Genomic DNA, 144,179 nt, shown 5'->3' with positions numbered 1-144,179 from the left:
CTATAATAGGATCACTATTTTCTTGGTTGATGTTGTTTTGCATTCCCTAACTATCAAGAGCTAAAAGCTTTCCAATTCATCTGAAGTCTAGTCAAATTCATAATTCTCTTCCAGACATTGTCTCCAGCAACTAATCTTGTGTCCCATTACTCCAGATTTTCATAATCTCTTGCAGTAATCTCAAAAATGATCTCTCTGACATTCCATACACCCAATCCATACTTCCCAACTCCTTCAATTCTGTCCTTATCCAATACATATGACATTATCTTCCAATTTAAAATTTTTTATGGTTCCACATTGCCTGTATTAGTAATAGCTGATGCTTTCCTTATACTAATTTAGTACTGCACAGGGCTAAATGTCTTGTGTGCATTAGGTCATTTACACCATCAGCATTCAAGTAAGGTAAGAATTGCTATCATACCCACATTACCAATGAATCTCTGAGAAACCCAGTAGTTTGCCTAAGACCACACAGCTATTAAATGTTGGCTCTGGGTCTCAAACTCAATTTTGCCAGATTTCAGACTCCCACACCTGTAGCTCCCATGCCTTATTGTCTGCAGAATAGATGGCAGCCCACATAATCTGTTATCCAGTACTCTCTATGCTATGACTTGATGCCATCCTCCCAGCTGTGCCTTCTATAATATAGAGCTCAACATTTCACTGTCTTTGAACATCCCTTGGACTTTATTATGTCTATGATTTATTTATGCTATTCCTTCACCTCTATTGCCATTCCCGCTTTTATGCATGTTCGCATTGCCCACAGTTCTTGGATGCAAACACCCGTATTATATTTTCTGTAATCTTTTTTTTTTGAGATGGAGTCTCTCTCTGTTACCCAGGCTGGAGTGCACTGGCGCAATCTCAGCTCACTGTAAGCTCCACCTCCCGGGTTCATGCCAGCCATTCTCCTGCCTCAGCCTCCCAAGTTGCTGGGACTACAGGCGCCCACCACCACTCCCGGATAATTTGTTTTCTGTAATTTTAAAGTTAAAATTAAGTTCCCCCTCTTCCATGTCCTAATAGCACTTTTTTCTTGCAACACATGTAGTTTTAAATACAGGTGGATTTGCCATGTAAGGTTCTTGAAAGCACAGTGCCCAGTAAATACCTCTTGAGTAAAATTGAATAAAAATTTATTCTCATTCCACCTCTACTTTCTGACTTTAAAATGGATATAGTTTAATACTTTAAAAAAAATTTCTGTTGGATGTATTGGCTCATGCCTGTAATCCCAGCACTTTGGGATGCCAAAGTGGGAGGATTGCTTGAGCCCAGGAGTTTGAGACCTGCCTGGGAAAAATAGACCCTTGCCTCTACAAAAGCAAAAAAATAAAAAATTAGCCAGGCACGGTGGTGCATGCCTGTGGTCCCAGCTACTTGGGAGGCTGAGGTGGGATGATCATTTGCGTCTAGGAGGTTGAGGCTGCAGTGAGTCATGATTGTGCCACTGCACACCAGCAGGGGTGAAAGAGTGAGACTCTATCCCAAAAAAAAGTAATTTTAAATATGCTGTTCACCTGGATTGTGTAAATTAGCAAATGGAAATCAAATCTCGTATTTTTACCTTCTCTTTTGGGATCTTCCTTACATTAAACTAAAAATTGACTTTTGATTGAGCTGTTATCATTACTTTTTGTTTTTGTTTTTTACAGTCATGAAATTTTACTAAAAGAATTGTCCCCTCAATGTGTAGAAATGTATTTAGTAGCTTCCCTCTTCTTAACCAAGAGGCTAAAAAGAAAATGTCAACACACAGAAATTAAATAATGTACCTGTGAAGTCTCCCCAGATGTGGTACCTGGTGGTGGACAAGGGTCACAGGGATAGTTTTCTGTTCTTTGTAACTTTATGAAAGCAAAAAACTTTAGTTACTTTTGATTTATAATAGTGGCAAGGTCATCTTTATCATGGAAAAAGTAAAAAAAGAAAAACAAGGTCTATATTTTCAGACCCTGAGATTCAATTTATCATGAAGATCAATGACAGTTTTATTCTCTAGGGAGATAAACTATTCCTTTTGCTGTAAAATTATCACTTTGTTCAGAGCTTGTGCTGTTGCTAAAGTACTGTGAAGCTGGAGTTGTAATAGCATAGTCTAACAATAGAAAAACATTACATTTGAACATTCGTTTGTATAGCTGTCTTCTCTTTCCAAACAAAAGATAGTATTTGAATCCACTGCTTGGGTTGTGAGGACTGAGTGAGAAGCAGCCTAACTCATTAAACTGGTAATGTGACTAGAAGGTTGAGTGTTTTCTGAGAGACATCTAGAGGATGAGAAGGCAAGAGATAAGGCCAGAAGTATTTGGAGGAGAGTTCAGGGGGGCAAAAAAGGATAAAAAGTAGAAGAGAAATCCTTGCTGACCTAAAAACATTATAGAGAAAAACAGAGAAAGAAAATAAATTAAAGCTCTAAATAGGAAGTATACTAAGTATTAGACATTGTTTCTGAATTTAAGACTTCACAAACTAATCGAGGAATCAGGTATACAGCCATTCTGTCATTTATTCATTCATTAAAAATTTACTCAATGTCTATGTACTATCTACCAGGAACCAGGATGAGTGCTGGGGAATAAGATAGACACAAGCCCTACCCTCACATCACTGTCAGTCTAAGGAGATGGACAGGCACTATAAATGTCATCTCAATAAAACATCACCAGCAGGGCTGATTCTAGCAGCTTGTCCCACATTTATATTGCCCAGAATTTACATGATGAGAAGAGCGGGACTCCACTTTTTTCCTCCAATGATTTTCTTTCCTAGGAGTCATGCCAAAGAATACAAGTGTAGGTTAGTCCCAGCTGCCATGTGCTCTTGCCAAGTAGATCTGAAATTAAGCCATGACCACTGGATGCCGAAAGAGTCACAGTTGATGTCAATGCTTGTAGCCTCAAGCATTGAATGTTGTTGCTACTGCTACTCTACCTCTTGATGTCACACGTTGGTGAAATTACTGGTGATGGATACTCACTGCTAAATGTTATAACTCCTAATTAAAACTTTTAAAATCACTCACACAGACTTTCCTGTAGGATGACAGGGTTAGGAAACAATCTCTCTGACAAAACACCAACATTACTCTTCCATATAAAACAGTTTTCAGATAGATTAATCCACTAGTCTCAATTCCTTCTACCTTGATTATGAATTATTTTAAGGGCCTCCGTGTACTTTCCTACTAGTAGATCATGGTCAGATCCACCCCTGTTGATCTGATCCTTCAGGAATAAGGTCTCAAAAGTTACTTGATCATTCTCCAATCCCAGAAGACCTCTCTGCTCCTTTGTAATTTTATGTAATCTCCACTCAACCCTAGGCAGCAATATCCACACTCCATATTCCCAACGAATCTGTTAAAAGTGTGGTAACATATCTCTGTCTGCTTATAGATTCTGCGTCCTGATACTGGCTCACTCTGAATGTCCTGTGAAAAAGTGATTAGGGTTAATTTTTGTATAAGGTGTAAGGAAGGGGTCCAGTTTCTGTTTTCCGCATATGGCTAGCCAGTTTTCCCAGCACCATTTATTAAATAGGGAATCCTTTCCCCATTGCTTGTTTTTGTCAGGTTTGTCAAAGATCAGATGGTTGTAGATGTGTGGTGTTATTTCTGAGGTCTCTGTTCTGTTCCATTGGTCTATATATCTGTTTTGGTACCAGTACCATGCTGTTTTGATTACTGTAGCCTTGTAGTATAGTTTGAAGTCAGGTAGCATGATGCCTCCAGCTTTGTTCTTTTTGCTTAGGATTATCTTGGCCATACAGGCTCTCTTTTGGTTCCTATGAAATGTAAAGTAGTTTTTTTTCCAGTTCTGTAAAGAAAGTCAATGGTAGCTTGACGGGAATAGCATTGAATCTATAAATTTCTTTGGGCAGTATGGACATTTTCATGATATTGATTCTTCCTATCCATGAGCATGAAATTTAGGCTGTGGAGAAATGGGAACACTTTTACACTGTTGGTGGGAGTGTAAACTACTTCGACCATTGTGGAAGACATTGTGGTGATTCCTCAAGGATCTAGAACCAGAAATACCATTTGACCCAGCAATCCCATTACTGGATATATATACCCAAAAGATTATAAATCATTCTGCTATAAAGACACATGCACACGTATGTTTATTGCAGCACTATTTACAATAGCAAAGACTTGGAACCAACCCAAATGCCCATCAATAATAGACTGGATAAAGAAAATGTGGCACATATACACCATGGAATACTATGCAGCCATAAAAAAAGAATGGGTTCGTGTCCTTTGCAGGGACATGGATGAAGCTGGAAGCCATTATTCTCAGCAAACTAACACAGGAACAGAAAAACAAACACTACATGTTCTCACTTGTAAGTGGGAGTTGAACAATGAGAACACATGGACACAGGGAGGGGAACATCATATAGCAGGTCCTGTTGGTGGGTGGAGGGCAAGGGGAGGGAGAGCATTAGGACAAATACCTAATGCGTGTGGGGCTTAAAACCTAGATGACAGGTTGATAGGTGCAGCAAACCACCATGGTACATGTATACCTATGTAACAAATCTGCGTATTCTGCACATGTATCCCAGAACTTAAAATAAAATAAAAAAATAACTAAATAAAAATGATTAGGGTATCTGTAGTACAACAGTAAAAATATACACATGATGGAATATAATCAAGTATAAAATGTGCAGGGCTGACTATACATCTCCTTGGTCCTCTTCTATACCTTCACCATAAAGAGCTATACTTTTTCTCACTCCGCAAGTCACTATCACCTTCAAATAAAGTATCACTCTCTTATTTAAAGGACAGAAGAGTCGTGTATTAGTCAGAGGAAGAAAGATGAGAACTGGTAGCTGATTCAGGACTTTCCCATGAGTCTTTCCTCATTGGTCCTAAGATTTTACATAAATGTTGTATACTTGCAAACATAAAATAAGCCTCTAATAAATGTTTATTGAACTGAATAGAACATCACCAAAACTACTATGAGTATGCAGATATACATTGAAGTTGCACCATCATATTAAATTTTATTAAATATCGTCACTTCTCCTATAAAAGAAAAAGCAAAGAGACATCCAATTTAAATAATGCAAAAGAGGTAAATAGTTAAACAATGCTGACAATGCCACCCAACAAGCACGTGCCCTAAAGTGAATGGGCATGAGAAAGATGTAAAACTGCTCTGCCTAAGCATGATTTAGTCTCTATGGAAATACATACTATCGTAATCACATCATGCTGAGTGTGAATGCGAGGGCTCACTGTATGCACTGTTTATGCAATATGGCACCTCCACATGAGCTGGGTCCATAATCTTTAGTTGTTGCTCAACTGAAGAAAGCAAGGTCTGTTTCCATGTTGGAGGAAAACTGACTCTGTTGGGCTCGTTGAGAAATTCAGTATCAGTTTCCAACGTGGTAGCCAATTTTGCATCCACATTACCAAAAATATATAGAACAGAAATTCATTAAGCCATGGTGCCAAGCACTCTAATGACTACAATGTTGAGAAATGAAGTGAAAGACAATAGTAATTTGACCATATATGATTTTCACCTACCTGATATCTTTAGACTAACACCGCAGGGAGATGCAACTCCACCATATTTATGCAATTGTTCTAAATCTAAGCTTTGGAAATATGTTTTTCACCTACCTGATGTCTTTAGACTAACAACCAGGAAGATGCAACTCCATCATATTTATGAAGTTATTCTAAATCTAAGCTTTGGAAATATGTACTTATTAACACATGCCTTATTTTCATTATAATTTAATTTAAAATACATATAGCATAGCTGTATAACCTTGAACTAGTCATATAAATTCTGTTTCCTTATCTGTAAAACAAAAGGGTCAGACTTTGAACACTCATATCCCTTCCAGTAGTATCATTCTCATTCGGAATACATTAAATTCCATTCTATATGCAGAATAATCTAATTGGGAGATGATTGGTTGAAGCTTCATTATGAAAATCAGAGCTAGGAAACCATTTCTGTGACATGGAGAATAGTCAGACAGAATTACATGTATGAGCTTGGTGAGTGAAGTATTAAGATTAATACTAATGAGATTCTGTTTTTATAAGTTGTCCCTTGATAGAAATTCTTAAATAAAAAGATAGGACTAATGTCTCAGGCACAATTCAGTACACAGTCAGCAAATGAAGAAATACATTTGTTAAATTACCTTTGAGTCAAAAGCCTGTTGTCTGTGAGATTAGTTCTTATAATCATTTTTTATTAAAAAATCAGCTGCCATTTATGGACACGTGTTTAATTTGAGGTCATGTTAGAAAAATAACTATTTAAAACAGTTTTATATACTTGAAAAATTTATTGGACACATTTAAAATTCCATTCACAACAAATGCAAGAGGAAAATAAAACAAAAGTATGATTTCTGATTATTCTCTAGAAGCACTGGGACCTTAACCCTACCAGTCCCATAGTGAAATGCCGAAGCCATTCTTTAGTTACACATATTCTGCTACTCCATTAAGACATTTGCTAAAAAGTCAATTTTTCTTGAGCACATTAATATACATACAAATTGAGGTGTTTCAAATTATATTTTTATTATAAAAGTTTAAATTTTAATCCAGATTTCAGCATTGCCTATACTTAGAAGGAAAGACTGTCAGTCATGGAGGGAAAATACCATACCCTGTTAAACTCCTTGCAAGAAATTTCTTTTCTAGTAGTTACTTGCTTTGCTCTCAGAAAGCACACTTAGTCACATTTTAATAGTCCCTATGACCTCTTTCTATATAGACAGCTGTGGAAGAAAATATTGAAACTCAGGAATTTGTCAAAGTTAATTGAAAGCAACAGAACCAAAATTTCAAACTTAAGTTATTTGAAATTAGAGTTGATTATTCATATGTAATCAGATAATGCTTTGATGTCTTGACCTATGCGTTTTTGTGTCTAATATTTATTGCTCTTTCATGGCTCTTCCCCATTTAGGCCCTAGCTTAAGTGTTTTATGTTCAAGATCTCAGGAAAGAATAAAAAGGATGACTCAGAAGAACACCAAATGATCAATTTTTGGCTATTGGCTTTTAAGGTAGCATAATCGTGTAATGAAAAAAGATGAGTGCTTTATGAAAGAATACTTTCTGACCTTTTGTCCTTCTCCCTAAAGCCCACCACATTCATAACCAAGGGCTGCTAAAATAGGAGAATTAGTGGGGAAAAAGAATGTGGATATGGGTGGGCTTCAAGAAGGACCCCCGAACCCTTGGCTGAGCCCCAAGGTGGGGACAATGGAAAACCTAGAACCACATGTTCTCACTCATAAGTGGGAGCTGAACAATGAGAACCTATGGACACTGGGAGGAGAACAACACACACCAGGGCTTGTCGGGTCCCCTCGGGGCGAGGGGAGAGAGAGCATCAGGTTAAATAGCTAATGCATGTGGGGCTCAATATGTAGGTGACGGATTGATAGATGCAACAAACCACCGTGGCACACTTTTACCTGTGTAACAAACCTGCACATCCTGCACATATATTCCAGAACTTAAAGTAAAATAAAATTTAAAAAAAAAAAAAAAGAAAAGAAAAAAGAAAACCTAGAACAGGAAGGAAGGGCCTTGTCCCAGGTGTAGCAGATTCTCCGTGGTTACCCTCATCACATACACCATATCTATCTTCTCTCTCTCTCTGTTAGTAATAGAGATTGCACATTTTAATCACCATAAAGCCTGTCAGTCAAAGGACTGTATTTCCTGGCATTCTATGCAGCTGGCTTTGATCATGTGACTAAGTATGGCCTACCTTCCCTCTCCCTCATGACTTAAACAAAAAAGAGTGAAAACTGGACTATGAGATGAAGCCACAGCATGAGGATAGCAGATCAACAAGGTAATGAAGCCTTGATAATTACATATTTAAAGGATTGTATCAGCCTTAAAACACCGTATTAGCACAGAACCACCTTCCAGTTTTTTCACATGAGGGAGAGATGATCATCTACCATATTCAAGTGACATTATTTTCATGTCTCATAAAACAGCTCAACTACTATCATAATACACTGGCTGAAGCCCAAAAGATGGCCAGATATTGTTTATTTTTTCCACCCAGCACAGTGTGAATGTAGAAAATTTTTCTCCAGGCAGATGGGACTGAGACCTCCTCAGAGAGTTTCAGTGACCACCACAGAGTCTGGAAGCGCCAGGGAGCATAGGAGCAGAGATCCCCAGTACTCAGAGTAGTGCAGGAATGGGGGATGGTCTACCAGGTGCCCCCAGATGACAGAGAGAAGAAGGATTGGAAAATGTCTGGCAGTTAGAAACAAGGAGGAATCACAGTAGCCACATGGACTAATGGCCAAAGTCCACATAGGAATGGCAACTTACCAGCAAATGCCAGTGCTAAGAGGTAATAATGACCCAAACAAGCTTGTGCCCACTCCCACTCTAAGTTAATATTCCCTGACATTACAGACACCCACTGGAATTTAGATACAACCCCAGAAATGGAGGAAATAGAGAAGCCCTGAATTCATTGAAATTAATTTTTTTTACCACTTAGAAAAATAGAATCTTGTCATAGACATTAAGTTCTAAAACACTCAAGTTCTAAAAACTAAAATTGTTACCAGTTCTTACATTTCTTGATTTGTGGTCTGTGACCTGTACTTGATACCAAAACAATTGTTAGGTTGTAGAGGGCAGTGGAGTCAAAAGTTATTAAATGATAACCAGTTTGTGGATTATTCATTGCATTAATTCATTTACCAGCCCTTACATAATGTATGAGCACTCAAATATTTGTAAATATCTGTTGAATTATTCCATTTCACTGACTGGGTATTATATGAATAAACTTTCCTGAATAAATTATTACAAGTAAAACTTAAAATTCTCCTCCTCCTCTTTTAAATGTGGAGAAACTGCCTAAAGTTCCTATAAACACTCTCTAATCTATACACCAATTCCTTGAATATATATGTCCAATAGTAGAATATTTTTTGTAATAGCCTAGTGAAGTTAGTGCCAATATTGGGTAATATTTTTCTTTTCAAACTTATTTGAGTGGTATTTTGCAGGTGATGAAACATTTAATATGGCATTATCCACAGGTAACCTTCCAATTTCCCTTTTGACCTAGTAACCTATTACATATTGTATTAGTTATTTATTTAACACATTTTTTGGCATTCATTGTACACCAGGGGCTGGGTTATCACTGCAAAAACAGCAAAGAACAAACCCATTGAGGCTCTTACAGATTCAATAACAAAGGAAAGTATTAAACAGAAGGAATAACTGTTTAAGATGAGGCCTGATAGTTGAATTACATTTACCAGGCCAATGGGGTAAAAGATGAAACGAGGGGAAGGGAATATTTTCCAAAAAGGAGAACACATTTGAAGTCTTAGGTAGAGGAAGCTGTGTCTGAGGGATTCCAATTTCAGTGTGACTGTATCATAGAAGGAGAAAGAAAGAGCAAATGACAAATGAAACTGTACACACAAATGCAGATTTGAGAAGCCATAAATCCCTAGAAGGAACCTATGGGAAAAGTCCATGTTCCTAAAAACTATTCTAGAAAAGTAGAGTCCTGCAATCACAAGTCAAATGCTTGCAAATTTGAAGCCCCCTTGAGGTGCCTGAGCTAAAGTCAATTGTTTTCCTTTCCACCTCTCAGGAGAAACTATCGAGAGATCCAGAAGGGAGAGTGACCAGCAGATTTGACCACTTTTACAACTGTATATTTTAGCAATTATTTAGAACCTTGACATATACTTTAGATTAATTTTATTGATTTTCACAAGATTTACAGTTTATAGATTTTTTAAAGAAAGTTTTCCCTATTCCCATTGCCAGTCCTCAGTATGAGCCTGGAAATCTTTTCAGAAAGGAGATCATCAGCTGAGACGAACAGAAAGGAAAACTGATTTGCCTTCCATCCCTCACACTGTTTTACTCCAGAAACAGGAAAAGGGAATGCCTGAATAAGGGATGATTGTTGGGGACAAAATTCTTAATTTAGAAAAGCTAATTCAGTTCATTAATAGATCTTCCCAAACCAACAGAATTTAAGATCATTCAAATAGATCAAGAGATAGAAAACTTATGAGTGTTCAAGGAAATAAGAGTATACTTTAGGGAAAAAGTCATATTCCTCACATTGTAAACACTAACTCATCGTAGCAGGATTGCAACAAGATTCCCCTGATGACTTTTGGAGAAGAAATACCAGTTAAACAGACGATGATGGAAGGAATCTGAACTTATAAAACAATCACATTGCACAATATTCCCTTAAAATTGCTAAACCAGAAGGCAGATTTATACAGCATGAATTTAAACTCTAGTTCAAGCATAATTAAGGGGTATAATGACTACTCCTCAAGGAAGACAGACCAGAAAAATTAGTATGGAATTCCAGAGTTTGTAAGATATTTAGTATCCTAGACTACTATATCTGAACCAACTAGTTCACTGAATTGTAAGCATTCAAGGCTTAGAAAATAATTGGAAATAGTGAGAGAGGAAAGAACAGAATAATATTTAAATTCCCCAACTGTGCACAATTCAAAAACTGGCCATAAATAAGAAAAATATAAAATACATTACATGACACCCAAAAGTCTTTCCCTTAAAAGAAGATTGTTCAAAGATTCAAAACTATAAACAAAAATAAAATTTGAGTAACTAGGAGACCTTAAAAATAGACTTCAGGTAACTTTCAAGCAATATTCTGGAAGTAGACTCAACAGTGGGAGTCAATAGAACCTATCCTGTCTTTTGTAATGGACTCAAATCTGAAATGGGGACTTGGTCAGAAAAATAATTGGAATGAGATATCACCAGTTTAGAAGATCTGCAACATGTAGCTGAGTATTTTCAAAAAGTTCTGGAAAGTAAATAAGCTAGAAATAAAAACAAGTATCTGATTCTCAGATAAAACAACTAACTACCCAAAGAGCCAAGGATACTCTGTTCTCTAAGAATCAAGAACTTGTAAATGAGGACACTTACAGATACTGCAAACAAAAGTGTTATTGGAAGACCCATGTCACTTATTGGTTGAGAAACAAAAAGACACTTGTAAATGAGGACACTTACAGATATTGCAAACAAAAGTGTTATTGGAAGACCCATGTCACTTATTGGTTGAGAAACAAAAAGACAACTGTACAAATCTGTCAAACGATACCGCTCCAAGAAACTATCGGAAGCTGCCAATTCCTGTCCTTTCACTAAACTCTAGAGGGGAATTGTTTACAAATATAAATGAACAACAATACACTTTTCTTGTTGATGAATGCCACTCTGTACACCATCAATCCCACTAAAGAAGCAGATCTCATCCTTTATAGTACTAAAACTACTAAAATGGTGGGATTTTCTAGTGATTCTAAAGCTTTTCCAGTGTTCCAACATAAAATTGTTACTTTGAGACCAATATTGGAAAAACCCTCCTTTCTTTCCTGACACAACTTTTGCAAATTTAATAGGTAAAGATCTACTTTGCCAGTGGAACTGCCAGATTAAAAATACTACAGAAGTATTATTTTTAGATGTTTCAGGAAATTCTCCTGCATACAATGAAATTATGGCTGATATGGATATGAATATATCCTCATTATGTATGATTCAAAAAAATCTTAGAATTTAGCTGTGGTTCCAGAAACTCTATGGACAAAAGATTCTTCATACATAGACAAAGATAACTAGAGAAGACTCTAGCTATTTTTTCTAGACTCCAGATTGATTTTTCTAAAACTTTACCTAAATGTTCTCAATGGCTTCTTAAAGCTGAAGCCAATGAAGACCTTAAACTAATTGTGACCCCTACCTGGGACACTCCAATTTACCTATGAAATGATTGAAAAAGACATTTTACTGGTGCAGTTATTTGTAAATTATGTAAGGTCTTGCCCCTTACTCAAAGTCTTCACTGTCTTTGTTATTCTCAATACTCTGAAAAAGTAGAAAAAAACAAGTAAAACATTAAAACTGAAATTACCTAACCAATCAAATGCCTTTCAGCTCCCATAGTCACACGTCCTGCTCTAAGTTCTTTTCGTCCTATCTCCTTTTCCCTTCAGGACCTCAAACATTCTCTTCTTGCGAACCATGAACTAGTTACGGCCAGACACATGTGCTAAGGGATAATGTCACCTATACTTGACTCCAATCTTTTGCAAGTTCAATATTATAAAAAAGTAACCCAATATATTCGGTCCTATCATTAACAGGCACAGGCTATCTTTCCTCACCAATCACCTAATCTGTGTTTCACTACCTAAAAGCAAGTGAGCTAGTGTACTGGGAAAGAGTGATGTACATTCATGATCTCATACAAATCTTGCAGCAACTCTTTGAACTAGGTTGTATTATTATCTCCATTTGACAAAAGAGAAAACTCTTGGTTAATTCATTTGCCCAAGCTCTAATGTCTGGTATTTGAACCCAGGTTGTACAAAAAAACCTTAACCACTTAGAAAAATGATGCATGCAAGGATTTGGGCATTAATTGAAATCTAATTTCATTAACACTGGTTAGCTCTTCAAAAATGAAATTAAATTATGCTTGATGTTATATTCCGTAGAACTATGGCCAAATTTATTAATGTTTGCCAAAACTCTTCAGTGTTTGAGGTAGTTCTTTCTTCTCTCCTTCATAGATTTAGTCACATTCGTTCATTGGAAATTGTTATTAAAAATGTTATTTATCATGTGTGCAAAGAACAGGGGTAAGTCTTAAAGCTAATGATAAGAGAATGCACAATCCAGCTGTCATACAAGGACCTAACCAAAAACAATGTTGATTTTTGAGAATGGAGTGATTAGTAAAAGAAGAATGATCAGGTTTTCAGGGTCCCAGATAGCTCCATCATTTTGTGGTAGTAATTATGAAACATGACCTGACTTCTTGAATACACACGGGTGACTGTGATTGGGTGAAATTTCCTCCTCCAGCACTTTCTTCTAGATCTTCAAATGTGTGACACCAACAGAAATGAAGCTGGCAAATCAATGCATAGAGAATTGTCTCACATATGTAGCTCTACCCAGGTCATACATATGCATATTGTTTTCTCATTAGCATGTACTGAAAGGAAAAGAGCATACAATAATAGAGGCACATTGGCAATCTGTAAAGAAATGGAAATAATGAGGGTCTTATCGCTTTTAAATTTCTTTAAATGTATTTTTAGAAGGCAATTTCTGTTGATCTGTTTATTCACTGGTGTGTGTGAAATAGCTCTCCTGGATTTGTTTTTGTTTTGCCATAGACATGACATACATTTTCCTTAAGTCTGAGAAATTAGATGCAGGCCCCACGTGCTTTTCTCATCCTGAAACTTACAAGCACTTGATTTATGGGTCTTTTAAAAGTGCAGAACACCCATAGATCTGCCAACTGACTTTTATTTATTACCAATTTTCTCTAGTGTGGACGGAAGTAACTCCATCAGTTATTCTCCACCATTACCATATTCACTATCATCTACTATATTCTTTTTCATTATGCAAAGTATTAATGTTTCTTTCATATCCCTTTCTGCCCAGTGCTTCTCTTCATTTTCTTTCCCCATCTTTGCCTTTCATTTCCTATGCTAAATTTTTACTTAGCTGGTGATTGCTTTCAAACCCTTTTGTATTAACCTTAGATTTTGAGCTTTGTCATAAATGTTTTATAGACCCATTTTCATTACCCAAAAAAAGCATACTTGGGTTTCCAAATCCATTTGATTATTGAACCCAGCCATTTGACTTCAACAGGGATATGCATAACAAAGGATATATTTCAAATGTACAATATGTCACACAAAATATCTGGATTTTGGGGGGATCAGTTTTCTCATTATTCCATAGGCTCTAACAACTGAGTCAATTTTAACTGAATTCATCAAAGAAATATTCCTGAATTACTAATGCAATATGCATCCTTTGCAAGAAGGACCTGTACTTTGTCATGAATTTATGCAGCCCATGAATAAGCAAAATCATGTTCATTTAAAAGGCTTGTTAATCCCAAGTGAATTATTTAGATTCTGCCACCAGCCATTTTGTAAATCTAAGGTGTCACACTGATTTAATAAATGAATGAAGAAATGAAAGGGCTGATAGAGCTGTGACAAAAATTTAAAAACCACAGACACTAAAGAAATAGCATATTTTAAAGCCTTTTTACAAAAACAAAGGAAAAACACTTTTCTAGGCATCTCCAAATTGTGATCCCAGCATTTCCCCTACTTAGCTAGTAAGTCTAACTTCTGCTCATTATAAAGTTAATCATTGTGTTGTAGAATATTGTTTCTTTTCAATTCTGATATCAAAATTACCCTTGACAGCTGCTATATTTGAAGATGATTGAACTTTTAATCTGATTAATCAAAGAGCTCAAAATATAATCATAGTAATTTTATATAGGAATACATTTTGCTAGAAATCACAGAAAAGTCTACCACAGTGGCTATAAACATATTTTGGTATGGTGATCCAAGAGTGCCATGGCAGTTCAGTGGTATCAACAGGGATACATGCTCTTCTATCTTTCCATCCTCAACCTGTAGGCCTTAACCTTCATTTTGTTTGCCTCATGATCACAAGATAGTTGCTATGCTACTAAACCTCACGTCTGTAGTACCAACAGGAACAAAGAGAGAATGCAAAGAGGCATAGGTTATTCTTTTTTCCTTGATGAGATTTTGCTTTATTTCAATAAAGATAATTCTGCCTAAGAACGCTGACCTCATTAGCAAAAAACGGTATCACTTGACCAACTCAGAACTCTCCCAAAACCAAGAATATGAGTATTTTGGTTTTCTTGTCTGTCTACTTGAGGAAAACAAAGGTGAATAGGACTATGAATGACCATGGTGTAATCTATCTGCTGTATTTCCAGTTTGTTCTTATTGTAGAATCTAAAAGGAGAGCATGAAAGACTACTGAAGATATTTGATAAGAAAGATAAGGGGATCACAAAGACAATAATAATTGAGCATAAGTTATGTGGGTTAAGATTGGTGGAATATGGTGGGTGATGCAGCTAGGTAAATTTGAACCAGATGTTGAAAACCAATGAAACCAAGCCAAAGATATTAGCTGTGATACTATGGACCACTATTCTCCACTGGGCTATACGTTGGAATCACTTAGGAGGCTTTCTGAAAATGTTAACACCAGCTAAATCTGAAATTCTTGGGATAAGGCTTATATGTCTATATTTAACATTTTCTTCATGTTATTCTTAAGTACATTCAGGATTAAGAGAGTGACTCCGAAATTTATTTTGAGAACTGAATGTTTTAGAGTAAGCCACCAATAGAGCAAACTATTTACAGATTCATTCAAAATATAAATATGGAGAAAAATTAGCTTATCAACATAAGTGTCCTTTACAGAAAACTCAAATAAATATGTCCTTAATGGATAGAACTTGAATATGGATATACATTTAGGTCTTGAATATCTCTTTAGAAATTATTTGAAAAAAATGTAATAGTATGTCATTATTTGTAGTTTTAATGCCATTAATCATGAAGACCTGGAAAGCCCAAAATTTATCAATGTCAATTCTGAATTACATATTTTAAGGAAATATCTCCTTCAAAACACTTGAGATATTTTGATTTGTGCAGTAGTCATGAGTGTAACGTTTCAAACTTTACGGATTATCTATTTACATTTACTCTGCAGATATTATTTTAAATTGGTCAGGATAGGCTAACTTCTGTAACAAACAACACATATCTCAGGAAATAAATATTTATTGTTCTAAAATAAGGGAAAACAGTAAACATGGAGAAGAGAGTGGGAAGTTTTAAAGAACTGGGCATGAACTTGGCCCACTATCTATTGTCGAGAGCTAAGTCAAATGGCCCCACCTAAATGCAAAGGAGACTGAGAAATACAGTCTTCTGTGCCCAGGAGGAAACGGAAACAGAGTGTAGGAAACACCTGGCATTGCATCTGCCCCAACTACTTAAACACTTTTGAAAGTGACCTTTTGAATAATCTAGAAAAAGCCATAAAACTTCTCCCTAGGAAAATGCATGCATTCACATCATTTTATATATAATTCACAGGTTGTATGGATCCAGCCTAAAAAACCCCACTCTCCAACTCTGAGAGTTGACTATGTAGATTTGCCATGAGTACTTTCCGTAACAGAAAAAAAAAAATCACTGGACAATTTCAATGATTATAAAACATGTATACTCTAGTCTGTCTTCCATATCTCCCAATCATTCTCATAGGAGTGCAAACCCTATTGTGAACTGCACATATAAGAGATCTAGGTTGGATACTCTTTATGAGAATCTAATCCCTGATGATCTTTCACTGTCTCCCATCACCTCCAGATGGAACCATCTAGTTGCAGGAAAACAAGCTCAGAGCTCCCACTGATTCTAGATTACTGTGAGTTGTAGAATTATTTCATTATACCTTACAATGTAATAATAATAGAAATAAAGTGCACAATAAATGTAATGCACCTGAATCATCCTGAAACCATCCCCTCTCACCACCCCAACCCTCAGTTCATGGAAAAATTGTCTTCCACAAAATTGATCCCTGGTGCCAAAAAGGTTGAGAACTGCTGTGTTAAGCTTTTCAAATATTTGAAGAATTTTTTCTTTCAGTTGCCTAGGTCAGAGGCACAAACCATCTAAGGACTGGAATGGGCTCTCAGACAGGTGTTATTTAGACTGAACTCCTTTTTTAGGCACTGAGCTTGAATGCCTTCACACCAGGCATTTTCTACTCCAGTTTCCACCACACCTTAGTTTATACCCAATGACTTTCTTCATTAAGTTCATGCGTGGTGCCTGAAGGCATGTGAGTTTGCAACCCTCTGCTTTAAGCTACATCCTTTCTAGGTAAACCAGGAGTGGTAAATAAGTTTATCTCATGTGCCAATTTCGTGAAAAATGTCACAAGTGCATCCAGATACAGTGGCAAAGAATCTTGTGACTGAAGGATCATATCTGCTGTGAAGACAGGAGATGGGAGGAATGGCTTATGTACCATTGTTTGTAATTCCTGTGCTAATCATTTACTGTCCCCTCAAGCATCTTTTAATAACTTCATTTCTAGACTTGACTTTCCTCTAGTGCCCTAGTTTGTCAGTGAACCTTTTTAAAAATGGTTCGAAGAATGTGGATACTACATGTGTTACAAACAGCAAATGAGAAGAAATGGACTATGACTTCTGTAGACCTGAAGGTATTATGCTAACTCAACCTAGGCTGCATATTTGGTATGAATGACATATAAGTAATTTGTGTCAAACAGATAGTGCCACAATATCCCGGAGTATTCTTCACACAAACTGCAATAGCATCTGACTTTTCTTTATGCCATTTTGGGGGTATGATTTTAAATATTATACATACATACATATAAAATCTGGCCCAATAAACTCTCTTTGAATCCTATCATTTTTATCTAAACTATTTGCTATCTTTTCTAATTTTATACTTTTAAATTATCTGTTAATGTGATGACCAGGCATTATCATTTAAGATGTTTTAGCTGTAAGAAAAATAAGGGCAAGTCAAATTTGTTTAAATGGCAAAGGAGACTATCAGCTTATTACCAGAAGTGCTGGGATAAATCTTGCTTTGGAGATGGATGTTTGATCCATTTTATAATATGTTATCCAGGACTCAGGGGTTTTCTACTCTTCCTTCAGCAACAGTGTCAGCAGCATCCTACGGCTGTTCTTCCTTATAGTCATGGGTGCCTGCTATAGCAATTGGGGCTATAGACTTCCACGCTTATGTATAAGAGATGATGCACCTTCTATTCCAGTGACAATTTTCCATAAGCTCCAAGAAAATATCTCATAGTTTCCCATGGGGCCACCTCCTCTCAAACCCTGATGTCAGGGAAGTGCCATGAACTGAATGACATAAGCCTGGATTCCAAACCAGTCATTGGCAAGGATTATAGGATGGTTATGATGGATTTAACTAATCAAGTCCAATGCCTGGAAATGGTATCAGCATCTAGACCACTTAGTCTTTCACAATGAAGTTGGTGTGCAATGAATATCAGCAAGGCAACATCAGTGTCCAGTATACTGGTCACTTCCATCTTTATCCAAGTCATTGATGTATTTTTTTCTCCCAGGAGTCACATTCTTCCACACTCAAACTTGCAGTTTACCTGGTTCTGTTTTAGTTACCTTTTCTCTCTCATTCAAGACAGCATTTTCTCCATACACCTTCCTTAAGCTTCTATTACTTTCTCTCTCTCTTTGGTGACCCTATACACCCTATAGAACCCTAATCCTGTCATAGTATGCGGGGTATAGTATAGTATGTATCACTTCCTGTTGTTAGTATGTTCTTCTTTCTTTGGCTTCTCACACTAAACTGCAAGTATCTTGAAGGTGAGACCATGTCTTAATACCTATGGCATCCCCGATGCCTACCCCAAGCACCTGACACATGGTAGGACATCTATAAATATTCATTGAAATGAAAAAATGTTGAACAAGAAGAAACTACCTTCAGATTTTGTGATCACACCACCTAGAATGTTTCTAAATTAATTACTTAAATTCAGTAATTTGATTTAAATAACAATAGTTGAAGTCTGGTTGGCCAAAGAAGTGGCAGTATATCTAACTATACTACCACCCTATCCAAATTTCTTCAAATGGATATCCTGAAAACCTAAAACTAAGCCTTCACTGAAATAGACTATAATTGGCCCACATTTCAAATTTAGCAAATGTCAGAAAATGAAATTCATTTGTGGGACTGGTTCTTAGTAAACCTATTCTAGTTTTCTCTTTTTTTTTTTTTTTTTTTTTTTTTTTTGAGATGGCGTCTCACTCTGTCACCCAGCGTGGAGTGCAGTGGCACAATCTTGGCTCACTGCAACCTCCGCCTCCCAAGTTCAAGCGATTCTCCCACCTCAGCTTCCTGAGTAGCTGGGACTACAGGTGCGTGCCACCACGCCTAGCTAATTTTTATATTTTTAGTAGAGACAGGGTTTCACCATATTGGACAGGCTGGTCTTGAACTCCTGACCTCGTGATCCGCCCGCCTCAGCCCCCCAAAGTGCTGGGACTACGGCATGAGCCACCGCGCCCGGCACCTATTCTGGTTTTCTAAGATTATTGATGGTTTCTTTCCTTTTATTCCTACATGTCCACAACTAATCTATTCATTAACAACATAAATAGAAATATTCAGTATGGTATCACAGATCTAAGTCGAATGTTTCTAGCCATTGTAATGTAAGGCCAGACTTAAGCACAGACAAATAGTGGATGCACCAGTTTGTCATGTTGCTAACTGGGTCTGAAGCATGGCTTTTACTTTCTATTAGTGTTACTTTCTAAGTATTGATTATCAACCCTTTCCCCTCAGATTGTCAGCATTCCTACCTGTTGTTACATGGGAGAAGTTCAAAGTGTATGAATAATGTATGCTTTTCTTTTGTTATAAAATTTTTCCTGGATTTTTCTCAGGGAGACTAATTTCACATAGTATAAACTGAAATTACATATTTCTACAAGACAATCCAGAGCGAAAGAAAAACCAAGAAAAGCAATGTTTTACACGAAGCCAATAGAAAGCAGGCAGATTAGCTCTAAATCAACTTGCAGTGTGTCAGAGAAGTAAATTTAACTGCTCAGAGTCACAGAGGGAGAATCCATCTTTGTCTCTGTGGTTTAAATAAGATTTTGACAAGAAATTTAATAACATGAAAGAATAAATGTGATACTATAGACAGTGGTTTGTTTCATGAAAGAAAAGGATGAAAAAGTCACTAGATGTAAGTCATTGTTCTCAATTCATTGTTTCTCATTCATTGCATCTATTCATGAAAACAATCCTCACTCAGCCTCTGTGACTTTGGCATTTGGAAATAAAAATGGAAGGAGAGAAGGAGTTCCCCAGAGCTTTTCACTGTCTTGAGTGTTTGAGGCCATAAAGACCAAAGCAATATATTAAAAAATACTGCACCGTGAAATGCAATACATTCTTATAGACTGAAATTAAAAATAGATTAATTCTAGATTTTCTGATGGTAAAATTTTGGATAAGTACATCAAAACTAAATGTTTATCTTTTCTCTGGTATTCAAGTTTTACAAGTCTAATAAACATATGCCTGCCAGTTTTGCCAATTGTGTAATCCCACACTGGAATTTCTATTTGTTCCAAGGGGTTTCTACTGTTTCTAACCATTTCTTAGCAATGGGAAAGATACCTAAAACATCAAACATCTTGTCACACCTAAAATGCGCTGTGTGGTTTACATGCATGCTTTATGACTATATGCTTTATGGAAGAATTGCATTATTTCTAGAGCTTTCCTGGAGTAAGATGTTTCCTAATGAGAAAGTGCAGTTTTCAAAGATAAGGTGAAGGATTTTCTTGATCTCTGAATTTCTTAATACCTAAGGTAATGGCTGATACTCTGTGGTGCTCAATAAACATTGCTTGAATAATAACAGAGTGGAAAGACCGTGGTTTCAAAACCATTAAGACCTGAGTTCAGATTCTAACTCTTCTACTTATTAGCTCAGTGACTTGGAGCAATTTCCTTTTGTTCTCCGAGCCTTAAATGAAAACAATGACATCAGCTTTGCAGATTGTTCTGAACACTTGAGACCATATGTGAAGGGAAAAAAAACAGTAGGCATGTAATACAATTGCGGCTGTCAGTTGCATTGTGTCCCCCCACATTCATATGGTGAAGTTCTAACCCCCAGTACCTCAGAGTGTGCAATCTTACTTGCAGATAGAATCTTTACAGATGTAATCAAATTGAAATGAAGTGATTGGTGGAGGGAACCTAAGCCAATATGACTGGTGTCCTTATAAAGAAAGGAAGTCTAGACACAGAGATTTGCATAGAGGGAAAATGATACTAAGAGATATAGGGAGAAGACAGCCATCTACAAGCCAGGAGAGGGGTCTGAAATGGGTCCTTCTTTCATAGCCCTGAGAAAGTACCAACCCTGCCAACACCCTGATCTTGGACTTCCAGCCTCCGGAACTCTGAGACAATAACTCTCAGTGGTTTAAATCACCCAGTTGAAGCCAGTTTGCTATAGCAGCCCTAGCAGACGAATGCACTAGTTCAGTGAAACCGGTTTATTCCTCACACATGACTCTTTGGTCTCATTCTTCTATTGAATTTCTCATTCTTTTATTGAATTTCCCTTCCTTGAACTCACAGCATTTTCTCTTTGCTGTGTCTGTGGGTGTCGTCTAGGAAATGGCCCAGAGTCACCAAATCTTACTCCAGTCCACACTGAATCTTGTGGCCAACAGAACTTAATAACGATCATCATTTTTTTGTGTCCAGGCCATATCTGTTTCAAGCCAATTAAGTGGCTCCAATTTAGGCAAGAAGGTCAATAAATGGAATACAAATCAATGGTTCTTGTGTCTAGAAATAAGTAAAAGGTTTAATATAATTTTATCAAGATATAATTAATAACTCCACTGTGGTATAGTGCTACATTTTCTAAAATTCATGTCTAAGAATTAAAATTAAGAATTAAAGAAGAGTTTAGAATCTCCTGGATTTGGCTAGCTTAATTCAAGAGCCCAGATGATAAATCACTCTCTCATCCATTTTCTTGAGTTCAAATTTCTTTCCCGTGTACTTTTTAGTATAAAGATAAAAATTGTAACCATATCTAGTGCCTTCCTTGGGTAGTAAGAGATGAATCACAGCTTAAAGATTCTGACCCTGCACTAAAATTGCATTTTGTCCACAGCAAATGGACTGAGGATTTAGTAGTCCTGAATTCAGAATCTTTTAGCTGTTCCAACTTGACACAAATGTGCATTTAACTAGCATCCTGGCAAAGAAGCAATTCCCTACTAGGAATTAACTAAATGATGTCTGTTTCCATTATTTGTATTTGCCTCCTTCGGCTAAATGCATTTTCATTTCCCCTTGGGTTTCACTTCTTTCAATATTTCTTGGCTGTGATTGGTTTGATTTCTGACATTTTGGCAGCCTCAGTTCAAGAGATGAATGCAACTAATTTGGTAGATAAAACTCTAATCTTCTCTGTCTTGATTGTCAATTTTTGAAAGGTAATCTAAGATGATGTCTCTATCCTGTAATTTATTTTGTCTAGATTTGACTAAAGCCAGGTTTGAGCAGTTGATTACATTCTCTGATCCAATCACCTGAAGGCTAAGACCAACGACACAGGCTCTATTTGAAGAGGGGGAAAATAAGCATGGCTCAAAAATCTTTTGTGACAAAACATTAGCCCTAAATTTGCCAGTTGAAAAAAAGTGTTGATGAAGTTGCTAATGAGTGAACTTGGCTTTCTTCCTTGAGGTCTGCCTTCCTCTGCTATCCTTGGTCCAGCAGGAAACTCTGTTGGCATATTTATGAAGAACTAAGAAAGATTTTCTTTCAGAGAGAATTCCCTTGGCTCCAAAGAAAACTCCATTCCACAAAGTAAACTTGATTTCAGCCTAAACAGGTGCCAGATGCTGGTATCTGGCACTAAGACATATATTTATTAGGTTACACTTTTAGTTCAGAAGCCGTTGAAAAAGGTTTCTACAATTTTAAGTCATCAAAACTGCTTGCATAGCTCTCACTTTTTATTTTAAAATTATGTGTGTGTATATATACATATACATGTATGTGTATATATATGTGTGTGTGTATAATATATACACACACACACTCCTTTGGAACTCACTATCCCTTAAATCCTTTAATCTCTTCATCTTGGAAGATTGTTTACACAAATGACTTTGAATGTTTTCACTCAAATTCTGTGCTTTTCTATTTAAGCCAATAATGAGCTTACCCATCCTTCTACATTGCTAAATGGAAAAGCACCCCTGGTGTCTACTGACATGATCACCCCACACTAGGCCAAGGCAACATCACCTCAACTTTCTCGGGTTTAACCTTTAATGTAGTATGCAGCATCCTGAGACCTGCATGCATGATGAATGGAATCTCCGGCCCATCTGAAAACGAGTTTGTGTCGGCAAGAAGATTTACTACCCCCTGTGCACCCTCAAGATAAAAATTCGTCTGGGCTTGTGGGAGCAATTTGTCTAAGAAGAGTAATTTTAGAAATTCTTGCAGTGACTTTAGAGGGGCTGAATTCATAGTAGTTTTCCCCTTGATTTTATTTCAAACACCTGTTCATCATGAACAGGCATAATTTGAAGCCGAGGTAATGGGGACTCACGGATGCACAGAACACGCAGAACTGACTCGTGCCCTTTGTGAGGTTTCTCTCTACAGATCACATGTGAGCCCGCGTGTGCTTGAAGAACATTTGCTAACACTGGTCCTTGCGTTTTCAAAACTAGAGTCTATTATGAGGCACTCTCAGTGTGATAAGTCTAATTGATAAATTATGGAAACAAAAATAGAAAATTGATAGCTGCGATAAGTTTCCTTAGTGCACAGCTGGTGCAAACATCTTGCTCTCCCATCTGTGTGTCAGCATCTGCATCCTTTCTCCACCACCACAGGCACTTCTTTTCTTCTCTGAAGTAAATCTCTTTGCCAGAAAGTCTGTTTGTTTGTTCTGCTCAACAAATGGCACATGTTCTTAGTATGAGCCCTCTCCCAGTTTTTCACAAGAACGCTTTCAAACATTTTTTCCCCTTTTACTTAGACTCGTGACCATGTACAGAAAACTATGTCTTCTCCACATAAGGCAATACTGTAAGCAAAGTGTGTCTCTGACCTCCTTGGTATTTCTCTCAAAAGCCAAACACTGCGACATTTAGCCCATGCAGTTTGTCCTACTGCCCTTTGTGAGTCGGCCAGTCTTGGAGACCATGAGCACAGGGCTCTAAATCTGGAGACATGGAGTCTCTTATGTTTGCTAAGTGTGTGATCTCAGAAGAATGACTCCATCTGTCTTGGGGCCAGGTTTCCTCATCTGTCTTTGTTCACAATATCACAACAATGACACTTGTCATATATGAAATATAGGCAGGAGATTAATTTAGGCTAAAGAGAGGCTTTATAACACAAAGGCCATGCTAACAGAGAAATTTGTATTTTCCACACCTAAGTGTCTGAAGGGAACATTGCAGATTAGTGGGTGGCTCTATTCAATGCAATCACTCGGAGATCCTTCATTCCACGATCTTACTCTGCTACCCCCTTGAAATTCATTTTTATCTTCTAGGTTCAAACAGGCTGGATTTCCATGGGTTCTAGCTTGCTGAAAGGGGGACAGAACATCAAAGATACCTGCCCATAGTCTTATGGCACCAGCCTTGGCACCAAACATATCACTTCCATTCATTTTCCATTAGAATGAACATAGTCACATGACTACATAACTGCAAGGAAGGCTGGGAAATATAGTTTTGCCCAGGAATATGGAAGACAGGTTAAGCATATAGACACAGTTAAGACACAGTTATTGTATCTCTGTCACCATAGGAATAGATTCTATCTTAAAATCCCAGAAGATTAAATGAAATAACATATATTTGACCTTGACATATAGTCAGTGGTCAATAAACGTAAACACACATTACTACTAGTGGTAGTATTTGACAAACTCAAGTGTTAGAGTGAAAACAGACTACTAGACGACTTAGTTTCACTTAGTACTAGCACTAATACAACCCACATCTGACAGGCTATTAGGGATTTCTGCCCCATCCAAAAAGGGATCTGGAATGAGTCTACATCTCAATGCTCACTGATCTGGAACACATAACTTATCTGCCTAAGCTTCTGATATGGCTCAGTGTCCCTCTTCAATTCTTTGCTAGGCTAAGATGCTTCCCACTCCACCTAGTTCCTGCCAGTTTTTTTTTTTCTTCATGATATGCATCCAGCTTCCTCTAACCCCAAGCATCTAATTGGGCTCCCCTGCCCATTTGGCCACCAAGTATAGATTAGGATGGAGACCAGCAGACTAGTTCCTGTGCTCTCTGGTGCTATCATGTCACATGGTTCATCTTATTGTAACTGCTTGATCACTTGACTGTCTTCTGCCCAAAACAATGAATTAGCTGAGGACTACGACTGTGTATGCCTTATTTACTACATATTCCCAATGCTCATCAAAGGACCTAGCATATAATAAGTGCTCAAAAACTATCTGAAAGAATAACAAAACAAAAAAGCAGGAAAATATCCCTGGAAACTCAATATATCAGTTAGCATTCTTAGAGATACTGGCAGCTGAAGTAGACAGTGTAAAGATTAAGGCAGATAGAGAATTTATTTGAAAAGGCTAACACATGGGAAGTCACAGAATTATTGAAATAGGCCAAGTGACCAACACAGCACCCAGATCCACACCAGAACCTTGGTCAGAGGAGAGAACTGGCATCACCACTGATTATGATGACATTTGTGTTGCTGCTCTTTCTGCTCTCAGAACTTGATTGTGAAACAACAACCAAACCATGCATGGCAGCTTCTGATTGTTTGAGGCTATGTCACATGCCAGGCCCCTAGGAGTGCTCAGCATCTGTGGTGTAATTTTATATCTGCTTTACTCCCAATAAACTCAGAAAGGGTTTATTGGCCAAAAAAAAAAGATAATTATTTATTACACTCAACTATACCTCTTGCTATTTTCATGCTCCAATCCAGTCCAAAAAAAGCTGACCTAAGACTCAAGAAACGTTTCAAGGTCCTATTTCACTTTGTCTTACTTTCTCAGCTCTACATGCATGAATATTTCTGAAAGATTTCTTAATTTATTCATTGTGGTACCAAGCCATACTTCAACTCTCTCTGGACATAGAGAAGAATTGCTCAAAGATTTATCAAAATCCACTACTTTACAAAGACAAGTGCTTATTCATATGCACAAAATTAAGGAGGAGGCAAAGTCTTGGCATGGTGGTATGTTTCCTCCATGAGAGGACACAAGACATATTTTGTATTTGTATATTTATGCGTTTGTTTATTGCCTTGTCCCTTACAGAATACAGTCTTTATAAGGGCAGGGACAAAGGCATTTGTTTTTGTTTGTTTGTCTTACTGCTGTATCCCCAGAACCTAGAACAATTCATGATATGGGGTCGGCACTCAGTGAATGGCGGATGAATAAACAGATGGGTATCTGTTATAGGAGTGGAGTGGTTAGCACACAGGTGAACATTCTGACCGGATTTGTTTCTCCTTCACAAAGTGTTGGTCTTTACACGTTATCTTTCCATTAAGTCAGATAGGGGATTGTAGAAACCCATGAAGAACTTAAGTCCTGTGCTCTCTACCTCTGACATAGTACCTAAACCCCAAAGTCTGCAGTCCTGAAATTTCCTTCTCTGAACAAAGGCCCCCTGCTCCCACTTCTCTCTCCCAACCTGCCACCCTCTTTTGGCTCTCCAAGGCCTCTAGGTTTTTACATTCATCATCACCCTTGTCCCTTCCTGACTGCCCTGGCAGTACTCTACACTCATCATGTCAAAGATGCTCTTACCAGCAGCACTAGGTTGAGTAACGATCTCAAAACCTCATGTTAACCCAGAACCTCAGAATGTGACCTTATTTTGAAATACGGCTTTGCAGTTATGATAGAGTTAAAATGAGGTTATATTGGATTAGGGTGGGCCCTAAATCCAATGACCCATGTTCTTATAAGGAGAGAGAGACATCCAGAGCCACACACAGACATACAGGGAAGAACACCATGTGAAAACAGAGAGAGACTGGAGTTACGCTGCCATGAACTGAGGAATGCTAAAGATCTCCAGCAACTACCGGAAGCTTGAAAAAGTCAAGAAATGATCCTCCCCTAGAATCTTCAAAGGGAGCATGGGCCTTTTGACAAACTGATTTCAGACTTCTGGCCCCAAAAATGTGAAAGAATGAATTTCTGTTGAAGCCACCCCATTTATGGCACTTTGTTAAGGCAGCCCCTGGGAACGTAATATGCTAGCCCTGGAGTCTTCACCACTCTGCCCTCCAGCCACTGTCATGATTCGCATCCCCAGCCCTGAATCCTTCCTGTTTCTACTGCTGCTTCCCTTTAGCTGAGGAGCCTGCTGGTAAAGCCACACATAGGCATATTTTGTTTTTGTATAAATACAAAATCCCTCCCTCCCACATTCCTGCCCCCATTTCCCTCCACCTACCCCAGCATCTTATTCCAGCAAAATACCCACCTCCCACAATCCTGCTTCATCTAGAATGCCTCTCTCTCACTGGCCCATTTGTAAGCTTGCTTACCCTGAAAAAAGACCTCCCTATGTCCCTCTGATCTCTACAGGACTGCCTTTCTTCTCTCTCCCTTTTGCCAGGCTTCTTAAAAGAATAAACATATACCAGGTGCGGTGGCTTACGCCTTAATCCCAGCACTTTGGGAGGCTGAGGCGGGCAGATCATGAGGTCAGGAGTTCGAAACTAGCCTGGCCAATATGGTGAAACCCCATCTCTACTAAAAATACAAAAATTAGCCAGGCATGGTGGTGCATGCCTGTAGTCCCAGCTACTCCAGAGGCTGAGGCAGGAGAATCGCTTGAACCCAGGAGGTGGAGTTTGCAGCAAAGTTTGCACCACTGCACTCCAGCCTGGGTGACAGAGCAAGACTCCATCTCAAAAAAAAAAGTGCCATCTACCTCATCCTTTAAAACATCAAAACAGCCCCATAAATGTTCTTTACTATCCTTGACAGCTCTGTGGTCTTGGGCAGTACTGAACCCTCTCTTCTTCCTAAAATCTCTCTCATACACCCAATTCTGAGACTGTTTTGTCCTGCTCTCTTCCCACCTTGACAACTTCTTTTCAAATTATTTTTCCTCCCTCCCATATCCCTTAATAAAGGCATTCCCTTAAGTTTGGCCTTTTACCTTATGTTTTTTATTGTTTTCCTTGACGATCATACCTATTTTCATGAATTTCTCTGTCCTTTCTACTTAATTTATCACATACTTTGGAAAGATCTCAACACATGTTTGAATAAATAAATGAATGAAACCCAAAATCTTGATCTTTCAGATCCACATTTCTAAATGTGTACAGAAATAGGTTTTGTTATGTGTTTCTAATGCCTAGCTGTGTTCTTTACATGCTAAATGAATGAGAATAAATGAATAGCTATTTTTACACAAATACCCCGCTGGCAAAGAAAGGTTCAATAAATCCGGATTTCTCCATCTGTACCCACAAGCCAGCTCTTCCTTTTGACTTTTTCCCCCAGCTATGAGTGTTTCACCAATACTAAGGGTTTGCAATCTTGGGATCATTTTTCATTTTCTCTCTTTCTCTTATACTTTATCTGTTTCATAATCTTTTAAATTCCATATCTTTAAAATATTTCAAATATCTCTTCTTTTCACAATCCCAATGCTTATGCTCTGGTTTAGCATTCATTTCTCTAGTGTTTTCCACGTTCGTTTTCCTCCATCTTAAATATCATAATTATAACTCAATGTATTTGTCTGGTTTTTATTGCTTATAATAGAACACCCAAAACTGGGTAATTTATAAAGAAAAAATTATTTATTACAGTTGTGGAAGCTAAGAAGGCCAAGGTCAAGGGGCTGCATCTGGTGAGGTCCTTCTTGCTGGTAGAGAGCCTCTGCAGAGTCCCAAGGCAGTACAGAGCATCACATGGCAAGGGCGCTGAGTGTTCTACCTCAGGTCTCTCTTCCTCTTCTTATAAACCCACTGTTCCACTCCCATGATGATCTATTAATCCATTAATCATGAATGGAGTAATTCATTCATCAGGGCAGAGCCCTCACGATCCAATTCTGGGACTCCATGTTAAAGACCCCACCTATCAGTACTGTTACTTTGGGAATTAAGTTTCAACATGAGCTTTGGAAAGAAAATTCAAATCATAGCACCAGAATTCTCATATCTTATCCTTTTCTATCCAGCCTGATTGTCAAGAATATCAGTTATGGTGTAAGCTGGACTCAGACAGAATCTCATCTCTGCCACTTACTAGCTATGTGATCTTGGGCAAGTAACATAATCGCTCTGAGCCTCAGCTCCTCTTTTATAAAATAGGGGAAATAACAGTCCTTATTTCACAAGTGCAGGGCATGTTACCTGGCATATAGATAGTGTTCAGTAAATAGGGGGTTCATGAGGGTGAAGGTGGTGGCTGTGGTGGTGGCAGCAACAGTAGCCAGAGGTCTGGTCTCCATCCTCCCTTGTTTATGCAGTAATCTTTCATGAGCTCCTGAAAAACTTGCAAGTAGTGACCAACCAACCATTCATTCACAGGTAGCCTTGCAGATCCTGTGAAGAAGAACACAAATGTCAGGAGTCGACCAGCTAAAACCAATTGCTAAAATCAGTATCAGAGAATTTTTATAGGAATTCAAAGAGAAATTTTGTATTAAAAAGGTCAGCCCAGTGCCTGGCCTAAATTAAACAGTCAAGAAATGAAATTATTCTTGGAGACATTTTAGAGGGGTTTGAATTGTAATACTAAAATGAGGATGTATACCAGCTGAGGAGACTGTAGCAGACGTGAAAATATTTGTGTCTCCTTGCCCTCTTGAATTTAGTCATGTCCAAGTAATTTGCTTTGGTCCATGAAATGCTAGCTAAGGTGACCTTTACTAATTCCAAATAGAAACATTTAAATGTTAACACTCTGTTCTCCAAACTTCCCCTGCCAGGCAGAAACTCTCTCTTCACCTTCAATGGAACATTTAGTGTGAGTAAAAAATAATTCTTTGTTTTTCTAAGCCACTGCAGTTTGGGGGGGTGTTTATTACTGCAGCATAACCCAGCCTATCCTGACTGTTAGGGTTGATAACCAGTGTCAGGGAGAAATCCTATGGCCTCAGAGAGCCACTTAAACGTTCTTCTCACCCTTGATCTATTCTTATTAATAAAGTGGGCTACACAGTTTTCAAAGTTGAATCAGTTAATAAGATCCTTGGGGCTTTGTCTTTAATGAGAAATAACACTGACATGGGAAATGGAACTTGCTAGAAAACCAGACACTGCAGGAAGCTCATCTCTGCTCTTCAGCTTTTATAACTATTCCACTGCTACTCCAGAGTTTCCTTTTGGCTTATGTCTCCTGCTCCCCACTTCATGTCCACCCATTCTGCCACAGCTCCTCAAGTTACATTAGATGAATATTATCCTAATAACTCCATATTTCCTTCCTTCTCATATGCATACTCACTTCTCCCTCTACCTGGAAGGCCTGAAAAAAATAATCATTCCTTTATCTGCATGTCTAAATCTTACCAATCATTCAAGGTCCATCCTAAGTCCTCTCTCTCTAGAAGACTTCTTGCCCTTCCCAGCAGGAAGTTATAATCCCATTGTGATATCCTTACGGCATTATATGTATATTTTCTTTGACTTACTATTTTTAAATCTTGTATTATTTTTTATCAACTTATATATGTTAAATGCCTTAATAGATTGAAGCTGTTCAAAGGCTTGATCCATGACTTACATACCTTATCCTGGGCAATTTAATAGATTTCTTTGGCATTAGGATGTCCTCATAGATAATTGTAATGAATGATGATAAATGGAGTATTGATATTTAGCTGTATGACAAGACTTGGCAATATATAACACAAGAAATAAACTGTACTGAATTTTTTTAATGTCACAATTTGTAGAAAACCTAACCACTCATCATTACCTCTTCCAAATTCTGAATCAGTTTTGAAATTGTCCCAGAAACTTTGAGTGATCATCTTTATTAGTGATGAAACTGAATTGGAAAAGGTAATTTGGATTGAAGGCCAAAATGGGGCTTCCTACAACAGGACTCTGGAACCGATTGTGTCCAACCAGTCGCAGACACAGCAGCTAGAGGTGTGCAGGCCTCCCTGGCAGACTGGAACAGGAGGGCCTGGTCCTGGTGAGATTATGACATAATGGCCAGAGTTACATGGAGAGAATGCAACACTTGCTGCAGGCTTAAGAGAGAACCAGGCTCTAGGCAAGCCATGAGCAATGACCTTCATCCAGACTCACCAATGAAATAAGAAAGGAATAAGGTTTAGAGAGAAGTATTTCCTGCTTGAGAGGATCAGGAAGAAACTCAGGAAGCAAAAGAGCAGGGTTCTCTAGCAGAAGACATGCTCATAAGCTTAGGTCATTAAGAACTAAACTAAATCACTTAATCACAAGACATAAGAATACAGAAGGAAGGACACACAATTTTTCAAATTTCCTGTGGGTTTGATGTCAGATTTTTAAGACATAATACATATGCTAAGAAAAATAGGCTTTAGATTATGTTTGGAGAATCGTATATGCTTGCATTCTCCAAAGTAAATTATTTAAAAATATCGATTTTGTACTGTTTAGTTACTCACTCACATACAAGTTTTGCACTTTAATTAAAGGATTATATTGTTAGAGGTCAGAAGATAATACCTCAAAATGAAGGCCTCAGAAGCAAAAGATTCTCTCCAACCTTTCCCTGTCTTCCTGTCTCTCAGTCCGGTTCTCCCTCAAGGCTAGCCATAGAAACTAGAATCCCTCTTCCCCAAGGTGGTCATAGACTCCAGAACCCCTTTTTCCCAAAGTCAGCCATAAAACCTAACATGTTACGCTAACTTTTGTGCTTTCCTTTCTGTGTAAAAACTGGCCATAAAGAAATTATCTGGCCTATCTTGTTTGATTATAGGTCATAAGACCTTCCACCCCATACCCAGAAGGATGACATGTTGCATAGAGAGGCCAAGAAGAATCTAGACAGACAGACCATGCTGGGATCCCCACTCAACCTGTTAGCACTAAATCATATTTTTTTATCCAATCATATTTCTACACAGCTGCTCCAACTTTGTTGATTCTAAGCATAAAAATGGACAGTTTCCCCTGCATGTTTTGGTCTTCATTCTGAAGGCTCCTATGCCATGTAAAAGTATGATTGAATAAATTTGTATGCCTTTTCTCCTATTAGTCTACTTTTGTCAGTGATTTTCAGTGAATTTTCAGGGGGCAAAGGGGGAATGTTTCCTTGGCTTCTACAATATTATCTGGGCTGTATTATATTGACCAAAAGTCTTAAGAAAAACAACAGCTTTGAATAGGCACCGCTGTCTACTGACTGCCCAGTTGGGCCCAGGAAGACCATGGTGGCATGTATACACAAATGAGGTCACATGTTCATACTTGAAATCTGCAACATTTTCAGTTCTGACACTATAATCTTCCCACCTGCAAACATCTCGTGTTTTTCAGGAAAAATGTCAACTCTAGAGATGTGGCAATTCAGCAAGTAGCTGGCTTCTCTGGTGAAAAACTACATTAGCTCTCAATAAAATACATTCCATTAAAACTTAGCAGCAGGACAAAAGTGTGTTACTGCTTTTATTGTCTGAATTGTGTCTCCTGTGTGGGTTTGTAATGCAATATTACATGTTAGGGCATTTACAAAGAGTTTTCAAATCATTAAAAGGCTATTGTCAATAGAATGATGGAAAAAGAATGAGAAAGTATCCCCTCCCCCTCCACAATCCTCAGCCCTCCCCAAATACCAGCACCTGGAACAAGCCATGCTGTGCCTTCATAAAAAGCTGTTGGAAGCCTGAAAAAAAAACAGGCAAGATAGAATTAAGAAAAATGGACATATCCCACTGACCCTGAGTATAGAAGAGAAATGCAGAGAATGTATGAGTTATTAGCACAGTAGAAAAATATTTTATTTAAGAACCACATCTTCACAGCTCTGTCTGAAAGGTTTCACTCAAACTGCAAAAAAATAAGCGTAAAGATTCAAAGCTCAGGATACTCAAGGATCTATCATGTTGTGTATAAAAGAATCATAAAATCATCAGCAAAAAGAGGGACACAGTAGGAGTCCCAACTTGTAAAGCATTAAGCTCCTAGGCGTGTGTCATACTTCATCCTAAGGGATAAAAAGAGGAGTTCCAAGTGAATTCCCCAGCTTTGTTTATGGCGCGGCTCTTTCTGACAATAAGGTTTATCTTTCAAAAAATCAAAGCCAAGATATGGCTTGGTTTTGCTTGGCATTCATCTTCAGCAACAAATGAAATACATTTGCATTTTAGGTCCTCAAAAGAAAAGATTCCAGAGAACCCATTGCCAATTGTTATCAAAGAATGAAAGAGAGAGGAAAGAAAACAAACAAAAACGCTCTATCTTGGCCATTAACATAGTGAGTCCTTGAATGACAATTCATGAGTAACCAGGACAAGGGCTATGTCTAAGAAGTATACACAGCTGCCCAAAAAACTGAGAACCTGATCTTCATCTATGTTAAATAGTCTGTCTGTGTTTGCTCACTTCGTCTGCACAACAATCCTGTAAGTTGGTGCTGACAGAGAGCTAAAACCGTCTTGCTCAAGGTCACACTATTTGTAGAAGGCAGAGCAGGAGTTTGATTCCCATCTCTGACTCTAAAGATATGCTTTAAAAGAGGGTTTCTCGACCTCATCAGTATTGTCATTTGGGCAGAATATTCCGCTGTTGTGAAGGACACTACAATGTAGGGCATCCTTGGCTTCTATCCACTAGATGCTATAGCACCTCTCACTCAGTTGTGACAACAAGAAATGTCTCCGGACACTGCCAGATGACCTCTGGGGGGCAAAACTGCCTCCAGTTGAGAACCCTGCTCTAAACTAGTTTCACTCAAAAATGTAGACTATGCACTAGTTAACAGACTGTGAACATAAGAAGCGTGTGCCAGCATGCAAATCAACTATGTCACTAAGCATACTGTTTACTTCGAATGACATTTTTTTTTTCAATAGCAAGACTTTTTTAGTAAGGAAGAAATGTTTGGATTTTCATTTTGGAGCAAGCTCTTTATCTCATCAAAGACCAGCACTATGGAAAGTGCTGGTATAAATTATCGTGGTATATTGCCTCCCTGAAATGGTAATATTCAATAAGGATTTGATAAATTACTTTTAAAGTTATTTTCCCCCTTAAGCCTGTATTAGATAGTCTTTATTCTGGCAATACACTTCTCATCAATGATCAAAAATTATTGTAAAGCTGAGTTTAATAAATGGCTCTTAGGTTTTGTCTGAGTGTTTGATTGTATTGCTCTCTCCCTGACCTTCAGGTTACTAGATGACATTCCTGATTGGAAAAGCTCAGTGCCCAGCTAGACAGCTTGCCCCACATTAGGCTACTATAAGGTCTGACAACTTGGTCCAGAATAGTCATTGCAATCTACAAGTAACTGGAGGCTGTGTGGTTCCCATCCTCTCCCACTCCCCTTAGGGACACTGCAGTTGGGGAAGATGGGAACTACAGAGTCTCCAGTTACCTGTAGATTGCAATAACTATACTAGCTCTTTTCCCAATAAGAATTCTATTGTCTTATCCTCCTTTACCATCTCAGCAACTAATACTCATAAATAGCAACACCTCCTGAGAGTTAAAGTACCAACAGCAGCAGCAGCAACACTATTTAAGAATAATTGAATGCTTCATTATGTACTAAGCATTAAGATCTGCATATACATTAGCTCAGATAGTTTTCATAATAACCATATGAAGTAGGCACTATTATAATATCCATTTTACAGATAAGGAGACTGAGGTCAGAAAAATCCAGTGCCATGACAGAGGTATTTTGGCTGGAATCAGCCCAGATAGAACTCTGAAATTTGTTCGTTTTTTTCTTGAACTTTTTGTTACATAGAATTTCAAACATAGAAGAAATAATAGACAGAAGAATATAATAAACTTCATAAATAAGTCACCAGTTACAACAATTAGCAACTCATGGACAGTCTTGCTTTAATCCAAAACCAAATCTGCTTTCTTTCCCTTTTTACTGGGAAGCAAATCCCACACAGCATCATCCACAAATATTTCAGTTTGTATATCTAAAATATAAGGACTATTTTTAATAAACATAAGTTTCAAGCCATTATCAGATGTAAAATATCATTGATAATATCTTAATATTATTAAATATCATCAATTGTATCACAAATGTTATGAACGTTTCTTTTTCTAGCTTATGGTTGTTTAGTTTGCATCGGAATCTAAGTAAAATCAATTCATTGCAACCAGTTGATCTATGACTTCAGTCTCTTTTAATCTCTCCTTTCATTTGCAATTTATTTGTCATAAAAGTTGGGTTGTTGGACAGGTAAGGTGGCTCACGCCTGTAATCCCAGCACTTTGGGAGGCTGAGGCAGGCAGATGACTTGATGTCAGGAGTTCAAGACCAGCCTGGCCAACATGGTAAAACCCTATCTCTACTAAAAATACAAAAATTAGCCAGGTGTGGTCGTGTGCGCCTGTAGTCCCAGCTACTTGAAAGCTGCTGCAGGATAATCGCTTGAACCCAAAAGACAGAGGCTGCAGTAAGCCAAGATCACACCACTGCACTCCAGGCTGAACAACAGAGCAAGACTCTGTCTCAAAAAAAAAAAAAAGTTGGAATGTTAATCCTATAGATCAAGCATCTGTGTCATATATTATTTATTTTTTCAAACTTTTAAAAATATAAACACATACATAAATACATAAAATAGATCAATAATATTTAAAACCATCTTTTAACCATTTTTAGCTTGAGGGTGTACAAAAACAGTCAAGGGACAGTTTAACCAGTATAGTAGAATATTCCACAGTCTGAATTTTGAGGATTGCAACCTCATGTTGTCATTAACATGTGTATTAGTCCATTTTCACACTGCTATAAAGATACTACCTGAAACTGGGTAATTTATAAACAAAAGAGGTTGAATTGACTCATAGCTTCATATGGCTGGAGAGGCCTCAGGAAACTTCTAATCATGGCAGAAGGTGAAGGGGAAGCAAGGCACATCTTACATGGCAGCAGGAGAGAGAATGCAGGGCAAACTGCCGCTTTTAAACCATCAGATCTTTTAAGAACTCCCTCGCTGTCATAAAAACAGCATGGGGAAAACTGCTGCCATGATCCAATTACCTCCCACCAGATCCTTCCCTCAACACTTGGGGATTACAATTCAAGATGAGAATTGAGTGGGGACACAGAGTCAATATCAACCGTATCAACGTGTTTCTCTATTCTTTGTATTTTCTATAAATTGTGGCTGGATCTAAAGCTTGATGAGATTCAGGATCAATCCTATTGACAAGCTACATCATAGGTGGTATATTCTTCCACCAAGAAGGACATAATGTCTGGCTTTTATTCTTCCCAAATTTCATTTTTAACATTAATGTTCTGTGTAAGTACTTGACTTCAAAGAACTTCATATCTTATGGGCACATAAAATACATACATATATATATGTGTGTGTGTGTGTGTGTATATATATATGTATATATATGTGTGTGTATATATATATATCTCAAATAAGTGGTTTCCTTATTCTTACAGCGTTTTTTGAGTGACTTCTCTGCTAGGCGTTGAATTAGGTATGTGGTATATCGAGATGAAAAAGCCAAAGGCTCTACCATCAAGGAGTTGTCTTGTGGTAAGTGTGTCATGATGCCATATAGCACAGCCAGTCAAATAACGAACCTGGCTTGTAGTGAACCAGGGAAGCTGCACCCAGCAAGAAGGAAATAGAATGATAAACATTCATAGGAAATAGAGATCAGGTTCTCTTGCTCTGCGACAAGGATGCTTTGTAGAATTATGATGTCAGTTGGACTAAAGACAATGGGAAAGACATAGAGAGATGAGGTCAATCATCTCTGTAGATTCCAATGAAGAGGAATCCTATGAGCTGCAGTACCAGTGCAGAGGGGCATAAGATGTGTGCATGGCCAGGAAGATGAGCAGCTGGGTGAAGCAGAGGGGCTGTTTGAGGGTTATCATGGGCAGACCTATCATTTTAGGCCATCCCACTTATAAAATCTCCAGAATCAGACAATCCTTTGGTAACCATCTAGTTGAGTAACAACAACAACAAAAACAATGATATCAAGCAAATTTTTATTATTTTATTGAGTCTTCATAGCAATATCATTGGGTAAGCATTATTAGTCTCCATTTTACCGCTGAGAGAAAGGAGTTCCAAAATTCTTCATTCTCCCTCTACTCAAGTTTACCCAAGTTGTAAATGCCAAGGCAAGGATCTGAACTCAGGTCTGTGCTACGATTCATTTATATGGGCACAGATTTCACCTGAAAGAATACCATGTTGACCCAATCTCTCATGAAGGATCTCTCATATTGGGGGTTGTTCAGGATTCCACATCCCAGGAGGGGCTACCACATTCCTTCTTCAGATACTTATTTCTGCCCCTAATCATTTAGACGACTTAAAAAAAAAAAAGTTTTTTCAAGAGAAGAACAATATGGTAAAATAGCAAGCTTGAGAAAAGAGGAGTAAAGCAAATGAATTGTCATTCTGGTCAATACAGTTGCTCTGATATAAAATCTGTCTCTAGGCACCAAGAAAAAAAAGGAAATAGAAATAAGAAGTGGAGAAGAAACTCATATTTATTGAGACTGTCTGCGCCTGGCACTGTCCTGGCACTAATTATTTAACATAATTCATATAATGTCAAAACATCTCTGTGAGGTAGCTGAGAGATGATAGTTTTTTTAACTTTTAAGTCCAGGGTACATGTGCAGGCTTATTATTTAGGTAAGCTTGTGTCACAGCAGTTTGTTGTACAGGTTATTTTATCACCCACCCAGGCATTAAGCCTAGTACCCGTTAGTTATTTTTCCTGATGCTCTCCCTCCTCCCACCTTCCACCCTCTGATAGGACCCAGTGTGTGCTGTTCCCCTCTATACGTCCATGTGTTTTCAGAGAGATAATAGATTTTTTAAAGACAAAGTTCCCACATGTAGACCAAAAGAAATTTCTCACGTAGGAGGATATTGAGTTATATAAGAGCCAATGCTACAGTATCAGCAAAAACTTTGAAAATAGCACACACAGGGACACCGCTACCAGTTAATACCCAAATTCCCAGCCTTGGCCACCTTTGCCTGTTAATACCCACATATTGGCAAACTCATGTGAACGAAATGATCCCGCTGTGCAGTTTTAGTCTGTCCAAGATTTATATGGGTTCAGACTGAGGTGAGTAGTAAAAACTAGCAAGAGCCAAGAAAACTGGTAAGCAGAAATAATAAGCAGAACAACAATAATTATAATACATGCAGACAAGCAGGTAGTCATCTGAAAAATAGAGTGGAGAGTGGAGAGTAAAATAAGGAAAAAATGCAAAATGCAAACCTGTATAACTTGAACTCCAAAGGCAGATTGGTAAGGCCAACTTCTCCACAGCAGACAGCCTCAAGAGAATGGATTTCTCTGGTTCAAGGTTGGATTCTGAAAGACAGTTTTCCCCACAGACATTTTTCCTCAGTCCAGTCAGTTTAGCTTCAGTAGCATCTGGTGGTAGGAGAACCATGGGGTATCCTGTAGAGACAGAGGGGATGATTTGATTATTCTCGTAAGAATATTCATGCACAAGAATGATATGGCTAGATGTTGAAGTTGCGGGGGGAGGCCAGGCGCGGTGGCTCACACCTGTAATCCCAGCACTTTGGGAGGCCGAGGCCGGCGGATCACAAGGTCAGGAGATAGAGACCACCCTGGCTAACACAGTGAAACCCCGTCTCTGCTAAAAATACAAAAAATTAGCCAGGCATGGTGGCACACGCCTGTCGTCCCAGCAACTTTGGAGGCTGAGGCAGGAGAATCGTGTGAGCCTGGGAGGCGGAGGTTGCAGCGAGCCAAGATTGCGCCACTGCATTCCAGCCTCGGCAACCGAGCGAGACTCCGTCTCAAAAAGAAAAAAAAAAAAAAAAAGTTAAGCAGTGGGAGGGAAATGTCCATTAAAATATCTTGTTCAAAGTGTCCCAAATTAAAGTATTTCCCAAACAAGCTGAAAATAACATTTGCTAAATGAAATTAAATATTTGTATTGAATTTGGCCATTCCTTAAATGCTACTAAACTCAACATTTCCTGTGGTCAGACCATGCAGATCTCCTCTTATGATAAACAGTAATTGCCGAATGATTATGGGTAAATATTCCCCTGTCATTTCTTTTGAGAGGGAACCTACTAGGTTAATGTGAACTTGGCTAAAAATATTGATTCCAGAAATGAGTATGAAATGTTGTGATTTCCAATTGTTCTAAGAAATTGGTCTTTGAAATCCTAAATTATGAAAGGATAAAGTGGCTCCAATTTAATCTGTGAAACAGGACTCTATTTAGACTCCATGGTCAAGTTCCTAGGAAAAAACTTTAGACAGGAATAACGGTTGGCATGTAATATTGTTGACTGGTGCCCTCCAGTGGCAAAACTTGATGGAGTGTTCAATCCAGTAAAATTCAAAGTGTCTTCTATTTCAATTCTCAAGCCTTTTGAACATATGAGCCTAAACTTTTTAAGAGCCAATAGTTGGGAATAAAACCACAAAGGCTTTAGATTGTACTTGGTTTTACATTGTATGGTCATAAAATGCTAGAGAAAAAGGTTGTTTGCCTTTAAAGTAAGGCTGGAAAAAGACGGAGAGCCACAGGAGATTAAAATGACTTGGCAGGAAGATATTGGGCAGGCATTTTAGAATCTTCAGGCTGTATCCTCACCCTTTCCCTGTTGTATGAAACTCCTTTATGGTATTTCCTGTTTAGCTGGAAGGAATGACATATCCCCAAATGCGCACGTCCTGGGCATTGAGGAAATGCCAGTTATCCTGCCTGTTAATATGAATGTGCCCTGAGGATACTGATGTTTTTCACATGACAAATGTCTAGCTTTGGATGTCCTAGTCATACTGTGGGTCATTTATTTTCTTTCTTATTTTAAAGTCTTTTCTTTGGGAGGCCAAGGCAGGTGGATCACTTGAGGCTAGGAGTTCATGACCAGCCTGGGTAACATGGTGGCCCAGCTATTCAGGAGGCTGAAGCAGGAGAATGGCCTGTACCCAGGAGGTGAAGGTTGCAATGAGCTGAGATCGCGCCACTGCACACCAGCCTGGGCAACAGAGTGACACACTGCCTCAAATAATAATAGTAACAATAATAAAGTCTTATCTTGACCTCCTCAGGATGCCATGTCCCTGGGCCCTCTCTGTTTCCTTTCTGATCTCCTACATTGCTTTCCCCTGCCTCCCACCAGGGTCTTCCTTTTAGCATCCATCCATGTCCTCAATTCCCTTTGGATCTGAAGGGGAAGACAAGCCTGTCAGCCATCAAGAGAGGACCAGACTCCCTCTAAATTCTTGAGGATCTTGATATATTAAAATATAAAGAAATGCCAAGTTATATTTAGTGGTATATTTTGTTTCTGAAATTGGAGTCTGTTTCCCTGTTAATAATTTTGACACAAATGCAATATAATTGTCTTACTTGTAAGATGATTACAGAGAGTATTTTTAAAAATCTAGCTCTAAGTGTACTAAGAGAAGGGTGCTCCAGAACTAGGTCACAGATATGAAAGTATATGATGACATCATTCTCCTTCAATCCTGTCAATACATCTCTCTGACAGTAAGTATGAATTGGTAGAGAAAATATGAAACCATTAAAATGCGATTGCAGCTGGGCACAGTGGCTCACACCTGTAGTCCCAGCACGTTGGGAGGTGCAGTGGGCAGATCACTTGATCTCAGGAGTTTGAGACCAGCCTGGGCAACATGGCAAAACCCCATCTCTACCAAAAATACAAAAAATTAGCTGGCATGGTGGCGCATATCTGTGGTCCCAGCTACTCAGGAGGCTAAGGTGGGAGGATCACTTGACCTGGGAAGGCAGAGGTTGCAGTGAGCCAAGATCACGGCATTGACTCCAGCCTGGGCAACAGAGTAAGACTCCATCTCAAAGAAAAAAAATGTAATCGCCTACTGGGTTCATCTTCCTGCCCACTGCATGGACAAATTGATTAACTGAGACTGCAAGCATTGCAGTAAAGAGTTTAATTGACACGAGGCTGGCCACATGGACATCGTTACCACTCAAATCAGTCTCCCGGAAGGCTTGGAGATTAGGGTTTTTGCAAGCATAATGTGGTAGGCAGGGGGCTAGGGAATGGGGAATGTTGATTGGTTGGGATTAAATCACAGGGATGTGGAAAATGTTCCCTGTGCACTGAGTCAGCCTGTGTGGGGATCACAGGACCAGCTGAGTCATGAGTTGCCAGTCTTGGTGAAGTCAGCTGCTTGTCAGAAATGCAAAAGTCTGAAAAGAAATCTCAAAAGGCAAATCATGGGTTCTACAATAATGATGTAACCTACAGGAGAAATTAGGGAAGTCACAAATCTCATGACTTCCAAACGGTAGCTCATTATCACTTAACTATACCAACATCTTAACAGAACTCAGGTCCCTCTCATAATTCTAACCTTGTGGATTTTCACTGCTTTTACAAAGGCAGTTTAGTTTGGGGAAGAGCTATCATCATTCTTGCTTTAAGGATAAACTATAAACTAAATTCCTCCCAAAGTTAGCTTGGCATATGCCCAGGAATGACTAAAGGACAGATTAAAGTTTAGAAGCAAGATGCAGTCAACTATGTCAGATTTCTCTTACTGTCATAATTTTGCAAAGGCGCTTTCAAAAAGTCTAACATTGTATATCAATAGTCTAAGCCCTTCCTGAATGTGAACTGTGGCCCAAAGGGTGGCTCAACCTGCTCTGGGAGAGTGAGTAAGAAGTAGGTATATCTATGCGACTAAACAAGGAAGCCAGTTTGGGCACAGAAATGTGTCGGTATTGAGGAAAGTATTTCAATTAGGACAGATAGTTAGAAGTCTCTTAGTAATATCCAACCACAGAACCCACAGTTAATTCAGATTCAAAGTGCACAAATTTTAACTGCACAAAAAGAATGTGAGTCTCCTCACCCCTGCATCACGGATTTGAGGAGAGCGTGTATCATTACAGTGAAAATAGTCATCTGGGACTGGAGCTAATGGTTAAGGACCTTTGTTTTTAGATGCTCACATTCACTAGAGATAGTTTATATTCTCATGATTTTATCAACTCTTCCTAATATTTTATAGCATCTAGAGGAAATAGGAAAAGCTAATTATAGCTTACCTTCATTATCCTTGTCATCGTAGTTAAACTACTCCAGTCTGTGTCTGCAGATTGACATAGGCAGTTAGGCAGACTTTTGAGTGTGAATCAGAACAACTGTTTTAGGAAATAACGCTCCTAATCTCTGTACCATTTATCTCCCTTACTTCTCAGTGCCCTCTGAGAAAGGATGGGGGTCATTCTCACTCAGCCTAGCTCACATAGCTGCCTAGAAGATGTGAGTTTCTTGATTCCCAATCTCATTATCTTTCCATTTTGCCAACTTGAGAGTTCAATAATAATGACTCTCCCATTGCTAAAATGTTACACATAATCCCTCTCCATTGCTGTAATATTTTAACTAGAATCTACCCCTTCATGGATTTTCTTTTTTTTTTTTTTTGAGATGGAGTCTCGCTCTGTCGCCCAGGCTGGAGTGCAGTGGCACAATCTCGGCTCACTGCAAGCTCCGCCTCCCAGGTTCACGCCATCCTCCTGCCTCAGCCTCTCCGAGTAGCTGGGACTACAGGCGCCCGCCACTACGCCCGGCTAATTTTTTTGTATTTTTAGTAGAGACGGGGTTTCACCGTGGTCTCAATCTCCTGACCTCGTGATCCGCCCGCCTCGGCCTCCCAAAGTGCTGGGATTACAAGCGTGAGCCACCGCGCCCGGCCGGATTTTCTTGCTAAGTAATGCTTGAAGAGAAATATTCAAAATCAGTACTCCAACACTAAGGAATCAAGACAGAAAAGCAATGGTACGGTTCAGAAAGACCAAAGTTTGGGGAGGTCATTGTGGTAATTTATTTCATTTTGAAAGAATACAGGCAAATGCTCGTATTTAGGGTTTGAACTAATTGGCGATATGCATATAGTGGCATAATTTAACATCTCTTTCTATTCAGTCAGTGTTTCTTAGCCTGTTTTGGATCATAGATACCTTTGAGGAGTTATAGAAAGCCATAGACCCTTTCCTCCCTACTTCACCCCTGACCCAAATCACATAGGCACTAAAGGTTGTATTCAGTTCCAGGGGATTCACTGAGCTAGTTTTAGAATGCTTATTCTAGATACATGGCTCCCGACTAGACAATGTTTCCCTTGGAGGACGTTTAGAATGTCTGAAATATTTTTGGTCTTCACAAATGGGAAGGCACTACTCACATCAAGTAGACAGGTGTCAAGGACATCTGCTAAATAGCCTATCATGAATTGTGCTGCCTCCACAACCAAATACGTTTTTGTTCAAAGTCTCTAAAGTGCCAAGGTTGAAAACACCTGCTACGGATCTGCACTGTCCAATACAGTAGCCAGGAACTACATAGAGCTCTTGAAATTGTGGCTAAACTGAATTGAGATATACTAGAAGTACAAAATACACACCAGATTTCAAAAACTTCATACATAGCTGTAAGATATTGCGTTAATGATGTTTTGTATTGACTACATGTTGAAATAATATTTCAAATTTACTTGGCTAAATAAAATGTATTAACATAAATTTCATCTGTTTCTTTATACTTTTTGTAATGTGGCTACCAGAAAATTTAAAATTACGTATTTGTCCATAGCTGTGGATCACATTACATTTCACTGGATAGACATGCTCTCGATGCTTTATAAAACTGAACTATTGAAAACTAATTAAGATTCTGATTCTAAAGCAAGGGTCAGCAAACTAAAGCTAAAACTCGTCCACTAGCTGTTTTTGTAAGTAAAGTTTTACTGGAACACAGTCACACACATTTGTTTGCCTATTGTTAATGGCTGCTCTCACAACAGCAGAGCTGAGTAGTTGTGACAAATACTGTATGGCCAGAAAACTCTAAAATATTTATGATCTGGCTTTTTACAGAAAACGTTTGCCAATCCCAGATCCAAGGTCATGTCCTCTACAGGGGCGGGATAAAAACTTTGCCATCCTGACAGCAGTAATATTTTCATATTTAAAGTAAGAAAATTTGGGACATTTGAAGAAGAGCTGCCTGAAAGGATGGAAGGCAGGTGTAACAGAACACACTAATTGGCTATGCTGTCCTCATATGATTGTATTTTATGTTGCTATTCAACTGGAATATGGCTCTCTATGACAGAGAATAGCAAAGATAATATCTCCTGTTAGAAATGGGTCATTGAGGCCAGGGACAGTGGCTCACACCTGTAATCCCAGCACTCTGGAAGGCTGGAAGGCCGAGGTGGGCAGATCATCAGAGATCAGAAGTTCGAGACCAGCCTGGCCAACATGGTGAAAACCCATCTTTACTAAAAATACACAAATTAGCTGGGAATGGTAGTCCCAGCTACTCGGGAGGCTGAGGCAGTAGAGACAGAGGTTGCAGTGAGCCAAGATCACGCCACTGCACTCCAGCCTGGGTGACAGAGCAAGACTCTGTCTCAAAAAAAAAAAAAAAAAAAAAAGAAAGAAAGAAATGAGTCATTGATTCAGCCAGCAAGTATTTACTGGGCACCTAACATCTGCTAGGCACTGTTCTTGGAGTTGGAAATACAACAGTGAACAGAAATAAAGTCCCAGCACTCCTGGGGCTTATAGTCTACTGTGACAGAACACCTGTCTGAGATAGGTGAAATATCAAGAATGTCAAGTATATCAAGAAGAATACTCGAGTATGTCAAGTGGTGATAAGTGCAAAGAAACACAGAACGAGTTAATAGAATAAAGAGCCTTGGGGTGGAGGTGATACAATTTGATTCGGAATGCTGTGGTCATGGAAGGCTTCTCTGAGTGAGCACATTGCAGGGTGTGGAAAACACAACTGTAAGCCTTCCCTGAGGACAATCTGATACTACGTGTCTAAATCTTAAGTGTGACCCAGTAATTCTACCTAGTTACTTAACACAAGCAATTATGGGAACTAGTGTTCCAGAATGTTTCCTGGAGCATTTTCACCATAATAAAAAAAAAAAGGAAACTACTTAAGTATTCAACTAAATTTATTAATGTAAACAATGTACATGGCATAGTAAGCTTTTTAAGAAAAAAGTATTATATTAATACTTATATAATTCCAGTTTCATAAAAATATAAAAATATTGTGTTTGCAGAGAAAAAATTCTTAAAGTCTTAACCCAAATGTTAGGATCCCTAAAAGGTCAAATTTTAGGTGTCTCTTACATGCATCTGTATATCTCTCTGTAGCATCATCTTTTAAAAATAACTCATAAACAAATAGTTATAAAAAAAAAGAAAGGAGACAAGGCCTGGTGGCTCACGCCTGTAATCCCAACATTTTGGGAGGCCAAGGAGGGCAGATGGCTTGAGCTCAAAAGTTTGAGACCAGCCTGGGCAACATGGCAAAACCCCATCTCTAGAAAAAATACATAAATTAGCTGAGAGTGATGGTGCATGCCAGTAGTTCCAGCTACTTGGGAGGCAGAAGTGGGAGGATCACCTAAGCCCCGGAAGTCAAGGCTGCAGTAAGCCTAGACCACGCCATTGTACTCCAGCCTGGGTGACAGAACAAGACTGTTCAAACTGCCTTTGCAAAATTATGACTGAGACAGTGAAAGAGATCTAACTGACTCCACCTTGCTTCTAACCTCCAGGCTGTCTATCCACTCCTGGGCATAGGCTGAGCTAACTTTGGGAGAAACTTAGTTTGTAGTTTATAGTTTAAACAAAGACAGTAACAGCCCTTTCCCAAAGCATATCTCCTTCTTGCCTGGGAACTAGACTAACGTTATCCACAGGATTCGAAATTATGGTTTAGGAGTGATGCAGCTGGAGGCTGCAAGATTCTGACCCTCCCTAAACTGCTCCTAAGATCAGTGCTTGAGATATTTTGCAGACCCTGTACTTGATGGATCAGCTGGTACCACCCAGATTGGTAAACTGGCTCATCTGATCTTGTGGCCCCCACCCAGGAACTGACTCAGCGCAAGAAGACAGCTTCTACTCTATGATTTCACCCCTGACCAATCAGCACTCCTGGCTCACTGGCTTCCCGCTACCCACCAAGTTGTCCTTAAAAACTCTGCCCCCCGAGTGCTCCGGAGACTGATTTGAGTAACAATAAAACTCCGGGCTCCCACACAGCCGGCTCTGCATGAATTACTTTCTCTATTGCAATGCCCCTGTCCTGATGAATCAGTTCTGTCCAGGCAGTGGGCAAGGTAAACCCCTTGGGTGGTTACACTGTCCAATAAATAAATAAATAAATAAATAAACAAATAAAAGAGAAAGAAGACTGAATTTGTCAAATATGCATATTAAAAAAATTCCCTTTAATGTTAATCCTAAGTATGATAATCTTCCATTGAACCATCAGGAGCTAACAATGAGTAAGAGAATTAACTTAATGAACACAATGAATTGTCTTTTTAAGCAAATCTAGTAGATTCTAGGACACTGTTCTTTTATATTATCTACCAGAGAATTAAGGTCAATCCAATTAATTCCTTATCACACAGCCATGTTAAAAGGCCCAGGATATCAATGAACCAATGGGAAACTCCAGAGAAAGCAGACAACACCCACCAATTGCAACTGGCGGTTATAGATACTACAATAACCAAGACAACTCAAGGTTTCTAGAGCTTCTCAAAGTTCAGTCACGGGACCTCTACAGGATCGTCATTTGATAATGGTGATGGTTAGGGAGAGGGAGGAGAAGATGTGTGTTTAAAATGTGGAGTCGGCCAGGGGCGGTGGCTCATACCTGTAATCCCAGCACTCTGGGAGGCCAAGGCAGGCGGATCACCTGAGATCGGGAGTTCGAGACCAGCCTGACCAATATGGAGAAACCTCGTCTCTACTAAAAATACAAAATTAGCCAGGCTTGGTGGCACATGCCTGTAATCCCAGCTACTCTGGAGGCTGAGGAAGGACAATCACTTGAATTAGGGAGTTGGAGGTTGCAGTGAGCTTAGATCACACCATTGCTCTCCAGCCTGGGCAACAAGAGCAAAACTCCATCTTAAAAAAAAAAAAAAAGTGGAGTCTTGGGTCCTACCCACAACATTACCCAGGTGCGGTCCATATTTTGCATGTTTCAAAGGTTCCTTGACTAATTCTTATGCAGACCAATCTCTTTAAGCTTACAGCTGCTTACACTGGGCAGAGAAAAAGGAAAACCTCTTCTGACTATCTAGAGAGATGTTATTTCTGATCAGAGTCCTTGAGAAAAGAAAAGATAAATTGGGACTTGCCTAATTATCAGTTAATTATTGAAGGAAGGCCTCTTGCTTAGGTATGTATAAGTCTCAGTTCTCCCTACAGGGCCATTGTAAGCAAGAGTCCTTTGGCCTACTTTTGAATATTGCTGATACATTTTGTCTGAGAACTGACACCAACCTAATTTCCTGCCCTTGGTGAAACAATTCTGGGACCAGGCATATTTTCTCATGTGTATATTAAACAATATTGAGAACAAGCAAAAATAAATAGCTGCTTGTTTCTGGAAGGAAATACTTATTCCTGGAAGCTAGGACTGCCTACAAATTAAAACAGCTTACTTATCAAGATGCATGACTTGCTCATTAAGACTTATTCAAAGCCAGGTGCTGTGGCTTATACCTGTAGTCCCAGCTACTTGGGAGGCTGAGGCAGGAGGATCGATTCAGCCTGAGAGTTTGAGGCCAGCCTGGGCAACAAAGCGAAACCCTCTCTCTTAAATAAATGAGTAAATTTTTTAAAAAGACTCAATATAAAACCTTCTTCTTTCTGAGTCCTCCAGTGAAAGCTAATATGTCATAAAATATGCCCAATCCCAACCATTCTCTACTTGCAAGACTCAACTTAAAAGCATTCAAACCCTCCATCTCTTCCCAGTCTTTCCTGTTTTAAAACACTACAAAGACTCTGCCATGTTGGGGGTTTCCTTATGGCAACAGGCCTACTACACATGGTTTGGCTTTTGGCTTAATCAGCAGCCTATTCTGATGGCCCTTGAGATTTTGAAGGTCCAGATGTTATCATTTCAGTTGATGTAGGTTGGTATACTTCAGTCTCCCTGAGGTGCCCGCTGTATATAATTCTTTTTTTTTTTTTTTTTTTTGAGACAGAGTTTCACTCTCGTTGCCCAGGCTGGAGTGCAATGGTGCGATCCCGGCTCACCACAACCTCCACTTCCTGGGTTCTAGTGATTCTCCTGCCTCAGCCTCCCGAGTACCTGGGATTACAGTCATGCGCCACCACGCTTGGCTAATTTTTTGTATTTTTAGTAGAGACAGGGTTTCTCCATGTTGGTCAGGCTGGCCTCGAACTCCCAACCTCAGGTGATCCGCCCACCTCAGCCTCCCAAAGTGCTGGGATTACAGACATGAGCCACCACGCTCGGCTATAATTCTTAAAAATCGGTTTTCAAGCTTCACTGTGTCCCTTTCAAGAAGACTTTTAACTTCTCTTATTCCCAGCTAAGGCTCTTGGCAAACATCCCCAGCTAAGCTTGTATATATCAAAGTATCCAAATAAGGCCAGGCACAGTGGCTCACACCTGTAATCCCATCACTTTGGGAGGCCGAGGTGGGCAGATCATCTGAGGTCAGGAGTTCAAGACCAGCCTGGCCAACATGGTGAAACCCCATCTCTACTAAAAATACAAAAAGTAGCTGGGCGTGGTGGTGCACAACTGTAATCCCAGCTACTTGGGAGGCTGGGCAGGAGAATTGCTTGAACCTGGGGGGCAGAGGTTGCAATGAGCGAGATCGCGCCATCGCACTCCAGCCTGGGTGACAGAGCAAGACTCTACCGCAAAAAAAAAAAAAAAAAAAAAAAAAAAAACCAAAAAAAAAGGAAAGAAAGAAAGAAACCAGATCTGTTGAAGTTCCTCTAAGAGTCTCTTCTAGTTTAGCTTCTAAAGATGCTTGTGAGCAGGGGCAGCTGAGTTCTACCCTCTGTTAACTTTCATAGTTCTACAGCTGTGTTACTGATGCTTAGGAATTAGAGTATAAGCCCCAAGCTTAGTGGAGAAGACAGACGAACATAAGAGAAGTAATCCCAGCCCTTTGGGAGACCGAGGTGGGTGAATGGCTTGAGCTCAGGATTTCGAGACCAGCCTGGGCAACATAGCAAGACCCTGTCTCTACAAAAAACACAAAAATTAGCCGGGCATGGTGGTGCAAGCCTGTAGTCCCAGCTACTCTGGAGGCTGAGGTGGGAGGATCACTTGAACCCAGAAGGTTGAGGTTGCGGAGAGCTGAGATTGCACCATGGCACTCCAGCCTGGGTGCCAGAATAAGACGCTGTCTCAAAATAAATAAATAAAATGAAAGCAGCAAAAAAAAAAAAAAAAATGTACAAATGAAGAGCTTGGGCTTAAGTCAGACATATCATAATAAATATTTGTCTCTCCTGTTTGCTGCCTATGAGATCTTTGGCATCTCAATGTTCCCAAACATCAATGTATTCAACTTTAAAATGGGAAAACAAATTGTACAGTAAGGAGGATTACATGATAAAGCTTAAACACAAGCTCTAGAAATGGTAGCTATTATTTTATTTTTATAAACCATATCTAGTGATGAAATCTGAATGCTGTAACTTCAGATTTACATTTTAAATATTGGTTCTGTCTCTTACTAGCCTTGTGTCCTTGGATAATTAATCTTTTTAAGTCTTAGTTTTCTCATCTACAAATCTGAAAACACTACTGTCCCCTTGCTATGGTCTGAAAGTTTGTGTCCCCGCCCCCATCAAAATCACATGTTGAAACCTAATCATTATTCAGAAGGAGGGACATCTGTTTTTTGTTTTTTAGGGAAAAGAAAAGAAACCTAATCATTGCTGTGATGGTATTAGGAGGTGGGCCTGTGGGATGCAATTAGATCAGGAACGGGATTAGCACCCTTTAAAGGAGGCCCCAAAGAGCTGCCTGACACTTTCTACTGTATGAGGATGAGGACACAGTAAGAGGGTGCCCTCTATAAAGCAGGAAGGGGGCCCCCACCAGACACCACATCTGCTGATGCCTTGATCTAGGACTTCCCAGACACCAGAATGGTTGGAAATAGGTTTCTCTTGTTTATAAGCCATCTAGTTTATAGTAATTTGTTAGAGCAGTCCAAATGGACTAAGGCATCTCTCAATAATAAATAATGTATTTAAAACACTTAGCACATTGATCCATTCAATCAACTTATATTGAAAACACAGACTCTAGAGTCGGACTACTTACATATAAAATTCCTGTTTACTGTCACATACCTTGTTCAAGGTACGTGAACTTTCTGCGCTTAATTCATAGATTATCATGTGTACTGAATTTCCCTCAGAAACAGAGATTTTTGAGATCACTGCAGTGAAACCCACCATTGTACTAAGGCAAGGTTCCTCTCCTCCCTCCCACAAAGTCTCTGATGTGCATCAGTTTGAACTCTACCCTGACTTTCAAAAAACAAAGAAACTCCTACAGTTCTAAGTCTTTGGCTTTTCTCTGTGAATCCCAGCTACCTTATCAGGTTTCTCCCCTTTTGTCCTCCTTCTTTTTCCTTTTCGTTCTATGCTTCTGCATGCATGCTTTAATCAGAGATTTTTAAGAGACTTATCCACAAAGTAGTCAAGAAAGAGAATATTAGGACCAGTGATCTGATACCTCTTCTGTGACTGAAAATTATAAAATTGGAAGTATGTTAGGAAGAAAATATTTCCACGGTCTGTTAAGATATTCAGAAGCTTTTCACTAGAACAAGTTTGCATTATGTAATTTCTCCAGGAGCAGGCAAGAAAAATATCAAGAGTCTGCCTCTGGGGAGATGCCATTTCATGAGCGATGAAGCAGTAATGAATGGTAAAGATGGAATATCAAGGAATCATTTTTGTGGGGGAAATGCAACTCTAAAGCTATTCGGTTCAAGAGACTGACATAGGATGTCCTTACTTTCAACTCTATTTTTTCCAACCACCTATCTGTCCATGCATATTCATTTAGTGACTACAGCAGGCAGTGTAGTATTGAAAAGAAATTACAGGCCATTCACGGTGGTTCATGCCTGTAATCCTAGCACTTTGGGAGGCTGAGGTGGGTGGATCACCTGAGGTCAGGAGTTCAAGACCAGCCTGGCCAACATGACAAAACCCTGTCTCTACTAAAAATACAAAACTTAGCCAGGCATGGTGGCCGGCGCCTATAATCCCAGCTACTCAAGAGGCTGAAGCAGGAGAATCGCTTGAACCCAGGGGGGTGGAGGTTGTAGTGAGCCAAGATCATGCCACTTCACTCCAGCCTGGGTGAAAATGAGAAACTCCATCAAGAAACAAAGGAAGGAAGGGAGGAAGGGAGGGAGGGAGGGAGGAAAGAAAGGAAAGGAAAGGAAAGGAAAGGAAAGGAGGGAGGAAGAGAGAGAGAGAAGAAAGAAAGAAAGAAAGAAAGAAAGAAAGAAAGAAAGAAAGAAAGAAAGAAGAAAGAAAGAGAAAGAAAGAAAGAAAGAGAAAGAAAGATTACAGCAAGTGCATTGAAGTTGTGTCCAGAGCAAGCACAATGAGACAGCCCAGGAACCTGAGACTAGAGTCAATATTGAGTATGCTGGGACAATGACAGTAAAAAGGAACTGAAGGGAAATCATACACAGAACATACTTCAGACCACCTCAGTCTGATGGAGGACAAGGATAACGTCCTATTACAAATTTGCAAAAGAAACTTAGAGGCATGATTCAGTAAAGATGTGAGGTTTCACCGATTCAAGCACATGATCTGAATTTGCATCTGATCCTGAAGTCCTTGCTTCTAACCACTACACTAGTGTCCCCTTTAAAATATTTTGTATGTCTGAACAAAAAAATCATTGATAAAGTCCCTTTTAATCACACTTTGGTATCTTTTCTTCTCCCATGAAGGCTTCCCAGATTCGTAAGTCTGTTTTAGCTTCCTGCCTTTGTTCTCCCGTAGCAGCCAGTTCCTCTTCTAAAATGACTCCAATCATTTCGTATCATTGCTGCCTTGTCTCTCTCTCATAGTGGGATACAGGCTTCTTAAGACCAAGGACCATCTCTTGTTCTCTGTAATCTCCCCCAGTGCCTGCCATATTATGAATGCTCAGGAAGTGACTGTTGAACATGGGGATGGATGGGCCAATGGGTAGATACATCTATAAATGATCAACACACTGAGGGAAGTCACCACACAACTGTTTACCTAAGAGATGTCTGCGATAATTAACATAAAGGTAAATAGTAGTCAAATTGGCTACTGTTGGTCAACTTAGATGCAGTTATTGATTGAATTGGAATTTGTATTCCAAGGTACAATGGTAAGTTTAGTCTAAGCGAGGAGGCGGTAATTTGATGGTTACTGCTCCATTCTGTCATCTCCAGGGCCAGGCTCCCTGCCCCATAACCGCAGCTCTACTGTCATCCCCATGCACATGTGTGCTTTGAGTACATACAACTCTAACCCAAAGTGGCTACTGCTCAACTTTCTCCCTATGATCTAGCCTCAGGCAAGGAAGCAGCTGGAGCTCCTCTGCTGCTACTTTACAACTCTTTACACCATGCTAATGGGGAACAAGGCAAGTTATAAAACACCATTCATTGTAGGACCCCACTTAGGTTAAAAAAGAAAGAAAGTCTCTTACATGTGTGTAAAAAACATAGAAAGGGCATGCCCAAATGATAATGGTAGGTATTTCTGGAATTAGACAGACGACAGATGGGGAATTTTCTGGCTTTTTTATCCCTATTTCCTAATCTTTTCTATAACTATACTAGATTTCTGATAAAATAAAAACAACACTGAAACAATAGCAATTCTGAATTCACAGCAACATTTGTTATGACTATTGCTTTATCATTCAATATATATTGCCTTTCCAATTCACAGTAAGTTTCTTGGGATCCGGTCACGTGATGCCCTGAAGTGTCAACTTCTTAGCCCCTAGCAAAGGGCTCTGCAGAACAGGGTCTAGATAGCAAACAAATGAACTCTCAGTTTCTGTTTATAATTCAAACCCTCATGCTTAGGAATTTTTCAGATTCTCCTCCCAAATTTTGTGAAAGTCTAAAGGATATTTGTACATTTGGGGATTGTCAGTCCTTGGAATAATGTTGGCTTGAGGTCAGAAAGAAGAGAAAGTAAACGCCCAGTCAGTTATGCAAAAATATGCATTGATTCTGACCAGCTTTTAATGGTAATCCTTTTTCATCTTTTTTCCTCATTTTTCTTAAACATTATTTTCCATTGCAAAGCAGACCTGTCTTCATGGTGTCTTTGTGCATAGGCTGAGAATCCAGGGAGAGACAAGAGGCCAATATTTAATTTTAAATTAATCCATCTCTTCTGAAAATGCCAAATGTGTATGGCCATAGCAAAACTGGCAGGATCTTACTCAGAATGCATTTCATTAGGACTGTCATTTTTCCTGGGCTTCCAGCAGATCTGGTGAAGAGCTGACCTCAGGCCTCAAGCAGTCAACTTCAATCATAAATACCAGAGATGAGTACAGTACAGGAGGACTATCACGTGGCTGGATCTTGATTTGTGCCTCAAAAATTAGGGCTATGTATATATCTTCCAAATGGAATCAAGAGAGACTCCTCACACAATATGGAAAGAAACTTCCAGGAGAGCAGGGAACAAAGAGTTAACAGCACAAGCTTTGCCATCTGGTAAACTTTAATTTCAGCGCTATGCTCCACTGGACCACTGTGGGTCAATGTCTCTTAACCTCATTTTCCTCATCTGTAAAATGTGGATATTGGTGGCTATTCCACAAATTCCCTGTGAGGTTTAAAACAGATGACATGTGTGTTTTACTTAGCAAACTGGGAGTGCCCAAAAGACGTTTTTATTAACATGAGCAGTTGTAGCACAGCAATGTGCGATAGTTGAAGAAAAAAGCCAAAACACCATAATGAGAGGCTGTGGGTCCAATCTCTATTTTGCCACTAACTACATCGTCATGGACAGTTGTGTAATTTCTGGTTCTCAGTTCCTTCATTGGTGAAATAAATAAGTTTGCCTGAATTTAGGATTGCAAACTGGCCGACTACCGATGTGGTTTATTTGGAAATTGGAGAAATTCCCCCCAAATTGAGAAATTTCTCTAAAATACCTATATGCCTAGTTTCTACGAAAACTCAGGAGAGCATCTCCATATGGCTATAACTGAGCAGCAGAAAGCTTTTAAACAGGGCATCTACTCTCCAGTTCACCACAGTCTCCAAAAGGTCTTACACAAAGATCACCTAATTAATTTGCATTAATTTCCTGCTCCCTGTAACCGTTTAGGTTTGCAACCCATGGATGAGACCAGTGATTCTTAACTTGGGTGCATGTTAGCTCACCTGACAACTATTTAAAAAATAATAGTGCTGCAGCCTCCCCAAGACCAGTTAAATCAGAATTGTCAGCAGAGTCTGGACATCTGTATTTTTCAAAACCTGTATTGTTAAAAAGCTCTTCAGGCATTTGAAATCCACAACCAGGATTAAGAACTGCTAGACGAGGTGTTTTCTATGATTGTGTCAATGAGGTATTATCTTGATTTCATAATCATTCATTTTTGTACCACTCTAGCCTACATGTATAGACAACTATTATATAAAAATTGTAATATATGTTCAAAATACGACTACTATTCATTAAAACATGATGAAACACAGCAAATGATAACCTAAGTTAATTCCTTCTGTATCTTCCCTTTAATAGCCACAAGAACTTGGAGATTAACTTTTTGCTTATCCCCCAAATTATTTTATTTTTAAAAAAATATACAATCTTTGTCACTTTTATGTTTTCTTTTTTGCATCTTATTAGTTACCAGTTCCTATATGAAGCTTTGAAACTTTTTCTAGATTTAATGTTTTGATGTTCTCCTGTAATTACTCTAGGCAAGGAAGAAAATGCATGCTATTACTCACATGCCCCATATTGCAAAGTAACATTAAAAGAAGCCATTAATTTCTTTAGAGAGAGACACCATTTCCAAGTTCCAAAATATTTTCTTTACCCTCTCTTTTTCCTTTTGGTTCCTCTGAATATTTAGAGAATCTTCTAATAAATTTTCTCATCTACTTACAACTTTTAAAGTTTATTTTTATGCTCTTAAACTTTTAATTAAGAAAAGGAACATGTCTGATTTTATTACTTTAATTCACTTACGGTTGAATTTTTCATTTCTATCCATTGTGCTGTCTACAGAGTTTGGAGCAAAAAGTTCAAAAGCAAAATTAAGGTTGATATAAAGCAGTGATTTTCAATCCAGGGAGATGTTGCCCCCCAGGGGGCATTAGGCAATGACTAGAGATATTTTTGGTTGTCATGATTGGGTGTTGATGCTGCTGGCAACTAATGGATAGAAAATAGAAATGGGGTTAAACATCCTACAATGCACAGGACCCCACAACAAAGGGTAGGCTGACCCAAAATAATAACGGTGCCTAAGCTGAGAAACCTGACATAAAACTTTTTTTTTTTCCACTTTGCTCCACATGGGTAACTAAGTTGTGGGTTTTCAATCCCTGACCACGGAAAAATCAATTAAGAATATGCCTTCAGTTTAAAAACATGAACTATTATATTCCGCCCCCCTTCAAAGAATTTTGTGCCCTGAAATGAAGGGATATGTATAAATTCTGGCCAATTCGTCTGTGGCTTATTTAAGAACAGGAAGAGGACAAGGACAAGGTGTGGCAAGGACTCAGGAAAGGAGGCAACCAAAAAAAAGTATTTCATTATATTTATGCTAATTCTTCCTGCTTTACGTCTTCATAAACATGGGAAATTCGTGCGGAGAATGATAGCTCTTTCATGGGAAATGAGAACTTGCTGGTATTAACTGGCATAATTACAAACTGGCATGGGGGATCTGTGCATTACACTGTTTAAAAAATGCACTATCCACAAAGAATGGCCAGAGGTCTGCTCAAAAGATATATGGTCAATTTCTAAGACTTGAATCCTCTGGCTTTTAAGATGATGCTATGTTGAAATGCATGTTCTTGAATTAGGAGTTCTCACGGACCACAGTTATACAACATTCATGAATTTTTTTTTAAAGATGGCTTTTGAAATGTGACTGGGATAAGATTAAAAACACCCTGTAATAGCTTTCTCTCTCTCTCTCTCTCTCTTTTTTTTTTTTTTTTTTTTTTTTTTTTTTTTTTTTTTTTTAGAGACATGGTCTCATTGTGTCACTGAGGCTGGAGTCCAGTGGCATGACCTTGGTGCTCCCTGCAGCCTAAGCCTCCTGGGCTCAAGTGATTCTCCCATCTCAGCCTCTAGAATAGTTGGGAGTACAGGCATTCGCCACCATTCCCGAATAATTTTTGTATCTTTTTGTAGAGATGGGGGTTTCACTTTGTTGCCCAGGCTGGCCTTGAAATCCTGGGCTCAAGCAATCTTCCCACCTTGGCCTCCAAAAGTGCTTGCAGGTGTGAGCCACCACACACGGCCCCAAAACACCCAATAACCAGTTTCCCTTGGTCAGAACTGCTAAATTTATTTGGTAAAGGGTTCTTCTTGTCTCTAGCTCTACCTGGCCATTTCAGGAAGCTCAATGAATACATCAGGAGTACAAACTACAAATTAGAGAATGCATGTTCCAGATAACGGTTAAAAGAGATAAGAACAGGTAAGACACATCATGGGACCAAACCAAAGAAAACACACCTTTGGGCTGGGTCTAGCCCACAGGCCACTAGCTTGAAACAGATAGTCAAATAAGCTCTAAAGTCTCTTTCAGTCCAAAAATTCTGTGGTTTGGTTTTTATCAAGAAAACTCACTGCTTCTAGGCATGTTTTTAAAATGCAGTTACTTCCCTTATTTTGTCATTTCCCTGCTCAAAAGTCTACAGCTGTTCCCTACTGTCCCTCAAATTAAATCCAAGCTTCTAAAAATGCAGAGCTCTAAAATCTGGTCCAAGCCTCCCTTTTCCCCCTAATTTCACAGCATTTTCTGACATTCATTCTAGCTTTCAGCCCCAGAAGATTTCACGTTGCCGCAACAAAAACATCACCTTCCTATCATACTTCCCCTCCCTATCATACTTCCCCTCCTGGAGTCTTTCTTTGCCCAATCACTATCTCAAAGCAGACTGCTCTCTCCTACCCTGTCTTGTCCAAAGCCCGTCATGCTCCATTCTCAAATGTCTTCCTTTTCAAGTCCTTCCTAATTCCCCCAGTGAGATGACTATTATCCTTAACACTTGAATACACCTCTGGCCACAATCCATCTGACAGGGTGAAATAGATAAGAACTTAGTCCTGGGCATCAGCTTTACCATTCACTAGCTCTTAACTCAGGGCAATTTATTTAATCTGTTAAACCTCTGCTCCCTCACCTCGTTAATGAGCATGTCACCCAGGTGTGAGCTGTAACCCTTGTTCTCAGCCGGTGACTGCTTAATCTCTCCATCAGTTGTGCTTAGTTCACAAGCTGGTTTCTATAAGAAATCTAGTTATACCATGCATTGTAGAAGCTCATGCTTTTAAGTGAACACCTCTTTCACTTAAACAAGTATTTATATCATCTTCAAATTCTTCCCTCTACCTAGGCTTTCTTCTGCCACCCCACCTCCTCAGCACTTTAACCACTCCCTCACTTCTGATTTTTTTCTCTTGGTCTCTTCAGACATTGTAGATGTGTCCACTTTGATTATGCAGAAAATTTCACTCTGTCTGTGATCCTACATTCATGCTTAGCATCCTGAAGTCATCTTCCATTTTCATAAAACAAGGAAATTCTTTGCTTCTTTGGCAGTGCTGGGATTGCAGTGCTATTTACTATAGCAAAGGCACGCAATCAACCTAAATGTCCATCAATGATGGAAGGAATAAAGAAAATGTGGTACATATATACCATGGAATACCATGCAGCCATACAAAGAATAAAGTCATGTCTTTTGCAGGGAGATAGATGGAGCTGGAGGTCAATATCCTCAGAAAACTAACACAGGAGAAGAAAATCAAATACCACATGTTCTCACTTATAAGTGGAAGCTAAATGATGAGAACTCACGAACGCATTGAGGGTAACAACACACACTGGGGCCTTTTGGAGGGAGAAGGGTGGGAGGACGGAGAGGATCAGGAAAAATAACTAGACTTAATACCTGGGTGATGAAATAATCTGTACAACAAACCCCCATGACACAAGTTGACCTGTAACAAACCTGCACGTGAACCCCTGAACTTAAAAGTTAAAAAAAAAAGTAATGGAGATATTAACAATTTTTTTCTAACAATAGTAGTACTTATGGTATTGTCATACAGAGATGTAATCCATATTTATAGGGTTTAGCATAGATCCAGCACATAGTTAAGTGCTCAAATCTTAGGATATTGTGATTACAGTTCATCTTGTTTTGTCTTGTAAGATTATAGACACTTTAAGGGGAAGACCCTTATTTTATTCATCTTTCAATAAATAGCACAAAATTCTGTTCTCTGCCTTGGCTCCACATCAGTCACCTAGAGACTTTGAGCAAATGCTCACGTCCCCATTCCACATCAAGCACATCAGAATGCCTCAAGTGGGGTCTGCGTATCAATGTTTTCCAGGTAACTTTACTGTGCACCCTGGCTTGCAACAAGCATTTAACCTGTTACCTCACGTGCAGCAATAATAACTGCTGCTGCAGGTCACAGTCTTCTTACAGGATAAGTATTATCCTAAGCGCTTTTTTGCGTGGATTACCTCATGGCAGTAGTTGCTAAAGATCTCCAGGTAATTCCAATATACAGCCGAGTTTGAGAACCAGTTCCTTATTAAACTCTCACTACTGCCTCTTGCAGTAGAATGTGTTGTTATCCACGTCTTACAGTAGAAACTGAGGTGTAGGGAGCTTGAGCAATGTGCTGGAGTCCTTCAGGGAGCAAGTCAAGGGTGAAGATGAAATTCTGACTTCATTCACAGGTCTCTCCAGGCTTTCTTAGGAGGAAACAAGTAAGTGTTGCTAGGTTGAGTTCTCTTGCCCTTAGCCTCACAGCAATTGTTGCTAAGTGGGAGAAATATTCTTGTGATGCTCCATTTTCTTTTCCCTGTCACGACCCAGGTCATGTTTTTCACTAGCTGTTCATATTGGTACTGCATTTCTACCCTCTCCATGATGCTTCTTAGCCAAAGAGAGTTAAAAGCCCTGATATGTTATTTTGTACCGTAAAGTAAATCCTGAGATCTTGGCATAAAGGAGGACATGCCTTGATTTCAAATCCATATTTGCAAAGAAGAATATTCTCCCATCCTGTGCATTAAGATATTTGGTAATAATAATGACCTACTTTTATTATAGTCTTTTATGGATTTTAAATGAGGTAAGGTGGAATAATGTCTCCTGAACTCTAAAAGGTTTGCAGTTTGGGTTCCAGCTATGCGTGTGAGTAAAATTTTAGTTACCTAAGAGATTTAGCTTAATCTCATAAATGATTTTAATGTCAGAGAAAGTAGAAAACAATCTAAGCCAACATTTCCCTTAAAGTCTTGATAGAAAAAAACCATAATTCTCTAGCTGGAAGAAAGAAGTAGCCAAGTCATAATATTGCCAATACATAAAATATATGTTTACCAAAATGAAATATTTTTGATTTGCTAATTTATGAAGCCGTGCAGTTGGGCTAGGCTTTTCTTACTGGTTCCTCCTCCCTACGCTGCTGTAAGCATGCAGGATTCGCCTTAACCCCCATTCACCTGCTCTATAGAAGCCCCCACTTCCAACATCCAGATCAATGGTTCTCAAGCTTTAGGACACATCAGAACCACCTGGCCAGCCTGTTAAACCACAGCGTTCTGGACCCCACCCCCAGAGCTTTTGATTTGCAATTCTAGGAAGTCCAAGTATTTGCATTTCTAAAAAAGTCCCAGGCATTGCTACTGATCCAGGAATAACACTTTGAAAACCATTAATTTATACGATCAAATGATCTATTAAAAGATGAAAAACTTGTGCTTTTTCTGAAATTTCAGTAATCAGGAGCATAAGGGTAAAGCATGAATATCTTTTCATGTCTAAAGCAGCGCTTTGACTAACAGCTGCTGACAATAATACATTAACAAGAAAGCGACAAGTATTTATTGAGCCCTGCTAGAGTCTAAGTAGATGCCCCTGTGTCTACTTAATGTTGACAAAAGCAACTAGGTTTTGTGAGAATTGTAGCAGCCCTGGTTACCTGTAGGTGGCAGAATATTCTAGCATAAATGACTTTTTAAATTTTTCTCGTAAAATGGTAACTTTCAGAAAGATTTACCAAAATCACTGGTATTTTTAAAAAGAGAAGGAAACATTTTAAAGTATAATGGATATAATATTCTGTACAAGAAAAGGAATGTTATAATTTGCATCATTTATTTGGTAGGTATTGAAAAAGCAATATTTAATAGTGCTTATGAAAAATAAGTATTAAATACTATATGCAAAGCTATGTATTAAGTGTTTTACATGAGTTCTGTGGCCTAATGCTCATGGCAAGCCTATAATGTTAATATTCCAGTTAAATAAAAAAGAAATCTAAGGTTCAAAATTCTACTCATTCTTCAAGTCCTGCTACATGTAGGCTTTTAGTTGTTTCATAAAGCTTTTCTTAGCATCCCCTTATAGGAAGCAATCTCTTGCCTTCTTCCTCCTCTCCATCTCTCATAGTAGTTTTCATATTGTTGGATTACTGGTGTTCACATAGTCATCATATTCGTCCTTTACAAGAATGTTGTAAGAATTAAAATTTTAAATGAGGCAATGTATATAAAAGTAATTTGTAAACACACACACATACAAACTATTATAAACATATTCTGTTTAATGAGTTGAATGGTGGCCCTTGTAAAAGAAAATCTCAGAACCCCAAAAGGAAAAAAAAAAACTAAGCTGAAAGCTGAGTCCTGCAAGAAACTGCCTTCCTTTTATTCCTAAGCAGATAGTTACAGATGAAAGGTAAGATATCTCCACAGGGTTCACTTTATCTTTATGTAAAGTGATGATTTACTGAGCATGAGGCAAATACAGAATTGACTATTCTGCTCCTTTTCTCTTGCAACATGTGGATTCAGTAATATGACCATACCCTCCCCCTTTCCCCTCCTGCCCCCTTTTCCCCTTTAAATATTGAAGCCCTCAAAATCATCTTTGGAAAAAGGAACGGACCACAGACTGCTTCTGTGATTGTGTATTTCTTTTTTTTCCGGGCATGTTCTTAACCTTGGCAAAATAAATCTCTAAATGATTGAGATCTGACTCAGATACTTTTGGGTTTAAACCCCAAAAATGGTATGTTCACATCCTAATCTCCAGAACCTGTTAATGCAACCTTATTTGGAAAATGAATCTTTGCAGATGTAATTAAATTAAGGATCTCAAGATTAGATCATCCTGGATTATCCCAGCAGGTGCTAAATCCAATGACAAATGTCATTAGAGAAGACATACAGAGAAGACAAACAGAGAGAAGAGAAGGCAATTTTAAAACAGAGGCAGAGACTGGAGTTGGGCAGCAAACGCTGAGGAAAGTCTGGAGCTATCGAAAACTGGAAGTGGCCAGGCACGGCAGCTCATGTCTGTAATCCTAGCACTTTGGGAGGCCGACGCAGGAGGATCACTTGAGATCAGGAGTTCAAGACCAGCCTGGCCAACATGGCAAAACCCCATCTCTACTAAAATTACAAAAATTAGCCAGGTGTGGTGGTACTCACATGTAGTCCCAGCTACTCGAGAGGCTGAGGCAGAATAGCTTTAACCTGGGAGGCGGAGGCTGCAGTGAGCCAAGATCATATCACTGTACTCCAGCCTGGGTGACAGAGCAAGACCCCATCTCAAAAAAAAAAAAAAAAAAAAAGAAAGAAAAGAGAAAGAAACTGGAAGAGGCAAGGAATGACTCTCCTCTAGAGCCTTGAGAGAGAGTATGGCCCTGCTGACACCTTGACTTTTGGACTTCTGGCCACAGAACTTTGAGATAATTAATTTCTGTTCTTAAAAGTTACACAGTTCATGGCAATTTGTTATAGCAGCCCTAGGGAATCAATCCATACTGTAATAATAGAAACTAAGATTTATGGAGCTCTCAGTACATGTGCGCCAACCCAACACACAAGTTCGTTCAATCCACATAACCAGCCTATTAGTTGAGTCTCTTAGATTCCATATTCTACAAACCAAGAAACTGAGGTCTAGAAAGGTTAGGTAACTTGCCCCAGGTCACATAACTACTAAAGGGCAGTTAAGGGACTCCAACTCTAATTGCCCTGACTCTAAACATCCGTCCAGCCACTACCTTTTTTTTTTTTTTTGAGACAGAGTCTCACTCTGTTGTCCAGGCTGGAGTGCAGTGGCGCAATCTCGGCTCACTGCAAGCTCCGCCTCCCGGGTTCACGCCATTCTCCTGCCTCAGCCTCTCCGAGTAGCTGGGACTACAGGCGCCCGCCACCACGCCCGGCTAACTTTTTGTATTTTTAGTAGAGTCGGGGTTTCACCGTGGTCTCGATCTCCTGACCTCGTGATCCGCCCGCCTCGGCCTCCCAAAGTGCTGGGATTACAAGCATGAGCCACCGCACCCAGCCACTACCTTTAAAACCTTTTGATGTACTATAGGAAATAAAAGGTGAAAAGAGAGACATTCCTCCTTTGTTTAATGAGTAGGTTCATAACTTTTTAATGAAGGAGGATTTAACAAATTCAGAAGGAATTTTTTTTAGTAACATTGTCTTAATGGCACAGTCATTAAGATTGTTAGGAAGAAATTTTGTTTTAGACCTATTAGCAAGATAACATTGGAGCACAGAAATTGTCAAACCGAACACAGTCCCCATGATGTGGAGAAGAAAAATCAGAATCTCCATGGGGAGATGATGCAATTAAAGTTTGAAGGAGCATATTCAAAGTTACAATTTTATATTTCTTAGGTGAAAAGAGCTACTTTTCTTTTTAATATTTGTTTATTAGATGGGGTCTTTCTGTGTTGACCAGGCTGGTCTCAAACTCCTGACCTCAAGCAAAACTTTCATCTCCGCCTCCCAAAGTTCTAGGATTACAGGTGTGAGCCACTTTGCCCGGCCAATTTTTTTAACTTAAGGAATTTTCTTCTGGAGTCTTCCTTTAAGTTCATGTTCCTCAAAGTGTAGCCATTGCTTGTTTGTTTGTTTTTTAATTTCAGATATAAAGTCTTGCTATGTTGTCCAGACTGGTCTCTAACTCCTGGCCTCAAGCAATCCTCTAGCCTCAGCCTCCCAAAGTGCTAGGATTGCAGGCGACAGCCACCACGCCAAACTAGTGAAGCCATTTTACTCCAAGTGCCTACTTCATCTAAGTGCTTGGTTTGTTGTTCTTGTTGTTTTTAAAAAAGAAAACTCATGCCCAGACCTACTGAATCAGAATCTCTGCATGTGAACCTGAGTATAAGCCTTTTAACAAGCTCTGAGGTTGAGCAACAAATTGGAGAACTCCTGCCTTCACATTGTCCACAACTATGGTGCCACCAAAGGAAGATTTCATACTACAGCAGCCCTAGGGAATCAATCCACACTGTAACAATAATAAAAGCTAAGATTTATGGAGTTCTCAGTACATGTGCACCAACCCTACACATAAGTTCATTCAATCCACATAACCAGCCTATTAGTTGAGTCCTCTTAGAATGGAATTGGTTTTAAGTCAATCAGTGGATTTCAGATAGGGTCTTAATGCCACTAGTCACTTTCTAATCTTGGGCATCAAAACCCTGAAACTCAGTACAGTGAGTGGTGTATCATCTTTATGCTAGCAGAGTAAGTGTGGTGGATGGTAAATTTTAATGTAAAAACATAAAGCAAAAATCAGTGATATTTAAAATTACTCTTGAAAAAGGAAAATAATTTCAGTTGCCCAGCATTGAGAAATTTCTGCTTCTTCCATTGTAAATGAAGACTTTTTGCTTTTAAGAAGTGTGTGTGTGTGTGTGTGTGTGTGTGCTGGGAGGGAAGGTGAATGCATCTTTGAACACTTGACTTGTTCTCACCCCAGTGTGATTTTTCACCCAGTGAGGGGAACAAAGTGGTGGGGATTAGGGGCAGAATAAATAACAGGTCTACCTCTTCTTCACACCAACTCCTGGACACAAGATCTTTATGTAGAACATAGAACAAATTTGGAACATCATTTTTTTTCTCCCTTCTTCCTTCAGCTTCTTTCTCCCTTTCTTTTTTTTTTTTTTTTGCCAAAGGACTGTCATCAAATTCACATTAGTGAAATAGATTAATGATGGGATTCCAATACATTCTCCTCCGAAAAATGGATATCACACCTTGAGAGTGTTTTAAATTACATCCTTAGTGCAGTGTCTGGCATGTCATAAACATTCAGTAATGGGGAGTGATCTTTTTCAAAGCTGCTCCTGCTACTGTCATTAGTGTCAGGGATGTTTGAGAAATAAACAAAATATATATCTAAGAAAACTAGAACATAGTAGATGCTTTCAAAAATAGCTAGTATAATTATTTTCATAGCATGACCAAATACCTAGGCCTTGAAGATGCTGAAGACATCCCTGCAGATTGCCATCCTGTATATGAAAGGAACATGTCATACTGGCTACATGAAGGAATTATGAGTTTGTGTTTACATGGAGGATTTTTTTCATCTCATATTACAATTTCTATCAAAAAAGAAGTCTTTGCTTTGAGAATAAAATACCTAGGAATGCAACTTACAAGGGATGTGAAGGACCTCTTCAAGGAGAACTACAAACCACTGCTCAATGAAATAAAAGAGGACACAAATGTAAGAACATTCCATGATCATGGATAGGAAGAATCAGTCTCATGAAAATGGCCATACTGCCCAAGGTAATTTATAGATTCAGTGCCATCCCCATCAAGCTACCAATGACCTACTTCACAGAATTAGAAAAAACTACTTTAAAGTTCATATGGAAAGAAAAAAGAGCCCCCATTGCCAAGACAATCCTAAGCAAAAAGAACAAAGCTAAAGACATCACGCTACCTGACTTCAAACTATACAAGGCTACAGTAACCAAAACAGCATGGTACTTGTACCAAAACAGAGATACAGACCAATGGAACAGAACAGAGGCCTCGGAAATAACACCACAAATCTACAACCATCTGATCTTTGACAAACCTGACAAAAACAAGCAATGGGGAAAGGATTCCCCATTTAATAAATGGTGCTGGGAAAACTGGCTAGCCATATGCAGAAAGCTGAAACTGGATCCCTTCCTTACACCTTATACAAAAATTAATTCAAGATGGATTAAAGACTTACATGTTAGACCTAAAACCCTAAAAACCCTAGAAGAAAACCTAGGCATTACCATTCAGGACATAGGCATGGGCAAGGACTTCATGACTAAAACACCAAAAGCAATGGCAACAAAAGCCAAAATAGACTAACGGGATCTAATTAAACTAAAGAGCTTCTGCAAAGCAAAAGAAACTACCATCAGAGTGAACAGGCAACCTGCAGAATGGGAGAAAATTTTTGCAATCTACTCATCTGACAAAGGGCTAATATCCAGAATCTACAAAGAACTTGAACAAATTTACAAGAAAAACCCCTATCAAAAAGTGGGCAAAGGATATGAACAGACACTTCTCAAAAGAAGACATTTATGCAGCCAACAGACACATGAAAAAATGCTCATCATCACTGGCCATCAGAGAAATGCAAATCAAAACCACAATGAGATACCATCTCACACCATTTAGAATGGCGATCATTAAAAAGTCAGGAAACAACAGGTGCTGGACAGGATGTGGAGAAATAGGAACACTTTTACACTGTTGGTGGGAGTGTAAACTAGTTCAACCACTGTGGAAGATAGTGTGGCAATTCCTCAGGGATCTAGAACTAGAAATACCATTTGACCCAGCCATCCCATTACTGGGTATATACCCAAAGGATTATAAATCATGCTACTATAAAGACACATGCACACGTGTGTTTATTGTGGTGCTATTCACAATAGCAAAGACTGGGAACCAACCCAAATGTCCATCAATGATAGACTGGATTAAGAAAATGTGGCACATATACACCCTGGAATACTATGCAGCTATAAAAAAGGATGAGTTCATGTCCTTTGCAGGGTCATGGATGAAGCTGGAAACCATCATTCTGAGCAAATTATCACAAGGACAGAAAACCAAACACTGCATGTTCTCACTCAGAGGTGGGAATTGAACAATGAGAACACTTGGACAAAGGGCAGGGAACATCAAACAAGGGGGACTGTCATGGGGTTGGGGGCAGGCAGAGGGATAGCATTAGGAGAAATACCTAATGTAAATGATGAGTTAATGGGTGCAGCAAACCAACATGGCACAGGTATACATATGTAACAAAACTGCACTTTGTGCACAGATATCCTAGAACTTAAAATATAATAAAAAAAATATATTTGCTTTAAAATATTTGCCAGACCAGCAGTCTCCTGAAATACTGATATACTCCTTACAGGTCATTAACCCAGCTAGATATTTTTTCTTCTTCTTCTTTTTTTTTTTTTAGAGAGGGTTGCCCAGGCTGGTGTGCAGTGGCACAATTATAATGATCCTTCCTCCTTAGCCTCCCCCAGCTAAATATTTCTAATCGGCTAGAGAAGAAAAAGCTAGTTTGAATGACCAGCCTCTTTCCTAATTTCTCATTCCTAAAGATATTGAGGAAAGAAGAAGAAATGTCTTGACATGTCTGTACATTACCATGATCAGTTTCTCCATGGAGCTAAACTTGACTGGTCATTTTTGGAAACATAATATTATTTATTCATTTACAAAACCACAGATCCCTGTCTGCAGTTCTGTTCTTGTGTCATTAGCCCTCTCCACTGGATAGAATTATCTGCTATATAATTGCATTCTCAGACTCCTCCATTCTTGGATCCCTGATGTGATTGACCATAATGACTCCTCTGGTGCCCACTGGTATATTTACACAAGCCAATAAGAAATGCAGCAAATCACTCAATATGATATCTGGTTTTAGGCACTGCATCTGGGATATAGCACATCATCCTTAAAAACTGTAAAGAAACCTAGAAATGTAAGAAATCCAGGATGAGGTGAGATCCATCAGTCTATTTCAGTTTCTTTGGTATTTTTTAATCTTTGAATACTCCCCACTTTATGAAATCATCTTAAATATTTCCTTGAAAAAAATCTATGGAAAAGAAAATAAGAAGGAAAGCTGAAAAACATTCAAATGAGCTTCCAATTAACAAAAGGCAACAATGAGAACAGATATTTAGACCTCACTGTAGACAAACTACTGAGAGGGAAGAATTTAGAACAGTTAAGACACACTGCTGTTTTTTAAAGAGCTTCATTTGCTTTCCTTGACTTAATTTATTTTAACATGTAAGCTGTATCGTCTGTTTCGGGACTAACAATTCTTTAGTTTGTGGAAGCAGTATTTCATCACAGCATTTCAAGGCCTTAGACACTTAAACTCTAAGGACATACCATACATACCAGATAAGTGCAAAATGGAACAATGTAGGGCTCAATTTTCTCTGACAAAGTAGATATACCCATTTAAGTAGCGGTCAGATCAAGAAATAAGACATTACTAGCACCCTAGAAGGCCTAGTCAAGCCAAGGAGCTACTGTCCCCCAACAGGTAACCAGTGACCTGTAACACCAGAGATTTGCTTCACCTGTTTCTGAACTCTTCTTAGACTCATCAATTTGTGTTCTTTTGTGCATGACGTGTTTGCTTGACATTATATTTCTTTGATTTTCCCATGCCATTACATCTGCTTGTTCTCATTGCTTTGAAAGGTTCCATTGTGCAAGCTATAGTACTTTTTATGCATTTTATTATGGATGGACATTTGGATTGCTTCCAGCTTGAGGCTACTGTGGATAGTATTGTTATGGACACTCTAGTACAAGTCTTTTATGCACAGCCTGGCCAATTATTTTGGTTATATAGATAGGAGTGAGTTTGCTTACATATGTTTGGCTTTACTAAATATTGTCAAAGAGTTTTCAAAGTGGTTGTATTTATTTGCACTTTTACCAGCAGTACGTGAAACTTCCGGTTGTTCCATATCCTTACCAATACTTCGTATTATCTACCTTTTTAGCATAGACTTTCTGGTGGTCTGAAATAATCTCTTAGGTTTAATGGCATTTTCTTGACGACTGTTGAAACTGAAAACCTTTCTTTGTGTTTTTGAATTTTAATTGACACAAATAATTGTACCTATTTATGGGGTACAAAGTGATATTTCAATACATATACATAACCTGTAATGATCAAACCAGAGTAACTGACGTTATCCATCACCTCAAACATTTATTATTTATTTGTGTTCAGAACATTCAAAATCCTCTGTTCTAGCTATTTGGAAATGTACAATAAATTATTAATGATAGTCACATTACAGTGCTAGTGAACAGTAGAACTTATTCTTCCTATCTAGCTGTAATTTCATGTCTATTAACCAATCTCTCCTTATTGCTCTCATCACCCTTCTCAGCCTTTAGTTATTACTACTCTACTTCTCCAAGCTCAACTTTTTTAGTTCTCATATATGGATAAGAACATGCAGTCTTTCTTTCTGCGCCTGACTTCTTCCATTTCATATTATGTTTTCTAGGCTCATCCATGTTTCCCCAAATGACATAATGTCATTTTTTCTATGGCTGAATAGTATTCTACTGTGTATATATACCATATTTTCTTCAGTTGTTCACCTATTGGTAGATTTAGGTTGATTTCATACCCTGGCTACTGTAAACAGTGCTGCCATAAACATCCGTGCAGAGAGACCTCTAATATACTGATTTCCTTTCCATTGGATAGACCCCTAGTTGTATGATTGCTGGATCATATGGTAGTTTTATTTTTAGCTTTTTGAGAAACCTCCATACTGTTTTCCATAATGGCTTTACTACTTTACATTTCCACCAACCACGTAAAAGATTTCTCTTTTCTCCACATCCTTGCCGGCATTTGTTATTTTTTGTCTTTTTGATATAGCCATTTTAACTGGAGTGAGATGATATCTCACTGTGGATTTGACTTGCATTACCCTAGAAATTAGTGATGTTCAGCATTTTTTCATATATTTGTTGGCCATTTGTATGTCTTCTTTTGAGAAATATCTATTCTGATCCTCTGCCCATTTTTTAAAAATAGGATTGTTTGTTTTTTTGCTATTAAGTTATTTGAGTTCCCTGTATATTCTAAATATTAATCTCTTGTCAAAGGAAGAGTTTGCATATATTTCCTTCCATCCTGCAGGTTGTCTCTTAGCTCTGTTGAATGTTTGCTGTGCAAAAGGCTTTAATTTGATATAATTCCATTTGTCCATGTTTGCTTTTGTTGCCCATGCTTTTGAAGTATTAATCATGAAATCTTTGCCCAGGTCAATGTCCTAAAACATATTCTCTGTTTTCTTCTGGTAGTTTTATAGTGTTTGAAATTAAAGTATTTAATCCATTTTAAGTTGGTTTTTATATATAGTGAAAGACAGAGGTTAGTTTCATTATTCTGCATGTGGATATTCAGTTTTCCCAGCATCATATGTTAAAGAGGGTATCCTTTCCCCAGTTTATGTTCTTCGTACCTTTGTCAAAAATCAGTTGGCTGTAAATACGTGAATTTATTTCTGGGTTCTCTATTCTGTTCCATTGGTCTATATGTGTGTTTTTATACCAGTACCATGCTTTTCTGATAAATATGGCTTTAGAGTATATTTTGAATTCAAACAGTGTGATGTCTCCAGCATTGTTTTTGTTTATTTATTGTTTGGGTTTTTGTTTTGTTTGCTTAGAATTGCATCAATTATTCAGCATCTTTCATGGTTCCTTACAAATTCTAGAATTGTTTTTCTTTTTCTGTGAAGAATATCATTGGAATTTTGATAGATATTCCATTGAATCTGTAGATTGCTTTGGGTAATATGGTTATTTTGACAATATTGTTCTTCCAATCTATGAACATGAAATGTCTTTTATCTTTTTCGTGTGTCTTTTTTGATTTCTTTCATCAATGTATTATAGTTTTTATTGGTAGAGATATTTCACCTCCTTGGTGAAATTTATTTCTAGGTATTATTTTCTGTAGTCATTTTAAATAAAATTGCTTTCACAATTTTTTGCAGACAGTTTGTTATTACCATATAGAAATACTACTGATTCTGATTTTTGTGTATTGATTTTTGTATCCTGCAATTTTACTCAATTTATTTATCAATTCTAAGTGTTTTCTGGTAAAGTCTTCTAGTGTTTCTCTGTATAAAGTCACCTCTTCTGCTAACAGGGACAACCTGACTTTCTTTCCCAATTTGGATATCCTTTATCTCTTCTCTTGCCTAATTGCCCTGGCTATGACTTACAGTAATAGGTTAAATAAGGTGGAATTGGGCATCCTTGTCTTATTCCAGTCCTTAGAGGTAAAGCTTTCAACTTTCGCCATTCAGTAGGATGTTAGCTGTGGTTTTGTGATATATGGTCTTTATTTTATTGAGGTGCGTTCCTACCATATCTAATTTTTTGAAAGTTTTTATCATAAAGGGATGTCAAATTTTATGAATTTTTTTTTCTGTATTCATTGAGATGATTATATGATTTTTGTCCTTTATTCTGTTGATGTGACTTATCACATTTTTTGATTTATGTATGTTGAACCATTTTTGCAGCCCTAGGATAAATCCAGTTTGATCATGGTGTATAATCTTTTTATTGTACTATTTGATTTGGTTTGCCAGCATTTTGTTGAGGATTTTTACACCTATGCTTATCAGGACTAATGTCCTGTAGTTTTATTTTTCTGTTGTGCCTTTTTCTGGTTTTGATCTCAGGATAATGCTGACCTCATAAAATTAGCTTGGAAAACTTTTCTCTCTTCATTATTTTAGAATACTTTGAATAGAATTGGTTTCAGTTCTTCTTTAAAAGCTTGGTAGAATTCAGCAGTAAAGCTATCCAATCCTGAGCTTTTCTTTGTTGGAAGACTTTTTGTTACTGATTCAATCTCATTACTTGTTATTTGTCTGTTTATGTTTTCTATTTCTTCTTGGTTCATTCTTGGTAGGTTATATGTTTGCAGAAATTTATCTGTTTCTGCTAGGTTTTCCAATTCGTTGGTATATAGTTGTTTATAATAGTCTCTAATGATCCTTCTTAGTTCTGTGGTATCAATTGTAATGTCTCTTTTTTCATTTCTGATTTTGTTTATTTGGTTCTTCTGTCTTTTATTAGTCTAATGGTTTGTTGATTTTATTTTTGAAAAAAACCAACTTTTTGTTTCGTTGATCTTTTGCATTTTTTTAAAGTGTCTATTTCATTTACGTCTGTTCTGATTTTAATTATTTCTTTTCTTCTACTAATTTGGGGTTTGGTTTCTTCTTGCTTTTCCAAGTCTTTGAGATGCATTGTTAGGCTCTTTATTTGAAATATTTCTACTTTTTTGATTTATGTTTTTATTGCTATAAAATTCCCTCTTAGTACTGCTTTTGCTGTATCCTATAGGTTTTGGTATTTTGTGTTTTTAAAACTTCCTTCTTAATTTTTGTACTGACATGTTGGTAATTCAGAGGCATGTTGTGTAATTTCCATGTATTTGTACAGTTTTCAAATTTCTTCTTACTGATTTCTAGTTTTATTGTAATCTGAAAGGGTATTTGATACAATTTTTATTTTTAAAAAATTGAGATTTGTTTATTGGCCTAAAATATTGTCTGTCCTAGAGAATGTTCCATGTGCTGATGAGAAGAATATGTATTCAGCAGCTGTTGGATAAAATATTCTGTAAATATCAGTTAGATTCATTTGATCTATAGTGCAGTCTAAGTCTGATGTTTCTTTATTTTCTGTCTAGATCACTTGTCCAATGCTGAGAATAGGGTGTTGAAGTCTTCAACTATTATTATATTGGGGTATATCTCTGCCTTTAGCACTAATAATATTTGCTTTATATGTATATATGGGTGCTCCAGTGTTGGGTGCATATATATTTACAGTTATTGTATTTTCTTCCTGAATTGATTGCTTTTTCATTATATAATGACATTTCATTATGTAAATTACACTCTGTCTCTTTTTATATTTTTTTGACTTAAAGTCTATTGTATCTGATATAAGGATAGCTTCTCCTCACTTTTTGTTTTGATTTGCATGGAATATCTTTTTCCAGCTCTTTACTTTTAGTCTATGATGTCTTTACAGGTGAAATGAGTTTCTTATAGGCAGTATATAGTGGAGTATTGTTGATATTGTTTTTAATCCTTTCAGCTAGTCTATATCATTTAATAGGGAATTTAAACTACTTAAATTCAAGGTTGTTATTGATAGGGGTAGACTTACTCCTGTCATTTTGTTAACTGTTTTCTGGTTGTTTCTGGTTATTTAAAACATCCTATTTTCCTTTCTCCCTTTCTTTCTGTTTACCTTTAGGGTTTGATGGGTTTTCGTAGTGATAAGGTTTGATTCCTTTCTCTTTCTCAGTTTTATATCTGTTTTACCAGTGAGTTTTATTCTTTTGCATGTTTTCATCATGGTAGTTATCATCCTTTTGCTTTCAGATGTAGGACTCTCCTAAGCATTTCTTGTACGGCTGGTCTAATGGTGACGAATTCCTTCAGTTTTTGCCTATCTGGAAATACTATTTCTATTTCAGTTTTAAAGAATAGCTTTGTTGGGTATAGTATTCTTGGCTGCCAGGGTTTTCTTTCTTGGCCTTTAAAGTTTTTGCTGAGACATCTGCTGTTAGTCAGATGGGGATTCCCTTATATATGAATTAATGCTTTTCTCTTGCTGTTTTTAAAATTCTCTTTGTCTTTGACTTTTGACAGTTTGACTCTGATGTGCCTCAAAGAGGATTCAAAGGGATTTTGAGCTTCGTCTAGGTGTTCATACCTCTCCCAAGACATGAGAGGTTTTCTGCTACTATTTCATCAAATAAGTTTTCTATGCATTTTCCCATCTCATCTGTAATTCAAATGCAAATGTGAATATTTGTTCTCTTAACGCTCTCCCATAAGTCCTGTTGGCTTTCTTCAATTTTCTCTTCTTCTTCCTCTTCTTCTTCTTCCTCTTCTTCTTCTTCGTCTTCTTCTTTTTCCTCTGCTTCTTCCTCTTTCTCTTCTTCTACCTCTTCCTCTTCTTCATCTGTGTTATTTCAAAAGATCTGTCTTCAAGTTTAGAAATTCTTGCTTCTGCCTAGTCTATTGTCAAAGCTCTATTCCATTTTAAAATATTATTAATTGAAATCTTCAGTTCCAAGATTTCTGTTTAATTCTTTTTTTATAATAGGTATCTCTTTGTTGAATTTCTCATTCAGATCCTGAATGGTTTTTCTGATTTCACTGAATTGTCCATCTATATTTCACTGAGTTTCCTTAAGATCATTTTCAATTCTTTTTCTGGAATTTCATAAATTTTATTTTCTTTGGGGTTTCTTGCTAGAGAATTATTGTGTTCCCTTGGAGATGTCATGTTTTCTTGTTTTGTCATCTTGCTTGTGTGGTGTAACAGTCACTTCTTTTAATTTTATGAAGTAGCTTTCATAAGGAAATACCTTTTCCTGTATATGTGCCCTATAGCATTTGTTGGGTAGTATGCTTTGACTTTGGTTCTGGCTGGGCACAGGAGTGTAGTTTCCAACAGTATCAGACTCCAGACAAGTAGACTTCTGACCCTTTTCATATGGGTGAGATGCACAGAAGCTCTGATCCTTGGTGGGGTTGCTGGCAGCAGCAGGCCCAGGTGTGTCAGTTCTTAGGCTCCTGGATGGGGGGACATGGGCACTCAGCAGCTCCACTACTGAAGTGGGCAAGATTGTTGGTTGTGGGCCCCAGGCAAGCTGGCCCTTGGGCCCCTGGGGGTGGTATGTGGATGCTTAGTGGCAGAGTGTGTGAGGTTGTCAGTGAAGACAGGCCCCAGGCTCTCAGCTCTCAGGCCCTAGAGAGTGCTTATATTGGCTCCCTCTGTCTTTGAGGCTGCCTCCCTGCTGTGCTGGATAACCCCAATGTGCCAGGTGCTATGTGGGCTCAGGTGCCAGGTTTATGGCTGCATTGCTGAGTCCAACAGAGGTTGTGCCCCTGCAGCCTTTTGTGGGTATAGTAGAATAATGTCAGTACTCCAGAGATGTGGAGACACGGGGGCTATTGGGCCCCTGGGCAGAATGCCTTACATATATTAACCTTTTGGTTAACTCTTTTTGGTCAGCTTCCTGTTCAAGTCTTTTGCCCATTTTTCTATTAGGTCATGTAAATTTCCTCTTATTAATTTGTTGAAGTTATTATATATCTGGTTCCTAATCTTTTCTCTTAATTATGTTCTTTTAATATCTTCTTCGACTTTTTCACCCTTAAGTGGTATTTTTGGATAGACATTTTTAAAATATGATTCAAATTACTATTTTTATTTTTGTAAGAGCACTTTCTGTGTTCTAGACCTAGTCTAGGTCAAGGAATATTGTTTTATTTTTCTAAAATTTTTATCTTTTTAAGTTTTATCTTTCAGATTTGGACCCATAATCAATCTACAATTGAGGCTCTTTGTATATTTGTGTGTGCTTGGAGTGAAGTGCTGGTCAAGATTCACTATATGCTATATAGATGTCTAATTCCACACAGATTTTGATCTAGTTACTTAGACCATTTCTCCACTGAACTATATAAATTATAACTCATTTTTCATATCATTTTGCACAAAGGATATTTTCAAAAATTGAATCACATTTTACTTATTTTTTTACTTTATATTTTGTAATCTAGATTTTATATGTTTGTGATAAACCTCATTAGAATATAGATCTGCATTACTACTTTTTATAACCATATAATATTCTATTGGATGGCTGTACAATAATTTATTTAATCCATCTTCTGTCAGTTGATATTTAAATTGGTCCAAATCATTCAGTAAAATAATCAGTGCTATCAAGGTGATCTGTGAACATATAGTTTTGCATATTTATTAAAACAATTATTTTTAATACAACCAAGAATTAGGATATCCACATTTTCAGGCTTTTAATCAGAAGCAGCTATATATACTGTGAAGCTAATGAAGCTTAACCTTCAGGGTCCTTCAATTACTCAGCTCTTTTCACATTCCTGTGCCAAATTTCTTATTTATAATTTTGTGTCCTTTAGCAGTGATTAAGAGTGGTCATTTTCCTCCATCTTTGCCCCAAGTGGCATCATCAACTGAAGGTATCATTTACAGGGTCCATTGTGGCTTTGGGTGTAGGCTACCTTGGGTTTGTTAAGTCCACTGATTACTTTTCCCTGCACTTATTGTCCAACTACTAATTTGTTAATGGGAAGAAGAACTTAGCTTGCCCAGTTATATGGTGTGCCTCTCTAAAGGACTTCTGGTGACATTATGTACTGATCTTTTCATAATAACAAAGAATGTCATCCATTTCAATCCCATTAAGAAGGAAATAGTGAGTACATGCTTGTCAATGTGTTGCAAGGAAATAACAGTATTCAGAGGTGTATGTGTGACAGTGTAAATAGCAAAACTTTAAAAAATACAATTTATTTTTTGGAATTCAAGTGATCTGAGCTTGATTTAAAAGGAAAGTCAAAGTCAAACTACCATGCCATCTGCTTATGTTGCAGCTTTATGTCTTTACCCGTGAATTTTCACTATAAATTTTTTCTTCTCAGGCAGATAAAAATATGAGAAAAGGAGAAATAAGGGTATCTAGCCTGTTTTTGCTGAAAGGTGTGATAAATACAGTATAATCTGACCTGCTTTTCTGTTTAAATCATTAAAATCTTTATCTAATCTCAGTCACTGAGTAATCATAAGAAATGAGTGATAGAACTGCTCTCTGCCCCATTTAAAACATATACTCTAACTACCCTTTCACTTAAAACTTTAAGAAAAAATAATTTAAATTTTGGAAGCCCTATTAATAAAAAGGACATTGTGGGAGTCATTCACATGGAACATTGATACAAAACCTACTTGATTTATAAAGCATTTCGATTCGTGTTTCTCCCTCATACTTATCAAAACTTTTATTTCCAGTTGGTGGCTTTTTTTTTTCCTTTAAATGCCCTTTTCGTCTTTGAGTTTATACACACCACTCTTTAACAGAACAGCTTGTTGGCCATTTGTGCAAGAAGTAAAAATGCTTTCATGAATACAAGTTACTCATTTTTTGATGTAGGGTTTGGCTTTGACCATAACTTTAGGTAATCGTTGCAGTCAACAGATGTTAGAGGGTGCCGTCCATCAGGATGAACAAACCCAAGCAGTCAGATTGATTAAAGGAATCTGAAAACAGCACAACTGAGAATAGGTTTTATGACACCTGGCAAGCGCCTTCTTTTCTTGTAATACCTAAAAGTTTCTGAGTAAAGAGGGCATTGGCTGATAAGCTTTGTAGAAATGTCACCCAATATTAGGAGAAATGATTTCCTTTCAGAACAAAGACCAAAATGATAAAACAACTCAAATGGGGAATGATATAAATAAGTAAATAAAACCCTAAGTTTTTAGGGGAACTCTTTTGAAGGTGGATTTTTTTTCTTGTCAGCTGAATATTTCCTAAATTCTGTTTTCCATTTTCATAGCCAAATCTACTTATGTGGATAGCTTCACTGAACAGGCACTTCTCTGGGCTGGGGATGGCATAAAAAAGAACTAGAAAGGCCCTAAATTACATCATTTTTTTCCACCATAAGAATTTTTTTTAAATATTCCTGAAAACACTGCATGTTCAATTCCATCCAAGTCCTGAGGGTTCTTGATTATTTTTAAAAGGTGTTACTGTGAGTTATTTCAAACATACTAGTAAGAATGAATAAAATTATAAGGAATACCCGTGCATTCTCCAGTCAACACTGTTATTTCATTTCTTCATTAAAGAATTAGACAAAATATAATTGAGCTCCTCTTGTGAATTCCTGTCTGATTCATGTATGTTTTTACAATTTTATTATTTTATATTCATAAACATTAACTGTTGTTCTGATATTTTAAAACATTATGTATAGGGTATGTTGTACTTCTATTTTGTAACTTGGTCAGATTTTTCAATGTTGAATGATTATGTAATAATCTATACTATTTATTCATTCTTCTATTAATAGACATTTAGGCTTCCAATATTTTTCTCTCACAGGTGTGTATAAGAGAGGAGATGGAATTGCTCAGATGATAGGTATGAGCATCTAAACTTCAGAAATGTTGCCAAATTGGAAATATAGCTGAACAATGGGTTCATACCAATTTTTCCTCCTTATTTCTTAGATAGTTTCTACTGTTTCTATTTGAAAGTCAGCTATTATTAGTCTTCTTATTTATCCTTTGGAAGTACCACGTCTTTTTTTTTCTCTGGGTGCTTTTAAGATTTTCTCTTGTCCTTTTGTTTTCAACAATTTGATGATACTAAGTCCCAGAGTGGTGGTTTTTATTTATCCAGTATAGGATTCACTGAGCTTATGGAATCTTTGAGTTGAGGTCTTTCACCAGTTTTGAAGCATTCTTTGTCATTATCTCTTTAGCCTTTTGTCTAGTCACCCAGCATCCCATGTATACTCCAGAACAAACTGTCTCATGGGGAAAACCAGCCAGATCTCCAGAAATTTCCAACCCATCTGCCAGGATCAAGCACTCATAAAAGTCCTCAAATTTGTTCTTTCCTCTAGTAGAGTCACTGTGTTTGGATTAAGCCTTACCCTATCTGCAGCCCAAATCAGCAAATATCCCGGGAGAATAAATGACTGGTCAGCTCAGGTCTGAAAGTTTTCCCCACCCCTGAATTCCAAGTTATCTAGTCTTTGTTACTTCTATAGCTCCCCAGTATCTTTAACTATACGACTTCGGTAACTTATCTAGCTTTTTCTAGTTTTTTCACTGGGAGTGTTGCTCTGCTACAAGTTATATCATCCTACCTGGAAGCAAAAGCATTCACTGCATTGCCTAAAATTTGAGAGATCTGAAAGTTGGCATGAACACTTTACAACTGCCTTTGAGCTAGCTTCTGCCATCAAAACCATAAGCTAATCTCGACAATTGAATATTATGAAAAAAATTAATAAACTGGGCTTTAATCAAAATTTTAAACTTTATTTTTTAGAAGACTCCTTAAAAAACAAGGAAAAGGTAAGCCACAGACTGGGGTAAAATATTTCCAATAACTACATCTAACAAAAGGTCCATATCTAAGATTTATATTTAATCTATAAAGACAACTAAGAGGACAAACTCCATTTTTTTAAATGGGGAAAGGTTTTGAACAGATACACAAATGACCAATACGCATTTGAATAAGTGCTCAACGTTATTATTCATCAAGTAAAACCACAATGAATAACATTACAAGCTCACCAGAATGGCTAAAATTTAAAAACTAACACCACCAAATGTTGGCCATGATATGCAGCCACTTGAATTCTTTATTATAGCTCATGGGAGTGTAAAACCATGCAAATACTTTGGAAAAAGACTGAGATGTTTCTTTTAAAAGTAAACACAAGACTGACATGGAACCAAGCAATTCTACTCCTAAGGCATTTACCCAAGAGAAATGAAAGCGTATGTCTACACAAAACTTGTACATGAATGTTCATAAAGCTTTATCCTAATAGCCTCAAACTAGAAACAACACAAACATCATCAATAGGTGAATAAATAAATGAGATATAATCCCCTTTAAAAGAATTACATGGGCCGGGCATGGTAGCTCACGCCTGTAATCCCAGCACTTTGGGAGGCAGAGGCAGGCAGATCACGAGGTCAGGAGTTCAAGACCAGCCTGGCCAACATGGTGAAACCCCATCTCTACTAAAATACAAAAATTAGCTGGGTGTGGTGGTACGTGCCTGTAATCCCAGCTACTCAGGAGGCTGAGGCAGGAGAATTTCTTGAACCCGGGAGGCGGAGTTTGCAGTGAGCCAAGATTGTGCCATTGCACTGCAGCCTGGGCAACAGAATAAGACTCTTTCCTAATAATAATAATAATAATTACATGTTATATTTTTGAAACATCATTAATCAAATGATATCATCAAGATTTTTTCCTTTGGAGGAGTAAGGAAGAATCATTATTCATGCATTGAAATCTTTTTGTTGTTGCAAATATCCGTTATTTCAGATATTATACTTGGTAATGGTTTAGATGTACAATGATGAACAGATTGGGTACGGTCACTGCCTTCACTTACAATCACATGACAAAACTTCTGAGTTTACAAAGACAGAAGTGTTTATGGACTGTTTATATTTGTGTGTTTGTTAAACAGCAAAGGGGATAGTGATTATTGATCCTGATGTAGCATCTGGAAATAAGTTTCTATTTAAGAATTTGCACTCCGCTTAAGTTTGCCTAGGTGAACGTTTCATAGTTTGGAGAGAGAGACGATGGCCACTGAGAAGCTTGGAGCTTTGATGCTAATATCTGCAGCTTCCTTTAACAAAACTTAGGGTCATTTGATCTTTTTGTATTCTCATTCCTCCTTCTTTAAAAATAATCCCGAATTTAGGTGTGGGGTGTTAAAGGACCTTTAGCCTGATATAACCACCCACCTTGTATTTCTGACTTTGATAGCGCTGGATTGCTTATAATCTGGGCAATTTCTCTGCTTATTTGGCTGCTCACTTCAGCTCACTTCAATTCCTTCTCTTCCTTACACTGCACATGTGTTTTTTTTCCCCCCAGTCTTCCTTTGCTGTTTAACTGTACTCCATACATGCAGGTATCATCTCTTTATGAAGGTTTTCAAATTAAGGAGGGTACCACTCCCCTCTGCCCACCTCTACATACCTCTGTGTGCCTAACTTCATTATATCAATGGATGAAAATCCCACAGCTGAAAATAGGCACTAAAGTACTTCACAATCTGAAGCTGGTCCAACAACATGCTCTAAAAGCTTATAAGTTGTTGCCCAAAAAGTCCCTATCACAACAAAAAACTCCACCTGCTATTTCTAATTCACAAAAACTGACTTCTTGAGAGGAGAAGGGAGTCAAAGTCAGATGCCAAATACTTTCCTCAACAGTACAATCCCTTCCCATGTTCGCTCCCCAAGGACTTCATCACACCCCACCATCCAAGTGAGAAAGATTTTGAGACATCCATGCACAGAAAGAAGGCATGTATGAAATGAGGGAGAGACTGGCAATTCTTGCCCTGGTTGGATATCTGCTTAGGCAATAGACATGGTTTCTTTCTACTCAAGGGAAAAGAAATCTGGAGAAAGAAGGCACAATCACTTAGTTATCACAGTTTAAGCCACTTTACTATTAAATCGCCCAAGAGAGCTGCCTCCCAGCCAAGAGAGACACAGCTGGAGGTTGTGGGGTGGGCCACCAAGAATAGAAGCTGAGGGGGTGGAGGAGGGGGCTGAATCCAAATCCGACTCTGGGGTCAGCTGCTGCTCCCAAGTACCACTTCTGTACCTCACGAGCTATGTGAGCTTGGGGAAAAGACTTAATTTTTCTGAGTCTTAATTTTCCCGTCTGTAAAAAGGGATAGTCTAAGTATTGATGTTATAGGATTTTAATGAAGCTTACACAAAATACTAGAAAAAAAAGATGCTTCACACAGCACTTAGCATGAAATGAAAGCATATTTAATGGTACTAAATATAATACTTGTATTCTCTGCTTCTAAAACAGACTTTATCCCAGATCTTTATTGGAGTTGGATTCCTGAACCTTCTTTCCCTCTCCCTTCATCCCTGGCATGCCTCGTCCAACCAGTGTGCAGCTTAGTTTCAAGATCTCGGTCTTTCTTATCCTATTGCTGTAAATCCTACTGTAGTTTAATTAGCTATGTCTGCCTGTGTCCACATATCATTAAAGAGCTGAGTTTGGTAGTGCAAACATTTTTATCCTACTTTCTAGAATACTCTGAATTGTGTGATAAGAAGGTACTCTGGAAACTTGCAACAGCCAGACATTTAGCAAATCCCAGTGCCCATATTTTGTAAAGAAAACACACACCCTGAGTGTAGCGGTGCTGCAAAACTCATAAGACAGAGCACAGTAAAAATACTAAGAGGCTGAATATACCAATGGAAAATGGCTAGGCCATGTATAATAATAGAACTTTGACCTGCAATCTGCAGCAGCAGTCCAGGAAGCCAGGCCGTTCTAAGTCAGACTTGTAGGAAGCCAAATTGCTATCTTGTTACAATCCAGGAAGCCAAGCAACAACCCCTGTAGCATTTGGCCCCAAACAACCAGGGCTTGATTAGTACCTGACAGCTTCCCTAATTGTCATCCCTGCTTACAACAAACCAAAGAAATCCAAATGTGCACCCCTAACGAAATAGATAGGATGCACTACCTCTTAGCTCACCTACAGCTTCCCTGTGTCAACAGCTTCCAATCAGTGCATACTTGAATCCTGCCCTTGTTGCCTACTATAAAATTTTCCCACTCTTCTGCCAACCTTTCGGCCTCTGCCAAATGCGAGTGACAGTGGCTGACTCCTGTACTACAGCAAGCTTTGAATAAATAGTCTGCTTGTCCTGATTTGGTCTCTGTTTATTTCCACAATATTTAAGTACAAAATCTTATTTCAATTTTATCTTAATAAAATTGGGCCACGTATTAAGTTTTGGCTATGTGATATCATGCATAATGGCTGGTCTCACTGTGGGGTACCACAGAGGCTTAAGCTTAACGTTTGGCATCTTAAAGGCACCCAAAAGTGAAACACAGCTGAATAAGAAATATCAAGACCCCAGAGTACCTGCCCGGAAGGAATCAAATATTTAACAAGCTCTAAAAGTGAATGAGGACTTTGCCCTATTCTAACTAGGTTAACTCTAGGAGAAGATGGCCTGGGTGATCCGTAAGGTAATTAGCAAGTGTCACATTAAAATTAGTTACACAGTCTGATGAACCATTGAGTCCCGCTAACATCATCATAAATAGTCAACTCATTTTCTCTATGTTACCCATAAACCCCAAATGTATTGGGAATTACCAAACTTTCTGCAACAATTTTTATTGGCTATTTTTCCCTAACCTCTATATAACATCATTTTAAAAATAATGGAAAGTAAGGCCAATCTATTATTTAATAAATAGAGTATTTGGGCCTATTAAGAAATGTTCAACTTTGTTCAAATGATTACCTCTATTTCTTTTATTCCAAGGCCAAAAGAACTAAGCTGTTTCAGAGGGTTAATTGGTATGAGCGAGGAGGGGAGACGGGAGACCAATCCTACTGTACCGTGGAACTTGGAAGAGAATTACTCTAAAACTTTTTTTCAAAGTATATTTTGACAATAATATCCCCAGGCTATACAGCTAAATTGCTTTGTTCATTTATGAGGATCTGTGTCTCCTCAGTGTCTTTAACTCCCACAGGGGAACAATAAAGCCAGAAATAGTGGTCATTATTAATCCCCACTACAGTGGGGAGTTAAAATAAGGCCTGCTTGTCTTAGACAATAGTTTCATGTATTAAGTTATTTTATATATGTACATAAAGAGAGAATGAGATTTAAATTTGTTCCATCTGCAGCCTCTTGTGCCTACACAGGGAGTGTCAGCGAGTGTAGGTGGCAGCTAACAGCACCTCCCTCTTACTCTTTAGGTCTCAAACCCTGTATGACCATCATTTCCTCCCAGCAGCCAATCTGCCTCTTCCCATCCTCCATCCCCTAACCCCACAAAGTTCTACCTCTCTTTCCCCCTTCCCCAACACTTTTACACTGTTTCGCTTTGGCATTTGTTTAGTATGACTGTCTCTTTAACATTTGTTTCCCTAATAAAACTGTAAGCTCCATATGGTAAAGACCTAGCACAGTTTTGCTCACTTTTCCACAGTGCCAGGTTCTTAGAAGGGACTCAAATATTTTTTGAGTGAATAAATATATTAGTGCCTGTGGGGTGTGGCTGGAGTGGTAGAAGACTGAGACAAAGAAAACTAAACTTTTCTACTTCAAAAAGCAAGAACTGAGGAGTTAATACAGCAAGGAGGCCCTGGTGCCCAGGTAATGGATTTAAAAAAATGGTGGATGGGCAACATGGCAGTTGGCATGGGGGTGCAATGGAAGCCATGGTGCTAGTTGAAGCCACTTATATGAAATAAATACCTAATGTTCAATTTGTTGGTTATTTGCTAGCTGTGAATGATGGGAAGCCATTTCATATCATGGAAGGACCAGTAACATCCACTATCAACACAGTCTTGAGTGAGTAGAACCCAGTGAGAAAAAAGAACACAGAGGCCCAAACAGAACTGAGAGGAAACTTTAGGAATGAACTTGGGACAAATGTTCTTTCCTCACATCTCCAAATATACTAGAGAGAGGTGGCCAGGGTCGATGCTAAGGCAAGTATGGTACAGAGGTACCACTCGTTAAAGTACAAAATCACTTTCATACTGGCTAGTAGAATCACTGATGTTGACCTTTTTCTCAGGATTTCTTGAAGGACATGAGCCCCTTCCTGACTCACAGGGTGGACTCACAGCAATCACAGGGTTAACACCTACCATAGAAGAGGGGGTCCAGGCCAGCTATCTATCTTTATTATTGCTCCAAGGGGCACCCATGAAGGGAAGACAAAGGATAATATCTAGGTTTTACCAATTGATCATCAGTGTGATTGTGCAAGTTATCCTCCCACCTACAATGTATGAGTTTTTCTCCACATGCTCATTGTTATGTCCATACAAAACAAAAATGAATGTCCACCACAGCTTGAAACATAAAGGCCCCAAACCAGAAACAACCCAAACATCCATGCACAGATGAATGAATAAATGAGATACATGACCTATACAAGGATTATATGTTGGATTTTTATTATACTTCTATGGTTATTGACATCCATCCTCGAGTATTTTAAGTTTATATCTAGAAGAAACTATCAAAACTTTTTCTAAAGTGGTAGTACTACTTTATACTGTAATTATGTATGAGAATTCAAGCAACTCAAAATAATTACCAAATTTTATAGCGTTAAACTTTAATTTTTGTCATTTGGGTGGACATGTAGACGTACCTAATTGCAGTTTTAACTTGCATTTTTGATAATGAATTAGGATACTATAACTTTTCCATGTTCTCCCCTTTCCTTGTGTCTGTAAGTTGGGTTATTTGTCTTCTTACCATTGAGTTGTAATTCTTTATGTACACTGGACAAAAATCTTTCACCAGATGTATTTTATATATGTAGTGTGTGTATACACACACACACACATATACACACACACACGAAAAATAGAAAGCAAAAGAAATTAGAAAATCTTGAAGGCATCCAGAGAAAAAAGACTCGGTATTTTCAAAGGAGAAACAATAAGTCTAAGAGCTGAATTTTTAGCAGAAACTATAAAAATATATATGTTACACACACACATATATAGTAACATATTTTATATATACATATATATTACTGTATATACTCTATCTGAGTTTGGGGCTTCTCTTTTTATTTTGTCAAGGTGTCCTTTAAAGAGCAAAATTTTAAATGTTTTATTAAAGTTCCATTTATCATTTTGTTTTATAACTCTCAAATTTTGAGGCTGATGTATTGTTTGCATGGAGACTTTAATCTCAGAGACAGTTGCAAAATGTTTATACTGTCCTTATACTAAAGATATCAACTCACAGATTCTGTGAGCTCAATGATATCCATGCAGGATAAATAAGGAAAACCATGGCTGGGTACACTATTTTCAAACTCTTGAAAAGCAAAAGAAAATGGAAAATCTTAAAAGCATCCAGAGAAAAAAGACTCACTATTTTCAAAGGAGAAGCAATAAGTCTAAGAGCTGAATTTTTAACAGAAACTATGAAATCTAGAATGAAACAGAATGGTAGCTTCTGAGTACTGAAGGGAAAAAATCATGCTAGAATTCTGTCTCCAGGAAAAGTATCCTTCAGATATTGGTATAAAATTGAGACAAAAGCACTGAGAATTCATTACCAGCAGACTTCTATTTCCAGAAATTTTAAATGGAAGTTCTTTGGCTAAAGGAAATAATTCCAGATGGAAGCATGAAATAGTAGTGTGGAAGGAAGAGCAACATACAGAGAAAAAACTAGAATAAGAGTCAAAGAATATTTACTGTTACAATATTAATCCCACTAGTGTCTTGTGTAGATTATAAAGTCTGATAAAATAAGTGGCATTCATAACTCCGTGGGCAGAAGGAGGATAGAGTTAAGTTCTCTTAAATTTTTTGCTTCGTTTGGGAAGTGATAAAAGTACTAATCTAAGATAAACTGTCACAAATCAAGGATGCATGTTGAAATCCAGGGTAACCACAGAAAGGATTACAAACAAATGTACAATTCAAAGCCAATAGGACAGAAAAAAATAAAAATAGAATAGTCCTCTCAAAAAAGAAAGCCAACAGAAATAGTAGAATCAAACTGTAAATAGACCACAGAGGTCACCATAGCTAATAAAATATTGTATTTCTTTCTGCCAAAGTATGTAATCACAGTTCCTAATCCATTACCCACCTCATGGCCTGCATTCATTCCAGCCTGGTAGATGAGTGTTTTTATGCTGAACATGAAAAAGAGGATTCCCCTTTTCCATGTTCCACTCAGCTATAAACTTCATGGTCAGAGGCATCGATACTATGATAATCTTCTGGCCAAACTTTCCTCTCAGTGTCCATTTTTAAGTGTTGATTGTAGATAAAACAGGAAAGAGGAGAACAGAGTAAAATAAACACACTGTATTAGTTAGGTCTCTTTAGTTTATGCTGCAGTAACAACCCTGAAATCTTAGTGGTTCACAAAAATAAAGGCTTATTTCTCACTCATGTAACATGACAATGGAAGTCAGCATTAGTTCTCCTTCAGGTTGTCTTCATTTCTGATCCTAGCTGAAGGAGTAGCAAAAGGGTAAGAGAGATTACCGAACAAGGCCATAACTTAAAGTTTCTGCTCCAAAATAGCACAGGTCACTTCTACTCACCTTTCATTGCAGAAGCAACTCCCATGGCCAAGACTGATATCCAAAATGTTAAGTATTGTTCTCCAGCAGGATCAAGCCATATGAGGTGGTGTATTAGTTTGTTTTCACACGGCTATAAAGAACTACACAAGATTGGGTAATTTATAAAGGAAAGAGGTTTAAGTGATTCACACAGTTCCTCATGACTAGGGAGGCCTCAGGAAACTTACAATCATGGCAGAATGTGAGGGGGAAGCAAGGCATGTCTTACATGGTGGCAGGAGAGATAGAGAGTGAGGTGAAAAGTGCCACACTTTTAAACTATCAGATCTTGTGAGAACTCACTCACTATCTTGAGAACAGCTTGGGGGAAACTGCCCTCATGATCCAGTCACTTCCCACCAGGTCCCTCCCTCAACATGTGGGGATTACAATCTGAGATGAGATTTGGGTGAGGACACAGTGCCAAACCATATCATTCCACCACTGGCCCCTCCCGAATCTCATGTCTTTCTCACATTCCAAAACACAGTCATGCCTTCCTAACAGTTCCTCAAAGTCTTAACTCGTTCCATCATTAACCCAAAAGTCCAAGTCCAAAGTCTCATCTGCAACAAGGCAAGTCCTTTCTGCATATGACCCTGGAAAATAAAGAACAAGTTAGTTACTTCCAAGATACAATGGGAGTACAGGCATTGGGTAAATGTTCCCATTCCAAATGGGAGAAATTGGCTAAAACAAAGGGGCTAAAGGTCCCATGCAAGTCCAAAACCCAGCAGGACAGTCATTACATGTTAAAGCTTCAAAATGATCTCCTTTGACACCATATCTCACATCCAGGTCATGCTGATATAAGAGGTGGGCTCCCAAGGCCTTGGGCAGATCTGCCCCTGTGGCTCTGCGGGGTACAGCTCCCATGACTGCTTTCATGGGTTGGCTTTCATTGATTGCCTGTGGCTTTTCCAAGCACAAGACACAAGCTGTCAGTGAATCCACGATTCCGGGGTCTAGAGGATGGTGGCCTTCTTCTCTTAGCTCCACAAGGCAGTGCCCCAGTGGGGACTGTGTGTGGGGTCTCCAACCCCACACAGTTGGGAACCTCTGCATTTCCCTAGTAGAGGTTCTCCATGAGGGCTTTGCCCCTGCAGCAGACTTCTGCCTGGACATCCAGAAATTTCCATAAATTCTCTGAAATCTAGGCAGAGGCTCCCAAAGCTCAACTCTTGCCTTCTGCACACCCACAGGCCCAATATCACATGAAAGCCTTGAAGGCTTGGGGCTTACACCCTCTGAAGCAGTGGCTCAACTGGTACCTTGGCCTCTTTTAGCCATGGCTGGAACTAGAGCAGCTGGGACACAGGGTGCCATGTCCTGAGGCTGCACAGAGCAGCAGGGCCCACAAAACCCTTTTCCCTCCTAGGTGTCCAAGCCTGTGATAGGGAGAGCTGCCTTGAAAATCTCTGACATGTCCTGGAGACATTTTCCCTATTGTCTTGGCCATTAACATTTGTCTTCTCTTTACTTATGCAAATTTCTGCAGCTGGCTTGAATTTCTCCTCAGAAAATGGGAGAAATGGGTTTTTCTTTTCTACCACATGGTCAGGCTGCAAATTTTCCAGACTTTTATGTTCTGTTCTGTTTCCCTTTTAAACAGAAGTTCCCATTTCAGACCATCTCTTTGTAAACACATATGACTATACGCTTTTGGAAACAGACAGGTCACGTATCAAATGCTTTGCTGCTTAGAAATTTCTTCTACTAGATACCCTAAATCATCTCTCCCAAGTTCAAAGTTCCACTGATCTCTAGGGATCTGTGGGGAAGAAGCAAAATGCCACCAGTCTTTTTGCTAAAGCATAGCAAGAGTGACCTTTACTCCAGCTCTCAGTAAGTTCCTAATTTCCCTCTGAGACCACCTCTGCCTGGATTTCATTGTCCATATCACTACCAGGATTTTGGTCAAAACCATTCAACAGGTCTCTAGGAAGTTCCAAACTTTCCCATATCCTCCTTTCTTCTTCTGAGCCCTCCAAACCATTCTAACCTCTTCCTGTTATCCAAAGTTGCTTCCACATGTTCAGGTATCTTATAGAAGTGCCCCACTTCTCTTGGTACGATTGTTGGTGGCCTGAGAGGAATGGGTCTGGAAGAAAGAAGCAGTGACTATTTTGAACAAATACTCTGATCTACCACATATGCAATATTTCCTAACCATTATATTTTTGTTATGTCATCATTCAACTATTATTTAGAAATTATTTCAGTTCATGTGAGATTGTCTGACTAAAAGGCTTCTTCTCTAAGGCTGAGGCCAACATGACATTGTTTCCCATTGTCCTTTTTTCCTTATAGATTCTTCTGTTCATTTCTAAACTTGATGTTTCTATATAACATGTATGTGTGTGTGTGTGTGTGTGTGTGTGTACACACACACACACAGTTTTTCATGTGTATATTTTTTCCTAAGAGATATATTTGAGCTAAACGTGTTTATCAATCAATATCATTTTAAAGTACCCAATTTAGGCCAGGTGTGGTGGCTCACACCTGCAAACCCAACACTTTGAGAGGCAGAGGTGGGAGGATAAGTTGAGTGCAGTAGTTTGAGACCAGTCTGGGAAACATAGTGAAATCTTGTCACTAAAAAAAAAAAAAAAACTTAAATAAAATATCCATTTTATGTACCAATTCCACCCATGTAAACATAAAGCAGACATTTTTTCTCATTTTTACAAGAGCTATTTATCATGACTGTAATTTATCATGACTGTGTGAGAGCAGAGGAGTTCTCAGCTGAAATCATATAACTTATTTTCCACATAGTTGATGAATAGAGTAGACACAAAACATGGACTATCTCATAAAGAAAAAATTTTATAGCTGACATTTACTGAAAGTGTTGGACACAGAGGCATCTCTTTTAGTAATCAACAATCATGAGCTTAAAACTGACTTCCAGAGTCAAGACATCAATCACCTCTGTAATTCTCTGCCCCATGTTTCCCATAAAATGGCTACCCATGGCATCAGAAGCTAGCCAAACCAGAGAAGGAAGAAGGGAGAAGTTGTACTGAAACAATAATAATGGTATATTACACATACAGCATGCTTTGTAGTTCACGAAGCAGTTACATGTCTATTTATTACCTCATTTCTACTTGGACAGAACTTCGTTGTGAGCAAGACTGGTGGTGTTATCCTCATTTTATTCAAGAATGAAACAAAACTGAAATATTAAGTTACTTGTCCAAGGCCATCCAGCTTTTTAGATATAATATTACCATCCAGTAAAACTCATATGGCAGAAATGCCCTGTGCCCTGTCATTCCTTGGAGACAGCTCTAAAAAGGTCAAACGCCAGGCCTTGATAGGATGCCAATTCACTGATGGACATTATCAACTAATACTCCCCTTATCTAAAAATCCACTTATAGACAATTAAGCACTTCTATTTTCTTGACTGAGTTTTCCTTTCCCCTTAGTTCTTTTAAGATGACTTTGAACATCAGGATTTGCAAACCAGAATTTTGCAGGACTAATACATGTTTAACGAGAGAAGTCAAGAATAATGTTTTAGAAAGATGTTTTTTTACCTATCAGGCAGGTCAATATCAAAGAAAAGTCTCTTAGTGAACAATGACCTGGTGATTTTTCAAAAGTGGAACAAGAAACTTTCATGTCACCATGAATTTAATACTGTCTCTTGTGTTTCCCTTTGCAATCTCTTTGATTGGATTATGTTCAAGGATACACGGGGCTCTTGTCTTTTGAGTGCATTTAAGAGTTCATTTTCCAGCTTTGACATTCAGCTCGGGAGTTTCAACAGCAATTAATCAGAACTATCCATATCAGAAACGTTGTTAATCTTTACCAGACAGAAGTGGTTATGTTTGCAACTAAACTTCAATAGACTCTTTGGATGTAGGATTTATTGTTTTGCAAATATTTTGAAAGGGAAGACATAGCTTTGAAGCAGAGTGGGAAAAACAGTTTTAAAGAGTTAGAACCAAAATCCAAGAGTCACTCAACCAGACCTGGAAGGAAACATTTGTTTCTGCTGCTGGTTATAAGAACAGTCACTTCAAGGTTGAACATCATCCAAGCATGCATTAGGGCATATGGTTATTCCTCCTCCAAATTTCAATCCTCAACCCTTCTCTGCCCTCTCCCCTTCATGAGCTCATTTCTTCCTGATTTCAATTATCACCTCAATGTCTCAGTGTAGGTGACTCACAGATTCATTGGTTACCCAGCAGGTATTGAATTCCCACTGCAATAATATATGGCATCACAATAGTTTCCATTTGTTGAGTTCTCACTATTGTCAGATGCTGGGCTAACCCTCTTTGTAGGAGAGAAGTAAAGTATGTTGGTTGGGATGGTGCATGGTCTGGAGGCCAAGTGCCTGAGTTCAAACCCTGACACTGCCACTTGCAAATTTTCTTACTTTGGGCAAGGTGAATACCAGTTCTCTGGCTCTGCTTTCTTATCTGCAAAATGAATATGAAGAGTACCTACCCTTAGGGTCTTGTTTGTTTTGTGCTTAGAATTAAATAAAAGATTCCACATAAGATACCTTACTCATAGTGAATTTTCAAACATTGGTTATAATAATTGTTACTAATTGTCACTCTTATTTTTTATACAATGACACAATATTCCTAAGATGAAGACACTATTTTATCCAATTTAAAAACATGCTTGTCTTCTTAATCAGCATGATAAGGGCCTCTCTAAATTATGGCCCATGGGAATAACGTGTTGTTAGAAAAGATATCAGTCCTAGACTGCAATTTGCAAGAATATGCAAATAAGAGGACTGACTAACAATCTCCCGAAGTGCTATGAGAGCCCAAGATCCTAAATATCTATCTGTAGCCTTGTTCCCCTAAGCTGTTCAGAGTCACAGAATGTCAGAGCTGAAACCACAGTAAACACAAAAACATAGAACTGTAATCACAATAAAATGCTCCATTTACAACAAATGGTATTCATCTCAGAGGGTCGAGGGATGTGATGACAGTCACACAGTTAGCCACACAGGCAGAGCTGCAGACTCTGGCCTCTACTTACTATGTGGATGTCCCACCATCAACACTTTCCAACATGTCCACTTTGGAAATATTTTTCTGTTTACCAGACAGAAGCAGCTATGTATGCAACAAAATTTTAATGGGGTTCATCATTTTAACGATGATTTGAAAAGTGAGGTGATATGGTTTGGCTGTGTCCCCACTCAAATCTCATCTTGAATTCCCAAGTGTCTTGGGAAGAACCTGGTGGGAAGTAGTTAAATTATGGGGGCAGGTCTTTCCTGTGCCGATCTCATGATAGTGAATGAGTCTCACAAGACCTGATGGTTTTAAAAATGGGAGTTTCCCTGCACAAACTCTCTTCTCTTGTCTGCCGCCGCGTGAGATGTGCCTTTCACCTTCGCCACGTGGAACTGTAAATCCAATAAACTTTCTTTTGTAAATTGCCCAGTCTTGGGTATGTCTTTATCAGTGGCATGAAAACTAATACAGGGGGCATGGCTTTGAAGCAAGGTGAGAGAAGTGTTGCTTTTTGAAGTGCTCAGTTAAAACAAAGCACCAAATTGTTTGTTGAACTAGTCCTGGAATGAATCTTTTGTTACTGCTGCAAGATATGAGGAGCTCATCCCCTCATATCCTGTCCAGCAGGAAATTCTGTTGGCTGGTAACATCTCAAGAATCTGACTGCTTCTCACCTCTTCCAGTGCCACCACCCTGTTCCAAGCCATGAGCGTCTCTTGCTTAGTGTACTGTGGGGCCTCCTACTTATACAATCTGCCTTTACTTTTACACCTTAAAGTGTATACTTCACAAAGAATAGACTCTACAAAGTGATACTTTTAAAACAAAGTCAGATTATGTACTTCCCGTATAGAAACCCCCAATGCCTTCCCATCAGACTCAGAGAAAAACTCAACTCCCTTCTGATGGGAGCAGGTTCTACACTCTGCTCCCTACCCCTACCTTCCCTGACCTCATCTCCTACAGCTTGCCCCTCATTAATTCACTCCAGCTGCACGAACCCCCCACTACACACCCCCAGCCCCGCATTCCTTAAAACTTTAGAACCTTGCCCTAATTGTTCCTCTGCTTCTCCGCCTGGAGAAATATTCACTGAGATACCTGTGTGGCTCAGTCTCTCACTTTCTTCAGGTCTTTGCTCAAGTCCCTCCTCAATGAGACTTAGCTGGATCAGCATGTTCAATTATTGTATGGGGCCCGGAATGTGAACACGTACACACCTGATTCCCATTAACTGCAGTTATGAATTTATATAGCATCTAAAGTAAACCAGAATATGTTTTAGAGCTAAAGGGGATGCTGCTAATAGTTATGCTAGCACAACAGAAATAAACTAAGGCTGCCTTGGGCAAACTGGGACATATATCCACCCACATATAACATTCTCTGATTTTTTTCCCTTGGCATTTATTGCCTTTTGACAAACTGTAATATTCACATATTTCTGATGTGTTTTAGCTGTTGTCTGTCTCTCCCTCTTAAAGCATAAGCTCCATGAGAGCAAAGACATCAGTCTCTTTCTTGATGTATTCTAAGTGTCTACAATAGTTCCCAACAGCCTGGAACAGAGTAGATTCTCAATAATATTTTTCAAAATAAATGAGTAAATGATATAAGGAAGTCAAAGATAATCTCAAAAGTTCTTTCAAACTTTTAGCATCAGATGCATATTTCAGTTCAATTCTATCAAAAATGGCGAAAATGAACAAGATGAATATGCAAAACCAAAATTGGCATCAGAGCCACGAAATTCTAGATTCTTAATACCGGATCTGGAAGAGAAATGAATGGATGATCTGGCTCTATTTTCACTCCTTGAAGAAAGCAAATGTTTAAATCAGTATTCTCCAGTTATTTTCCTGCTGTCCATCTGTGTTAGTCCATTCTCACGTTGCTAATAAAGACCTACCTGAGACTGGGTAATTTATAAAGAAAAGAGATTTAATGGACTCACAGTTCTGCGTGACTGGGGAGGCCTCATGATCATGGTGGAGGGCAAAGGAGGAACATAGGCACATCTTACATGGCAGCAAGCAAGAGAGCTTGTGCAGGGGAACTCCTCTTTATAAAACCATCAGATCCCATGAGACTTATTCACAATCATAAGAGCAGCACAGGAAAGACCCACCTCCATTATTCAATTACCTGCCACTGGGTCCCTCCCATGAATTGTGGGAATTATTGAAGCTACAATTCAAGATGAGATTTGGGTGGGGACACAGCCAAACCATATCACCATCCTTGAATGTCTCTGACTTGCTGCTTTTCATGTTTAAAAAGCTCAGGTGGATATCCTTTCCTAAAATTTCCCATTTTCTTCACTCCCTCAACCTAAGAAAAGTCATACTCACAAGACAATGTTACTGTTCTCTTATGATGTTATTTCTGTACCTCATACATGTTCTACAAATGTGTATGTCTCCTTACATACATTCTGCCCTGTCACTTTCCACAGTTTACTATTTATAATATCTTCCATGTCTTCCCTGTGCCTTCAGTGGACTATAAGTTTCTTAGAAACAGGTGCCCTAACATTCATTTTTGACTTCACAACAACTAGCACAGTACGTGGTACACAGTGAGCATCATACATGTATTCATCAATCCGAATTGGACTTCATTTGATGACTATTAGATTGGATTCAATGACAACTGCACTAACCAAACTACCCACCCAAACCTGGCTGTGTGACTGCTACACTCCAGTTTAACTCTTAAGGCTTTACATCATTGGAATATCAAAGGCCCTTTCTAGCACAATATTTTCAATCACTTATAATTTCTTTCCCTACAACTGACCCCACCCCCAGTTATACATGATCTTTAAACACTTGTTGCCATATTAGAGAGGGCTACTCTTTTCCTTGTAATACTAAAAATAAGGAGTCTAAATTGGGTCCTTCTATTAATGAATAAAACAATTATTAAAAATGAATTCGAAGCTATCAAATCTAATCTATCTTTACATGAAAACTCCTGCAGTTGTTTTGTCAGTCATAATTTCCCACATACGTAATGGAATACATACACACCCATGTATCTATCCCTAAAATATATGGAATAGATATTACCAAAACACATATTCTAATTCCTTCAGATTATTTTTTGACCCTCTAATATTTTGATGCCTGTTGGCCAAGTCCTTATTGACTGTGTTACTGAATAATTTGTCCATTTCTGCTCATGTTTTCTGCTTCTGAGTGACTCACCATATTTCATCCTGAGATGCTTTTACCATATGTTTAGTACCACTCATCTCTGTTTCACCTTAATTATACTCAATGTCTACTGTATTCTTAGCTGGAAACCATCTCCTTTTCATCCCTCAAAGCCTACTTTAGATCTGACTCTCCCAACAATGAAATTCCCAGAAATACCTGAAATACAGCATATCATCTAGGCAAGACTATTCAGACTTGCCATTAGCTGTCAAGTTTCATGTATTTCGCCTTCTACAAATCCATCCCTGGAGCCTTCTGCCATGAAAGTATCCAATGTGAATAGGTGTTAATCTCCATCATTTTAAAATCTCCCCCCATTTGCTCCATCAGAGAATATAAAGTGTAGCATATTTTCCCCCAGACTTTCCCAGCATGTTTCCTTTGTTCAGTCTAGAATTAGGCAATTTAAATGGCAGGTACACTTGATTTAAAGTCTGCTGACTCCCCTCCCCACCAGTAATTCCAGATTCTATCTCCCTTAAATCATCATTCCAATGAGGAGTCGGGAGAAATAGACAAACATTACTGAAAATCACAAAGGCAAGTTTCTCACCAGGTTGTGCATATCATCAGATGATCTTGACAAAGTCCAAAAGCCACCAGGGGTATATTGGAAATAGTTGCAATGGTCAAGCCCTCACAATTACCAGAAATTCAAGCTGCCTTATGTATGTGTGGAAAAGATGTGTAAACTACTGGCTCTCCAAAGCACCTTCAGGAAAACATCCTGTTCACTCAGATGATATCTGTATTTCAGCAAATGTCAGCAAGTCCACATACTTTGGCAGGACAAATGTTATTTTTCCTTTCATTACTGTCCTAAGAGGAATTGTGCAATCCTATAGATTATCGCATGGAGCTCTCATTGGCGTGTGGCCAAGGCTGAATACTCTTCTCCAGAGGAGGCAAATTATGAGTTAGGTTCACCACTGGCAAATTGCTTTTTGTGTTCGATTTAATTTCGTTTTCATGATTTTTCCTGAGGGCTCTTCCAGCCTTGCTCAACTAACTGGTTTAACAGATCAGTTAAAGTTCAGAAAAACCTCAGTATTTCCAAGATTTCAGAATGCCTTTTTATTGAATTCCTGATTAAGACAAGTGAGAATAACAAACATTTTACAGGTGTTCAATTCTCTAACACAGATATTGTTTAGAAGAAGGGGGAAATCACAATAAATTACATTAAGTATAATTTTACTTAAATATGGGAGCTAGGGGGACAGGGGTAGGAAGGGGAAGTAAAAGAATGAGTAAGCAGCTTTTCACTTAAAGTGAAAGTTACATTATCTGGACAGTGACTTTTAAAAAGTACATTGAACAGTCCATGAGTAGCAATAATAAGACATCAAAGAAAATTAAGGATACTTGCTCAAAAGAAGAGACATGGAGCCATGACTCAAAATGTACAGAAACTTGTTTTCCATTCACACTAACCAGCTAGAACAGTTAGCTGTGAATAAACTCAAGATACCAGACTGGCTCCATTAATGAAACATTATTATTGGAATAATATAGTTCATAGAATTTAATGATAAACTTGGGGGATGTGTTAGTTGCCATTAGATTCAGGTGCATAGAACATATACGTGGAAATAAAAATTGAAGTAGTTGAAATGAGGCAGAAATGTATATCTTCTTTACATCAAAGAATTCTGGACATAGGTAGTCCAATATGGAGGGAATAATTCCCTACTCACCAAGGACCCAAACTCTCTCTGTCTTTACACTCTACAATACTATTTTGTGTCTTCAATTCTTAACGTTGCTTCATGTTCCAAAATGGCTGCTGAAGCTACAGCCTTTATGTCTGCTTTCCGGGCAGGAACAAGAGGGAAAAACAAAAGGCAAACACCTCTTAGCTGAGTCAGCATTACTTGTAGAACCTTCCTAGAAGAAACACCCTACTAACTATATACATGGAGAGTGGAAAATGTAGTATTTTAGCTAGACATCCTAGCCAAAATATTGGTGGGAATTACATCCTAACCAAAATGTTGGTTCAGGAATATGGCTATTGATTAGGCAGCTCCAGTGTCTGTCATATGAGTAAAGTAATATTTTTATGAAACCAGAGAGGTGACACTTTGAAGTCTGTTGGCCTCTTTCAATCATTGTCTTTATCTTACACAAATAGTTTCTTAATGCAAATGCTTATTTGGTTCTTTTTATTTTATGACAAAATCATCCTATGAACAAGTAAAATGTCATGCAAGAGGACACATTGCTGGTTTCTCACAAAATGGTAGTGCTACCCTCAACATGGCACCGGGAAGCCTCATCAGACCACAACCACCCATAATATATTGCCTAAAGCATCCATCATAAAAGTTATTGCTTCTGCATCAAGATGATGTGCTTTTAAAAAATCTCACTTAAAGTGAGTATATGTTAACCATTATGCCATTCAATTCCATTAATCCATTTCTCCTTATTAGTTTGTCAAATTAAATATCGTCATGGAAAAAATAGAGCAAGGCTCTGAAGGAATATAAACAAGTTAGGTACATTTCCAAGAGGTAGGCGGGAGAGAAGTTGAAGGCAGAGTGTGAAAACGAGGGTGAATTTGGGAGAATCCACCTAGCAAGACAGAGTATGTAATAAGAATTTCATTTCTGAATAAATGAATGAATGAAATAAAAATACATGCACAGAATAACTTCTCAATAAACCTTTCTGGTTGACTATCAGATAAGTGCGTGAAGAGATAGATTAATGTATGAATAAATCCTCAAAGGTGAATTTTATCAATGATGATTCTTTTATTTCTTCATGCCACTATCCTTGCTTGTATGTGTGCTCCCTATAGCCATCATTGGGGGTTGTTGATTATGCTAAATATTAGAGTAACAAATACAAAAAGACACTCAGAACCATAGATCACATCCCAAGCTAAGTGCTGAAGCACCAATGAGGCTGGCCAGAGAAGTAAACATTGGGTTATTACTATCAGCTTTAACATGTAATTATTTCATCCAGCACTGAAACAGAGAGGCACTCAAAATATAAACACTCAGCATAAGACTAACAGACAAAGACTTTCCTCTCTTGACTATGATCAAATGGGTGTATTCAACTTAACTATGCACTATATCATAACTTTGAGTAGGACTTCCTTTTCTGGTTTGGAGGCTGCGTGGTATAATAGTTAAACACATCAGTTATGGTTTCAGGAAAATTTGAATTCAAATGCTGCATCTCCACTTGTTGCACAGCATTGAGCAAGTTACTTAACTGTTTCACATCTAAGTTCTGCCATCTTTAAAATGGAAGGAATGCTATTGCCTACCTTGTAAGTAATTGTGAGGAGTAGATGAGGACTCAATGATATCAGTCACAGTTGTTAGTCATTATGTGCTGGGATCATGAGGGACTGTATAAGCCAGAGTCCTTCTGAGAAACAGAACCATTAGGAGACATATATGAGAGAGAGACTTAGTTCAAGGAATTAGCTTATGCAACTGTGGAGGCTAACAAGTCTACATCCTTAGGGCAAGCTAGCAGGCTGGAAATTCAGTTGTGTTGGTGTTGCAGTCTTGAGTCTGTAGGCTGGCAACTCAGGCAGGGTTTGTATGTTGCAGTCTTGAGTCAGAATTGCTGCTTTCTTGGGAAATCTCAGTCTTTGCTCTGAAAGCTTTCAACTGATTGAATGAGGCCCACCCATATTATGGACACAAATATGCTCTACTTAAAGTCAACTGATTTAAATGTTAATCGCATCTGAAATATTTTCATAGCAACATATAGACTGGCATTTGATGAAACAACTAGGTGCCATAGCCTCACCAAGTTGACACATAAAATTATCACAGGGACACAATAAATATGCTCATCCACACCCATATTCTTCACAGAGAAACAAGACATAAGAGTTGCAGATTGGAAAGTGCAACTCTGACCTGTATGACAGATAAAGACTAGGATGGAAGCTGTGGTTTGTATTTGCAGGATTCAATGGCTTCAGATACTCCTACCCTCAACCCTCTGGCAGGTAGGTTAACACAACCAACCCAGGCAGTGGTGCCATGTAAGACTTACAGCGTGGAGAAGCTGGGAAGAACTCACATTTCTGCTTATGAGTTCATATCTGAGAGGACAAAAAGGAAGAGCTAGTATTTCTTCTGAAATTTTCCAACCAGATAAGTCCCTCCTCCTTGCTAGGGTAGAGACATTGATGCCACAGGTGAAGGCCCCACTATTTCTGTCAATTGCACCCTTTCACAGAAAGGAACTATCATGAGCCAAGAAGAAACATTTCCCTCAATATCCTCCTCTCCTCACTACCGCCATTGTTTTTACCACCAGCAGACTGTACTGTTTGTATTTCTTGTTGGGACCCTCAAAGACTTAGCCTCTGAAATTGAAAGTCTGGAGGGTTCTGAGGCTTCCAAAACCTAAGGAAATTTTCCAAGACATATCCAGAGAAGTACAATCCTATATTCAACCAACAGCATATTTCCTCTATCCTAGAAATCACCCTCCTTCCCCGTCCCCCAAAAACTTCAGTTGAGAACCAGCTGGAGTTTACAGCACCAGGCTTAGTGTGGATCTCTTGACGCCTCTGAAACAAGTTCCCCATCACATGGGAAAACTGCTCTGTCCTTCCACAGCAGTCCTGGGAGCCTCTGCCAGCTTGATGCTGAAGAAGCCTGACATCCCCCAGGTAGGGGACAGCGGAGATCTCTTGGGCTTTGTTGCGGCCCACTTAACTGTCCTTTGAAAGCACGCACCTTTCCCTCATCTGTAAAGAAGTCTGAGGGCAGAGACCAGATGTGCTGACCTCACCTCTCACCTCTCTCCCCCTGGCCTGGAATCCAGGGTTGTTCACTTCCTATTCACAAGAAGCAGCTTGCCTGGGCAGGACTGGTGTCATACTTCGTTTCAGTCAGCACAGGAGAGTGGAAAGTTGCCGGCAAAAGGCAGATGAAAAATTAAAGTGATCTTTGGCCAGCAGATTCATTCAAAATGCAAATCCACTCAGCAGCGTAGGAACAGTATGGCACAGCCCCCATATGGGAGATTAGAATGCAGCCTCTCACCACAGCTCTTTATTCCAAAGCTGGCAGAAACTGGCTAGGCTTGGCATTTATCTTTTTGCCCTAAAGCACGTTGGGGAAATTCCTGAATGAGTCCCTAAAATTCCCAGTGATTGGGGAAACCTGAAGGAGTCTAAGGAGCCACTATTTGCACCCAGCCCAACCTGATTTGAAGAGCTGTATGGAACCAGGAACCAGGAAGAGAATGTGGGCTTTTGAGCTAGTACCCCAGCTTACCAGCCCTGAAATCTTCAGCTGATTATTTTATCTCTCTGAGAAACGTATTAACCTCTCTAGGCCACATTTTGAGGGGACTCTAAAGCTGACATTTTGGAGCTAACATTTCCCCTGCCAGGAGAAATTACAGGTGTATTAGTCCATTTTCACATTGCTGACAAAGACATACCTGAGACTGGGAAGAAAAAGAGGTTTAATTGGACTTTCAGTTCCACATGGCTGGGGGGTGCTTCAGAATCATGGCAGGAAGTGAAAGGCACTTCTTACCTGGTGGCACCAAGAGAGAATGAGGAAGAAGAAAAGTGGAAACCCCTGATAAACCCATCAGATCTCATGAGACTTATTCACTATCATGAGAACAGCATGAGAGAGACTGGCCCTCATGATTCAATTACCTCCCCCTGGGTCCCTCCCACAACATGTGAGAATTCTGGGAGATACAATTCAAGTTGAGATTTGAATGGGGACACAGCCAAACCATATCACTCTGCCCCTGGCCCCTCCAAATCTCATTTCCTCACATTTCAAAACCAATCATGCCTTCCCAACAGTCCCCCAAAGTCTTAACTCATTTCAGCATTAACCTAAAAGTCCACAGTCCAAAGTGTCATCTGAGACAATGCAAGTCTCTTCTGCCTATGAGCCTGTAAAATCAAAAGCAAGCTAGCTACTTCCTAGATATAATGGTGGTACAAGTATTGGGTAAATATAACCATTCCAAATGGAATAAAATTGCCAAAACAAAGGGGTTACAGGGCCCATACAAGTTCAAAATCCAGTGAGGTGGTCAAATTTTAAAGTTCCAAAGTGATCTTTGACTCCAGGTCTCACATCCAGGACATGCTGATGCAAGAGGTGGGTTCCCATATTCTTGAGCAGGTCTGCCCCTCTGACTTTGCAGGATACAGCCTCCCTACCAGCTGCTTTCACAGTCTGGCCTTAAGCATCTGAGGCTTTTCCAGGTGCACGTTGCAAGCTGTTAGTGGATCTACCATTCTGGTGTCTGGAGGACGGTGGCCCTCTTCTCACAGCTCCACTAGGCAGTGCCCCAGTAGGGACTCTGTGTGGGGAATCCAACCCCACATTTCCCTTCCACACTGCCCTAGCAGAGGTTCTCCATGAGGGCCCCGCCCCTACAGAAAACTTCTGCCTGGGCATCCAGGCATTTCCATACATCTTCTGAAATCTAGGTGGAGGTTCCCAAACCTCAGTTCTTGACTTCTGTGCACCCACAGGCTCAACAACATATGGAAGCTGCCAAGGCTTGGGGCTTCCACCCTCTGAAGCCACAGCCCGAGCTGTATATTGACCCCTTTCTGCCATGGCTAGAGGAACTGAGACACAGGGCACCAACTCCCTAGGCTACACACAGCACTGGGCCCTGGGCCCAGCCCACGAAGCCAATTTTTCCTCCTGGGCCTCTGGACCTGTGATGGGAGCTGCTACCATGAAGTTCTCTGATGTGGCCTGGAGACATTTTCCCCATGGTCTTGGGGATTAACATTAGGCTCCACTCTACTTATGCACGTGTCTGCAATTGGCTTGAATTTCTCCGCAGAAAAAAATGGGTTTTTCTTTTCTGTCACACAGTCAGGCTGCAAATTTTTCAAACTTTTATGCTCTGCTTCCCTTATAAAACGGAATGCCTTCAAAAGAACCCAAGTTACCTCTTGAATGCGTTGCTGTTTAGAAGTTTCTTCTGCCCGATACCCTAAATCATCTTTCTCAAGTTCAAAGTTCCACAAATCCCTAGGGCAGGGGCAAAATGCCTCCAGTCTCTTTGCCAAAACATAAGAATAGTCACCTTTACTCCAGTTCCCAACAAGTTCCCCATCTCTATCTGAGGTCACCTCAGCCTGGACCTTATTGTCCATATCACTATCAGCATTTTGGGCAAAGCCATTCAACAAGTCTGTAGGAAGCTCCAAACTTTCCCACCTTTTCCTGTCTTCTCCTGAACCCTCCAAACTTTTCCAGCCTCTGCCTGTTACCCAGTTCCAAAGTCACTTCCACATTTTCAGGTATCTTTTCAGCAATGCCCCACTCTACTGGTACCAATTTACTGTATTAGTTCACTTTCATGCTGCTAACAAAAACATACCCAAGACTGGGAAGAAAAAGAAGTTTAATTGGACTTACAGTTCCACATGGCTGGGGAGGCCTCAGAATCATGGCAAGAAGTGAAAGACACTTCTTATATGGTGGCAGCAAGAGAGAATGAGGAAGAAACAAAAGCAGAAACTCCTGATAAACCCATCAGATCTCATGAGACTTATTCACTATCACAAGAATAGCACAGGAAAGGCAGCCCCCATAATTCAATTACCTCCTCTTAGGTCCCTCCCACAACACATGAAAATTCTGGGAGATACATTTCAAGTTGAAATTTGAATGGGAACACAGCCAAACCATGTCAGCATGGTATAGTGGAAAGAGCTAGTTAGGTCTGGTTTAAATTTAAGAGTCACCATGTGTCCCATGTGACCTTAGACAATTGCTTAACCTCTCTGGGCCTCACTTTCCACATCTATAAAAGGGGAACAACTGGCTGGGTGCGGTGGCTCACACCTGTAATCCCAGCACTTCGGGAGGTCAAGGCGGGTGGATCACTTGAGGTCAGGAGTTCGAGACCAGCCTGGCCAACATGGTGAAACCCTGTCTCTCCTAAAAATACAAAAAATTAGCCAGGCATGGTGGCACACACCTGTAGTCCCAGCTACTTGGGAGGCTGAGGCAGGAGAGTCACTTGAACCCGGGAGGCGGAGGTTGCAGCAAGCCGAGATCACACCACTGCACTCCAGCCTAGGCAACAAGTGAGAGTCCATCTCAAAAACAAAAAAAAATGGGGGCAGGGGGAACAAATAAAACTATCTCGCAGAGTAGCGTCAGGAGAATTAAAATAATTAAGCTCTTGGTAGTCTTCCAAAAAGTGTGCTTACTTGCCCTTTGGTGTCTTTCTTAAAGACTTTGATATTTGGAGAACTGAGATTCAAGTTTCAGGTACAGACAACCACCCTTTTCTGTATTTCTTGATTTTTTTTTTCTTTTGGCCTCTAATATCTTCTATTTCTCTTATGCTTGTCTGGGATACTCACAAGAGGATCTGTGGCAATAGTAATCTGCTTGATTTCTTGATTCCCTAGGGTCAATTTGTTCATTGGGTTCTTAGGGAAGGAGTTGAGTAGATAAGACAAAATGGTCCCCACGTTTTTGCCTAAGCAGCTTGGCACTGATGAGTACTGGCAGCCGCTCCCTGAACTGTGTTATAAATTTCTGACTGCTGCACAAATGTACCACGTGGGTCAAAGACCAGCAGAGCTGCCCAATTCTCAGAATAGAGTTCATCCTCATCAGAAAACACCCAGAAGGCCTGTAGTCCCGACAACAGAGTCTTATACCTAAGAAGGTTATAAAGTAAAAACATTTTAAGACAGAAACAGGCTCCAATAAAATGATAGTAATATTGGTTAGCAGAGTTGATGAGATTAATGAGGTCAATGGGATTAGTATCTTTATAAAAGGGACCCCAGAGAGCTTTTTAGACCTCTTTGGGCTAGGATTGTTCGTGGTATTTTTTTAATTTTTTTAAAAGAAATGAAAGAATTTGTGTATCTGCATACTAATCCACATCATATTTTTAAAATACTAGTATGCCATATTTATCAAGTGCTTAATTTTTGTGGGGTGCTTTTCATACAAAACCTCATTGAATCATCATAGTGATTTTAAGTCAGAGGCATAGTGACTGTTCAGTTTTAATCAGTAAATTAAGGCAGAGAGAAGTTTGATGACTTTCCCAAAGTCTTATAGCTACATGGTAACCCAATTTATAGCCGCTACAATGTAGCACCCTCAAAAATAGCAACTACCACTGATAGAGATACAATATTGGGCTTTATACCTACTCTCTGAATTCGTTTAATGTAATTATCTCTAAAAACTCAGAAGATGATGCAATTGACTGAATGTCTGTGTCTCCTCCAAATTCATATGTTGAGACTCTAGTCTCCAGGAGATGGTATTAGGAGATGTAGCCTTTGGGAGATAATGAGGTCACGAGGGTGGGGCCTTCGTGACTGAGATTAGTTCCCTTCTAAGAGAGGCCCCAGGGAGCTTTTTGACCCTCTTTCTGAAATAGAGGAATACAATGAGAAGTTGGCAGTCTGTAACCCGGAAGAGGGCCCTCACTAGAACTCAACCATGCTAGCACCCTGATCACAGGCTTCCAGCCTCCACAGCTGTGAGAAATTTCTGTCATCTATAGCTTATAGTACTTAGTCAGTTTAGGCTGCTATGCTAACAATGACAGATGATATTAGTACTCTAATTTACAGGTGAGAAAACTGATACTCAAATATACAGAGCATTTTCCCAGTACCACACAGTGAGAAATCTGGGACTTGAATCCAGGCCAGATGGCAGGCTTCTGTCTCCACAGAACATCTTGAACTTCACACAGACTTTGCTCCATGTTCCTCACACACAGAGTGCTTTATTATCATAGATGAGGTGTTCACAGGTGACCCAAGGCAATCTCACACGTGCAGGAATTACATGCCACCACTCAGTTTCCACAAGGCTGGCAAAAGGAATCAGTAGTTCTCACTAAGTATTCCTCAGCCTCTGCCTTCTGCACACACAATAGGATCACACCTCCAAGTCCTTAAGGTTGGATGAGGCCATGTGACTGGTAGTGACCAATGAGCTATGAGCACATGCAACATGTGTCACTTTTGGGCTCAGGCATTTGTCAATTTGACACCATCCAGAGCTCTTGCCAGCAGCATTTGAGATGGCAGCTGCTCCATCAGTCTGGATCCCTAAATGACTATCACAGCAATCCTGATGGGCATGTTTCATGAGCAAGAATTAAACGTCTGTTATTTTAAGCCATTGTGATTTGGGGGTTGTATCAGTCTGTTCTCACACTGCTGTAAAGAAACACCTCAGACTGGGTAATTTATAAAGGAAAGAGGTCTAATTGACTCAGAGTTCCACATGGCTGGGGAGGCCTCAGGAAACTAACAGTCATGGCAGAAGGTGAAGGGGAAGCAAGGACCTTCTTCACATGGCGGCAGGAGAGAGAAGAGCCAGCAAGAGCAGGGAAAATTGCCTTATAAAATTATCAGATCTCATGAGAACTCATTATCATGAGAACAGCATGGGGGAAACTGCCCCCATGATCTAATCACCTCCCTCCAATGACCTGGGGATTACAGTTCCCTCCCTCGGCACGTGGGGATTACAATTCAAGATGAGATTTGGGTGGGCACACAAAGCCAGACAATATCAAGGGTATTTTTAATATAAACTGCAAACAAAACTAGTCTACCCTGACTGACACAGAACCAGACCCAAAGGAGCTTTTTAAACCTCCCAAGAGACCTAGCAGGTATTAGAATTCTGTACACCCAGAATCATAAACTCAAGCGCTACAGGGATCAGGTAGGGCAGGTAACTAAGGAAAGCAGCTGAGCACATGATAATAGAAAGGGGAAGGGACTGGGTCAAATTGGTGAGCACATGCCAAGGAAATGTGGGCTCCCTGTTGCTAAATCTTGCAATTTTTCAGAAGAATTTGGATATTTGTGTGACTTTTCCCAATGGATAAAAAATTGTACAAATAAAACAAAACTGCACTGCAGGTTAATTTCACTTCAGGGTTTTCAATTTATAGCCCCTGACCCTCTGCCTCAAGTTCACAAGCAGGTTCCCATTTATCAGCCATAATTGAAAGATTTAGAGCCAGTCCTGTCAGTTACTTGCTGTGGGACATTGGGGATGTCAGCCTGGTTGTTAGTACTGCCGTCTGTAAAATGAGTCCGTGGGAGAAAACTGATGGTTCTTTGTCTTTCTCTGGTACATCTGCACAGTAAAATTTCATATACGCACAAACATGCAATCTTATTTACATATTTCATGGTTTCCAATGATGCTATAAACCTCAACCCCTGACTACCCTTCCCCACAACAGATCCATGAAATCAATGCTAAGAAATCTTGGCTATACAATGCCAAAGTTTTCATCCATCTGAAAATGTCATTTTATCAGTGTCAGTGTATCAAGAGGAATGGGATATTTTTCTTCCTGCTGGAGATTCTTAGCATGTCTTCTACTAGAAGAGCCCATGGCTCTGATGTTATAGTTGCCTGTGTTCCACATAAAAAGATAGGGCTACAGGTTTTATCATGATGTTTAAAATGGGATGGCACCTCTCACCCTTGTACACTATTGTGCATCTAATCAGAGGGAGACCTAATAGGTGAGTAGATATGTTTGGTTATATTCCTCTTTGTGAATTTCTAGGTTCCAATTTAATTCCAATGGTTCTAATTTAGTCATCCTTGGCCCCCTTCAGCTTTGTAATTCAAACCACCAAATGTATTGCTGCTTTTAAAAACAATCTTTCCAAACTCACATCCAAACTGCCTCCCTCTCAGTGCAGATTTGATGAGTGGTTTCCACACAAAGTCTTTAGAATAAATATTCTGTGGTCACGTTCTCAGCTTCAGTCTATAACTCTTAAAAATACATCCAGATAGGACTTCAGAGGGAGCAATTGTAATATTTGTGGGGCCAAGAGCATGAAATCACCCAAGTGAGCATCAAATAAATGAAGCAAAGTTCTATTCCAAGTGGACTCTGATTTTTCTCCCACTTTGATAGCATATGCTGTTAATACTTTCATCAATAGCACGTTTTACAGCCTGTCTTTAATGAAGAGGATTCCCATTCCATTTATCAGGATCCTGAGAATATGAAACTGGTCCCTGGGAACCCCTTGATGTGGTTGGAATGAGACTGAAATTTTTATTAAACAATCATTCAGTGGGAATAAAATTTATCATAAAGGGCAACCCTAACATGAAATCTTTTTATGTAGCAAAGAGGTCTTAATTTGAAACAAACAATAAAGTGCAGAATTTGATTATGTCAGGAAACAGGTCCAAGGTCATAGGATGAATGAGTCATAACCAAAACTTTAAAGCTAGAAAGAGAAAACTAAATGGCATTTAAAACTTGTACTACATTAATTCAAGGTAGCTACTGCAAGATGCAATCATACCCAAAGGTACATAGAAATTTCTGGAGATAATCTGATTCTTTTTGGCTGTCCTGCCAACTTCATGTAATCCTCCTGTCAAGAATAATTATTGTATAGTTCCAAACAGCTAAAAAAAAAAAAAAAAAAAGAATTTTGAATGTTCTTAACAAAGAAAAAACAAATATTTGAGGTGATGAATATGCTAATTAGGCTACTTTGATCATTCCACAATGTATACATGTATCAAAACATCACATGGTAACCCATAAAGATATACAACTGTTATTTGTCTATTAAAAATAATACTTTGAAAGGAAAAGGAATTTGGGCTGTCTCATTGCTCATATTCTTGAAATATGTGTTCCATTCAACAAATATGTAATAGGCTAATGGTCCTTTTATTTGCAAGGTACCTTACAAAGTCCTGAAGGGACTACCAAATAAAAAGACTCCTAATTTAAGGCAGTAGTTTCCTAAAGTGGACGTGTAGGCTGGTGACATCTGAGTCATCTTGAGTACCCTAAAAATACATATTCCTGGGCCCCATTCCAAGCCAACAAAATCAGAATCTCTAATGGTAGCATCAAGAATCTGCATTTAAAATATATTCATCAGATGAAACTGACACAGAGTAGGTTTGTTCCTACATATGCCAGAACTTCTCCGTTATAAGTGACAGACATCTAACCCCAGCTGGCTTAAACCAAAAAAGGAATCCATCAACCCTAGTAACTGAGAAGTTCAGCGGGGAGAACAGGCTTCAGGCACAGCTGGATCCAAAGGCTCAAACAATGACATCAGAGATTGAGTAGCTACCCTGTCAACTCTGCTTTCTTCTGCATTGGCTTTATTCTTATGTACCACAGAAAGTACGATCATGACAATAATAGAATTCTTACTATGATTTAGGCACCACACTTTACCTGTATTGTCACATTTCGTTTTTATGATGATAATATGAGGTAGGAGGTATTATTTCCATTTAACCAATGATGAAGCTAGCTCAGAGAGGCAACGTGATTTATCCAAAGTCACGCCGTGATCAAAAGAGATGGAAAGAATTGTATCCAAGGCAGTTTGGTTGTTGCTCCCGCTCTGTTACCCATACTTATGTACTCAGAGGTAAAGTAGGCCAAGGATCCATAAAATGTTAAAAGAAAAATAAGTGTTAGAAGGCAAAAGAAGGGCAAGAGAGTATAATTCAGAGGGCAATCCTTATTTGTGCTTATAGAATGTCCCATATGACCTCTTTGTAAGGCTATAATAGGCCCAGGAATCTGTACTTTGAATGTTTCTTCAGTTGGTCTAATTCACACCTCCTACCACTACAAGAACGGTGATTCATCACAGCTCAAGATTTGCTGAAGTGTTTGCATCCATCGACAGCATGCACAGGACTACTGCTGGACTTCAGTTTTAGTAAAGAAGGTATGGAGGGTCATCAGCAAAAAGGCAGAGAAAATTGTTCCAGGGCTGCTGGAGGCAGAAGGCTAACAAAATCTTTGTAGCTTCTGGCTGATAGGGGCTGATAAGCCATAGACTGGTGGTCTCACTACAGAGGGGGTAAAGGGAAGAAGAATGTAACACAGAGAAGCAAGATTTAATAATTAAAAGCATATAAAGCATGAAGACAGCTGTTTATACAAAGCAAATATTAAAAATGGTTATAGGGCACTGGGTGTGGTGGCTCACGCCTGTTATCTCAGCACTTTGGGAGGCTGAGGCGGGTGGATCACCTGAGGTCAGGAGTTCGAGACCAGCCTGGTGAACATGGCGAAACCCTGTCTCTACTAAAAATACAAAAAGTAGCTGGGCATGGTGGCACATGCCTGTAATCCTAGCTACTCAAGAGGCTGAGGCAGGAGAATTGCTTGAACCTGGGAGGCAGAGGTTGCAGTAAGCCAAGATCGCACCACTGCACTCCAGCCTAGGCAACAGAGCGAGACTCCAGCTCAAAGAAAAAAAAAAAAAAATTGTTATAGGGGTTAATGAGTTCCAGATTACTTCTAACTCGGCCTGTCCTAAGAAACTGTGGTAGACTGTGGACCCCATAAACCATGACTTCTGGCATTCCAACTTTGGGTTACTCTGAAATTGGTCATATGATTTGATTTCATCATGAGACACATCACATGAGCAGAGACTCAATACGCACTTGTATATTAAGGATTGTTCGTTGGAATTCTCCCTCTTACAAGGCTAACTTGAGACTGCAATGCTGTTAGGAAGTTCAAGTTCACCACATGGAGATGAAATAAAATATTGTTATAAACATCCCCAGCTGATCACAGCCTCCAGTGATCTGTCAACTACATATATGATCCCAAGTCACATGTGTGACCCCAAGCAAGATCAGCAGAACAGTCACTCAGCCAATGAACAGAACCCTGAAAAAATATAAATCATTATAGTTTGAACCACACGTTTTGGGGTGGCTTGTTATGCTACTATTGATAATTAAAACAAACTGGAATATTTTCATCTAGATGACAATCTACTCAATTGTTGAATCCTTTGTGTTTCCCTCTTTGCCCTAGTTGGTGAGAATCTCAGAGCTAAGTTGTATGTTCATTGCTGTGTCTTTCTTTAACCAGGAATTCTCATCAGAATTGGTCCATTTCTCTTTCAGATTTTTGTCTTTTATATTAATTGGTTTGGGTCTCACTATACCTCTGGTTTTCCTTTAAACTGACTAAAATTATTTGGAAAGTAGTCAGTGTACCTGTAAAATAATAAATAAAGGTTTGTGGTAGATGAGTAAAAGAATAATGATTGCTATAGGGAAAATAATAGTAATTATTAATATGTGAATACAACAAAATGTTAATATATTTTTAAGCCAGGCCCTATTCTAAAATATTTTCATGCATCCTATTATTTAATTCACCCAGCAATTGTGAACAAGTACTGCTATCCCCCATTTTACAGGTAAACTGAGGTACAAAGTTGTTGTGGCTTGCCCCAAAGTCTCATAGCTAGTAAGTGGCAGTGCCAGGGCACAATTCAGGCCTGCCCAATGTCAGAGCCCACATTCATGACCGTTATGGAACACTTCTTCACATGCCTTTTCTATTGTGTTTAGCCTATTTTGCTATTGTATCTAAATTTACAAGACAAGGAATTATCTCCTAAGAACTTTTAAGTGTAAAACTTGTCATCAGGTTATTTAGTTCTATAAAGAAAAGATTAGAAAGTTGGAAATGGAGCAGCTGTTCCTGAATCGGGCAAACATAGCATTCAAAGAAAATTAATTTTCTCCACTTTCTAAAAAGAAATTCAAGCCCTAGTTTCTGATGCCACAATCATTGCAGTTAACAAAGCCATTTTAATAACCTCATTTTGTCCTTTGATAGATGGATGTTCTTTCAAATGTGTATTCTCAGAAAAACTAGTGCTTTTGCAAGACTATCTAAAATGCTCTGAAAAAAGTAAACTACTCTGTAAATAAAGGGCGTTATTGTCTGCAGGTGATCCTCAAGCTGTACAACCAACATATTGAATTTAGCTTTTATGCTTTTATTTTTAAATGAGTACAAATTGGAAAGCAAGAGGACTGATTCTAATGATCGATTGTGTTGAAAATTAATGAAAACCATAAGTTTGAAAGAAGTTATTAGGCATGCCAAATGTGAACTACTTTTAACCCCAGAAGGATTAATTTTACTCTCAGGTGGTCAATTAAGAAGGAAAGGAACAAAAATTTAAAATGTATGTTATGGAGCTAGGTCATTGAATTTTGTATCAAAAAGGTAAAATATAAATCAGAAATGTATAATTTTTAGTTTTTACATTATGAACAGGAAGTCTGCAATTGCAGCATTCTTTTATGTCTAACTCAAAAATTGGACAGCCTCAATGAGAGATTCAAAATTACATTTGTCAATTTCAGTGTAAGTTCAGCCCTGAACTGTTATTTCATTAAAGTTAAATATGCCTTTTTGAGGGATATCTGCCATAGGACGGTCACTTTTCTGGTGTCCTTTATGTATATCCTGCCCAAAAGCAGGATGCTGGCCAGGTTGACCTCATGAGACTCACTCTGCCTGAAAGATTCCACTCTCCAATCAGTGAGACTGGCTTTCCTCTCCCCAAAGGTAATTTGAACTTGAACAGCCCAGAAAAGTGAGGAGCTTCTCTGTCCTGATTTGTTCCTAACAACGAGGTTCTCACAGGGCTAGGGCCCCTGCCAATCAGACCCCCCCATTCTGCCCCACACAAGTGCAGATATGAATCTGGCCCTACCTCTCTGGCTTTGTCTAGGCTACAAGTGAGAGCTTTCAAGCTTTCACTGCATGAAGACAAAGCTTTCTGTTTCCTCTCAAATTCTCAATGACAAACACACTGACAAAAATATTTTGGTACAGTTCTTTTTAAATGTTCACTCTTAATATAGTGTGGGAAGCAAATGTTTGCTAAAATAAACAAAGTGCTAAGAAAATACTATCACTAGCAAAGCCATCACTCTGTAGCTAATAATTCATGACCACCTCATAAATAATTGTCAGCCTTCTAATCTGAATGTGTGGATGGTGGGAAACCGGCCTTTCCAAAATCCCCCTTCGATATTTTGTCATCCCTCTGGCCTGTTTTCTCCTTGAGATCGTTAATTTTCAATCACCATGGATAGGGGGACAAAGTTCTATTTAGAAGTTATTTCTTCTTCCCAAAGATAAGATAGTTCAGAGAAAGAGAAACATCACCCTGTCCTTATTTTTTTTAAGTAAGCTCCACTAGTTCCTATGCTGAAGAGAGCAATTTCTTATATTGGTGAAGAACAAATGCAGGAAAAGATTAGTAATTCTCCAAGGTTATTGACAGCTTTTGCTCCTATCCTAGAATTCAAACCACAACAAAGAACCACTTCAAAGTTACCAAACTAAAGAGTTCTCAAATTTTAGTTAATAGTAAGATTTCTGCCTATCCCAAGTCTACTGGGTACCAGAAAATTTTTCTGTAAGTGAAAAAAAATCACATTTGAAATATATGTTATTCCCCATGCCCCCTAAAATATTATTTACTTTCAAATAAGAGAGAAGAGAAAACAAAGATAGACACCCCAAACTTGATTATTTTTCTACATGGTTTTGGGAACGTGTAGCTGAATACAGAACAAGATAATTTGTGAAAATTTTGCAAGTAAAGTCGTTGACTAGTCTGGATCTTTTTCTTCTAAAATTATAGCTATTGTTTTCAGGGTAAAGGGTTCAGAAGCGGGTGATGAGCTTCTAAAACTCCTATTTGGTATGACTTGGCTAAACTTTAAAGCTGAGAAAAAAAATCCATACAAGCAGGTGCTACTGAAATAATGAATGCCATAAATGTGACAGCTTTAAATCACAATGGCAAAAGTAATTAAACAGAAAGGTGACCAACAAACATAGAAAAGGGCCAGAGATAAGATATAAATAATTTGTTCCAGCTGCTGGCTTGCTCTTAGAAGTGATGCAGTGTGTGCTATTTTTATCTCCAAAGGGAGAGCTTTTTTTCATCCTATAATTTTTTTTTATCCTAAATTGAGTATGAGAGCTTTGAGGTGAAAGGAAAATAAAAACTTACCAATGACTCTCACATCTCAATTTTCCTTGTATAGCCACATCAAATTGGCAGTATTTCATCTGACCCATCAGGGACTGCAGGCAAATTTAGAAGTCTAAAACCCAACCATTTTGCTGGAACTAAAAAGCAAAGATACTGTTGTTGAGCCACTCTTAGGGGAACAGACATTTTGAATTGGTTGGAAATACAACATAGACATGTACTTATGTCTGTTGAATCCTCTGTCTTCTCCTCCCCCAGTCCAGAATCCCCCAGAACCATTCCACACACCCCCTCATTTCCACCCCCAAACCCCACCATCCCTGCTGCAGACCCAGAAAACTGCAGCTGCTGCAGTGGGGTCTCTAGTCACATAGAGAAAGTCATGAAGAGAAATGAAAGGATATAGCTTTAAATGCCAGTTCTGCCTCCTCTTAGCTCTATAACACTGGAAGAGTCACTTTCTGAGCCTTGGTTTCTTGTCTGGAAAATGAGGAAGCCATAATTTCTAACTTTTGGAGATGTTGTGAGGATTCAGTCACATGACCCACAGAAAGCTCCTGACATGGGCCTAGTAGGTATGAGGAATTTAAGGTTGGCTACTGATCTTAGTCCCCATCTCCCCTCAGTTCCTAACTCCATTGACTAGCCCCAGCAACGCTGAAGTAGAGTTAAGGGAGAGTGTAGAAGAAAAGAAAAGACAGGAAATAGGAGAGCAGAGCAAGGCCACAGGCCCTGGAGCAGTGACCATTCTTCTCCCTTCTTTTCACCCTCATGTTAACAATAGCAAACAGCAACCACAGCATTAATGGTAGTTAACACTTTTTGAGCACTTAGTGCACTCCTGACACCACGTGCAGTATCTTATTTGATGCTTACAAGAAAAACTATTGTTTGTTCATCACAGGTCACATTAGATTTTTTGCAGCCCTGTCTATTATTTATTCACACTGAGTCCCCTCTCAGTCTAAACCTTGAAGTCTCTTCACTTCTTATACTTGTACAGTTAGCGTTAAACATATCTTCTGTATTGTTATCCAAGTCGTTGATAAAACCCATCGTTTCTAAAACACTTTCAGCTGGTCCTTATCCTAGTAGGTGAGTCCTTTTGGATCTCCAGTGGAGTTTGGGGGACAAATTCTATAATATATTCCCACTGTTTGTAGCAATTGTCTGGGAATACCAGCTGGTCCACCTCAAGGTTCTGGAGACCTTGAGGCCAAACAGGACTTATAGCTACTCCTTGACAGAAGGGATACCCCCAACCCCATTAGAAACCATGTGCAGGTGCATCCCCTCCCAATGAGGGTCGAGGAGTCCTCCTCGGGTCCACCTGGTTCTTGCCTGGTCAGCCCAGACTGAGCTCTCACAGCCACATTTAGACAATTATCTAATATTAAATACTAAAAAAAAGTTGAATTTCTCATGGGTTTCCTTGGCCCCTTAGAAAGAACTTATTTCTGCTTTCTTCCTTTCCTCCTACCCTCACCTGCCTCTCTCTGTCTCTCTCCCTCTCTCTGTCTCCTCTCTCTCTCTCTCTTTCACACACACACACACACACACACACACACACACACACACACACAGTTCCTATTCCTCCCTCACATCTCCCTAAAAGAGGGGCCTGCTCTGCCTCTTCCCTGGTTTTCCTTCATAAGGGTCTCTCTGCTTCTCAGGGATGACAGTGTAAGACCTGCCTCAGCTGTCCCCCTTAAGAAAGACAGCTCTCCTTCTCCTTGTTTCCCTCCATTGCTTTTTCTTTGAACACTCTCTCATCCCTGTGGCTGGTGTAGTTTCCAAACTCCTAACAGATACTAATGTTGGGGATTTGGAAATAAAATCAGAATTCTCCAGAATACCCCAAATCATAAATTGTGATTAAAATATTTCCCATATTCCTCATGTACTAGTTCATTAGGAAAATCAAAAAATCGTTCAATAAGTAAGATACATAGGTTTAGTAAGACTATTTACAAAGAACTGTAGCCTAGATTGAATATATAAGAACTAGAAAATGTGAACATTATTGGGTGGCTTTTAAATGATGTAACATTCTAATCTTGTAAAATTAACAGCTCTACAAAGAACCATGTGTAGAGATCAATTGAAGAACTTATTTTGCTTTCAAAATTTTTTATTTCTTGGAACACCACCTATAGTTTTAATAGAGAGGGTAACATGTGAAGAACCTTAACATTCACTTTAACTGTAAGAATTTACCATTAGTGACAGACAGTGTCAGAACTTGTATTTATTACATGGCCACAGCTACAAGCGAAAGTGGTGAGACAGTGATTGTTTTTCCCATTCTTTCCCCTGTCCCAGTTACTGGAAATGTTGACTTTGACCTTCAACTCTGGGTGCCAGCTTTTCCTGCTCTTGCTTTCTTCTTGACATTACTGCATTCCTTTGAGAAGTAACATCTCTAAGTTGAATGTTAATCTTTTATTCTTACGGAGAATTGCAATACGTCCCCCTCCCCATTTTTCTGATTTCTAAAACCCATTTTTCTCAGGATGTGGGATTCAGAAAAAATATATGATTTTCCCAAGAAATGCCAGAAGGGAACCCCCAAATGGAAACTATTATGATGATGAATATCTATTGTTTTGGCCTAACCAAGAATAATTTCCCCTTCTTTTTGTTCATTTTGCTTGTTAGCAAGTTATTTTCCTTGGAACCAGGAAAACCTAACTGATTCCAAAGGCAAGGAAAATAGGCTCCAGAACTACTGGTTTGGCCAAGAAAGGTTTAATCAAATGGCCCATAATATGTCTGCTCAAGACATCAGGCTAGTTTTCTCTCTCTCATTTGGACTTGCGTCTTTTTGCTGCCTATATACATTTGGCCTAAAATAGATTTATCTTACTAACAGATTAGATGTCCAGGATTTTGGTGTGGGACTTCACAGAGTGATTCAAAAAAGTCCACCAACCATATAGCTTTGGTAATAGATCCCAGATTAATTTTTAGCCCAAGCAACAGGAAATTCCTCTTAGGCCTTAGGGCCTTACCCTGCAGAAATATTTTTGTTGGTGCATATATTAGTCAGGATTGTCCAGAGAAACAGAATCAATAGGAGATAGATAGAAAGATAGATAGATAGATAGATAGATAGATAGATAGATAGATAGATAATTGATTGATAGAAAGACAGATAAAAGAGATTATTATAAATTGTTGGCTCATGCAAGTATGGAGGCAGAGAAGTCCCACATTCTGCCACCTGAAAGCTGGAGACCCAGGCAAGCTCTTGATGTAGTTCCAAGGCCTGAGAGCAAGAGAGCCAATGGAGAGCCAATCATAATCCAGAAAGGCACAAGCCCCATCACTAGAATCCTAAATGTTGAAATCCCAAGAGATCAAAATCCCCAAAATATAGTTCTAGAAAAAATAACTTTAAAATTATCTAAAATATTTATTTACATTTTTAAAGGAGGATTTATCTAAGAAACATAAAAACGTGAATGAATATTTCATAGGCCACTTTATATGATAAAATAATAATATACATGTTTGCGAGTATAAACACTCAGATATTCTAACAACAGTCACGTGGGTATAACACTTATGAGAAGATGTACTGTATTCATAAAGAGGTAAAAAATGGAAATGTATAAACACATATCACTGTGGTTGGTAACTGTGTGCACCTAGCTTTATAACTGAGGTCATCTGAAACACCATGACAAACCACCTAAGTCTTTTGATGGGACCAATCAAAACTACCATTTACACCATCCCCCAAAGAGCTCAGATCTTGAGAAATTCTTTCACAATGTGGATGTACAGAAAGGATAGCTCTTTATTTATTGAGGAAGTTTCAGCATTTTTATGTATATGCATAATGTTTAACCACAGTCCACATTGTGATAATGTACTTCATGGAATCAAATTTGAAAATGCATAAAAAGTATTAGAACTGTCCAAAAGTTCCTAGACCATTTATTCCTCCAATATTGAAAATGATACAAAGATGAAATGCATAGTAAGTTGTAAAAAATAATACAATTTAAAATATTAAAAAAAAACTAAGAAAGAAAACCAAAAATAAAATTTGACATATGAAGAAGTATATTATTACAAGGATAGATTGTGGGCAATTGCAGAGAGATAATCCCTAAGAACTGGCAGACTTTCACGGTCATTAACTATATTTTGAAGTCTTTCATCACAATGAATAGTTGCTTTTTTTCTTTTAGGGCACGGCTCTCTTCAGATAACATGTTTACATTCATTTCCAATGTGGCACTGCTCTTTATGAAATTCTTCTGTGATTCTATGTATACTGATATGAGCATTTCCTATTAAAGCTTTCTACCTTCTGTGCCATGCTTCTGTGTTGTTTAGGGTTTGCAGAAATCCATTTCACATGCCCTCATATACAGAACACAAGTTTGGCAGAAACAATCCTGGTGATCGAACAGCAATGCCATTGTGAACATTACATCTTCTTATCCTACTGTGCACATAATAATTTTTGAACCAGTCAGTAAGCTTTACTGGCTTCTTCAGGCAAATTCAGCTTTAATTCATTAAAACCTCCTGAAATGTCATCAGTAGGAAGGTATATGATGCATTTTTAAACTGAAGTTTTCTTTGTTGCTGTATGCAGTGGCTAATCCACTCGTTTGACTTTTCCACCAAATGCAAATAAAGACAATAACAAGATAATAGTTTTGCCTAACATGAGGTAACTATCCTGCATACAACTGAAAATGCACTAATCCCTTCTCCAGACTTTGGCTTTCAGGATTTCAACATTTGGGATTTTAATCTTTTGGGATTGTGAATTTCACAATTTTAGACATTAGGAATTTTGATCTTTCAGGATTTAAACTTTTGGAATTTCAACATTCAGGATTATGACATTTGGAATGGCGTCTTCCAGGATTATGATCCAAAGGCAAGCCACTGATATAAATTCCAGTCTATAGCTGAAGGGCTGAGAACTAGGAGCATCAAAGGCGGAAGATAAATGTCGCAACTCAAGAAGTTAGGCAAAGTTAATTCAAACTTCTTCCACCTTCTTGCTCTATTCAGGCCTTCAAAGGGTTAGATGATGCCCACTCAGCATTGGAGAGGGCCGTCTGCTTTATTAGTCCACCAATTCAAATGCTTATGTCTTCTAGAAACACCATCACAGACACACCCAGATATTTTAACCTGGTATTTGGCCCCCTGGGGCCCAGACAAGTTGGCATATAAAATTAAGTATCACAGTGCGGATAGTATTTTTACTTTAAAATGTTGTGAATATTAGCTTGTTAATTAAAAATCTATGGATTTTACTTTTTAAAAATCTGGATTTCCATTTTCTTGTAAACAGGTAAAAATATCAAGAAATACTGAGGCCCATGTCCTAGAACAACAGTCCTTTAGGTGGATCACACATTCTCCACTACGCCAAGCTCTACTCAGTAAGTTTTGCTTCTTTGCACTTACCTGCCCAGCCCCTGTTGGTGGCCAAGTTTGCAACATGTGCTCTGCATGATCCAGTGGAGCAGAGAACTAGAGTTTGAAACTAAATCCTCATTTACATATGCAATTTCCTTGTGCACCTAAAAGTATAGTAGATGGCTGCTGGTTAAGAATGGGATTCGGCCGGACGCGGTGGCTCATGCCTGTAATCCCAGCACTTTGGGAGGCTGAGGCAGGCGGATCACGAGGTCAGGAGATCAAGACCATCCTGGCTAATGTGGTGAAACCCCGTCTCTAATAAAAATACAAAAAAATTAGCCAGGCACGGTGGCGGGCACCTATAGTCCCAGCTACTCAGGAGGCTGAGGCAGGAGAATGGTGTGAATCTGGGAGGCAGAGGTTGCAGTGAGCCGTGATAGCGCCACTGCACTCCAGCCCGGATGACAGGGTGAGACTCCGTCTCAAAAAAAAAAAAAGAATGGGATTCAAAAATTCAGTATTCTGGGTCCAGGTCAACTTTTAGTTTTTCCTCATATCCAATAAGTTACTGATTTGAGTATAAGCTGCTAAGACAAAGAAAAAAACACAGTAGCAACAACAAAAATACAGTAACCCAAACAAATCAGAGATTCATTTCTTTTTCCTGAAATATTTCAGAAGTAGGCATGTGATGCAGGCTGTAGGTAGCTCCTCTCCACTAAATTACCTGAGCATCCATGGGTGGATGCTTCTTTCTTCTTCCTTCTCCCATAGTGCTCTGTCACCCTCTAGCGTGTTTCTCACCAATCTGGGTAAGAATGGTTCACACTCTACATCCAAGTTCCTATTCATGGGGAGGAGGAAGGAAAGTAGAGAGGAAACAAATTGCACTTAAGGAGGTCGCTCAGCAGGTCTGCCCGTCACTTCCACTCTTGCTCCATTGGTGATAGCTTAGTCACAAAGCATCACTTAGCTGCTGGGAAGCATTTCTAATATTTCTACTTGGTGGCCATGTGACCTGCCAAAAAGCAGTGAGGGGCTGTCGCTCAAAGGAGAAAAGAGCAAATGCAAATTGGAGAACAATTGCTGTTCCCTGCTTTAATGGTCCTTTAGGGAAAAAAAAAAAGGAGGAGACAGAAAGGCCTTTTTTCTCAGTAACACCCCGAACACACACACACACACACACGCACACACACACACAAACACACACACACACACCCATAACCACCACAGGCAACAACATCTATCTATATGCCCTGAATATTCACCATTTTTTTAAACCAAACTGCAACAAACAGTGAAATTATGAGGAAATGATTTTCTTATTAACTTCATTGGACAACAAACTCTGGCTTTCAACGCCTCTTTACACTTCTTCCTTTTATTTATTCACCTAATGGGCAAGACTTCTAATTTAATCAGTATGAAAATTAGACATTTCCTGAAATGTTTGGAGTAGAAGAAGTCCCTCCTCATTCAATGTTTTTATTTTAAAAAAAAAAAAACTGACCTAAAAAAAACCGTAAACCTCTAGGCTATAGATAAGTACCCGTGTTTGTGTGTTTAAATAGAGTGTGTCATATCCATTACATCCATCAGAAAAGATGAGAGAGAAAGGCATAGTCAGGCATTGATCTTTCATTGTTTCTTCAAATCTTTGATTAGAATTGCTTAAAATCCTTTCTCACCCAATACCATATCCACACACATTTATTTTTCAAAACATACAAGCTACCATCTATGATTTTTATCCCACTGGAAACTTTCAAGGAAATTTTGCATTTAAAGCCATTTCTTTAAAAATGACTCAAAGAACATCTTTATTTACTCTTCACAAGGAGCCATAACATGCACACTATTTTCAACCTTTGTGCAGGTCCCAGAAATCTCATTTTCGGAGCCACAGTGTATAATACGGAGTCACTGATGCTCTGGTTAAAGCAGGGGTTGTCAGCCTGGAGCTCTGACCACTGAACATCACTGTCATCTGACAAAGAAGTCCCTGCAGCCTCTTTGAGGAGTCCCCTGACCCTCTGTGAGCATGTCTGAAACCATGCTGCATTGACTCTTTGTTCCTGGATTGAGTAAGAAAAAGGGAGGAAACGATCAGGAAAACTTACATCTTTTCCATGTAACACCAATGCAACTTGCCATTCTGTTAATTCAATGTAATAGGAGGAAATCAACAAGATCAAGCTTTACACAGACAAAGCAGTGGTGTTAGGAGACTTGTGGAGTTTCGTGTTTCAACCAGACTTGCTAATCTCATATAGTCACAGTCCTCTTCTGACCTGTATCTGGATATATGTGAAGCAGAGGCTGTGTTGAGATGTAGTGAGATCGTCATCTTTTATTAAATAAGAGCCTTGGGAGCTTGGTTTCCCCATCTGCAGACAGGGCAAGCCCAGTGCTTTCTTGGCCTGGGCATAGGACCCATTCCCTTGCTTCCTCAACCTTACCAGAGAGACTTCCCTGTCCACCCTATTTAAATTGCACCCACCTTTCCTTCTGGCATTCTCTCTCTTTTTTATATAGTTTTATATATATATATATATATATATCACATTTATATAAACATTTTTGAGACAGGTCTTGCTCTGCCACACAGGCTGGAGTCCAGTGGTGTGATCACAGTTCACTACAGCCACAACCTCCCTGGCTCAAGCAATCTTCCCAAGGCAGCCTCCTAAGTAGGAGGGACTATAGGTGTATCCTACCATGTCCAGCTAATTTTTTTTTAGTTTTTTGTAGAGATGGGGTCTTGCTATGTTGCCCAGGCTGGTTTCGAACTCCTGGGTTCAAGCGATCCTCCTCCTTCAACCTCCCAAAGTGCTGGGATTGTAGATGTGAGCCTCGCTCTGGCCTTCTCTATCCTTATCCTCCTTCGTTTTTTCTCCATAGGGCTTATCATCACTTGACATTGTACATATTTATTTGTTTATCATCTCTCTCTCATCAGAATTTGACATCATAAGTACAGAAACTTTATTCTGTTTTGTTTGCCGCTATCTCCCTGGAGCCCAGGAAAGTTTTTGTCATGTAGTAGGTAATAAAGTAAGTTAGTTGTTGAGTGAACCATGAGATTGTTGTGGAAAAGATGAGAATATGTGTAAAATGTTCCACATGGTACATGGCACAAAGGCCCTTGACACAAATTAGTTATTTTTGTTATTGTCGTCACTTTTCCACAGAGACTCTAAGAATGATGACTATGATCTCATCCAGTTCTTCATGGCTTAGTGGATCTCTTTAATACACTCTGTAAGTTACAACAGAGATTCCCACAACAACAAAAGGAAGTAGGTGTAGCATTCTACAATTCTGGAGTCAGCACATGAGGTAAGAAAAAAATTCACATATATTATGAATTGTCATTGAAGATTATTTAGGAAGACATTACATCAAAGATCAACACGCCATTTTTCTCTAAACCCAACCCAAACAGGTTTTCTTCCTGCATCACAGTAGATTAGTGATTCTTTGGTTGAATACTCAATGGAATATTTGACTTGTGTTCGAGACTATGTTGTACCAAAAATAGTAATAAATAATTAAAGCACTATAATGTTAATAGTAATACATTTAAACACCAGAGTGTTTTTCAAGGGGGTGAGATGCTCATACAGTAGGTGCCGAGACCAAATGTGAGGGGTGAAGAATCATGCGTCTTCTAAGTCACCCTGGCTAAGCTGCTTCATAGATGTGAAGATGGGCCAGAATTATCATCACTGCTTCATTTATGTGTTTATTCTGTCTTGGTCTTGGGCTCTCCCTCTTCCCCTTTCCACTCCACCTACTCCTTCTCTTTCTGCCAGGCATGCAGTTGAAATAGTCTGAGTTAAATGTGTGCGTTTATAGACTCAGAAGCAGTGTCATGTAAGACTGTTATGCTCAGATCATTTTCTAGTTGGAAGGACCTTTAGAAGACATCAGACCATTGTATTTTACACAAGATCCACAAGAAAAGTAGAAATAATTTGTCTAAGTCACACAGTGAGAGTTCCAGTGCTAGAGGTCAGTTCTGTGGCTCCCTAATCTGAGGAATTTTCTCCATCTTTCTCAGCTGCCTTCTAGTGTGTCCCATGTAACACTGTCATTCCCCTTTCACTCTTTCCCCTTTCCAAACCATTCACCAAAAGGAGTGCTATGGCCTTTACTTCCTCTCCTACTTTGCTCAGGACCCAAGCCTCCTCCAATGAAGGCAGCATCCTCTGCTTCTCCCTGTAACTTCTTCAGGCTCTTCCCCCTTCCTCACTGCCTCAGGAATCAGTTGGATTTCTACACAGCCTCCTGAAACTGACTCACTGCTCTGTAATCGGGCCAGTGACTGCCTCCTGCATCCTTTGGCAGCTGCTGTCATTCTTAGTGGGAGACATCATTCATGATGCCCCTGGCACATCATGACAAAGCTCCAATGAGTCTACTATTTTCTTTTTGAGTCATGTTGAGCAGGGGCAACTTCCTTACACAAAGATCAGGAAACACATCCAGACAGACAGCACAAATGGATAGTGCAGAGGACTTAGAGACTCCAACCGTATAAACAAATCTGCATTTCTGAAATAATAAGCCTGCACATATAATGCCAGATTATTGTTGTAGATTAGATTGTGGCGAGGGATGAACTCACATTACATGTATGGCCTGAGGGGGGTTTTGATGAGGTGAAACATTACACAGAACAATAGTTTGTTGCTAGAGAGCCAAAAGAGTTCTAGAAAATGTTTGACCACTTATGAATTGGATCCTTCTTTAGTGTTTTGATTGGAGCCATTAGGCTGGTTTCCCAAGGATTCAAGCACAAATCCACCACCACCACCCTCAGTCTACCTCACCCCCATCTCTCCTCTTATTCATTCTCCCCACAGATCCCCAGCACACACACACTTCTTTTTCAAAATTTTGCCAACAAATATATGCATCTAATTTCCTCCCACTCCAGATGTGGCCTTTTACATATTCTCAAGGGCTACAACCATGGAGAAAATTACAGAAACTAAGACGGGGTGCCTTGAAGGAAAAGCTAAATTGGAACAATGCTGTCCATGGACTTCCCCATGGTCATTTGATGGTCTGAGCTTTAATTACCAGTGTCCTCTGTCCTAGAGTTCTCTTTCCTTTTGATTCCTATTAGTGATCGTAAGCCTCTCCACATGTTTTTCCATTAGATGCCTTCCCTGCCATTCACCATAATATTAATTCAGGTAGGGGGGAGGAGAGAGAAGAAAAGGAAAAATCTGTATAAAATTTCTATCTGCACAACTCTTCCTTCAACCTTTTGGCTGCTGCCTGAGGTAACAACTCTAATAGGCTTTGAAGTTGAAAGTGGATTTGAGTATATTTTAGTAGGTGGCTTCACAGTCTGACTGATGACATTTCTTGTTTTAAAATCGTTTCGCTCCAGTGGTTTCTTCTCCTGGTGTTAGGATGGGAAGGCTCCAATGCATGAGGATATTGTAGGATGAGTGGATAATAATCAATGGAGACACAGAAGGGTGCATAAATCCACCATGTGTGTTATTTTTAGAGCGTTCATGTGATATGATTCATCTTAAAAGCATTTCTAAATGCGAGGGTCTGAAACTATCACCATGATTTACTGAAGTCGTGGAGAACACATGTGACTTTCTTGTTTTGAAAATGACATTACGTGGGCACCATTGCTTTTTTCTTCCCCTTTAGTTTCTTACAGACTTGTTAGGCTAAACCAAAAGACCAGCATAAATTCTCTCTGGTACCCCACTGTCCCTGTTCAAAGCCTGGGAGTATTTGGTGTACATGATCTATGTACCAAGGTGATATTCTAACAGAGACAAATTATGTTCTAACATCTGAAAGTCATCGTTTCTATGCATATGCAGGCATTTTGAGAAAAATCTACAAGAGGATCAAAAACAAGATTAAACCACATCTGTTTGGGTTTAAATGACATTGTCTATGTAGTTCAAAGTTGTTTCCTTTTGTATAGAAAAAACCTGCCCAGCTGTTTTTTATCTTAAATTCTTAGCTTTTATCAAAGAAGTGTTTTCATTGGCTAGCCAGTATTATTTCTAAAAGTTAAAGTATTTAAGAAAGGAGGCTAAAAAAAATGCTTTATTCATTTAAGGTGTATGTCCAGAGCCTTCCCTTGGCACTCACAAAATACTAATACAGGGGTTTTGTTCAATTCTAAATAGAAAGGCTGTATCTACTGTGTGTCATCGTGTAATAAATTAGAACTTCCATCTTTTTCTACAGGTAATTGATTACAATTGACACTGATAAGAAACATGAAACAAGAAAAAAATGAATCCTAACAGGCATTTATTATTATATAAGAAATAAATATTTGACTTCCTGAATGTTATGCACTGTTAAATGGGAAAGAGAATGTTTTTGAAACCCACCATCTATCAGTAAATAGTCTGATTTAACAGAGAAGTGGGTGTAGAGCAATTTTACCCTGGGAGTGTGTTTCTTCTGGACATCTGACACATTTATATATTAAAAAATCATATGTGATTACAATGTCCTCCTATCTTATGTGGAATAAATAAGCTGTACTCTGCAGCTCCACTAAATGGTTTGTTAGAATGAAACTTGAAAGCAAAAATAAAAATGAATCAAAGGAGTATAATATGACAACCAAACCATTATAAGCAATTGCTTAGCTGCTTTCTGGTTAGATGATTCTTTGTGTAATTTTTAGTTGAGTTGAGCATAACAACATAATACAAACAGGTTCACACACAGACATACACACAGACATTGACTCTATTATTCTTACCATGTGCCAACAATCAGCAGGTAATTCAAAGAGGACATTATTACTGAAAAGACTTCATTGTAACACTTACAATCAGTTCTCTGTTAGACCTAAACAGAATTCTTTTTTCTGATCAAACAAAGGCATCTTTACAGCTTTTTGTCCCTAATTTGTGACAAAGAAGTGGTTTCAGTTTTCCTCAATTTTAATTGACATTAGAACATATTTTCAAAAATTAATTAAAGTAAGCCCTGGGTATGAATGCAAAATCCAAAAGACATTCATTAGGTCTTTTCGATTTCTTGTTTCCTTAATATATTCAAAATGCTCAGTTTAGCATAGGGCTTGGGCTCTAGAGTCATACTGCCAGCCTTTAAATCTACTCCTAAGTCATTTGGGACCACTTGCCCTCAGTTTCCTCATCTACAAAGTGGAGATAATATGACTAACTTCATTAGGTTACAGTAAGAATTAAACAAGAAAAGTACGCAAAGCCTCTAACAGAGGACCTGGTACATAATAATTGCACAATAAATATGTCATTATTTTATGAACAGCAGTCTAAATCTTCCCTCTGCTCCTCATCCCCTGCTGCCTCATAGCTATTTTGTGCACTAAAATCATAAACCAGATTCCTATACTGAAGAGGCAGTTGAATTATCTGGTAATTTCCATCTTGAGATTCCATTGCTAGATTCACCCTCCCTCTCTTCCTTAGCACCTACTCCTGGAAAGTCATACTCCTCCCTTTGAAAATGAGCTCCTCTATCTCTAAAGAGAGCACATGGGTTGTGCCAAGCTGAAGCCAATGGCAATACCGCCTACAGAGCTTGCTCAGGGGGAAAGATTGCCATGACCAAATAGTGCCGTAGGCCCTAGTCCACGGAAAGGAGATGGAAAGAATGAGCGATGGATACATGCCACCAAGTCCCATATTCTTAATCCTGGTCCCTCTTGCCTCCTCTGAGCCTTTACTCGTTCATTTGTCATCTTCCTCAATCATATTTTCCAGGCCTGCCTCTTGGAGATGATTAAAACATCATCTCAATAGGCCTTCCAACTACTGCCTGACCTTCTTTCATTCCCTCCCAAAACTGCTGCCAGGTTAATTTTGCACAGTTACTCCTGTTCAGAAACCTTCCTGGATTCTATTACAGACATTTAAAAAAAAAATTCCCTCTTCTTAAAGCTTATAGAAAAGAATATCAGAATTTGACTGCCTTTATTGAGGAAAAGAAATTTAAATTGTCTTTTTAAAAGCAGATAAATTTATGGAGTTTCCTGTGCGCCAGACACTATGCTCAATGCTCTGCCCCTTCTATCTCTTCTAATGCCTACGAGAATTCTATGAGGTAGCCCTTGTTATCGCCACCCATTTTATTACTAAAGAAACTCAGCTTAGAGAAGTTAACCTTGCTTGAGGACACTTCATTCTGTGTACTGCTGTGTAGTCATTTTTATTTCTGTGTTTCTCGTCTCCCCACCACCCTACCCCAACCACACCCCTACAAGTTCTTTGGCACCAGGGAAAGCATGCTAAATGAAGAGGAGGTGTCTGGTAAATTCCTTTTAAATCGAACTGAGCCACAGGCTTCAAACAAATCCCTCATCAGTCCCAAAGTGCAGCTGCATCGCTCTCAGAGTCTTCATTTTTTAAAAAAAGCTTATATTACACTGGGTCTTTTAGCTCTCACGGCATCTTCCCATGCCTCTTATTTGACCCTCACAACAACTCTATGATCCAAATCTGAATATCCCCATTTTGCAGATGTGGAAAATAAAGTGCAGGGTGGTCAAGTGCTTTTTCCAAGGTCATACAGCACACGAATTGCCTAAAAAGAAAATGGACCCAAGATTCTCCCATCATAGCTAAAGGTTTCTTAAGCTAAGACTTTAAGAACACCTCTCCAGATGCCTGGAACAGGAGCTCAGAGGCTGCAAAAAGTTGGTAACTTAGATTATTTTTAAGTACAAATAGCCGTTGAAGATCCTAAAAGCTAAGCCAGAGTTCAAGAGTGTGGGCTCCCAGCATGCGGCTCCTTTGCCCACTTCTTGTATGGGAGGTGAGTTGAGGACAGAGTCTCGGCTTAACAGTGAATGTCTTGGTTTTCCTGAATTTATTTAACAACCACCCTGGATGTTATTTCAACACAGTTTATCTTCCTACGCAGTCATATGTCCCTTTATAATTTAAAGGCAGATCGGCATAGACTGGGGCTTTTGAGGTTTTTGGACAAAGGTGGCACTGAGGCTTATTCAAGCGATTTGAAATTCAAATGGGCAGAGGAGGGCTTGGCGAAGCGCCTGCCTGGAGACGTTGGGCTGAAATGCCAGCAAGGAATATTAATGCTGCCGCTGTGTTCAGCTGATCTTCATCCAGGAAAGGAACAAGCAAACACAGAGATACTTCTTACAGTGGAATGAGGTAATCCAACGGTTTTTAGGAGTATTTTCATCTCTTGGTTCCAGAACGGTTTGGTTAAGTGGATTTTCAAAAAACAAATAATGAAATAGCCAGGTGGCGGGATCTATAGTCCGGCTAGCTATGGAACCTCACTCAACAGGCACGGGGGTGTAGCTATTCTACCCAGAAGAGTCTGAGGCTTGAGGCTGGCCCTGTCCTAATGCTACAGGAAAGGGGTCCCGATCCAGACCCTAAGAGAGGGTTCTTGGGCCTGGCACAAGAAAGAATTCAGGGCGAGTCCGTAAAGTGAAAGCAAGTTTATTAGGAAAGTGGAGGACTAAAAGAATGGCTACGCCTAAGGCACAGCAGCCCCCAGGGCAGCTGGTTACCCATTTTTATGGCTATTTCTTGATGATATGCTAAACAGGGGGTGGATTATTCATGCCTCCCCTTTTTAGACCATATAGGGTAACTTCCTGACGTTGCCATGGCATTTGTAAACTCTCATGGTGCTGGTGGGAGTGTAGCAGTGAGGAAGACCAGAGGTCACTCTCATCACCATCTTGGTGTTGGTGGGATTTAGTCGGCTTCTTTACTGCAACTTGTTTTATCAGCAAGGTCTTTATGACCTGTATCTTGTGCCGACCTCCTATCTTATCCTGTGACTTGGAATGCCTTAACAGTCTGGGAATGCAGCCCAGTAGGTCTCAGCCTCATTTACCCAGCTCCTAATTAAGATGGAGTTGCTCTGGTTCGCATGCCGCAGACACTAGCATTGACTGAGTCTTCTGTTGGTGACTTCTGTATTTATCCTGCACATTTGGGATGAGTACACATCTTCATAGATTCAGCCACATCCATCTGTCATCTGAAATAGAAGGAAAAAATTCAACATACCTTGGACCAAAAGCATAGATTATCTGTTCCTTAGAAACAAATTTTCTGTAAGCTTACTATTTTACAGGGAACAACCAGAATTGTTTTTGACAAACTCAGCTGTTTTTCCTTATAGCTAATAAACTTTGAAATTTTGGTGGTGTCCAAATTAAAATTTGGTGCTATCCACTTGTGTTATCATGGCTGGCTGTTTTTTAAACTCAGCTATCATCAAAACATAACCTCTTCCAACAGGCCTTTCCTTAAACTCCAAATCTAAAATAATACCACGAATTATTAACTTGTCTTTAGATGTGATCATGGTGGTGTGTTTTTGTATGAAAGGAAAAAAATTGGTTAGTTATCTTTTGCAAATACTTAATGAAAGATTTGCAACTGAAATCTTCAGAGTTGGTGGGAAGATAGAATAAGAATGGCTATGAGATGACATTGTTGCAGGAGGCTGTGGTTACATGGGGGTTCATTTTGCTGTTCTCTCTACTTTGTATGTTTGAATTTTCCCGTAACAAAGAAAATTTTGAATACTTTTTATAATTAATATAAAATGGTTCCCCTTCACTCTACAGTCTTCTTCTCTTTGTCCCATTTTATATTTCTCCCAGTACCTATCTCCGTGGAATCATCTTGTCAATGTGTTTACCACTGCATCTCCCACCATAATTTAAACTCCTTGACGGAAGACACCTGGTCAGAATCAGTCATGTCTTAGTAAGAGCACAAATGATGAAACAATCAGATCTAGGTTTAGTCTCAGTCTCACCATTTTCTATTTATAAAGACTTGCAAGTTGCCTAATTTCTGGGCATATTTTCTTACCTTCTACATGGAGATGGTCTCTGTTCCTCAGGAATGTTGAGAGTATGAATAAAGACATCTGTAAAGGGCCAATTGGAGGACTTGTCACTTACTAGTCTCTTAACAAATTAACTTCTTTAAGCTCTTTCTTTGTTATGAGTGTGGGAAATTAGTTAATATTTACATTTTAATTGTGTCTGTAATCTGGGGAGATTTGGTAACTAAAAATCTCTCTCTTTATTTTATAAATAGACCTAGAGAGCAATGTGTGTTCCTGGCTCCACCAGTTCTGACTTGATCTGTAAATGTTTTCGCTGATTTCTCCTGCAAAATGGAAAACCAGAGTACACAAGTTGGGGTGATTATTAAGATGAGAGGGCTAAAAACTATTTGGAACCTCCATATAAATGTCAAGCCAAATTTTATAGAAATCCAAAACGCACTTGAGATATTCAGCAGTTCTCCTGAGGCCTTATTACAGGCTTGATGGCCTTAATTTTTCTCTGATATATAATTCTCTGTTATAGTACTCTACAAAATGCTGTAGCATATCATTAATGCTTACAAAATGTCATAAAAGTACACAGAACAGAAAACCTCCCAGCTAGAGGAATTTTACAATCTGAAGATAGAGGCAGTTAGCTTTAATCTAGGAAGCTGAAAAACTAACCAGAATGGGTGAGTATCTTGTAGAGAATGCCTCTACTCATTCTTTTGAAGTAGGGAATAGTATTTGGGAATGGATGGTGTTTTGACTGTAGAGCAAAATCCAAAATAACATCCAAGAATACTTCAGGTGAAGGGAAAGAGAAATGGGTTGAAGGGCAAGAAATTCTGAACGTAACAGAATCCTGTATTGAAATTGATTAAGGAACAAAAGAGAGAAATAATTTGTCAGCAGACAGATTTGCTTAAAAGGCAAATCTACATTTCAATTTGTTGGAGATAAGAGACAAAAACAGCATTATAGAAATTTGGGAAGCTGTATTACATTGGCCACAAAATGCACTGGAATACAAATAAACTCAGTACATGATTTTGCAGTTGCAAATAATCTGAACTGTTAAAAGCCTATGATGATTCTTCCTACAGTGAAAGAATCAATGTATCCCAACTGTTGAAATCAATCCGTGAAAGCAACAAGTATTTATTGAATACTTGCTGTTGTATACCAGGCAGTAGGGTAAGCACTGCAGATATATAAAGAAAATTGGGCAGACATAATCCCTGCCTTCATAGCGTTTATAGTCAATTAAAGAAGACAAATAAATAACTATAGATAATTAAATTAAGGAAAATTAGCAAAATAACCATTCAAGAATCCTCAGTAGCATGTAATAAGGAGGTCTATCCAAGTTTAGGTGTATGCAAAACTGGGTGGGGGAGACACAGAAAAGTATCCTTGAGGAAATATCATTTATTCAAGCTTAGTCATAAACCACTGGTTATCAAGGGGAAAGGCTTTCTACAAATAGTGAATAGCTTGTTAAGAAAAAAGAAAGCCCCATGGCAGGAGAAAGCAAATTGAGTGGGTAAAACTGAGAGAACTTCAGTAGAGCTAACATGGAAAGGGAATCAGGACAAGTAGCCAAGATGAGACCAGAGGAGAAGGTAGGGGCTAGAAACTGTAGGGCCTTGTTAAGGATTTAGGACATTATTTTAGGTGCAACAAGAAATTATAGGAGTTAAGGTCAAAGGAAGCGTAATGATTCTTCTTGTTAAAGTCATTCCATAGTGAGGTTAATTATCATTGAAAAGTGCTGGAAGACAGGTCATTTGTACACATTGGCCAAGACACCCAGACACCTCCAGAACTATAGGATTCTGAGAGCTCATTGTGTCCTGCAACTGAAGAATCATAATGCACCCTGCCAAAAGGAAGATAACCACACACACGCAGACACACACACACACACACACACACCCTGGAGGTCATCACTGGAAAACAGACAAAATAATTCTGAACCACATCTGAAGTGCAAGTACTTATGAAGAGATGTGAAGTGGGTGGAGTTGACCCACCCCAGAGGCCTGTTGGGAAATCGCAATAAATTGCTTGGGGTGGAGGGATAATCCAAACCATTGGCATCTTCAGAAAGTGCCACTTGCCACAAATGGGAGTGGTGGACTACCATCCCTAATTCTGGTTTGCGGTCTGTCGCACAGGAATCTGCTCAGCGTATCTTGGGAAGGGTCCGCCCGTTTGCTTAAGACAAAAACCTGGAAATCAACCCTGGTTCCGCCTCATTCTTTATTCCACATTCTGAAACCATCAGCAAAGTACTTGCTTTTCTTGCTTTCAAAATTAATCTTGAATCCATTTCTACTGCTACTACACTGGACCAAGTTACCAGTGTTTCTGGCCGTGACTACTGATAGAGCATCCTAGTCCTCTGCAGTCCATTTTCCATGTAGTAGAGAGTGATCCTTTAAAATGCAAATCACTTCTTGTCACTTCCCTGCTCAATGGTTTCCCACCACACTTAGAGGAGAAAACCATTCCTTTATCGGGCCTACAGGGCCCTTCACAATCTGGCCCCCAACCACCTTGCCATTCTTATCCCATGCTACTCACTGTTCTTTAAAACTAGCCTTGGTTCCATTCTTCAAATGTGCCCAACTCTTCTTCCTCAAACCCCTAAACCAGTGCTTCTAAAAATGTGATCCAACCACCTTCTGCATAATCTGAAAGGTGATAGCAAATGCAGATTCTGAGGTTCTACCCTGACCTACAACATCAGAATTTTTGGGATGGGATCCAGAAGTCTGTGTTTTAACCAGCTCACCTGGTGATTTTTTTTTTTTTTTTGAGTGCTAACCTTTGAGAGTCACTACCCTACAAAATTTTGTTCCCTGGACCTGGAAGGCTCTAGGATTTCAGCAGTTTACCCAAAAGCAAAATAATAGGAGATGAAAAATGAAGAAATATATTTCTTTTCCTTGAAAAAGTCTATATGGGTAATCTGGGGATTTTACTTTTCCATAGACTCCTACTATCTTGTTGCTTCATCATTCATTGCTGCTGTTCTCAAATTCACATCATGATCCAAGATATCCACTCCAGTTCACTTTATGATCCAAGATATCTATTCCAGCTCTAGCTGTCATGGCTTCGTTCTAGGCAACTGGAAGGAAAAAAAGGTTATGGCCTTCCCACTAAAGACACCTCCCAGATGTTGCACACACCACTTCCATTTATATCCCATTGACCAGTGTCTAGTCATGGTCATATCCAGCTGCAAGAAAGATGATCAGATATAAATGTTTATTCTGAGTTGTCTCTATGCCCAGATAAAATTTGTGACTATGTTGCTAATATGGTTTGGCTCTGTGTCTGCACCCAAATCTCATCTTGAATTGTAATCTTCATGTGTCAAGGGAGGTAGGTGATTGGATCATGGGAGCGGTTTCCCCCATGCTGCTCTCATGATAGTGAGTGAGTTCTCATGAGATCTAATGATTTTATAAGTATTTGACAGTTCTCCTCCTTCACACACTCACTCTATTCTGCCGCCTTGTGAAAAAGGTGCCTGCTTCCCCTTCTGCCATGATTGTAAGTTTCCTGAGGCCTCCCCAGCCATGCAGAACTGTGAGTCAATTAAACCTCCTTTGTTTATAGATTACCCAGTCTCAGGTAGTATCTTTATAGCAGTGTGAAAGTGGACTAATACAGCTGCTAAGGAAGAAGGAAATAATATACAGAAGGGGACATCCCCTACCCTACATGTGCTTATTTATTTATATGTACTTTAGAAATGGAGTCTTGCTATGTTGCCCATGCTGGCCTCAAACTCCTAAAGTTAAGCAGTCCTCCTGCCTCAGCCCCTCCAGTGGCTCCACAACACCCAGAAATATGCTTTAACTTAAATTTATCTTTCTGAAAAAGCCAAGCCACCAGGTCAGTAAACCCCATTCCATTGTTTTCTTTCACTCCACTCAAATTATTTACTTTATAACTCATAAAAAAGTGTGACATTGTACATATATATGCACTGTCTTCCTTCCTAAACTATAAGCTATGTAAGGACAGACACTATTTTATTCCATACTGATCATCTAGCCCCTAGTACAGAGCATGGTACATAGTTGGCCTTTAGTGAATATTAGGAAAATGAATAAATGAACGAATAAAGAAATAGCTAAACAAAATAACTCTGCTGTGGCAGATTGAAAAGGTTGTGCAGACAAATATGAGTGTCACTGGGGAGGAGCCACTTATCCTGCCCCTGCTATATGGATTGACATGTACTTCACTTAGGGGACCTCTTTTCTGAGCAACATGAAGAACTGAGCACAAGCCCTACTTCTGTTCTAAGCCTATATACTCTTAATTTATGTAGTAGAAGCCAGGGGGAAAAAAAGAATAAAAAATCAAAGAAAACTTCAAATAAAGGTCACAGAAAAAAATCCAAATATATTGGTAATCACAATAGTATATACAAATAAAATTTGCCAGTTAAAAGGCAGAGGTTCTCAGGTTTAGATTTAGAAAAATAAAATAAAATTCACAGTTTACGAGAGACACATGTAGAACATAATGACATAGAAAAGTCTAAACTAAAGCAGCATAAAAATATATACAAGGCCGACACAAATCTAAAGAAAGCTCTTGTAAAAAAAATGTCAGTATCACACAATATAGACAAGGCTAAAAGAATCATTAAGAATACACATGGATGTTATGCAATGAAAAAAGTAAGATGTAACTATTCTGAACCTATATGAACCTAACAGAATTTCCAAATGTATAAGTCAAAAACTGATAGAACTAAAATGAAGAATTAGTCAATCTACAATTGTTGAGGGGGATTTAACACACCTGCCTCAGAAAGTGTTTATCAAAAGCTAAATATTAATAAGAACTAAAATGCAATGAACACAGTTAAAAAGTTTGAACTAGTACCTGTTTAGAACCCATCACCCAACAATCTAATACTTTTAATCTTCTTCAAAAGGATGTGCAACATAGACTTTTTTTTTTAAATTCAGCATACATGAAGTAACAAAGCAGTGTCAACAAATATCAAAGAATTTAGATCATGCAGACTATGTTCTCTGCCAAGGATACAATAAAATTAGAACTCAATAAAAACAGATAGTCATCCCTCCCCATATACTCTGCTATTAGTCGTTATTAAAAGAAGAAAGCAAATTAAAATATTTAAAAATAAGTGACCAAAAAATCCCTCATGTATAATAGCATAAAAGCTCTACTTGGAGAGCAATGTATCACCTTAAAAACAGATATCAAGCAAAAGGAAAATTGAAAGCCAAAGAGCTAAGTGAGCACCTCAAGAAGCTGAAAAAAAGAACAACAGAGTAAATGCAAGCAAGCCACAGAAAGGAAATTATAAAGATAAGAGCAAGATTTAAGACAATTTTAAAGAAACAAACAGTAATGAGGATCAGCCTAACCTAACTCCAGCCCTTTGAGAAGCTAATAAAATAGAGAAATTTATGGAATAATTTATGAAGAAGCAGAGGAGAAAGACTTGGTAAGTGGAATGAATGAATAATTAGCCCACAGGTAACTTGACTTCCATGATTATAAGGATACAATGGAATTACATAGGTGAAAAGTATGGTCCAGTGCCTGCAACTCAGTAGGAACCCAGTAAGTATCAGTTTCTCTTTTCTAAACTAAATGAATTAAAATGAAGTATTAATGGACAATTTTGGTTTAGCATAGTGATTTTGAAATCACTATTTGAAGGACAAATTTTAAATGGAATCTCAGAATATAAAACCAAGACTAGCAGAATGGCTCAGAATAAAGGTGGTGGCAGAGGAGAGAAACTCTTTCTTCATTGTTTCCCAGTAATCCCTTATATATCTCCTGGGAATGCCTAGGACTATAAGACGCCAGTTTCAAAACCAAGCATTTAATTTATTGCCTAACTCAACAAATACCTTTTGAGGACCCACCATGCCCACAGTACTCTGCTCTCCATTGTCTTCATGTGTGACTGCAAGGAGTGAATGATATGATGGAGATATAAAAGAGGCCAATTGCGGGACCTCTTTTTTGACTGCATGAGTCTTCTGGCTTTACTAAGGGTAAAGGTGTTTTCTCTCCCATTCTTTCTATGGCAGAACACAAGCCTAAACCACATCTACCATCGTTAGTGTCTCTGTTAGAGTTCTTGGATTGTAAGGAAGGGAAAACTCTGGCCAACAGCCATCGAAATCATTTATTAGAAGAATACTGGGTGGCTCACTGAATCCATGGAAGAGATGAATAGCAATGTACAGGCAAGGATAGGAAGCAGGACAGCTTCAGCCTTTGGACAGTAGGAGTCAAGGAGAGTTTATTCACACAGGCACTGCCATGAGATGAATTGAATCCAACAAAGACCCATCTCCATGTACTTCTGTACAAGATATACTTTCCCAAGAGAGAGATTTCAATGGGGCCAGCATCATGACAGGCTGGACTTCCTGCCATGTGACCATGGTCGAGGACCTTGATGTCCAGCCCTCTGGATATCTGGAGAGCTGGATGCAGCTCTCTGGATTCTGGCCCATTTTCCAAGTCTGATCCTCCAGCTTCCCTCTGAGTCGGTAAGCCATTGATATTCCCTAGACAAATCTCTTCTCTAGGATAACTATCATCACTGCCTGTTGCTTGCAACCAAAATCTTGGCTAATACAAAAGGGCATTGTTCAAAAGGTTGGGGATAATCGATACCCATATCGGGACTATGGACATTCTAATATTGGTATAATAGTCTAGAGTCTTATCAGTCTGTTATGACTTAAAGCTAAAAATAGTTGGGATAATAGACATAACTTGACTGAACATTTGTAGTAAAACCTAAAAGCAAGACAACAATTTCTGTTACTGGTTGCTATTATATATTTGTACCTTAGTCTGTATTCTGAGTGAATAGTTTTCATTGATTGCAGTTGTCTTCTTGCTTCTGACCATAAAATCTTGAAATTAAAGCAGAAAGGCCTGCAATACACCCTCGTCCCTGCCAAAGTGAGTTTGTCAAAACAACAGACAAAACAGAATTCAATTTGATCATCTCAAGAGAATGGAACTTATAAATCCTTTGCCAAGAATATTTTCAGAGCAGGTCTTCAATCAGAAGGTGCCTTTTATCTTCAGAGACATCAGTAAGCTGACCTTAAGAAAATGTAGTTATATGCTCTCTAGCCTCAAATGTGTGGGAACCAGACATACGTCTCCATATGCCAGAATTTTTATTACAGAACTAACCCAAACCCCTCAAAGAGTATCGTAAATTCACAGTAACATGTCCATTGAGACTTTTACCCAGTAAATGTGTGGGAAAATACAAATACTGTCTAGGCCAATGTTCACCACACAACATCCAAGAGACCATTAGTGACCCAGCCAAGAGTCTTCAGTTGGCTTTCCCTGTAGTCTTTCCTTGACTTTTTACATTTATTAAACCAACTCCACATATAGAAAGTTTGCACGAAGAGAGCAACTTTGTGAGAAAGAACAGAACCCCACAAATCTAGAGGATGTCTATGTTAAAGAAATAATAAAATCCATGAACTCGGACAGTTGAAAAAAATGACTGCACTATCTTTGGAAACCATATCTATTCATCCTTAAGGCACTTAAACCGGAAATATATGCCAAGAAGTGGCCATCTGATAAATAGTACCATGGAAATGGCCAGTAAACATATGGAAAGTTGCTTAACATTACTAGTCATCAGGGAAATGCAAACTAAAATCACAACAGGATAGCCCTGTACCGTCCAGAATGGCTAAAGTTAAAAAGACTCACTATACCAAATGTTGCGCAGGATGTGGGAAAACTGAAACTTTCAAAAGCTGTAGGTGGAAACTTAAATTGGTATAATAATTTTGGAAAACTATTGGGCATTATCTACTAAAGTTGAACAGTGTATGCACTATGACCTAGCAATTCCACTCCTAGGTATATGTTCAACAAATTTTATCACACATACACCAAGAAACATGTATGAGAATGTCCTTAGCAATATAATTTATAATTTCCATAAACTGAAAGTAATCAAACATCCATTAACTATAAAAGAGATTATTCCTTTTGTACAAAGGTCAAAACCAGGTACGGCAAAACTATGCTGTTAGAAGTCAGGATGGTGGTGGCCAGGCATGGTGGCTCACGCCTGTAATCCCAGCACTTTCAGAGGCCAAGGTCAGTGGATCATGAGGTCAGTTCAAGACCAGCCTGGCCAACATGGTGAAACCCCGTCTCTACTAAAAATACAAAAATCAGCTGGGTATGGTGGCACATGCCTGTAATCCCAGCTACTTGGGAGGCTGAGGCAGAAGAATTGCTTGAGCTGGGACCCGGGAGGCGGAGGTAGCAGTGACAGAGAGCGCCACTGCACTCCAGCCTGGGTAGAGAGCAAGACTCCATCACAAAAAAAGAAAAAAAAAAAGTCAGGATCGTGGTTACCCCTGAGGAGGAAAGAAGGGTATTGATTGGAAGGGGGCCATAGAGAATCTTCTGCAGTGCCCAGAGCATTCTACATCTTTAATCTCAGTGGTAGTTATAAGGTATTCTTTTTATGATAAAATTATTGTGCTTTACATTTATGTATTAGACACTTTTTTGTATATGTCCTCTTCAAAATAAAGAGTTTTTCAAAAATTGTACTGGAAGCCATTGGCATAAATATATTTCTAGGCCTCAATTGGAAGAGAACCATAGTGGGTAAATTCAGGGACTCTACAGTCAGTCCAGGATTTGTTACTCCTTGGCCTCAGTTTCCTCAAATGTAAAATAGACCTAAGAATTCCCACCTCAGAGGATTACCCTGGGCTTTCCTTTTGTCAGCCTTCTTCTTCCAGTACCTTTAACCTGAATAATTCCTACTAGTCTTTATGACGCAAGTGTAGATGTCACTTGGTGTAGGAAGGCAGTAATTCCTGCACATTGATGAGATCACACCCAGTCTTTTCCATGTCACAGTGGGCATCATCAGGGTACCTACTTTTAACAACTGAAAGTGACTCAGATCCAAAAGAAAAGGAGTTATGAAAAGAGTAATGAGGGCCCTAGCATCTCTGGAAAGGCTGAAGAAATCACCAGGAAAAAAAAATATCTAAAACCATGCTTCTGAGAGATTCTGATGAGGAAATTGCCTCACCCATCACAGTCACCATCAGAAAAATTAAATGCCTGCTCCATTCCTTGAGGTACCAGGCCCCTGCTCAAAGTCTAGCAAGATGCTGTCTGATTGGCAAAACCTGTGTCACATGTCTGTGACATAGCTGCAAGGGATGCTAGGAGAAAATACCCAGCATTTTTAGCTTTTATAGTTGGAGGAGGTCTTTGCCCCCACCTCAGACTGATAAGAAAAGGGATTTCTTAGTATAGAAAGGTAATCAAATGCTGAGTGGCCAAGATGAATTGCAAAAGTTAAACAAGCCATGTTGTAATCTCTAGTTTACTTGTCTGCCTTCCTCAGTAGACAGCAATTATCTATGAGACCAGGAGCCATAACTAACTTGGTACCATTTTGTCTTTGCACTCAGCACAATGACTGACACATATCAGGCCCAGAGTAAATATTGTTAAACAAATGAATCACTAATATAATAGTTATAAAATATTCAGCATAGCACCTGGCACACAAAAAAGTTTCTTTAAAGATATACAGTATTTATAAGATGAAGCAATGCATTCTCTGTAGTCAGGGAACATTTCTCCTTCTATTTTGTGTCCCTAGCACCATATCAGACAGTATGTATTCAACAATGTTTGTTGAATGAATAGTTGAATCAAAGAATGAGTGAGTATGCATCAATGTAATTAATCTCTAGTAGGGTATATCCAAAGAACTGCTTAGATCAAAGACTGATGAATGCTTGAAAGTTGAGCAATGACCCATTGAGGCAGCTGGGTCCTGCAGGAAGGGGAACATTTGGAGTGGAGAAGTTTGATGATGGGATGGGCTTCCTACCAACTGTCACTACAAGTCCACTGAAGCCCATATCTGCATATATAATCTGTATATGAACCAGAGATAATACAAATGCTTCTTTTCTCTTGTTCATCTACTTCTGAAGGTTCATATCGCTTCTCTTACTCCCAGTAGCCTACCCATGTAGAAACAGAAGAATATTCAATGTGATTCTCACTATAGAATCACTAGATGAAGTGTAACTCCTTCTGAAGAAAGCCCAACTAATAGTATGTCAAAATCCCATGTCCCATTTTGCTTTTTGAGCACTCATGGCTGAGCAAGATGGGAGCATGACTTCTAATTTCTGACAGATACTATTAACGTATCTGTTTGTTGTAACTCAGCTCTCTTAAAGATTTCTTTGGAAGCCATCATTCTCAGCAAACTAACACAGGAACAGAAAACCAAACACCACATGTTCTCACTTATAAGTGAGAGCTGAACAATGAGAACACATGGACACAGTAAGGGGAACAACACATACCAGGACCTGTAGACAGCGGGGTGAGGGAAGGGAGAGCATCAGGACAAACAGCTAATGCATGTGGGGCTTAATCCCTAGGTGGCGGGTTGATAGGTGCAGCAAACCACCATGGCATACGTTTACCTACGTGACAAACCTGCACGTTCTGCACATGTCTCCCAGAACTTAAAGTAAAATTAAAAAATAAAAAAAGGCTTCTTTAAATGAGGAGTATCTGACTCAGTGCAATCACAAAATCCCAAAGTTTGGCCCAACTGCATGTCTTCAGGTGCACCCTTCAACACAAATCTAAAAATAGATTTGATCCAGACAGGAAGGAACTCTACAGATTGTATCAGGCTCCATGATTATGTGTAGTCCCATCAGAATACAGCATAATGCAATCATTTGTCAGGAGATAGAACGTGAATCAGAGGAAAGCCAACTAAAAATGTTATCAGATTGTTTCAGCAGACAAGTTAGGCTAAATGAGGAGAAGGAGTTGAAAAACTCCAGATGGTTAGATTTCAAAAATTTCAAAAAAGCGAATTTTGATGCATGATAATGTTTTCTTTTTCAAATTTAAAATAATTTTGGAACTATTTTTAATGCATAAGTTTAAGTAATGGTAAATTAAAAGGCTCGGTTAACTATGATTGCCCAGTTTCTGGAATTTTTAACATTCTGAAATACCAGTTAACTGTGACTGATCACCAGAAGAGGGCAGCATTACCTCCACCATTTTAATCATTTGCCAACTCAGAGGCTTTCAACATTTGAAAGTTAACAATAGCAAATTGCATACCAGCTGCCCAATTTGTTGGCTGTTGTAACCTTTCTTTTATGATGCAGTTCTTCTCTTTTAGAAGAGATCCATTTAGCCGATATATCCTTTAAGTCTGTGCACAATACTAAAGCTGTATTCGCAGTGTGCCATAGCAGTGTGCCAGCTTTCCTCTTTTTATTTCTTTCTATTGGCTTTTATATGAGCAAATCTTTGCATGTCTAATTGTATGGAGGCAATTAGCTGTTCTATAAAATGTTGTCTCCTCCTGTCTTGCATGTGCAACCACTACGTACAAAGGTACTCACAGGTACCAAAGCACTGCCCATGGGAACAGAAAGGTCAGAGGATTTATTTTAACAGATTGTCATTCACATCCCAATTCTATTATTGAACTTCACTGAGCCACTTTCTGTTGTTATTTCATTTCATTTTGGTTTGGCTTGTTTTGGTATACAAAGATGAAATTACTAGCGTTAGTAGTATTTGCCCAGCAGGATTTTTGCCGTAAGTATATACACTAGTTGGATTCAGTAAATATTTCCTGAACCCCTACTATGTGCCGAGCATTGTGTCAAGCACAAAGAATCAGTGCCTGAAGAAGGGCACAGTCTAGAGCTGTGCTTTCCAGTAGAGTATTTACTACCCACATGCAGCCATTTGAATTTAAATTAATTAAAAATTAAATTAAAAATTCAGTTCCCCAGGTGCACTGTCACATTTCAAGTGCCTGATAGCCATAGGTGAGTAGTGGCTGTGACTGTACAAATCTGGAACATTTGGATATGTAGATATAGAACCTTTCCATTATTGTAGAAAGTCCTACTGGATAGCACTGATCTAAAAGCGAAATGGACTCAGGAGTTTACGACCCATTTGAAAAGTGCTATCAGAGATGAATATATAAACAGATCAAACAAACTGGGGAGGATAAACTCTTTCCAGTGGTGTCAAAGAAAGTCTAGATTAAATATAGATATATATAAGATTTTAATGGAAGCCTTTACACAAAAGATGATAAAAAGTAGTCTGAGGAGTGTCAAGGTGTTTTCAGGAAGACTTAAGGGGAGGAAGAAAAGGCCCACTTTTGATCATGTATAAACATTGAGAAAGACAAAAAAAAAATAACGTATTTTAGGAAATTTGAGCTGTTTTATGTTGTGGAAGGATAAAGATTGAGGATTGAGGAAGGTTACATGGGAGGAGATGAAACTAAGAAGAGAGAATCACAAACTAGATTTTGAGTGTATACAGTAGACCGTCAATATGGGTCAGCTCTTCTTTTCCTAGTGTAAGAGAATAGATACCATTCTTATGCCTAAACCCAGGGAGAAGGAGCAGAGAGAATGATTCTTTTCACAACTTTCCATAACTGCATCTGAGTGGAAAATGAAACTAAGTACCTTCCAGAACAAGGCTACTTTCCTCACACAGACCTCAGACTGTGAGAACAACCCATCAGCCATGTCCCCAGTAACACAGCTTCCCCCTCCAGCCCCCCGTGGACACGTTACCCCCAGATGAGTGAGGAACGCCTTCTGCCAAGGTTAGAACATATTCAAGCCTCATGAATCCCGTGCTTTGAACCAATCTCCAACTCTTTGTGGTTAGTTAGTTCATAGTCGGCTGGCAAAATGTGACTTCCTGGTTTTGAGATAAAAGACTTGCGAAGGAGGGTGGAGGGGACTAAAAAAACTTACTTGACATCAAATGGCTCTTGCAAAACAGAACTTTGATGAGCAAAGCACAAATGAATCCTAATCATCCCGATTACATTTCTGAAAATGTCCACACTTTCAAAATTTCAGAAGGAGGAGGTTTGGTGGAAATGTGTTTGGGATTTCTCTAGCCTGAAAACATTTGGGAAAGAGTTGGAGGCATACGCTGACTTGCAGCCACAGCTGGGATTACAAGGGCCTTTTTCAGAGGAGAAAAAAGGGAAAGGAGAAAAAAAAAAAAGCCCTGTTGTAATAGATGTTCCAAGAATTGCTGGTCTTTCATAAGAGGTGAGGTGGGGATGGTGGGGGAGGAATCCGGCTGAGCTCTTCATATGGTTTTATTTAAGCTTGAATAGAGATAATCAGCTCTGCTGTTTATTTCCATACCAAATGCTCTGGGGCCAGAATTCTGTCACATTCTTAACCCAGATAATTTTAGCAGCAATCTTTCTGAAATAGAAAACTTACTCAAGACACTTCCTGGTAAAGAGTTGCCAAGAGAATCTAGAAGAGTCCATCCAGGACTCTGACAAGCAAAAGAGTTCTCCCACTCCCTCCCTCCTGGGTGGCCAATTATTTGTGTGACAACACTTCATACTTTCCATGTGATGCCATTTGACAAAGGAGAACCCTCATTAGGCACAATGCGCACCCACTTGATACTCAATCTCTATCTCTTTATCAGCCCACTTAGAAAGGGAAGCTGGCACCAAAGGTCAAGTCCAAATCCTCGTTTTAATGGTGATGCAATAGGGCGTGGTTTTTAAAAATCAAGTTGCGGCATAAAACCACTCTCTTTAGAAATGCTAGCTTAGCAACTTAGATACATTGCTTGACTCCTTTTAGCTTCCATTTCCTCATCTGAAAAAAACAGGAAATCTCAGGTCTACCCCACAGGGTCATTTTGAAATTATGTGAGCTACGTCACCTGGGTGCCTAGCACAGAGCTTGGCGCACACAGGAAGTGTTCCATTGTGGTGCTAGATATGGATTTTGTCATTACAGTGTCACACAAGCTGATGACTATATTGCCGAGCCAGAAGGGATGATGATTCTACTCTCACATTTTCAGTTTCCTTAAGAACAAATGGTATATCCAGGCTTTCTCTTGCCTGATTGCTCTGGCTGAGACTTCCAGTCCCATGTTGAATAGGTTTGGTTGCTTTGCAGCACTATTCACAATAGCAAAGACATGGAATCCACCTGAATGTCCAATAATGGCAGCCTGGATAAAGAAAATCTGTTACATATACACCATAGAAAGCTATGCAACCATAAACAAGAATATGTCCTTTGCAGCAGCAAGGACGGAGCTAGAGGCTACAATGCTAAACAAACTTTTGTTTTCATTGTGGTCAGAACATTTAACATGGGATCTACTCTTTTAACACATTTTTAGTGTAGAATATTGTTAACTACAGGCCCAATGTTGTATGGCAGATCTCCAGAACTTATTCATCATGCATAACTGAAATTGTATGCCCACTGAATAGCAAACACCCCCCATTTCCCAATTTCTCCAACCACTGGCAACCACCATTCTACACTTGGCTTCTGTGTTTGACTATTTTAAATACCTCACATAAGTGGTATCATGCAGTATTTGTCCTCCTGTGACTGACTTTTTAAACTTAGCATAATGTGCTCAAGCTTCATCCATATTGTCACATATGGCAGAATTTCCTTCTTTTCTAAGGATGAATTATATTCCACTGTGCGTGTATACCACATTTTCTTTATGTATCCATCCATAGATGAACATTGAAGTTGTTTCTTCATCTTGGTGACTGTGAATAGTGCTGCAACGAATATAAGAGTGCTAATATCTCTTTGAGATACTAATTGAACATTTTTGAATAAATATATGGAAGTGGGATACTGGACCACATGGTATTTCTATTTTTAATTTTTTGAAGAACCTCCATACCATTTTCCATAGTTGCTGCCCCATTTTACATTCTCACCAACAAATTTCTCCACATGCTTGCCAAAACTTATTATCTTGTTTTTTCAAATAGTCATCCTAATAGGTATAAAGTGATATCTCTATTGGTTTGATTTGTATTTTCCTGATGATTAGTGGTGTTGAGCACATTTTCATACACCCGTTAGCCATTTGTATGTCTTTTTTTGGAGAAATGTCTACTCAAGTCTTTTGCCCATGTATTAAATTGCACTATTTTTTTCTGCTATTGAGTTGAAGGAGTTGCTCATATATTTTGGATAGAAGCCCCTTATCAGATATATAACTTACAAATATCTTCTCATATTCTATTGTTTGCCTTCTCACTCTTATGTTTCCTTTGCTGTGCAGAAGCTTTTCAGCTTGATTTTATCTCACTTGTCAATTTTGCTTTCATTGCCTGTGTTTTTGGTGTCATAGCCAAGAAATCATTGCCAAAACTAATGTCAAGAAGTTTCTCCCTTATGCTTTCCCCTAGGTTTTACAGTTTTCTCCTAGATTGTACAGTTTCAGGTCTTACATTTAAGCTTTAATCTATTTTGAGTTGATTTTTATGTATAGTATAAGTTAAGGCTTCAATTTCATTCTTTTGCGTGTGGATATAGTGTTCCCCCATACCATTTATTGAAGTTATGCAGCCCAAATTTAATTGCTCAGTACCTGGAAACCTTTTAAATGGACAAATCTGTCCTCATTGACAAAATTTGACCTATACCTTCCTCATATTAGTCTAGAATCATTAATCAAAACCTTAAACTTAGTTCAACCTGTATCACCTCAAGGGATCATTTCATACCTGTGTTATCCATCAGGGAATGGAATACTTCCTTTCCTAGAAATCAAAGTGGTTTTCTTAAGTGTGATGGGGTTTCCCTCAACAGAGGAGGTAGGGCCTTAAGGCACGTTCCTTCTAGCTTTGCCTTTGCCATCATCCTTAGACTCCTCACCCTTCCAAATGGGAAATAATCCAATTTCTGTTGTCATTGTTTTTATCTTTTCCTCCTATGGAATGCTCCTGCCCAATTCCTGGTTTATTTTCCTTACTCTTGGAATTCTCCAGAGCTACACCTATTCAATGAAAATATTTTCTCTCCAATTTACAATTTGCAATTAAATTAAACAAGCAGAGATAACTATTTTAGCAGAGCAAAGTGTAGCTGCCAGAACTTAGGTCTGGATGTGGTCATTTTGGTGTACCTGGCTAGGCTGTATCCTCAAGCTTTCTTCCTGTGTTTGCTTGTACCACTCCCAAACTCCCTACAAAAAACACCTAGCTATGCCACACTGAGTGCTAGCTATTCACGGTTTGACTGTGTCCCCTAAAAAGCGTGTGTTGGAAATGTAATCCCCAATGCAACAGTGTTGGGGAATGGG

General features: G+C 38.8%; 1 long non-coding RNA gene across 1 annotated transcript; it reads right to left on the bottom strand.

Annotated features, from left to right (window-relative positions):
* Positions 1-28,371: 28,371 nt before the first annotated feature.
* On the bottom strand, positions 28,372-98,749 carry LOC116466283 (uncharacterized). The gene is made up of 4 exons (XR_004247483.1): positions 98,637-98,749; positions 97,883-97,931; positions 38,059-38,244; positions 28,372-29,187 (listed from the first exon to the last, which is right to left on the bottom strand). It is a non-coding gene; the product is annotated as an uncharacterized LOC116466283 (long non-coding RNA).
* Positions 98,750-144,179: the final 45,430 nt, after the last annotated feature.

The sequence above is a fragment of the Hylobates moloch genome, unplaced genomic scaffold (genome assembly GCF_009828535.3).
Source record: "Hylobates moloch isolate HMO894 unplaced genomic scaffold, HMol_V3 SCAFFOLD_4, whole genome shotgun sequence".
In the NCBI taxonomy this organism is placed as follows: Eukaryota; Metazoa; Chordata; class Mammalia; order Primates; family Hylobatidae; genus Hylobates; species Hylobates moloch.
The sequence above is the reverse complement of the archived record's forward strand: the minus strand, read 5'-3'. Positions and strand labels throughout refer to the sequence as shown.